General features: G+C 38.3%; 12 protein-coding genes and 1 long non-coding RNA gene across 26 annotated transcripts in view; 7 read left to right on the top strand and 6 right to left on the bottom strand.

Annotated features, from left to right (window-relative positions):
* Nucleotides 1-573, top strand: part of LOC137936204 (uncharacterized) — a 2,081-nt gene extending 1,508 nt beyond the window's left edge. Inside the window, exon 2 of the mRNA XM_068780771.1 lies at nt 445-573. Coding sequence (XP_068636872.1) covers nt 445-573 — 129 coding nt within the window. The remainder of the gene's footprint in view (nt 1-444) is intronic.
* A 15,721-nt stretch (nt 574-16,294) lies between these two features.
* LOC137936203 (bZIP transcription factor TGA10-like) lies at nt 16,295-22,293 on the bottom strand. The gene is made up of 12 exons (XM_068780770.1): nt 22,256-22,293; nt 21,929-22,026; nt 21,308-21,381; nt 21,065-21,199; nt 20,801-20,869; nt 20,632-20,691; nt 20,388-20,465; nt 20,094-20,166; nt 19,732-20,003; nt 18,089-18,328; nt 17,241-17,386; nt 16,295-17,062 (listed from the first exon to the last, which is right to left on the bottom strand). Exons 1-12 carry the CDS (start codon nt 22,291-22,293, stop codon nt 17,035-17,037), a joined length of 1,311 nt encoding a protein of 436 aa, XP_068636871.1. The 3' UTR covers nt 16,295-17,034.
* Nucleotides 22,294-28,480: 6,187 nt separating this feature from the next.
* Nucleotides 28,481-42,800, bottom strand: LOC137935961 (ribosome biogenesis protein BRX1 homolog 2-like). 2 transcript variants are annotated; one of them, XM_068780411.1, is made up of 10 exons: nt 42,751-42,800; nt 34,766-35,027; nt 34,391-34,638; nt 34,170-34,311; nt 33,842-33,920; nt 33,595-33,719; nt 30,960-31,061; nt 29,929-29,997; nt 29,743-29,841; nt 28,481-28,996 (listed from the first exon to the last, which is right to left on the bottom strand). In XM_068780411.1, exons 3-10 carry the CDS (start codon nt 34,582-34,584, stop codon nt 28,865-28,867), a joined length of 942 nt encoding a protein of 313 aa, XP_068636512.1. In that variant the 5' UTR covers nt 34,585-34,638; nt 34,766-35,027; nt 42,751-42,800; the 3' UTR covers nt 28,481-28,864. The 2 variants fall into 2 exon arrangements, with proteins under 2 accessions (XP_068636512.1, XP_068636511.1); XM_068780410.1 differs by having other exon boundaries at nt 34,391-34,629; nt 42,751-42,799.
* On the top strand, nt 39,494-42,570 carry LOC137936454 (IRK-interacting protein-like). The gene is made up of 2 exons (XM_068781139.1): nt 39,494-40,108; nt 40,505-42,570. The coding sequence occupies exons 1-2, from the start codon at nt 39,899-39,901 to the stop codon at nt 42,011-42,013; spliced, it is 1,719 nt and encodes a 572-aa protein (XP_068637240.1). The 5' UTR covers nt 39,494-39,898; the 3' UTR covers nt 42,014-42,570.
* Nucleotides 42,801-51,148: 8,348 nt separating the features above from the next.
* On the bottom strand, nt 51,149-56,658 carry LOC137936612 (lysine-specific demethylase JMJ30-like). 2 transcript variants are annotated; one of them, XM_068781396.1, is made up of 6 exons: nt 56,088-56,658; nt 55,008-55,217; nt 54,660-54,794; nt 54,417-54,560; nt 52,611-52,703; nt 51,149-51,523 (listed from the first exon to the last, which is right to left on the bottom strand). In XM_068781396.1, the coding sequence occupies exons 1-6, from the start codon at nt 56,565-56,567 to the stop codon at nt 51,341-51,343; spliced, it is 1,245 nt and encodes a 414-aa protein (XP_068637497.1). In that variant the 5' UTR covers nt 56,568-56,658; the 3' UTR covers nt 51,149-51,340. The 2 variants fall into 2 exon arrangements, with proteins under 2 accessions (XP_068637497.1, XP_068637498.1); XM_068781397.1 differs by lacking the exon at nt 52,611-52,703.
* Nucleotides 56,659-61,591: 4,933 nt separating this feature from the next.
* LOC137937763 (clustered mitochondria protein-like) lies at nt 61,592-88,257 on the top strand. 4 transcript variants are annotated; one of them, XM_068782921.1, is made up of 29 exons: nt 61,592-61,934; nt 62,613-62,894; nt 63,667-63,728; nt 64,306-64,495; nt 64,859-64,990; nt 65,969-66,125; nt 66,207-66,400; nt 66,500-66,601; nt 67,834-67,969; nt 68,104-68,232; nt 69,045-69,444; nt 69,580-69,684; nt 69,915-70,033; nt 70,177-70,285; nt 70,381-70,509; nt 70,733-70,837; nt 71,011-71,181; nt 71,267-71,353; nt 71,485-71,592; nt 83,445-83,591; nt 83,724-83,792; nt 83,881-84,039; nt 84,167-84,223; nt 84,321-84,361; nt 84,829-84,948; nt 85,062-85,371; nt 85,461-85,568; nt 86,383-86,430; nt 87,220-88,257. In XM_068782921.1, exons 2-29 carry the CDS (start codon nt 62,621-62,623, stop codon nt 87,631-87,633), a joined length of 4,182 nt encoding a protein of 1,393 aa, XP_068639022.1. In that variant the 5' UTR covers nt 61,592-61,934; nt 62,613-62,620; the 3' UTR covers nt 87,634-88,257. The 4 variants fall into 4 exon arrangements, with proteins under 4 accessions (XP_068639022.1, XP_068639025.1, XP_068639023.1 ...); XM_068782924.1 differs by lacking the exon at nt 61,592-61,934 and adding an exon at nt 62,230-62,444; XM_068782922.1 differs by lacking the exon at nt 61,592-61,934 and adding an exon at nt 62,230-62,449.
* Nucleotides 88,258-88,616: 359 nt separating this feature from the next.
* On the top strand, nt 88,617-89,858 carry LOC137937764 (polygalacturonase inhibitor-like). The gene has a single exon (XM_068782926.1). The coding sequence runs from the start codon at nt 88,631-88,633 to the stop codon at nt 89,636-89,638; it is 1,008 nt and encodes a 335-aa protein (XP_068639027.1). The 5' UTR covers nt 88,617-88,630; the 3' UTR covers nt 89,639-89,858.
* A 1,113-nt stretch (nt 89,859-90,971) lies between these two features.
* Nucleotides 90,972-106,405, top strand: LOC137936532 (uncharacterized). Of its 5 annotated transcripts, XR_011109551.1 has the most exons (9): nt 90,973-91,430; nt 91,933-92,106; nt 92,204-92,296; nt 92,422-92,490; nt 104,023-104,229; nt 104,636-104,761; nt 104,858-105,012; nt 105,230-105,293; nt 106,195-106,405. XR_011109551.1 is itself a non-coding variant. In XM_068781257.1 (8 exons), the coding sequence occupies exons 1-7, from the start codon at nt 91,161-91,163 to the stop codon at nt 105,008-105,010; spliced, it is 1,092 nt and encodes a 363-aa protein (XP_068637358.1). In that variant the 5' UTR covers nt 90,973-91,160; the 3' UTR covers nt 105,011-105,012; nt 105,230-105,351. The 5 variants fall into 5 exon arrangements, 4 of the variants coding, with proteins under 4 accessions (XP_068637359.1, XP_068637358.1, XP_068637357.1 ...); XM_068781257.1 differs by lacking the exon at nt 106,195-106,405 and having other exon boundaries at nt 105,230-105,351; XM_068781256.1 differs by lacking the exon at nt 105,230-105,293 and having other exon boundaries at nt 90,974-91,430.
* A 208-nt stretch (nt 106,406-106,613) lies between these two features.
* Nucleotides 106,614-115,750, top strand: LOC137936202 (uncharacterized). Its single transcript, XM_068780769.1, has 18 exons — nt 106,614-106,672; nt 106,762-106,858; nt 107,620-107,673; nt 107,770-107,822; nt 108,585-108,618; nt 109,362-109,452; nt 109,607-109,686; nt 109,766-109,840; nt 110,159-110,247; nt 110,648-110,777; nt 111,069-111,158; nt 112,530-112,595; nt 113,804-113,895; nt 114,099-114,164; nt 114,267-114,333; nt 115,010-115,098; nt 115,172-115,298; nt 115,393-115,750. Exons 1-18 carry the CDS (start codon nt 106,614-106,616, stop codon nt 115,417-115,419), a joined length of 1,386 nt encoding a protein of 461 aa, XP_068636870.1. The 3' UTR covers nt 115,420-115,750.
* On the bottom strand, nt 115,744-116,501 carry LOC137936566 (histone H3.2). The gene has a single exon (XM_068781314.1). The coding sequence runs from the start codon at nt 116,431-116,433 to the stop codon at nt 116,023-116,025; it is 411 nt and encodes a 136-aa protein (XP_068637415.1). The 5' UTR covers nt 116,434-116,501; the 3' UTR covers nt 115,744-116,022.
* Nucleotides 116,502-116,816: 315 nt separating this feature from the next.
* LOC137936344 (uncharacterized) lies at nt 116,817-122,955 on the top strand. 5 transcript variants are annotated; one of them, XR_011109524.1, is made up of 5 exons: nt 116,817-116,933; nt 117,596-117,763; nt 119,772-119,864; nt 120,937-121,506; nt 121,650-122,955. It is a non-coding gene; the product is annotated as an uncharacterized lncRNA (long non-coding RNA). The 5 variants fall into 5 exon arrangements; XR_011109522.1 differs by having other exon boundaries at nt 117,471-117,763; XR_011109523.1 differs by having other exon boundaries at nt 116,817-117,763; nt 121,650-121,882; nt 122,016-122,955.
* LOC137936343 (uncharacterized) lies at nt 120,733-122,840 on the bottom strand. The gene is made up of 4 exons (XM_068780938.1): nt 122,429-122,840; nt 122,004-122,287; nt 121,585-121,812; nt 120,733-121,484 (listed from the first exon to the last, which is right to left on the bottom strand). The coding sequence occupies exons 1-4, from the start codon at nt 122,838-122,840 to the stop codon at nt 121,011-121,013; spliced, it is 1,398 nt and encodes a 465-aa protein (XP_068637039.1). The 3' UTR covers nt 120,733-121,010.
* Nucleotides 122,956-128,292: 5,337 nt separating the features above from the next.
* LOC137936988 (5'-adenylylsulfate reductase-like 7) lies at nt 128,293-140,384 on the bottom strand. The gene is made up of 4 exons (XM_068781981.1): nt 140,034-140,384; nt 129,063-129,244; nt 128,856-128,980; nt 128,293-128,776 (listed from the first exon to the last, which is right to left on the bottom strand). Exons 1-4 carry the CDS (start codon nt 140,187-140,189, stop codon nt 128,355-128,357), a joined length of 885 nt encoding a protein of 294 aa, XP_068638082.1. The 5' UTR covers nt 140,190-140,384; the 3' UTR covers nt 128,293-128,354.
* Between the last annotated feature and the right edge of the window lie 326 nt (nt 140,385-140,710).

Genomic DNA, 140,710 nt, shown 5'->3' with positions numbered 1-140,710 from the left:
GGGCCCCTGAAATGGCTTATCTTCATGAAGAGGACAGAGCGGCTTCCGGTACAGTGCTTGCTCCCTTTCTTTTGGCTCTTCTCAGGGATTTTAGTTTCTCTGATCTGCGTCTTGGCCAAATGGGTTTTAGTGGGGAAGAAGAAGGAAAACGAGACGGTGATGATATGGAGCATGGAGGTGTTCATGGACACCCTATGGCAGGCGCTGAGGACGGTAGCAGGGGACTATTTCATGGAGATGACATGTGGGTCTGGCTTGTTTACGGTGTGGATGAAGCTGATAGGGTCGAAAATGGAGTGGAAGTGTGGCTGCTACGTTGATAGCATGGGGGCCATGTTGAACCCAGAGATGGTGGAGATGGAGAGGAATGGATGCGTGGGAAGGGAGACCATGCTGTTTGGGCACATCTACGAGGGGGAAGGAGGGATGGTGAAGTTTGGAAAGGTGAGAATCGGGGAGGCTGGGTTCGTAGGGAGCAGGGCCGTCTGCATGCCAGGCGTGACAGTGGAGTGCGGGGGAAGCTTGGGCGCCCTCACGCTAGCTATGAAGGAAGAGACTATTAGGTCAAGTTGAGCACCCTTCTTTTGGGTTGTTCTCCATAAATGCTATTGCTGCTATAGTAAATAAATCAATAAAATGACTAAAATGTTATAGATATGGATTCAATCTGAATCCTCATAAGTGGAATAAATACACCTTTCTTTTAACTAATTCCAAGTTATGTTAACCTTTTGTATTCAGCTCGATGTTTCATAGTGGGCTAATAAATTTGACCAATTCCAAGTTACAATGTATTTATGTAACTAAAAATTGTAAACCGATTGTAATTTACCCATCTATGCTTAAAAGTGGGTGGTAGCAGAGACCCTAAACCCTAAACCCTAGACCCTTCACCCCGAATGATGTTGATTACACGAAGTTGTTGAGAAACAAAGCATGTCTGGAATGTTTTTGTTTCATAGTGTACGATTGTGTGGATGGACACGGGAAGTAATATGTTCGCTAAGGGTGGCTTCAAACCGAGCCGGCTCGCAAGCCGCTCGAGTTCGGCTCGGTTCGAAACGTTATATTTCGAGCTCGAGCCGAGCTCGAACTCAGGGATGGGCTCGTTTACATTAACGAGTCGAGCTCGAACAGAGCCCGGTTCGGCTCGTCGGCTCGCGAGCCGACTCGTTAATATAACGAGCGATTCGGGATCGGGGATCGGGATACCTCTTCGATTCGGGAAATTTCTCTGCGAAACCCATACCTCCGTCTGCCATTTCCATGCCGTTTCAGCGTGATTTCTTGCGGAAATCGCTGTCCGTCGACAGGTATTCAGGGGAAATGGGGGATTTGGTCTTCAAATCCCTCGTTCTCCCTCTCCCTCTTCGATTCCTCGATTTATTCCTCTACGATTTCTGTCTTCCTTCCTCTTTGATTTCTTTCTCGTCTTCCTCTTCGATTTCTTCATCCAAGCTTTTCCTCACCGACGAGACGAAATCGACGGTCCGACGGAAGGAGGTAAGATTTTTATTTAATCTTTCTGTTTTTTTTTCGTCGCCGAGCTAACCTAAAAAATCTCTAACTCTCTCTTCATTTCACAGCTTCGTTTCTCGGCTTCGTTTCTGAGCTTCATTTCTCAGCAGTGTTCCTTCATTATTGGAAAGCTTTTTTGGATATCCGAACTGCACACTCTGTTTCTGTAAGCAAACTCAGCTCTGTTTTTTTTTTTTTCGATATTTCCAGCTGACAGTTCAAATACACTCGGGAAGAAATCATTGTAAGAAAACTGGTATGAATTTTATTTCATGATTTTGAGTGTTGATACTGTTTGATTTTTTGAAATGCTGAGTTCTTGATTTAAGGGTAGAATGTAAGAAGATCATTTTATACACATTGCATAAGGTTGACCTATTTTATTCTCTTAATTTATTTTTTTGCTTGAGTGTGCCATCAATTGCATTCTAGCTGGCTGAGAGCCAGGAAACTTCATACTGAGCTAACATTCAAGAAGGAAAGGAAGGGTGGGGGAGAAAAATCCCCCACTTTGTCATTTGTTATGTTTTTGTATATCTCAAAATGACTTACTAAGCTCAATTGCTATAATGTTTGGAAAATAGTTGGTTGGTTGTCAATGATTTTTTTGCTCAAATTCCATTGTTCTTCATAAATGAAGTTATTATTCTAGACTTTCAAATATTTTTATGTTGTGGGATCTTGTTTCTTTTTTGCCTTCTTATTTTTAGGTGTCTGGCCTCTTATAAAATTTTGTATGTTTATCATATATTTCAGCAATAAACAGCAATGGTATTCAAATTGTTACTTGATATATTTTAGCAATGAAATTTTATTTCATGATTTTGAGTGTTAATAACATATTCTGTTCAATAATACTCTATTATAGTTAATGGAATCAGGAGCTTTCTTAATTGCATCCAACTTCTCTTTATTATAAAAAAGAATAAACAAAGTTAGTTTTTGTCATTCTTTCTTAATTCTCATTGAACTTATATCTACTGCTGTTCTTGGTATAGTGGGGTATTGAGGTTGAATTTCATTTTTTTTCATTTTTATCATTAATTTCTTGGTATTGAGGTTGAATTTCATCAGAATATTAGAAGAGAATGTTGGTGTGCTTATTTCCTTATCTTAGAAGTTTTTAAATTTATATATAAAAAAAGGATCGGTATATTGGACTGGAAACTATTGGGTGCAGGGCTACTGGCTCAAAGAGACCCCGCTGCATTGAAAGACAAGGGTCGTTCCCGATTGTCACAATGTCACGTACCTTCCTCTAAGAATAAACAAGTATCTGAAATTATGTGTAGGATCTTTGTTGTTCAGATAACTTTCTTTTCTTTATGTTTTTAATTTGTAATTTTGTTTTTTTGTAGAAGTAAGAATGTCAACACCTCCTCAATTGACATCAATAATTAACACTAGTTCTAGTGTAACTATAAATAGTGACTCAACTCCACCAGAGTCACTACCCTCTGTCATAGAAGTGGGCCCAGATGAAATTACTATAAATGAGGATGAAGGTGATTCTACTCATACCTCCAAAAGACAAAAAAAGTCTCATGTGTGGTTGGAATTCAAAGAAGTATCACTTAATGGTACAAAAAAGGTTCAGTGTGTTCATTGTAAAATCAATTTGAGTGTTATTAGTAGTGGAGTGACTACACATATGAGTCGACATTTGAAACGTTGCACTAGTAGAAAAGTGGCAATGAGAAAACAAAAAACCTTAAACTTTCAACCAGTGGGAGCGGGGTCTAATGTTGATCAGAGTCCATCTGGACTTCCTTTTATGGATTTTGGAGGAAATTATGATCAAGCTAAAATGAGAGTAGTCATTGCTCATTGGATTCTTATGCATGAGCATCCATTCATGATAGTAGAAGAGGAGGGATTTAATTTTGTAATGCAGATGGCAAATATGAATTATGAGAAAATATCCTGGAAGACTATTAAGAAGGAGTGTATGGAGGTGTATGAGGCAGAGAAAAAGAAATTGAAAATTTTTTAAAAAGAGATTAACAAGATTAGTCTTACCACGGATCTTTGGAAGTCTCAAAATCAAAAAATTGAATATATGGTTATTACTGGGCATTTTATTGACAGTAATTGGAAGCTACAAAAACGAGTCTTGAGTTTTGTGCATGTTCCTCCTCCTCGTCGTGGCGTTGATATAGCAGATGCTATTTACAAGTGTTTGAAAGAGTGGGAGATTGATTGTCCAACTCGTTGGAACTCTACTTATGACATGTTGTCTTCTGCATTAAAATTCAAAGATGCATTCTCTAGATTTAAAGTTAGAGAACCAACATATGATTGTTTGCCAAGTTTTGATGAATGGGAAAAAGTTGACATGGTGTGTGAGATTTTAGAAGTTTTTAATGCAGTTACAAATATAATTTCTGGGAGTGACTACCCTACTTCTAATTTGTACCTTAGTGAGGTATATAGGGTAAAAGAAGTTTTGGATTTTCATTCTACAAATGAAAATGTTTTCATTAGGACAATGGTTAGTAGAATGAAAGAGAAATTTGAGAAGTATTGGGGTGAATGCAATTTATTCATGGTTGTTGCTTCAGTTTTGGATCCAAGGGTCAAATTAAAGTTGATCGAAATGTGTTTTCCAGTGATATATTCTATGGAGGAAGCTGCAATGAATATAAATTTAGTTCGACGCACCTTATATGAGATCTACGATGAATATGTATCCTTATATAATGTGGATATTAGAAATGAAGAGATTGTTTCAAGTACTAGTAGCTCTATGGGTGTTTCCACAAGTCGTAGGCCTTCATCAAGTTCAGGTTGGTCAAAGTTGATGAGTTATATGAAACAAAAGGATGCAGTTAATTTACCAAGGTCAGAATTGGAAATTTATCTTGAAGAAGGTGTATATAGTTGTGAGGAAACTTCACAATATAATTTTGATGTTTTAGAATGGTGGAAAGTGAATCATATGAAATTTCGAGTATTATCTAAGATGGCAGCAGACATCCTTGTAATTCCCATATCCACAGTAGCTTCAGAGTCTACATTTAGTGCTGGTGGTAGAGTAATAGACTCATATCGTTCTTCCTTGGCACCAAGTACAGTTCAAGCTTTGATTTGTGGCAGTGATTGGATTCGGGTTCTTCACGGTGTAAAGAAAAATCAAAAGGTGAATTTCTTTGATCAATTCTTTATTATGATATTTTTTAGTATATTTTTTAGTTTTATTTATTAAAATTTTGTTTTATGATTACAGCCTGAGAAGAAGAGTGTAGAGATAATGCTATCAGCTACATGATTTTTCATGTTTCTCTCATCATGGTAATTTTAATATTTTTAACGACATTAAGTAACTAGTAATGGAAGAGTATTTTTTTATCTGACAATAACTAATTTTTTTTTTTTTTTTTTTGTCGTAGGTGGAGATTTTGCTCATGCAGGGATGTATATTATTTTCTAGCATTAAGAGAAACAATTATAGTTTGTAATTTTATAATGGATTTATAGTTTTTATTTGGGTGATTGTAAATTGATAGTGATATTTTATTTAATTTTGTTGTGTTTGATTATTGTATGAAGTTTATTTATAATATTATGCAGTGTATGAAGTGTTTAGACTATTTTATGAAGTGTTTATGGAATGTATAGATAATTTTATGGAGTATTTATGGAGTGTTTATGGAGTGTTTATGGAGTGTTTATGGAGTATTTATGGAGTGTTTATGGAGTGTTTATGGAGTATTTATGCAGGTATTATGTACATTGATTATGTCCAATTTTAAGTAGAGGTCATGCCAAATTTTATACAGGTATTATATACATAGATTATATTCAATTTTAAGAAGAGGTTATGCCTCAATCTTATACATGTATTATATATATAGGTTATACTTAATTTTTTGTAGAGGTCATGTCCAATTTTATGTAAAATGTATGTATAATTTTATATATAATTAATTTGATATATATTTTTTGAAAATTTTTAAATGTATGTAGAAGCTCGAGTTCGGCTCGAAGCTCGGCTCGAGCTCGGTTAAGATTTTTGGGCTCGAGCTCGATAACAATTTTAGGCTCGAGACGAGGCTCGGCTCGAAGCTCGGCTCGAAATATTTAAATCAAGCTCGGCTCGAACATAGGCAGGTTCGGGCTCGGCTCGACTCGATGCCACCCCTAATGTTCGCTATATGTTTTTTTTTAAGGATGTGTTCTTTCTTTGTCGAGTAACTTGGAATTAAGTTGTCTAGGTGCTGGGGTATAGCCTAACTGACTCTCGGTGGCTTCTCAAGAGGGGGGTGAATTGAGTTATTCAAACTAAAACCGTTTTGTAAACAAAATATCATGTATATAAGCAATTCAATGTAAGTAGAAATATGCGCACACAATAGAGACAAAAAAAATTTTGTTCTCGTTGTTACCATAGGGGTAGTCACCACCCAAGAACCCTTGCTTGGGAAAATTTCCACTATTACTCTTCAATAGCTGGAAAATTATAAAGAAATTCCAACTATCCTCAGCTACATGTACCTCAATATACAATTTTCATACAACCCAATCTCCCCAAGAGATTGTGACTGGATTATATCTCCAACTAGGCCTTTCTATCTAGATTATCAGGTTCTAGATGAACCTTCCACATTAATATAAAAGAAATAAAAAAATTTAGACCATTACTTGGAGAGATGCTTCTCCTTGAGAGATTTCAAGCTTCATCCTCATTTGTATAATGTCGTATAATGACAAGGAACTTGTACTATCATACATGCAAGGATGATTGAAAGAGAAGAAGGTTTTTCAAAGTGGGATCACTCTCTTTCTCTGTCAAGCACTTATGAAAGGGAATTTGTAACATAAAACTTTGTGGCTTGAATTTAAGCCAATAAATGTTCATGCCTCTTTTTACTCACGTTTTGGTGGGGTATTTATAGTTTTCCAACTCAAACTAGTTGTTATTTTCCTGTTAAAAAAATCAGACCATTGATTAATCTATCATTGGTGAGTGATTGATCGATCAATCGATTATCACAACTACTTTTTTGTTAGAAAATGACTTATTGATCAATGGACGGATCGATCAATATGTTATCGTTGCTTTAGAAAAGTTAAGTTGACCGATCAATGTATTTTCATTTGATCAATCATGCTTGAAGTTCCTTATAGGCAATGGTCATACTGATCTAGCAATCTAGAGGGATGATCGATCATTCCATATTAAATCAGCTTTCTTGGATAGCTATGATCGATCAATGTATATTGGATGATTGATCATGCGTTATAGCATGAAATGACCATATCCGGATGATCGATCAATCAACTATGGTTGATCGATAGTCAATGACTGATCGATCATTCCAATGCCATTATATAAATGTATATATTTATAAAGCATGAGAATTTATGTCCAAGTGCTTTAACATGTTTCTAAGTGATATGTATGATGATTCTAAACATGTCCATATGCAAGTTATATCCTAAAGTTCTGATCTTCACAAATACCTAAGAAATAGAAGTTAAAATATTCTCTTGCATGAATTGATTGTTTAACTATTTATCTATTTAAGTTTGAACTTGAGTTTTCACGTTGACTTATTTCTTGTGGATGCTTCTTCAAGAGATGTTCTTCATTTTGGTTTTGATGTTTTAAACCTTGAAATGCTCTTAAAGGTTAAATATCTTAACTACTAGACTCGCAAGTTATTAGCTCAATTAGTTTTGTTATCATCAAAAGCAATGTGAGAGTCAACCTATGGTCAACATAGCTGTATCGAGGCGCTTTGGGGAGAGCTTGAAGGGAGAAAGTCAAAGAAGGAGAGTGAGGTGATCGCAATAGGGGGGCAATCAACAAAATTTGATCGGTGAGAGAGAAATTGGAGAGGGTTAGTGAGCAATATATTGGGATGTCTGGAGGTGATAAAAAAAGGAAATGGATTGAGAGACTATGTCCTCTGAAGTGAGAAAGTTTGAGTAGGTGAGCGAGGTGTTAATTTGGAAATACCGAGAGGTGATGGGAGAAGAAGTGTGACTAGAAGAAAAAAGAGAATATGGTCATTGACATACAAACATTAGCTAACTGACACATATAGACATATATACTAACTAATATACTACAAGGAATATTATTATAATAAAAATTTCAAAACACAAATAAGAAAGAAAAATAGTGAGGAAGAATATCTACAGAAGCTTGAATTCTTTTTGCTCCACTAGTTCTTCCCTTACTCCCTCTCTCATTGATAATGGTGTCTCACTCAAAAAAATGTATTTTTTTATAATATAAATGAATATAAAGGAAGCGGCTTCAAACTTGCAATTGAACTTGTACAAAGATAAGAACACAAAATCACATTCACAATAACAAAAAAAGAATACAAGAGTACTTGTACTCACAAGAAAACACAAGTGAAGAGTATAAGAATACTCAAAAAGAAAGAACAAAAGAACACTCAAGAAAAACAAAAGAACAATCAAGTGAACTCTCAAAAACTATCCAATAAGTCATTCTACTTCAACTGATGCCTTCCCTCTTCTCCTTAGGTGGTCTATTTATAGAGAGAGGTTAGAGGAATAGGCCAAAGAAGAATGATATCAATGTCTTGAGATGCTCTTCACGATGAAGATTCTCTTTCTTCTTTTCTAAAGCTATAATGGTGGTAATTTCTTTGCATTTCATGATGGAAATGCTCTTTTAAATTCTTTGGCCTTCATAATGTGATTCATTTTTTATTTCATTGATCTTCTTGATGGACAATCTCTTACCTTGACTTGAGCTACTTCCACTACTCTATACACTCTCTACATATTCTCTTCATACTCTACTCAACTACGTGCATACTTTCTCGTAATATGTCATATACATACATAATTGTCACACACACACACACACACACACACACACACACATAATTGCTACACACATATATGATATTTACAATATTGTCCATGCACCTCTAGGAGATGGATGTAAGAAGGATGCTTCTCATAGCTTCAAACAGGAATTCATAATTGAGAAAGGATTATGTATCTTGTCTTTTGGAGTGTCCACAGAGCATAACAAATCATTCTTGGATTTTAGATCTCGTTTACCTTATAGAATTAGTGGTTCAATTTGGTCTCAATTATTAGCATCTACTTTCATCAATCGAATAGATAATATTTAGGTAAGTCTTGGGTGACTCTCTATGAGTCATTCAGTTACCCAGTAAATATCCTTGATCTATTACTTTGGTGCAAATCAACCTGGTATTTATATCCAAGATATCTTATAATCTGCACTCTAAGATAGTTGCTTTGTTTTAACCACCTAGCCTAAAAATATATTGGATTGATCTAGAGTGTACTAAAATTTATGAAGTAATGCAAGATTATCATTATAAAAGGGTTTAGGTTAAATGCAAATAATTGAGACCTTGGAAGTGATGGTCCAAGAGACTTCTCAAAAGGGAGGATAGTTGAGAATTTGCAATAAAAATTGCGTACTTGTAAATAAAATTAAATGCAAGTAAGGCAATAAAACACACACACCATAATAGGAGAAATAATTTTTGTTCTCGAGGCTCCCCTATTAGTAGTCACCGCACAAGAACCGTTGCTTGAGAAAATTTCACTAATAGTTCTTTTAGTTAAAATTTATATACAAGGGATTTTGACTCTATTTTAAGCCACACGAATACTCAAATACACAGACAGAAGTCTCTCCTTGAGATTGATTAACAAGATTTTAACTCTAGCAAACTCTCTTATATAGATTTCTTGGCTGCAGATCAACCATAAGAAGAAAAAAATGAAAATACAAAAAAATAAAGGAAAACTTACACTTTTGAAACAATGTTCTCCTTGAGATTTCCAATCTCGAACCATTGATGCACAAGAGGAAAAGCTTGAAATGCTAGTATGTACAGAGAATTTGAGAGAGATATGGAGTTTTTAAGTGTTTGTACCTCTTTTCTCTCAAAAAAATGTTTGTGAGGGAATTTCAATTAAAAAAGTGGTTTAATGCAATAAGTTTCCAAGAAATGCTTTCCTTTTTTTAAGACATTTGGGGGGGGGGGGGGGGGGGGGGGGGGAGCGGGTTATTGGTTTTCGCGTCAAACTACTCCTTTTTTGCCGGTTTTCATAAAGTTGCAAAAGTGTTGATTAATCACTAGAAAGCAATGATCGATCAACCATATCTAACTACTCCATTTTTGCCCGTTTTCATAAAGTTGCAAAAGTGTTGATTGATCAATAGAAGCAATGATCGATCAACCATATATAACGACTATATTTTTGTGTTCCACATGTTTGTTGATTGATTAGGCCACCGATCAGTCAAATTTTCAACTTGTCAGAAATGGTAGGTCGATCGATCAATTAAGTTAGGTTGAAGGATCATGCTTTATGGGGTTGGCTATGGTGTTTTAGATGATCAATTATAGAACATGGTATGATTCATCAAGCTTTATGGCTCAATATTGCAAGTTTATGTATGATTGATAAATCAATTAGATTGATCGACCATATTTTTATGCTTCTACCAAACTGTATTATGTATGATTGATCAAACTCATGTAGTTGATTAATCATATTTTATACTAGATTATAAAATTTTGATTTTTAGTATGATGATGATGTAGCTGAGGGGTTTTTCAAATTTAATTCTTTATAATGCATCAGCTAAACATGATTTTGAAAAATATTTCTAAAGTTCCAAAGTCTCTGTTCTACCTCGAAATTGAAGTTAGGTGATGTGTTCTTTACATGGTTATTAATTTTTGAGTTTACTGATTGCCCTTTGCGATGATGAATGGGAGGTCGCTAGTCACTTATGCATACTTGAGAGTATTTTACTGTACTACTCTTAGAATTTTTGGAACAAATTTATATTTTGATGATGTTTATACTGTGTATATTATGTTACATGAGTGGATAAACAATGTGATGATGACTAAAATTTTGAAATATTAGGTGTACCTTGATATTGACCATAGCTTTCATATTTGATCCATGATTCAAGTTGGATCACATTTGGGTACATGTGTGGGACGATTTATGGAGATGTTGTGTCTCATGTTTAGAGGGTTCAACTTTTTTCTTTATGATCTATATTCTAAATATTCTTCCTAGTTTAGTCAACCTATTTGTGCCTTTGCTCCAATTAAGAGTGATAAAAAGCAAGTGGTTGGTGAAAAAAAATTGTGATACAAAGAAGCAACTAAGATGAGATTTTATAAAAAATTTAAGCACTAAATCATCAATGGAATTACATGTGATGAGTGAGTTGGATGTTTATTTGGATGAAATTCATTCTCCATATGAAGTTGGTTTTGACGTGTTTTATTTTGGTAGAAAGGTTATGGGGTAAAATTTCCTATTCTTTCGAAGAAATAGTCCCGCAATTTGAATCGCTAGTGCTTCTTTGTCTGCTTTTTGTACGAGCACTACAATTATTGATGAGCATTGACATGTACATCAGATTGATCACTATTTTTTAAATGAAATATTAAAATATTTAATTATTCATTCGTTAAAAAATTAATCATATGATGTATTTATTAACTTTATTATGTTTTTTAATTTATATGAATTTTTCTTTATAATCATGTTAGTGGGAAGATGTCTGATTATGTTGTTTATTCTAAGGAAAGGTAAATAAAATTAATTTTATTTTTTAATATTTGAATTTATTTGACAATGAAAGTTTTTATTTTTTCTCATGGCAAATAATAATATTAAAAATTATATATTGAATTTTTATATGACATATTAATAGTTCATATTTCCTTAACTTTATTTGTTTTAGTATTTTTTTATTTTTAATTGCAGGAATTCATATCCAGTTATTATCTAGATCCAAATAGTATCAGAACCAGACAATCAATTTTCAAAAATGGTTTTTAATCCATTTCCACACTTTCCCTCCCCTTTAATCAAATAGAGAGACTTAATGAGACTTGTTCTTGTGACCAGAGGAAGCTTGCACATTGCTTTACTTTGCAGTCTCCAACGGTCTGTGTGAGACGACAACATCCCGCGCGTACGACAACGTTCACCACCACCACCACCACCCCTCGTGCTTCAGTAAAAAACAAAAGAAGACGATTGAAACCGTTAGTCTGGAGGAATTTTGACGTCCTTCCCTCTTTCCTCCTACTTCGCTTCTTCCTCTTTCCATGGCTCTCTTCTCCTCCTCATTCTTCATCTACGCAGTCATTTCGCTGGCGATTTTACCTCCACTAAGTACCGTTGCTTCTCGACCCAGTAAATGCCCACACTCCCCTATCTCAGTGATATCTTCTTTTTTCCTAGAAGCAGATGTTCTTGTTAATTCTCTTTTTCGTTTTCTTGATTTGGTTTTTCATGTGCTTTTTTCTTTTTACTTTTGAAACAGACCTGCAGATGGCAAATGAAGAACGATACTTACGGGTAAGATTCACGGAAGGTCACTTGTATATATCTGCCCCATTCCTTTTGAGTTCTCTCGGCTATGCCTGAAACGGGTTTCTGCTCCGTGTTTACTTCCAGGGTGATCAAAGGTCGTCTGACTACGGTCTTCACCCTCTGATCCGAAGGCTTTACAACCAGGTATTGCCCTTCCCTTTCACCTCTGCAAGACAGGTCCCGACGGGCCCCGATCCTCTCCACCACAACCGTTCCCCCTCGCGACCCTCGCCTTAATCCAGATTAAGGATACATGATGTGCATGCACGCCCCATTACTCTCTCTGGTTTTAGTAAGCTAAGTGGCCTTTTTCATCAAGTTCCACTCTTTTGCTTGGAAGATGTTTCCGGTAATTTTATTTCTGTATTTACAAATGCTCGTCGAAAGCAATAGGGACACTAATTTATGTGGATTTTACATCAATTTGGACTCTTTTGTCAGAGAAGATGTTGCAAATATTGTTTTTCTTCTGTTTTTTTTTTTTTTAATAACAAAGGACTGCTGTTAAATTGTTAATTATGTTTCTCCGCAGAGAGAAACTCAGAATTTTTCCTTTCGTTTGGATCATTAAACTTGAATCCCATCTTCTGAGAGAGAAGACAGTGATGAGTTTCTGATTGTTTCATAATAAGGACAAAAGAGAACCATACGAGCACAGGGTACAGAAGGGTGGGATACGTGCAATGGTGGATTGCATGGCACTGTTGCGTAGGCCACCCTCCAAATCAGTACTCTCTCATCATTTCAGGTAAGTACAGAAAAACCCTAGCTTTCAACCTGCAAAACGAAACGAAATGGACGATTCAGAGAGTGGAGCCACAGTAGCTGAGGCGCATCAAACGTACGGATAAAAGGGCATCTGTAAAATCTTAGCAACAGTTCCTCTGGCGTCCCCTTTCATGGCTGTACCCCCCTCACCGGAAAGCCCTGCTGCATTTTTCACCAAAACGGAAACCGAAGATGGTGTCCACCCGCTATCTCATTGATCATGAAAGCTACCTCTCATAGGAATAAATCAGAGGTGGAGATAAGAAGAAAGTTAGAACAAAGAATTCATGGATTCCCCCTCGTTCATTCCACGCACACAATGCGCTGATCAGTTGCTTAGTATGATCACTATTAAATTCTCTCCATCTCTCTTGCTTAGTAAGATCACTATTAAAAACGGTTTTTGCCAGCAAAAGGTTTCATTCATTATTTTTTTTTTTTAATTTTTATTAAAAAAATCTTCTTTTTTATTTGATTTTTCTATTTAATTAAATTTCCTTTTTTGATTTCTTATTTTCTTATTTATTCTATTTATGAAGAGAATAATTTTACTATATGAAAATTTTATTTTATATTTTAAATTTAATTAACTAATTTTCTATTTGTTCTATTTCCCAAATTATTCATATTATCTATTTCATGTTTTTTTTAATTTTTTTAATCAAGTTTTGTTTTAATATTTTTTTAATATATTTTTTAAATTTTTTTGAGTCAAGTTTAAAGGACAAACTCATGGGTGTGCTTAACCTTGATAAAGTTTTAGGTACTTTGTATGCATGGTCAAACTTGCTCAAATCTTCAAAACCTTCGAGTTGTTCAACATATACTTTTTCTTGAATGTAACTATTTAAAAATGCACTTTTTACATCCATTTGGTACAATTTGAATTTCATGTGACAAGCATAGGCTAAAAATATTCGAATTGCCTCTAGTCTTGCCACTAGTGCATTGGTTTCTTCAATCTCAATACCTTCTTCATGGTACAATTTGACACTTCTCAGTGAATCATAAAACTCTAGTTTTCAATTTGTTTTCATATTCTGAGGGTGCTTCTTCAAGAGTTGTTAACTTTCCATGATGCGTGAGGTCTTTGAGAAGCTTGTTTAGTTTTGATGTTTTAGACTAGATATCTTTTGAAGAAAAAGTACATGAAGCACTAAATTGATGATTGTAAGCTCTATTTAGTTTATTAGCAACAAAATCAAGAATGGAGTCAACATATGATCAACAAAAACGATTAGGTAATACAAAAGAATTAGATGTTTTAGAGGATACAAAAGGTGGGAGTTTTTTTTATATAAAAAGAAATTATTCAAGTGGAATGGTCTGATGGTCATAGCTAGAAGAGAATAGGTAGTATTGTGATTGTGTAGTTTTATAGGTGTTGAAAATTTGGATTCCATGATGTATAATCATGGAAGAAGAGGATTAAGAGGTGAGAAAAAGAGAAAGAGCTATGAAGTTTGAGAAAAGAGGAGGAATAATAGGGTAATGGACTTTTTCAAACCATCCCCCTTATGTTTTATTTATAGATATCAAAGTGTTAATATTACAAGAATACCCTTCACCTTGATAACATTGAATAAGAGACTTAAATCATAAACTAATTACATCAGTGTCATCTTTATGACATGACTCTTTATTTACCATAATGCCACCACTGTGTGGGCCTACTCCTTGGTCTATGGCTTTGAGCCTATTTTTCACACACTTGGATGCATGGGTTTTCCTTGGTCGTGTGGGCTTGGGCCCATCTTCCAACAATTGGTCTAGTCACTCCCTTATTTTTGTAAATAAATTTTGGATGTGAGAACCACCCTTAATCCATCACCGATACCATTAGCCTTGCCTTTGGGCAGTAAGTTGGAAGCTCCTATGAGATCAAAAAAAAATTTGAGTATGGAGCTATGACTTTTCATGGAGATAGTAACCCACAATTGCAATGCAAGAAAGAGTACCTTCTCCAAGATCATGACCAGTGATATCTTTTGGATGTGGACATTGATCGAAAAGATGAAGATTGACTATAGTTTTTTTCATGATGCACTAAATGATGAATGTGGCGAACAACATTAAGGCGAATGATCTACCCTTTGGGCAGATCATCACACTCATTTTTTAGCACCATGGGCTATCATTTGAGCATGAGGTCTCTCTTGTGGCCTAAAAATAAGATGATAATTGGGAAGATCATGATGAATAAATTTGGATTTGAGAAGGTAAGGGGGTAGTGGATCTCAAAGCACAACAAGAGTGTTATGTTTCAAAGAGGAACGATGAGAAAGAAAAGAGAGGACTAGGAGAGGCATATTGGTATTGATTAAAACAAGAATCACAAAGATACAACTTGAGTCCTAAAACTAAACTTTCCCAGTCTACAATTGCACCAAGAATGTCTCACTAAATCTAATCGCTATAAGTTTTATAAGGAAGCTAAAACTAAGAGAATAAGAGGATATATTCCTCTTCTATTCCAGCTTTTCCTTTTGAGCTTGCTTCTCTTGTGAAACTTGTCTTTGCATAGGCTCATCTTAGATTCCTTGTTATAGCTTCTTCAACAAAAGGAAAAGAGCCCCAAGAGCTTGAGTGCTAGGCTGATCAGTCTATAGTCCTGCAAGGGACCAGCCCAAGCAATAAATATTTGTTAAGAGGAAGAGTGGAGAAAAAACCACTAGCTCGGATCAAAAAAAAAAAAAATCTCTCCTTGCGGTTGCATACTTGGTTTCTATTTTTGTCCAAGTATTTAGTTTGATTGCACTCAAAACACTTAAATTTTAAATTTTATATTCAATTCACCCTTCTCTTGAGGTAGATTTAAACTATGATTTAGTAGATTTAACTTTGAAGTGAAAACACTTTGGGAGTGGACATGGTAACCTGAATTTGGAATGTGTATTGCCTGTGCATGAAACATGTCACCACTAAAAAATTGTATTGCCTGTGCATGAAACTTGAATTTGAAATCAAGTAAAAAATGGGGAAAATCTCAAAAAGGCCTTGAAAACACAAACCACAAGTAAAAGATTTTGAAAATAGCAACTCCACCCCTAGGTTATTACTTCATGTGAGCTAACAATGTACACCTTCTAGGTTGGACTAGGTTGTTCACTCAAGAGTTTACCCGTGCCCACCGTAAACAAATATAGGTTTTTCAAAGTTAACCCCATCCCTAACAAGGGGTGAAAGAGAGCACTTGTCCTATGTGGAACTGGTTGGGTGAGGGTAGGTTTCACATTACCTCCGGCATGCCTATACTAGACGATGTTTGAGTAACATAACACCAATAATTTTTTTTATTTAGAGGTAACTATTAACTTTATAAATAATTCATGATAAAATATAACATATTATAAGATAAATAAAAATATATATTCAAAAAATTAAAATTCAATCTATTAAAAATTTATGTAAATTATATGATATATTGATAGACTAATTAATGATTTTGTATAAACTTCATAAGATAGTATAAAACTATATCATATATTTACATTATATAAGTTTATAGGAAATGGAGAGGAGCCATTAATGCTCCCATTAAAACATTCTAATTAAAAATAATTTTCTATTATTTCATATAAAGATCACTATCAGACCTAGAAATTCGTTTGACTTGGAAACCCCTCGTTTAGAAATAGAAGAAGCTGAAGGTATATATAATGGATTTCCACCCTCTTACACATATTTCCCACCAACCCTTATAAACTAACAATTAGCCTTTCAACACTTCAAAAATCATTGAAAGGGTGGCTAGAGAGCTCTTGACACTATTTAACCTCCAATCTCTTCTAAACTGAAGTGAGATCTCACCCGTCGAAATGGCGAGAATCCTGACATGGATTGTTGAGATCAAGTCTCAGATGAAGACGGATGGAGACGTTGATAAGTCCACAGACTTGAATGTCAAAGATGTTGACTGGAGAAGGTGTATTATTTAGCAACAAAAACAACATCAGCCACCAACCGCAAATGATATGATTAAAGCTGCAATTCTTTCCTTCTTTCTTTTAATGGAATCTCGCTGCAGTCTTACGTAATGTGACGAAACGAAAAGGAAGGGATCGATGAGGTAATATTGAGTGTAAGGAGAGAGAGTGAAACCAGGTCTGGTAGGATTAGTCCAAAACTGCTTTTGTCTCCTACATGCATCGTTTCAACACTTGAACGGCCACATGGATGATTGACTATAAACACCCGGCATTTCCTTTCCACCTGCTTAGAACCTACCCCGGTAAAGAAGATCTCAGACCGGCTCCACAAAAAGCAAAAATGGCTTCTTCTTCTTCTTCTTCTTCTTCGTGATCTTCGTGATCTTCTCCTCTTCTTCTTCTTCTTCTCGGTTGTGGCGCATTTACAGGAGGATTTCTAGAAATCATTACGGTAAGCGGAACATCTAATCAAGGAAGAAAAGAAAGAGATAAATGTATCTATCTGCCTATAAGTTGCTCACTGAGTGACCTTTTGATAATCGAAATGAAATGAAATGAAGAGTCGTCTAATCGTTTTCTCTCTTCTTCTTTCTGAACACCCTTTTTGTTCTCTGTTTTGTATCTGGGTTTTAGATGTTTTACCCCTGCCTTGGGCGGGCAAGCCAAAGGGAGCTGAGAGCTCGAAGTCTGTGGAAGTACTCGGCAATGGCCAAATAGCATCTCGCGGCCTGGCGGGTGGTCAGAATCTGGTGAAGCCGGTGGAGGGTCTGATGCCTCAAATTATCTGCCTGTAAGACAACTACTACTCAGAAATATATAAAATAAAACTCCAAATATATTATACTCTGGAATATGACGCGATTGGGCTTATTTACTGGCTCCGCTGACTACCAGAGCAGAGCACAGAAACTACAGCAGCGAAAACCCAGATGGGTTTTAGCTGTCTTCTTTCTAAGCTAAAAAAACAAAAAAAAAAAAACAATGAAAAGAAAGGAAAAAGAAAACCCACTGAACTGCTTCCTACATTCTTAAGCAAAGAGAGACAAAAACAATGTTGACGCCTCTGCCTACTTCGGGAGATTTTAAGGCTTTCATATTTTCGGTGGCCAGTCAGATCACTCGTCACCTCAAGATGGAAAAGTAAGATTCATCTCTTCTGCTTCTCAAATATGCACAGAGGTGAACCCCTCCAAGGACGTCTTGGAACGGTAATTAGTGTTAAGTACAGAGCTTGGTAGTTGACATCTCACTATTATTGCAACTTTATTGCTATTACTATATATAATTAATTAGTGTTACGAAGAGAGCTTGGTAGTTGTTCAGTTTACAGTTGAAACATCAACAGTCTATCCCCTAAAAGAATCTCTCAAACAGTATAATACTATCTTCTCCTTCTTCTTCTTGTGCGGATTGGCAGCCATTCTTAAAGGTAATGATGATATTGCTGAGAAAGAAAGAAAGAAAATGAGAAGAGAGATTTTTTTTTGTACCTGTCGAACGAAGCCTTCGAGGGTGGAGAGCTTGTTCATGGCAATGGCCATCTGACCCATGTAGTTGGCCATGTTGGAAAGGCAGCTGAGAGCATCGGAGGATACGGTGTCGGAGAGAGACTGGTAGAGGGCATCGAGGCCCTGACTGAGAGCCTCCTCCGCCTCCTGCGTCGACTGCTGGAGGCCGCATATACCCAAGATCTGCTGCTCCGTCAATGGTTCTATGTGGTTCAGAAGAATCTGCAATTGCCCCAACCACAGCACTTCAGTAAGAAAATTATCCACTCCGATCCCTTTCATTTTATATTCTGATTCTAAGCAGTGAGAAGCAACCAGAATTTGACAAAACCGTAGAAGAATAAAGAAAAAAAAACTACAAATGGAGCAGATAGGAAATAACATTGATTACTTAAACAAAGTGCATAATTTTCAGTTTTCAATAATTTAGATTTGAAATAGGAACTAGGATCATATGTAAACTATAAAAAAGAATCTCAGAAATTAGGTCAAACACTAAAACTAGAAGAATCTTTTTATCTGAGGTAAAACTGGAAGGAAGGGAAAAATGGAAAGAAAGATGAAGAAACGAAAGCCGGATTCTTAGAGATTTAAAGGATTGAAGGGGAAAGGAAGTCAAGGAACAGGATTTTCTCTGTGTACACGGAATGGGTCATGGCAGGTGATCCACATAGTCGACGGCCCTGATCACCACCGAGATTGCTTTGAACGGAAACAACAAAAGTGAAAATCCTGTACCTCGTCTCAAACCTTGGGTCGCACAGAGCCTGCCAGAAAAACACTCATTTCCTCGCAAATAAACAACTTATCTGCAATGGAACAAGGAATCATCCTCCATTGCAGAAGGGTGCCTGACTATTCTGGAGAACTGCTTCCTTTTCCCTTTCATTGTTTACTATTCTTCGTCGGTAGTAGGAAGATTTAACGCATGCCTGCATTACACCTTTTCGTCCATGGGAAATCTTCTCAATCTTCTTTCTCTGATCCTATACCCCATATTTTCCAAATCGAGTACTTAGGACAGAGTTCGCAATCAAACTCGAGGGACGAATCGTCCTGCGCAGGGCTGCCGTTGGCTATACCTCAGTGCTGCTGCTTCTATATCTATAGGAGAAGTTTCCCTACTACAACCAAGCCTCCGTGGAAATGAAGATCTAATGACTTCTTTTATGTCATTTGTTCTTAAGTTCATCGTTGAATTTTATGAGTAAGTCAAATAAAAACAGTTGAAGGTGAAGGTGGTAAAATGAAGAAGGGTTAACTGTATAATTTTGTTAATAACAGAAGAAGTTTGGAGGTGATGAAACCCTAGTTCTCGATCGGCAAAATCACCGACCGTGACAAAAGATTGAAATGAGATCTTCTTACGACATCAAACTGCCTCAAGTTTTGTAATGGAGCACAATAGGAGTAACAGTACTGCTGACAAAACTACACCCTCAAGACAAGGTTGCAAGTTAACCAGCGGGGAAGAAGAGAACAAAAGAGTAGGAGAGGATGATGAAATAAAGCTGAATCTTAAATTACGATAACATAAAGTGATGCAGAAAGGAGGTAGCGAGAAAAGTTGAAAAAGAGACCACTACATGCTGGAGATAAATGCCAAGAGAGATGATTTCTCGTACCTTGATAACTTGTGACGGCCGGAAGCCTCCCATCCACATGAAGCATCTCTCCGCCGGAGTCTTCCACATGCCGGAGACTATGTGAAACACATCGGACTTCAAAACCATACTCTTCAGATTCATCAGCTCATCATAGTGCGCCAAGGAGTTATGCACAAACAGCCGTAGCTCGTTCTCTGGTATGTGTTCTTGCACTGCCGCTCGAAGCTCGCAGATGATCTGTTGGTGCTCTTCCAGCCACCTTGCGTACTCCATATCGAACGCAGCTGCATCTGAATCGGAAGCGGACAACGAGCAAAAAACTGATATCATTACAAAATATCGTAACAAGGATGGTTTGTCAGTTTGCACTGGGTAAATACCTGAACTCATGCCATTGATGCCCGGGGCTAGACCTTGTTCCCCAAGAAGCGCTCCGCCTCCAAAGAAGACTCCCTGCGATTAACATAGAAAAGAAAAAAAAAAAAAAAAGCTTACTGAAGCCCAATATCTACACAAATAGACGTTTAATTTTCATATCTTCAGCATAAATTATACTTAAATTTCTTTGCTTAATTTAATTCAAGGCCGTCGAAACAGTTCTAGCAAGGTGATGGAGAACAGTGTAATCTATATGTTATTAACAGGCTCATATTTCGCCTTCGTTGGTTCCTCACTTGAGTTCTAGCCCTCTGCAGTTCTTGTTCAAGCTGACTTAGCTTAATCCTGCTCGACTCCAGCTGCTGCACATAAGCCTGCAACAACTCGGTAGATAAATAAGATGAATTTACGACGTTTGAAAAGCAAAAACCAAGTTAAGAAGTTTAATATATTCTTTGTTTGAATTTAGAGGAAGGAAGAAGGAGCAGATGAAAAATGAAAAAAAATCGTGTTTAGTTTTTTTCTTTTTGTTTGACTGACCTTTTTCCGGAGCCTGCTTTTTCTGGCCGCTTCTCTGTTCTGAGCTAGCCTTCTCAATGTCTGCTCAAGAAATGAGTGAAAAAAAAAAAATCAATGGATGATCCTTGCAAGATAAGAAAGAAGCACGGATGTGTTCCTCATGATTCATGAATTCAACTTTCGTCATGACCTTCGGGTCCGGCGTTTTCGGCCCTTCGTGCTCCGAACTAGATGTTGCGCCCTTTCGATTCCCTTCTCGCTGACAAATAATGGATGGGAAACAATAAAAAAATGCTCGAGTAAACGAAACCAAAGCACGTCTGTCGGAAAAGAAAACCGAATGAGAAGAGAATTTGAGGGGAAAATATCCTGCGGCTGGATTATGGTGCAGATGAAATGCTTTAATTTCCTTTGAGAAAGAAAGGAAAAAATTAAGTTTTTTTTCCATTGTAACCTTTGCTCCAAGTTTGACATCTTTGGCTGGTGCAGAAGCAGATGCTGGTTCGTTTCTTGGATTGCCCAAATCCATGGCAACCTCCGATGGCTTCCTAGTCGCGCCGCTCGATGGAGAGACTATACTAAGGTTTCCCTGCAAGAGAGAGAGAGAGAGACCCATCTTTCGAAGAATTAAAAGGTGAAATGACTTAACATGGAGAAGGAAAACACAGGAAAGAAAGTTCTTTCTTCTATTCCTTACCCTTGCAGACGGCTCAACATGCATGGGCTGAGAAGGGAAAATGTTCAGAGTCGGAGGTTTGATTCCTGAGCCCTCTGCATAGATCAAGTCCTGCAAGCATTAACTCTCCCTAAAGGTGAAAGGCAACCAACTGGTACACAAAAACTCTGAACAAAGTAGAGATAAAAGCGACTTTTTTTTTTCCGAGGACATAATCATGACACAGGGAATAGAGATCTTAAGAGAAACAAAGGCGAGGACGTATGAGCTATCGAGAGAATCAGGAGCTGACCCGGACCTCAAATCGTCAATCTTCATGCATTTGCAGCTCTCAGCAATTGCAGACAGTGGGAGAGAGAAAGAGAGAGAAGAGAAAATAATGAACTGCAATCGACCGTACCCTAGTTCAGTACGGAGATTTGCAGGAAACTCATGAAGAGTTTGCTCCAAATACTTAGTTTCTTGAAGTTCAAATTTCTTGCAAGAATCTGGTCAAACACGGTACAGCAGGATCAGTTCAGCACGCTGTGCTCATGACCCAGAAAGCCCCTCCTGAACGAATCTCAACAGTCTCATCCCTTTCTCATACTCCTCCCCAACTCCAATAACTCTTAAAAGGCTCGAAAAGAAGATGACACTTACGTCTTTGTTCTTGGGCAGACGAGTGATCTTGTCCTTCCAGATACAAAAATAGAGCTTGATCTAATTCTCCCAAATCATAAGCGCCCGTCTCCTTACTTCTGCCAACACACAAAAAAGAAAAAGGAAAACGGAAAAATGTGGGATGAAAAGTTCTTTCCTTTCGACATGAGAGATTGAAATTCTGAAACACTTTTTTCCATTACATGAAATTTCCCGGAACCGAAGATGATGACTGCATCGTCCCGTAAGTAATCTGGTGGTGCTTCTGCTGCGCTCGCTGGCCTTGATTGCGAGTTTCCTTATTGTCCTTGACAGCAATCCAGTTACCTTCCTTTCTCTTTCTGTTTCCCAAAAAGCATCTCCATTAATGGCGAAACTGACTTGTGTTTTCTTCTCTCTGGGTTAATAAGAGAAATAAGGAGATTCCATGGCCGGTCTCTGCCAAAGAGAGTCGGTTTAAATCAGAGCAAGTCGGAGACGGAAAAAGAATCAGATACAAAGTAAAAGGAAAGAAATGAAATTAGAATTCAATGCCTCTAAACAAAAGACAAGCTTCTTTTTGCCTGCTGATAGTCTCCTTCCTCTCTCTCTCCAAAATCACGGCGACTTTGATAAACCAAACCAAAATTTTAGATAACACACACAAGGAGGTGACGGAGCTGGTAATTCTTCAACCGATCCACACGGACAAAACCGCCGTAAACTACAGAAGGCAGTTTTAGAAGAGAAGGAAAGAGCCTTTGGGCCGTAGTCGGCACCGGGGGAACGTATCGTCGTGTCAACGCTCCCTGACTAAACTTGATTTTACTAAAATACCCCATTATTTCGAATTTAATTACTTTCTTCACCCAGGACGCTAGCATATCCAGAGATGCACATGAATGTTAACATTTACACATGCACTAGCTGACCGATGGATCCAAACCTTTTAGATTGCTATGCATGTATCATGTAAAAAGTGACGGCCTCATGTACAGACACGACTTCGAAATAGTCTCACATAAATTAGAGAGTAAAAATATATTAAATTTATTAGTTAAAAATATTTTAATTTAACGAATCATTTTAGGAAGAACCTTGACCGAACTTCAGACTCCCGTCACTAACGGTGTCACTTTGGTTCAGTTCATTAGGGCAATATATGTACCCAATAGTGATATCAATTTCTAGAAATGGGATAGCACAGAGAAAACTATGGCCAATGGTATGTTCGTAATTTCCTCATTTAAACGTCGCCGTTAATAGGTGCAAAGTCGGCGAGGATTTGGCGCCACGAATGACATAGGCATTACATAACAATGACCGGCGGGGAGTAACACGTGTGCTAGCATCTGATCTTCCCTTCTTCCCTGTGAGGATCGAGCAAGGGAGAAGCGTTGGATGTGCGGGTCCCGATAGCTGAAAGAGAAAAGAAATCGGACGGCTTAAAGAAACACAAGGTGTGGGACCCGGCCGACCGGCAGCCCTTCTTTTTCGGCTTTTTAATACTTCCGGCGCGCCCGGAGTCTTCCGTTAGTCGGATCGGCGGAACGGAAAGATATGAAATAAATAATATGGAAAAAGGCCAAAAGTTTCTTTCATTTGCGCGAAGAGAGAGCACATCACCAGCGTACACGTGGTAAAAGATAAGATGACGGAAGAGGTCAATCCGGTGGACCCGACTTGGTGTCCTTCACACGATCGGGTTTTTTGGCTTCCCGATGTTGATTTTGGTCTTTCTGGGTCACCCACCGTCTTCTTCGTTGCTCGTATATAAAAAGAATGTCTTTTTGCGTAGTTTTGTTCTGATTTCAGTTGTCAAGAAGCGTGAGAAGAGTTTTAAGAAGGCAATTTTTCTGTTTTTTCTGGTGAATTAGCAGGAATTGTGACTCTTTTTCGAGACCCAGAAGGAGGAAATTAACTCTGGAACAACCTTGAAAATGGAGGGAAGGTATTATGCTTGGTAATGAAACAGGAAAAAGGAGCGAGTTGATATTCACAGCGGACAGCTTGATGATCGATCGTAAATTATTAATGGTGTTTGAGATGTTTACAAGGTTAAATGATCGCCTTTTTTGGTTAATTAACTGGAGTCAACCAAGACTAAATGTTCGATGAGAGCTCGAATTAACGGGTTTGAAATTGGAGTAGCCTCAACGAACATCTGTATAATTTGTTTCCGCCAACTTAACAGGGCCATGGGTCATCTTATCATTTGATCTAAGATGACTTACTGGATTGAGAATTCATTTGACCATAATTCAGTTGACGCGTTCCTCTCTCATTAAAATCCAAGTAAGAGTTTGAGGAAGATAATGATTCGTGATCTGTTCCAAATTTTGAACTGATCAGCAGAAGGCATTTCGTTTATCTTTTCTCATTTCCCAAAACGAGTAGGCATTGGAAAAGCCAAGTTGCATTTCTCTTAGCTCTCTTTCTCTGGCTGTCTCTCTCCCTCTCTCCTTCACCCACTCAGGTGGGCGCTTTTTCTTTTACTTTGACATTACTTGACATTACTGGCATACGGCCCTAAACCCTTTTGTCAACAATAGAAAGGGACCCATCTCCGGTCGAAGCATGGGATCTGCCCAGTGTCGCGAGCCATCCATTTTATAGACATTGACTCCCCCCGATGTTGCAGCCTAAAACGAAAGCAGGTTTAAACAAATCATCGGCCTTTCTCCGTAATTCTCTCCCTTTTTTTCTTTCGTTCCCATTTGCTTTCCTTCTAGTTCTAAAAACCTTTAGTGTCAATATCGACGACGTCCACTGTTTGCCTTATTTTAAGAACCGACCTTCTCTGTTCTTGTTGCTTGCCCAACAAACACAATTAATTTAAACTCACTAATTAATGGCTTTCTGTGTTCCCCTTGAGCATCGCTTTTAGCCAAAGCACGCGCACATACCAGTATAGTTTTCGGTTTGTTTGTTTGTTTCTTTTCAGAGAAAGAAGGAAGGAGAGATGGAAATCGAGATTGCTTGTCTGCCTCAGCAACCTTTTCAGAATCTAATGAGTTCAGCCGGTCTGCTTCCCGCTCCTCACTGTTTCTGCTGAAAACGAATGATAATACAATCCAGATGGTAAATCCCCGCAGCTCAAACTGATTTTTCTTTGGGATAATGATCTTCTGAAGAGTACATATTCATGCACAAACGAAATTCTCTTTAGCTGTCGGAGACGCAATTCTCTACAGTCGCCTTCAATGTATTATCTGAAAGTCCACTAAACGTACTCGTTCCTCACTTATTGTTTATGATATACCTAACTCACTGAGCCAGAAAAATACCATTTTATTTATTTCAAGGTTCTAGGTTTGAGTTTACCGAATTAGGCCACCAAACTCGTCATCTTCAGTAATAAACAAAAGTTCCGGAAAAAAGACCCATTTTTTTTTTATTTGATAGGAACCTCAGACAGTGATTTAGCCCATTGGTGTAAATTATTGTTAACAAGCTAAGCAACCACCTAACCTCTGCTTGGAGTGCCATGCCACATCTGTTTCAATCCACCAAAACTAGCCAGATGAATATAATTACTCTCTAATATTACAAATTAAGGAGGGATATGTTGACACTTGGGTGGAAGGCCTGGAGGCCACAGAGTAGACAAGTAGAAATCTTAGTTCCATTTGAAGAAGAATCCTTTTGTGAATCTTTAAGGGGGTAGCACTCGATTGTCTAACTTACAAAAAATATTCCTCAATTAAGAACCACAAGTTAGCCTAGTGAGTTATGGCATGTCGCTTTGTCACGAAAAAATTGTAAGGTTATTAGACATGGTATTTGTGATCTTTTCCTTGAGAAAGGTTTCGACTAATAAGGTTATTAAACAAATGGAAGCTTTAGTTTGTCTTGTGACCTGATTGTGTGGTATATATATTTCATATATTTAAAGTTGTGCATGTGTTGGTAAGTGTCTGCCCTCATTTGGCTAACACATCCTCCAAGGTATCACAGTGTCTTGAAAAAGATCGTAACAATGATCAATCGTAGTGATATTAACATCTACTAAGAAGAAAGTCTCGTTTTATGTCACTCGCATGCCACTACACAGTTGCAAGGTTCTTCATACAAAATTATCTCACCAAGTAGTGCAGTAATTTGTCAAATGATAGCCATCACCTTGCACTATCTTCCCTTCTATTTAGGTGATAAGATTTCTTATCTTCCCTATGGTTTAGGAGATCAGATCTCCATAATTGTAATTATTCTTTCTTTTCTAAATTGTATAAATATCACTCTTAATCAATGTAAAAATGTGGTTCAATTCAGCATCTCATATAGTATCAGAGTAGATCAATTAATCCTCTATATATGCATTATTCCCATTTATTTTTTATTCAAAATAATATTCGCTCGTCACTCCCTCTTTGCAACACCCTCTCCAGCGAAAACTCGTACCGGCTGATCTTCCGTGCACCTCCAACGATTCAAGTTGAGCCACCAGAAGTGATGGATTGCATCTCTGCCATCTCTTCCTCTTCCATTTCTCCTCTACTCATGCGACACCTTTAATCCACACTACACGGATGCTCTCATCATACACAAAATTGATCTCTTCGTCCTCAATGAGAGTGTCGGAAGCCATAAGCAAACCTACTCGCGTCTCAACCATTCCCCTCCTTTCTATCTTTGCTTACAACCCTTGCCAACAAATTTCCAGTCATTGTTTCAAGCCTCAATCACCATTTCCGAAAGGAGACTATCGCAAACCACTGCCAGGGTTGTCGCAAGACATTGCACCAATCAAAACTCGTTGCCAACTATCATTGTCCATTGATTTGGCCTACCCGTTGCCCCTGCCTATTGATTTTGAATTTTGATCGTCATTTTTGTCTATGATTTTCCGTCGAATCGTTGACCACCACATCTCATTCTCACACTATGGGCTTGTCGTACCCTAGCAGAGCAACCATACCTTCCCAACCCTCGCCAGATTCGCAACGATATAGTCATCATCACCTCTCATTGACACCGAACTCCTTCCTCCATTTTCGTCCCTTTAGGGTATGATCTCTTTATAAAGCCAATGTCACGTTCACAGTTTCAGTTGCTAAGAGACAAGATTGGCCTCTCTAAACATGGCCTATCTTGAAGGGGCATGATAATAGATTATATTCTTTTCGGTTTAATAAATAAGATCTCCATGATTGTATTTATCTTTTATGTTCTAAATTGTATTAAATACCACTCTTAATCAATAAAAATATGTATCTCATAACACCAACCCAACATTGAGCGTTTCTAGCATTAACAACCTAGTTCTATAAAGATGAGCGGTGAACTTCAAGCAAAGACCACCTGCCGGCTATTCTCAAGAACGACAAGGATCTGCAAAAAGACTTGTCGACAATATACATCATGAGCAGATAAGAAATGATCAAAAGGTTGTGAATCTCTAAGCACCAAGTAAAACTAGCAGTATTTACTCTGTCAAATACACTGTCTCATGAAAACTGAAATGTGGGGTTAATGAAAAATGATCAACCCGTTAAAGAGGGGTGATTTCTTAGATGGCCGTAAGAGCATTTGTTATTGTAAAGGGAAAGGGTCGGCCGGAGAAGTAAATAAGTCCAACCCGAGTGGAACTACAGAGGCAGGAAAGAGAAGAAGAGAGCAGGTCAAGTGTGAATTATTTGGGTGCTGCGGTGGCCACAGGCCAGGCGGGTTTTTACTCTTTTTAGAAAGAGATAACTTTCTGGTAAGGAAAGGTTTATGGTAAGGAGAGGCAAATGCTGTGGACATAATTCCAGATGGTGTCCCCGAACAATCAGGGATGGCAGAGTGGGACCCGGCCTTCTTTCTAAAAATAGGAGGAATCGGTGTCAGGAGTGCTCTTTTTAGGGTTTCAGTTTCAGCTTTCAGCCCAATTTCCTCGACCCTTGTTTCATTGAAGCAGCGGGTAGTAATCAATCCAATTGACTACTGGAAATAAATTTCAAACTTGATAGTGGATAAATTTTGTTTCATAAAACCCTAAAGAGTTTAATAAGTGGAGAATCATTTCGTAAATAATTGAGGCTTATAAGTAGAAAGCTTGTAGGAAATAGAGTGAAGGGATTTGGAGTAATGGGGAGCTAATGAATGATGAGCAGAAGAGGAAAATTATCTGGTGAAGACTGATCTGAAATGGAAACATTTCTCATTTGGCTCTACCCGAATTTTGCCCAAACCATATGGGGTTTGTTGCTAATTCATTGAAGAATGTGGAAATTAATTATATGATCTTATTTAAATCATTGCTAACCAAAGTTTGATTTTGTTCTTGAAAGAGGGAACCTTCAACACCAATCCAATCTTATCGTTGGATAAAGCTAAAACCTCTAGTACTGTTATGAGCAGATGATTCCCATATCTATAAGGAGAAAGAGTTAAGCAGGCCCATCCCATTGGACAGGGGTACCAACATTAGTCTCTATCAAAAGCAACTTTACTCAAAACCCAAGGGTCAGACATATTTGTTTATGAATTTGAAAACAACTATGTTTAGCCTCCACGGCGTGCCAAACCCAGGTTACCTCTTTTCAGCCTGTCAACCTTGTCTGGTACATAACAATAATTGAAGATCACCTATTTGGCATTCAATGGTACTTTGTTAAGCTGTTGTGGAAAAGCAGTTAACCCTTACCCCCTCCCATTTACCACCTGTCTACAACTTCCAAGTAACCACACTTAGAAATTTAGAATGATGAACTGAACTTTTCACCTTCAGTTACAAATTGACAAACAAAATTCAGTTTTCCTGATAATGAAACTGCTTTTTCTGTTTCATTACAGAATGTAGTAATCCATTGTGTTCTAACGAGTCATGGCCTCAGGCAGGAAAATACAACACATCGGTTATGTTTCTCTACCGATGGAAAAACGAATAACAGGGCTAACACCAAAATAGGCTCCGCATGAGCCACATGTGCTTTTAAAAACAAATGAGCTCAAGAAAAGACTACAAGGAAGGCATCATTCCTTCCACAGGTCAGTAAACTCATCAGGTTCCAACTGATTCTCCAATTCATGAATCTTCCTCCTTGTTTTTGCCTTGATCTTCTTTGCATATTTCCCAGCCTTTTTCCTCTTCTCCATAGATCGTATCTGAGGTAATGCAGCAGAATATATTAGTCTCTCTTCTTTAATGCATAGTCCAAACGCATGAAAAGCACCAGATTTCTCATTTGTTATATGGGTCTCAGATCAGAATAACCTCCTTGTTTGGATGTAAACAATTCTCGGAAGGTAAGAATGTCAGGTTCCAAAAACAGTGAGGTAGATCGGCTTCCACACTAACCTCCATCCACTTCAACATCACAATGGGTTGGGGTCCTTTGGGATGTACCCAACCTCATTCCACTACTGGTTAAGGTGTGACAACCCCACCACTCCTATTTTTAAGGCTTTTTTTTGCCTGGTCACTTTACCAGGCCTTGGTGCCATAGTATACAAGGAAATCCTTCATAAGATTCATATGTAGGAACTGCCATCAGGCAGCTGCTCACACAGGAATTTATTGCACCAGGGAAAACTTTATTTATGTATGTATATAAAAGTAATTTTTGTAGTTTGCATTTATGCCATGTAGATTGATCAGGTAAGGTAACTCAGATCGCTTGATCCTCATAATTTTTGGGGCCATCATATTCCTACAGGTACTAATGGTCAAGTTACACACTATTGACATGAGATATGATATGGAAATGGCAGAAAGGATAAGGCTAAAAATCACTTCCTACTCGAGATGAAAGTCGAGTTACACACTATTGACATGAGATATGATATGGAAATGGCAGAAAGGATAAGGCTAAAAATCACTGCCAACGCAAGATGAAGAGTGCGAGATTTACCAGGTTTGGGGACAGGAAGAAAGGGTTCTCATACAATGTTGGGCCACCAAAACTGCCAGCAAATATTTTTATCGTCTGTAAACAAAATCTTGGACCAACCTGTCCACAACCGAGTAAACGGGCTAGTAATTAGAATATTTATCACCCAATCAAGGATAAATGACAAATCGAATACTCATTACAAACCTCTATAAGGGTCATTTTATCTAAACCCCCATGCTCCACTTTATCTGCAACATTGTGAGGGACAGAAATCTGCAACAAGAAAGGCTGTCATAACTCAAGGGCATAAAACCTAAATTCCAAAATTTACAATCTTAAATACATGCTAAAACATTTTTGAGGACAGTCAAAAGTAATTTTCATGAGGATAGAAATAAAAAAGAAGAAAAATAAAAACTGGTTATAGCTAACCTATTTGGTTCACATTCTCATAGATACAAAGGAAGAAAACAAGCATTCAAAAAAAAAAAAAAGTGGGGCATAATCCACATTGTAGGGTCATCAACCTGTAAACTCTTTTCCTAGAGGTTTTCTTGCCCTAGGTTTTGGTCGGTTTTCAAAGATAATGTATTGTTTTGACAGTTCAGATATTAGAATAGAGGCAAGTAAAGTCTTTTACCAAAACCAAAGACCAAAACAGAAAATTAGAGTACAAAGATGTTAGTTGGAAATTTACACAAGACATTTGGCAAGTGCATACTTAATAATATTTGAATATTTCACAGCAAACTGAAACTGAAGACATCAGATAACAAACGAAACAAGTGAAGACTCTATTCATCTTCTTAAAAGTGATACCAGAACCAGAGATTTATGAATGACAGCCAAAAACCTAAAAGTTTGGTACTTGGAACTTTAGGAGCAGCAGAAGCCACCAGATTATTAAAGATGATATTCCCTTTGTGCTGAGAAGGGGCTGATAAGTGGCAAATGGAATTGCAGAAACTTCAACCCCTTTGAGAAACTCAATCAGTTAACCCTTTTCATGTGCTGTATCTTTGAGCTTTATATTGGTACTGTTTGTCAGTGTTGTAGCTTTCTGTTGATCAACACTAGCAATATTTGGTTAATGTGAAGGTTGCAGCTGCCCCTCAAACAGAGCAAACTAACAACTGAAGCACTGGAATTTTATTTGATTTTAATGTTTGCTATACCCCTCCCCCACCCACAAAAAAAAAATTAAAAAAAAGGAAAAAAAGCAAGACAATAATAACCTGGTAATTCCGAAACCATATGTGGTCATCAACTATTGAAAACACAAATACATGATCATGGTATGGTTTGGCTTTCCTATGATCCTTTGGAATCCCAAAAATCTGCAAGAAAACAAAAACCGTCAGGATGTCAAGACTAAATCGAACTAGAAAGGCATAAAAACAAAAATAATAGTTAGAAAAAAAACATAAAAGACTAGCGAGGCTTCACCAACTTCTCTTAAAGGAGTTGCATCAAAGCATCAATGTGAAATGGTTAATCAAACACTAAGACAAAAAAAAAAGACAACTTCATGGATTTTCAGAGAAAAAGATTTTCAAAATTCAACAATTCTTCAACAGATAAAAAAAAATGCATTTCAGGTTTGAACAGTTTTTTTCAAGGAAAACAACATTGAGAGTCATTGGAGTAACGTATTCCATTCTGCCTTGATTTATGTGTTACTAACAAATAACTATCACATCAAGGTTCCCTAGTAGTATTGAGGATTTAGGGCGCCTCTAGACCTACGATTAGAGGAAAAACTTTCATTCAAATGATAAGATCCTTTGTCTTAAACTTGCAAAATTCATTTAAAGGCTTATAGAATTAAGCATGAAAACAGAGGGAGGAAAGGATCAAGCGTATGGAGAATGGAATGCCCAAATACAAAGTCTGGACAAGAAACCGCATCTTTGGGTAGTTCATCAGCAAAACTATTAGCAGCACGTGGTGTATACTGCCATACAACGTGAAAGGAGTTCCAGATCACCTTGATTTCTTCTGATATAGTGATATGGGTTTCATCTTCCAAGGGGAGGAGACCTTTCTTTAACAAGTTAATCATTAATGTTGAACCTCCTACCACTACAGAATTAGAGGAAGTTCCAGATATATAGCTTCACTCCTGCTAGTAGGGCTTCCATTTCAGCATCTATAGAATTGCAATGACCTGCTGGGCCTGAGTAGACAATGGGAGTTTGACCAGATGAGCCCCCTACCACTTCAACACCAGCTGGCCTGCATTACCCATATAACTTCTGCGAAGTTCAATTACAACCAGTCGGGGGGAGGGAGCCAAAGAAATTTCAACTTCATGAGATCATCCAAGCTTGCATCTAAGCCATCCAATATCAACTAACACAACACTTCTTGACATTCACTGAATAAAGCCTGAACTTGACTCAACTACCTTTGATTATTGTACATTAATGACTGCCCAAATTATGCCACTTGATGCAGACTCCTCTTTTTATAATTAAAATGAAAAACGTCCTTATGAAAAGTTATACCAACTAACCTACAAGATATTGCACTTAATGTTGGGAGAATTTTAGTCTCAAGATCCTCTTTTCACCATGTTTTAATGATAAAAACATTTGAAACTAACAGTGCATTTTGAATAACTAACACTTGAAACTGTCTGGGGCCTCCAAAAAAATTTTATTTGAATGGTGGGACTATTCAGAGGTTGGAAGAAACAACAGGCAAAACAGGAATACAAAACCGTGGCATTTGGGTTCCTAGAAGCCTGGCATTTTCACACCACTTCTCGGGCATTCAAATGCCGGAAACAGAAGCTGCCCAAAAGTCTCTGCATTTGAATGTCAGACCAGCATCCAAATGGTGACATGTTCCATGTTAGCAGTTAGCTTGTGTAGCCTTCATTATTGTTGACCTTTGAGGTCGGGCCTTTGCGGACATAGGGTGTAGAAAGGGTTGTGTACCTTTAGCCTTGTTTGGTGATATAAATTTCTTTGAGGGCATTGACATAAATTGGCTTTTGTATCCTTAAATGTAAGTATCACGTGGCCTTTTCATAAAGGATTTAACTCTATGGTGTGGAGACACCTTAAAGAGTGGATTAGTGTCCTGAATTTAGGTCGAACCACTATAACAAACTGTTAATTGTAGTTGATTGAGGGATAGTATACTTGCTTATAATTGGAATTTGGGGAAGTTTTCTTGTTCAAAAAGTCCTTAATGACCTATACACTCTCCCTCCCCCAAAAAAAAAGAAGCTTATAGCAAAAGATTATCCACCTCACCAAATTTCAAATCCACTAAAAAGATATTTCTTGGAAATACATAATACAAGTCTACATTACCCAAACCAACCTAACTTTCTCCAGTCAAGCACACATGCAATCCATGGTTCAGCGTATCATAATATCATCAGATTGTTTAAACCAATATCAGTGTGTCAGCTGTTGATACTAAGTCTTTTACCAGCCAAACTGTATGAGATACTCTGCCACCGGCTACAGATATAGTGAAACTTGAAGCAATCTCCTAAAACCCATCCACCATGCAGAAGCCGAGCAACACTACTTTCATCAAAATACAAGAACGGACAAGATGAAATTCGTGAACATATTAAATATTTAAAACCTTTATTTTGCTTGACTGTCTTATCTCATGTCTCAACAAAATCTTGAATAAAAGAACAATTAATGCCACAATGGATGCGTAACTTCATTTGTTCAGTTAGTCAATGTGAATCATTTATGAGCATAACAAAGCGCTTATTGACCACACAACTCTCATACTGTCCATGACTAACTCAAGAGAAATAAAATTTCCATTTAACATAGGGAATAATTGACAGTTGAGTATACCATTCTCATGGAATACTAGAATTGGAATACAGTGTACCTGTATGAGTAACTCCTTTAATAGCATCCAGTGAGGCTCTTTATCAAAGTTGGACGAGAAAGTCAAAATTGGCCGTGATCCTTGCAAGTGATTGCCAGTTAGCTTCAACTCTTCCATTGTATGAACTGAATTGGAACAGAATAAGAATCATTATGGAGAATTTTCTTTTATGTGACAGTAATTATTAATTAAGTACTAAAGAATATGGTCTTCAGAGGTAAGCTAGAGCTGCAATTGAAGTCATTACCAGCTTTAACCAAGAACTTTATGGATGGTCCATTAGGACATTTTGCCATCCAAAGATAAAAGTCTTTTTGTTTCCTGCACTGATATTAGACATTGAAACATGAAAATGATCACAAAAACGAAATGAGAAGAAAACATGATACAAGTCCAAAATACAGATAAAAGAAACATTGCTAAGAGGTAAGACACATAGCAATTGAAGATTCCCACAACAATGTGAATCTTGCAGTGGTTATACCACCTCGACAAGGGTCTCTCCCAAGAGATCATTTCAAACATCATACCTATGAAATGGGAAAGCTTATGTACATCAGAAGAGCAGGCGTTACCTCAAAAAACAAGCAAGATGAGCAGCTTCTCAGCTCAACCAATTCATTTAAAGTCGCTCCTTTGCTTTCCTTCGATTCAACTTTGTTATCTTTTTTGCAATGAGGCAAAAGTGAAACCATATTCAACATTAAATGTCGATACCTGTGAAGTTTTAAAATTCTCGTTACAGAATAAAACAAATTCCAAGAAACAATGTCAATAATTAGGGTAAGCAAGTCACCTGAAAACAATGCGACGGGAACACGTGACCAGAACCTTCTCCCTGTTTCTAAAAGTCGAAGAATCATTCTTACTCTCAACGCCCCCCTTGTCTTTCCACCCTAATAGAGTACGCTTAGGCCGCACAGGAGCGACTTCTTCCTTTTTGGGTTCTTCAGGATGCCCTACTTCTCCGTGCTTTCGCTTCTTCCCCATTTCTCCAATTCTAACCAAAGTTGCTTAATATATCCAAACGAAATTCTGGAAATCCTAATCATCAGTTATAAAATGCCAGCCAATAGAACATAAATTAACGTTTGTTCCGACTTGAGATTAGCATTCACTTGTACAAGAAAAAGCACGGAAAGTACGTCAACAAGCAGGGGAGAGAGCTTACAATTAGATAGACCAAGTGGTTGAACCAATAGCCGCGGACAGCTGAGCGACTATCAGTCGATTCTTCTTCCCTGTAACTAGAATCCAAGCGTTTAACACCAACAAGGATTTAGGGTTTTGGCTCAACCCACACACACTCCGAACTTCCTCGGAGCCTCGAAGTAGAAACTAGGGTTTTACAACTTCCAATGTTCTGCGCTTACGATGAGTTTTTGACCCATGAGACTTTGGAGAAAAAAAAAATTATTTCCATTTCTCTTACCCTTCAAAATATTGAAGTGGGTACAAAAATAAGTAAATTATAATAAACATTAACTATAGTCAAAATTAAAATATAATCAATTTTTTTATTATTTTGGAAGTTTGAATAATAGTTCCAATAATCTTCTAATTCTTTATACAATAAATGCTAACCTTACAAATTTATATTTAAGTAGTTGCATCCCCCATTCCAATAGTTCATATCAAATCAAAAATAAGAACTATTTGTTTTAGAATGACATTGAATTTATTTAACATTAAATAAAATAAAAATAATAGATATAACATGGGATAAAGTAACAAAACAAAAGGTAAATGAAATTCATAGAAAGAGAAAAAAACTTGAGAGAAAAAACTGGCCTTGAAAGAGATAAAGTTGAGAAAAGTTGTCATTCTGAAAAACAAATCTTCAACATGAAAATAATAGAAAGTCGGGAAACTATGGACATGGAACAATGCATTATAAATAAAAAAGAAACACGAAAACATGAAAAAATATCATGTTATGAAAATAAGGTACTAAACTTACTTGAGTTATCGAGAATTCTATATGTGTGTTTTTTTTCAACAACTAAAACTCCCTGGTTGTGGATACGGAACAATTGAGATGAAGAGAATAGAGTGAGTGTTACTTAAAGCAACATTAAAAAAAATTAAAAAAATAGCAATATAAAAGAAATAAACAAAAAATAGAAGCAATGGAAGGGTTAGAGATAGAATGAAAACAAAACTAAAACTAAAAATAAGAAAAAATAACATAAGAAAATGAAACTAAAGAAGACATATGTTTCAATCTTGTGAATTGTTGTTACATTCCCTTAGAACTTCTATCACAGTGATATCTGATTTCGCTTGGTTATTTCTCTATGATCCTTTGTTATCTTACCTTACCGGATGTAGCAGAGGTGGAGGGTTCTGTTACTGCAACGGAAGCATGATTATTTGGTTTAGTATTCCGTTTATGAGGCGCTTTAGTAGAATCCCACCATTCTGGATACCCAATAAGTTCATAACATCTTGACTTTGTATGCCTAGTCTCACCACAGTGAGTACAAATATGCTCTGGTTTTTATTCCTTCGACATGATGCAAGAAGATCGGTGATGATCACCCAAAAATACTGGTCCGGTTTGCTTTCTATTCGCTGGGTTAATCCGGTTTGGATCTCTGATTCCGGTCCAGTCAAAGAACTAGTCCAGTTCGTTTTTTGAATAAGACTTCATCATTTATTTTTTATTTTTTTTGGTTTTGGTCCGGTCTGGTCCGAAATCTGGTCCAATTTGGCAACTCGTCAGAAAAATAAAACGCGGGACCTAAGTTAACGGAAGCAAAAAAAAATTGTACCTTCGTCTTCTTCGTCGAGACGTGCAGCTTCGTCTTTGCCAGCGACGATGGCGGTTTGCTAGAAGGTCAAGTTGTTGCTCGGTTGCAGTCATCGGCGGCATCCAGAAGGTCCGTCGGAGTAGGGACAACGATTCGTCTTCGTCTAGAAGCACTAGTGCGGCTTTTCGTCTTCGGTGACATTTGGGTTGTTGTCTGATGGAAGGCCGAGCGGTGGCTCAACTGTGGCGACTGGCGGAACTTCCGAACAACGACTGAGATTACGGGACAGAGTTTTCACTCTGTTCTTCAGTGACTGAAATTTCGGGACAGAGCTTTCGCTTTGTTCTTCAACGACGAGAAGGAGAAAGAGAAGGATTCTCCTGCTCTGATACCAACTAAAGAATACGACTTCAATTTCTTTCATATTTTCTCATTCACATCATCAGCTTAAATAGCCGTTTACATAATATACATGGAAGAATTATGAGTGATTAACGGGATTACACAATCACCGGATTTACAGAATATTTACATGATTTCTCCTTAAGGGAAGAAATCTCAGAGTAAATCTTAACAGATTTCATTATATGATCATTGTTATCTTTTATTGATGTTTCTTTGTTATAACATCTTTGATTTCACTTAGTTATATCTTGTGAAATATCAACATAAAAAACCATAATGATCAGTTTTTTTGAAACTTTCTTCTTTCTTCCATTAGCCCATTCGACCTAGCCCTCCTTTTTTTCCAAATTACCTAAAAACCTAAAAATTATCTACTCACTGTTTTCCACATATTTTACCTTATTTTAGAGTCCCATTAGGTCCACATCCATTCACAAAAAAAAAAAAAAAAAATCCATATTCCTACATCTTAGGAAAAACCAACTCGTCCCTCTATTTTCTCTTCCCACCTATTATTTTCTCACCCGATCTCTCTAACTTTCTCTCAAGTTATTTCAGCCAAACCCATGACCTTGGATTTTCCTAAATCACATCCCAGGCCTGCTAAACACTCTCTCCCTTCTTTGCTAGTCAGATAACCCCCTCCACAATTATTACCAACTCATCAAGATTTCCTCTATCCCACATGAAATTTTATCACATCAACAACGACACCAAGCACAAAGAATGTCCCCTTCACAAGATAGAGGTTATATCCTACAATACAGCAAGTCGAGGGAGAGTGTTAAGAGAGAAATTAAACTATTTTTAAAATTAAATTCAGAATTAATTATGTAATAATTTAGGAAATTATTTTTGAAGCCCCCGAAGCGGATTTCTTGTCATCGAGTGATCCTGCCCAATCTACATCTGAGAAACATTTTATGTTGCAATGACCATGATTCTTATAGAGAAGTCATTTTCCTTGAGCTCCTTTTAAATATCTTAATATCCTCTCTAAGGCTCGCCAATGGGTAAGTTGTGGTTTGTGTATATATTAACTCACCACACTCACTGCATATGGTATATCTAGTCTTGTCACCATGAGGTAGATAAACTTTTTCACAAGCCTCTGATATTTACTTATATCAATATTTTTTCAAGAACTTGCACACAACTTCACATTAACATCCATAGGAGTATCTCCAGGTCGACTCTCCATCATCTATGTATCTTCTAGTAGTGCTTCAGCACAAAATAACAAATGGTCTCTCCAACAATAAATGCTTAGGAGTTCACATTTTCATCATCCTTAGTAAAATCAAGTCCATTAGAGAGACATTCATAAACCATTGTACCGTAGTTCTTCGCGGATAACCCCAAATTTTGGTTTAATAGTTCATCCCAACAGAGGACCACCATACTTGTTCAATTCATCTCTCTCATCTAGGACACCATGAGGAGGACCTTGAAAAGTTTTGATATAAGCAAGAGGAATTCATAGATCCTCCGGACACAAAGCTCATAAAGCTTTGAAACCAAATACATTGCCTAGAGTAAACATGTTAGCAATAGAACCCTCTGCAAAAAGGCCCAATTACATTGCCTAGAGAAAACATGTTAGTAATAGAACCCTCAGCAAAAAAGTCTAAAGGGCAAGCTACATAAGCAACATATTGATTTTCCTCCCCATGAATGGGCTGGATGTGGTAGCATCATTCCATTGTAACGATCAAGGCTAGTAAGTCTATCAGTCCACACAGTTATCCATGTACCAATAGAAGATTCAGCACCTACCGCAGCCCCTGCTTCCTCAGGCAGAACCCTCGGTTGAGTCATCTCCGCAGCATGCGATGAAATAGACCACTCCTCGAAAAGGTAGACAGCAATACGTGCTAGCGTCGTTTTTAGTGTACGGCTCTAGAATAGATAGGTCCTGTGGTCCTGGACTCACTCGAACACTTTCGAATGTGAAGACAAACCCTTACGGCTCTCTCAAAAGTTACCTTTCCCCAACAGTTAGATATCAATTTTCTTCATATCCGTGTCCTTTCCCCAACAGTTAGATATCAATTTAAATTTACATTTGGATTGCCGAATTCAAAGGGAAGAAAAGCGAGACCTGCTTTTTTTCAGGCTTGTGGAAGATGACAAAACTCTTAACCTTTTTCTTATGGAGTGGTTATCTTAACGACACCAAAGCGAATAAAATATTCCAAAAGCCGTCTGTGGGAATTCCCAAAACAATTCTATATTACTTCTCTTCGTTCTGCGAGATACATCTGTAGTCAAGAGAAATTCCATCATATATTCTATTCCCTTCTGCTCGAGATGAACATGAAATGACGAAGGGGAACATCCCGATAAAGAAAATCATCCGTAGTCATTTCTTAAATCCCACCCTTTATCTTCTGTAGAAAGTATGAGTCCAGATCGAATAACAGGGGCAGTCGAGTGGGAAACTCTTGGTCCCCTCCAATTATTTCCGAAGATTCATGGATTCACCACTTTAAAGGACAACTGTTCTGAAGCTATTGGATTCTTCTGTCACCTCGTCACCTTTCGGCAAAGGAATTACAACTGGAGACCCGATTTTTTCTCCGAGGACTAAATTGCCCATCATCTCTGCCCCATTTTGAAAAAATTCTCATCTAATTTCTTTCTTTCTTCTACTGCACATCGTGATGGAGAGATTATAAACCCATGAGTACTTATACTCTCTTTTTACGACAGTTAAACAGTTCTTCTTCGTCGGTGGGATTATCATGCTATAATTTCTTGCAATAGGTGAGAGATCATTCATCGTTCTCTTGATTCAATTAGATAAGTGTTATTCGGGGAATGCTTCCTGCAGCGGGGGTCAGAGGGCCTTTTTGTAACAGGGAGACAAACACCGAAGCACTTATGTTGCTACTCTTCTTCCCACATGCTGCTCATTCCCTTGATAACGGAGACAAAAAAATGGCTCTGAGTTGTAAACGCCATCTTTTGAGAGCAAAGTCCTATTTTTCTGGTACCTAAATTCTGCTCTAGATAGAATCCCTGCAAATCAAATCCGGCCGTTGGATACTGGTCCCGTCTTTCTTCGTCGTCGTCGTCATGCTGGTCTGTTCCTCGCCTTTTTGAAGCGCACCTTCCTACAGTCTCCGGGTTCTTCTGACTCTCTCATGGCTGCTCAAAATTTCCAAGAAAACCATGAAATAAGCAGACAGGAAATTCAAGCTGCCACTGCCAAAGCTGTTGAGCTGAGAGCTATACATGCTGCTCTGGTGCAAGGGACCAGTCCTGCGAATCTTAGACTTCCCAGCTCCGCCTCTCCGTCCGTTGCCCGCGCTTCTAACCAATTCTCTGCTCAGGATTACCCATTATTTACCCCGGTGAGCCAAAATTTCTCTGCCCTGCCTTTCCCCTTATAGATTGACTCAAGCTTTTATTTCCTGTAACAATGTTTTGTTTATATTTGGTCAGATACGCACTTTTGTTTGCTTGTAAAAGGATTTTCCTCATGGGTCTGCCCACAATAAGCATCAACAACTCTTTTTTGTTTTTCGACTTTCAAATGAGTCGAGTCTCTGTATCTTCTGAGAAAAGCAGGCAAATTGGTTTTGTTTTACTTCACGCCCATCAATCTGCTCTTTTTAACTGAAAATTTAAACAAATATGCTGTGCTAAAATCTTTTTAAATTCTTCACTTCTCTTCCATTGGTGATAACCGTTATTTTCTCTTTTCTTTCATTTTTGCATCGCAAAACTAATTTGGCTGAGCTTGATAGAGTTACGAGGAGGAGGCCTTACCCGGTTATCAACAAATCCGTGCGGAGAACCGGAGATTCTCAGGTATTTGGGACGGGTTTGGGGTGGAAAGAGGAGGAGAAGACAGCGAAGCATATCACAGTGACAGTAAAAAGAGTTTGAGAAACGGATTTTCTTCCGACTTGGTTGGTCGTGATCTACGTATTTGTGGGCCTGAAGAAAGCAGATCTTTCAAAAGCTCTTGCGTCGATCACATTAATGTTTTACAAACTTCCCCCGGTACAGAGATTCTCAAATCGGGTCGAAGAGCCAGCCGAGAAGAACTCAGAAGTGTCGCTACTTGCAATGCCAGCAAACCAGCTGCCATTAGTAGGGAGACCGAACCCGATAATAGGAACACCAAGAACTACAACACCGTATTCCCCCTGACCGACTCCAATCCCTCTCTTCCTTCGCATCCCAAGAGCAAAGGGCCGATTCTTTCTTGGCTGTTTCCAAGATTTAAGAAGAAACCTAAGGCAGAAACTTCCCCTAATAGACTGGAATCTGAAGACTCGGGTGTTTTGACAGTTGAAGCGTTGAAAAGAGAGCTACTAGAAGCTACTGAGAACCGTGACGCAGCATTAATGGACGTTTCAGAGATGAGATCTTCCTTAGGCGACCTACATAAGAAGTTATCGCATTTGGAGTCTTATTGTGATGAGCTGAAGAACGCTTTGAAACAAGCCATACAGGGACGGGATGCTCAGGTCCCTGAAAGGCCTAATCTAACAAAGGGAGGTAAGTTAATTGAAGGCCGAGATGGGTCGATGCCAGTTACACAAGAAGCAATGGTGGAAGGTTTTTTGCAGATAGTTTCAGAAGCAAGGCAATCCATGAAACAGTTTTGCGAAACTCTGATGGGTCAGATTGATGAAACTGATGAGAACTTGATGGACAAGCTAAATTTGCTTCTGCAACCACATAATCTCAATCTAAATCCCAAGTACTCGAGAGGGGTCTTATACCACCTTGAAGCTATTATAAACCAGTGCATCCACCAGGATTTTGAAAACTGCGTGTTCCAGAAGAATGGCTTCCCCAAGGTTCTAGACCCTGAGCAAGATCGACAGGCGAAGTTCTTAGCATTTGTTGCTTTAAGGAACTTAAGCTGGAATGAGGTTTTGAGGAAGGGAACCAAATACTACAGTGAAGAATTCAGTAAGTTCTGCGATCAGAAAATGAGTTGCATCATCTCCTTACTGTGCTGGTCAAGACCCTGGCCTGAACAGCTACTGCAGTCCTTCTTCGTTGCAGCTAAATGTGTTTGGTTGCTCCATTTATTAGCATTCTCCTTCAATCCTCCACTGTCCATTTTGAGGGTGGACGAGAACAGACGCTTTGATCCACTCTACATGGAGGATGTTCAGTTAGAAAGGCAGAGATCCCGGGCTCAAGCCAGTGTTAAGATCATGGTAATGCCAGGATTTTATGTAGGGGATAAGGTGCTTAGATGCAAAGTTCTTTGCAGGTACAAAACTGTAGCCTAACAATTAAGTTTTCGTGTTCTGGTTTACTGGAACCTTGACCTTTCAACCAAACCTCTTGTTTGTAACTGGGTATTGAGGATTAGAGAAACTACAAAGTCTGTTCAAATCGGTTCTCCTGTTTTCCACTTGCTGGAGTTGTCCTAACATCATCTAGTTTCTTCTGCTCCAGAGGGTTATCTAACTTTTACTGAATTATTGGCTCATAACCCAACCTTGACTACTGGTGCTCTAGAAATGGGTGAATAAGTGAAAACAAATCATCAGACAGGTCAGAGTTTAATTTTGAAGTATTCATGTTCTCATCTTCTCCCACGTCTATATATCATAATGGAGTCTCCACCATGTCTTGATGGGGTTCAAAATGCTTAGTAGCAATGTCACCTTCCACCCAACTCTTGTAAACATTTTCGCATACATGTAGAGGGCACCTATCCCCTCCATTTCCATCTATTCTCAACTGTAAATCATGCTCAATGGGTTCACGATGTTCAAACAAATAGACAGGTGACTAGTAAGCATTTGGATTATTGAGCTATTAATATAGAAATTGCTTTTTTAATGCAGGTGTTCTCGCTGCAAATCACTATAGTCTGCTCATTTATAAAAACATAAACGGAAAACAATGGGATGCCAATATGTGATCCCTCCTCAAGGCAATAAAAAGAGTTAACGGCGATAAAAGGATCAAGATAGGGTTTATGATCAAATACTCTGTGGTCACCCCCATGCGAGCTTACCGCGGCTTTAAGCATGGCAGTGTCGCCGGTGTGAGTATTATGCAACCCGCTTTCTGAAAGCTCTCGACATTTTCTTTGACTTATAACTGTAGCTTGCCTTTAAAGAGACGAACAAAGAGAGCCGATTATAGTACCAAGTATTATCATCATTATATTGGTACGATAATAGAGGAAAATCAAGATATTATGCATTTCCGAATGCCATGCCTGGCTCCATTACATAATTTACCAGGAGTATGAGTAATTTATAATTTAAAAATAAAATATATATGTTAGTAGATAATTTTTTACTTGATCAAAGAAGTACTATGAAAGAGTCATATAAAACCCCGAGAACAGTGGCCGGTGGAACTAAGTACATGTTAAAACTTAAGATTCCATGATCTATAACCACAGTCAAAGACGATTAAGAGGTAAAAAAAATAAGAAGAATTGTCGAGAGAAGGTTTTAAGAGAAGAAGAGGAAAAGTTGTGAATTTGGAGAAAAGAAAAAGAAGAATAGGGTAATGGACTTGTCTAATCCCTGCTTCCCCCCTTTAAGTTGTATTTAGAGATATCAAAAGTATTAAAATTATAAAAATATTTTTCACCCGATTAAGAGTGAATAAGAGACATAAATCATAAACTAATTATATCAGTGTCATATTTATAAGATAATTTTTTTTTACCATCATGCCACCATTGTGTTGGCATGTGTGCCTTCTCCTTAGTTTGTGGGCTTAAGCTCATCTTTCACACACTTGGACGTGTCATCTTCTAATATTCCCCCTCAAACTGGGGGTGAGAGAACATAAAAAAACATTCAGCTTGTTGTAAATGGTGTATAAGATCTTCGCGTATAAAATGGCAGTCCACCGTATCTTCCAACACTCCCCCTCAAGCTGGTGGTCTCTTTGTTCTATTCCAAGAGACCCAGGTGGCATAATATAAGAGAGTAAAATCATTCTTAATCGTAAGACATCGCTCCATAGTCCAATCAAATGGTCATAGTCAAAAATACATTCCGCTCAATTTCACATGCGAAAACGTAACCCTTGTGTGGGGCATAGAGTCTACCCACTTTCATAGGGTAGCTAAAAAAACTTTTTGGGTGAATAATAAACTTGAATCATGTTGGATGTTGGGCACACTTCTATCCTCTGTAGGTAATGGGTCTATAGTTATTGCTCAAAAGTGTGGTAATAAATTCTTCCATCACGGTGCCCCTCCACAAAGCACCACCTCTCAAATTATAGGAGTAAAAATGACAAATAAGGGGTAAAAGGTAATCACCGGAAGATAATATTTTGGGGGCACCATGTGCTTTCTTCTTCATCAGAATAACCAATGCTAACAACAATCAACAACCGAGAAGCCTCTTTTAATAATAATGTCTCAATCAGAGAGACACAATAACAACAATTGACAATGACTTAAATGGGATGATCGATTATGCGTTATAGAATGAAATGATCATGTTTTGGATGATCGATCATGCTTTATATTTTTTGCCTGCATAATCCTGGATGATCGATCATTAGCAAAGGCCAATGGATCATTCAAGTGCCAGATCAACTAAATTGACTTTAAAAACATGGGAATGATTTTGTTTAAGTGTTCTAACATGTTTTAAATGATGTGTAAGATGTTCTTAAACATGTCTATATGCAATTTATGACCTAAAACTCCATATTCATTATTTACGTAAAGAAGAAGGTTTAGGAATACTCTCTTACATTGTGACTAAATTTTAACATATGACTTTTACATTTGAACTTTAGTCTTTTCGTTGTCTTCTTCTTCATTGAGTGCTTCTTCAAGAGATGTCCTTCAATGATGCTTGAGGTCTTGAGTAGGCTTGATCATTTTGAAGTTTTAGACCATGAGATGCATCGACTCTCAAAGGTAAAGTATCTGAAATACTTGATTTGTAAATTATCAGCTCTATTAAGCTTAGTTATCATCAAAAGCAATAAGGAGTCAACCTATGGTCAACACTTTGAGTAAATCTTTTGAAGATGTCTAGTGATGAAGCCTACTGCAGTAGAGCTTTCTTCACTAGAGTCATTTTTAGCTCTCGTCTTCTTGGCCTTTAGAACAAGAGTCTTCTTTTTAGGTTGTTCACCCTCTCTTTCTTCTGGTTCCATCTCATATGCTAGGAGAATCCTTAGAAGTTCTTCCAAGCTCATAGTCCTGAAGTTAGCATTCTCTCGAATGGCAGTTTTCCTCATGTCCCATGACTTTAAAAGTGCCTTGTGAAACTTTCATTTTAAATTCATCGTATTGGGCTATAAATAAACTAATTCTAGAGTCCTTTGACTCTAGTACTCCCTTTATGTGTGACCTCAAGTTTGTCCCATATTTCCCTATCGGTCTTACATACGGAGACCCGGTTGAACTAGTTTGGTCCTAAGGGACACAATAAGTTGATGGCCTGGGAGTTTGTTAAGTGTTGTTTCTTATCTTCCCTAGTCAACTCATTAAAGCTCTTTATGACAAGATTTTTTGTAATTTCATTACCTCAAATGGGTCATTCTTTGTCACATATCATACGTCCCATTCCATAGATTGAAGGAACAATTTTATTCTTACCTTCTAATAGTCATAGTTAACATCGTCAAATAGAATGAGACGGTTGGTAGGTTGTCCTTCGGGAATGAGCAATTTATCTTGAAATGCCATATAAATCGATATTCAAAATCAAGTAGATTTTGATTCTGAATACGCTTAGGTCATTTAAGTAAATGTAAATGCAAGTAAAGTAAGAAAAATCCAAACACCACAATAACACAAGATTTTTGTTATCGATGTTCCTATACTAGTATTCCACCTCCCAAAAACCCGTGTTTGGGATATTCCACTAATATAAGCTCTATTAGCTTTGAATTTGCATGAAAGAGATTTTGGCTCTCTCTCAAGCCACATGTATGCTCAAATACATGATTACAAATCAATCTCACTAGAGATTAGCTAGATTTTGGCTCTAGCAAGTCTTTCTATCTAGATATAGAAATGTTATTGATAAACCAATCAATAAATTGAAAAATTACAAAACAAAGAGAAACTTACACCCTTTACTATTATGGAGAAACTCCTTTCTCCCTTGATATGTTCAAGCCTCCAACCTTTGATGCACAATGGTGATGATTTAGACCATTGACTTTATGAATGCAAGGAGTAGGATTGAGAACGGATGAATTTGATTTTTAAGGAAGGCTATTTCTTTCACAAAAATGGACTTAGGAAGGAATTCCAAGTTTAAAAGCATTGAATGTATTGGGTATGCCAATAACTGCTCATGCACTTCTCAAAAGAACGTTTAGTGGGGTATTTATTAGTTCCCCAAGCCAAATTAGTCATTTTTTTGCCTACTTGCAAAAAACTGACTTTATATTGATCGATCAATGTAAAGTATTGATCAATCAATTGAGTGTAACGACTATTTTTTTGTTAGAAATTGACTTATTGATCGATGGTATGATCGATCAAAATCCTTTTGTTGGGTCTGATAAGTTAAGTTAATCGATCAACGTGCATGGAATGATCGATTAATCAAAATTTCTACTGACAATGCATAATAAGTATGATCGATTATGCTTTATATCTCTGGTTGGCAAAGTTAAGTATAATCGATTATGTTTTATGTCTACGGTTGGCAAAGTTAAGTATGATCGATCAATGTCAAGCGATTAATCAATCAATCAACATAATTCTACATTTATTGGACATCATTGATTGATCAATCCATATGGAATGAATGATCATGATTCATAGCACATTTTTTACAAGTCCTAGTTGATCGATGAATCGACCTAGATTGATCGATCATACTTTATATTTTTGGCATGTGCACTTTTGGTTGATAGATCATTAGTAGATATTAATTTATCAATCCAGTGCCTAGGGGTGGCTTCGAACCGAGCCGGCTCGCGAGCGGCTCGTATTCGGCTCGGTTCCGGCTCGATTCGACTCGTTATATTTCAAGTTCGAGCAGAACTCGAACTCATAAATGGGCTCGTTTAGGTTAACGAGCCGAGTTCGAACAAAGTCAGGTTCGGCTCGTCGGCTCGCGAGCCGAATCGTTAATTTAACGAGTGGCGGGATCGGGGGTCTCTCTTCTCTCCCGAAATTTTTTTTCGAGCCGCGCGGAACGAGAAATCTTTCACTGCGTAGGTCATCGTCCCCGCGAGCACCATCAGCAGTGGGAGACGTCTCTGACTCCGAGCTTAAGCCTCCTGATGACAGGTCATTTCGGACACACCCTTGAGGCGAAGAATGTTATTCCGGCAGGTTCCTCCACCGCACCGTCGGCGCCGTAACGGTCTTTGTCCTCGAAGCGACTGTGGCCGTCTTGGATTCGTCGCCGGGACCGATGCCCACGGCGGAGGTCCACAGAGACTTCTCGTGGGCGAGACGCTACGGCATCTGATATTGATTAAATGGCGGGAGCTTCCGAAGATCGCGTCTGCAGGAAGCACGACGCAGGAGTTTCTTCTCCTGCAGTTGTGGCCGGACGGGTTATTCGTTTATACCAAAAACTACATTTAGATTTAATTCTGATCTCTCTCTGATCATCTCCAAAGTTGCCAACATCCTGGTACTAATTAACTTCTTATTCTCATTCTTCTCTACTTTCCTTCGAAGAAAACTTTTTCATATGCGATTCCCATTTCACTCCACTTTATCGAACACTATAAAAGGTGAAAAGGAGTAAATACGAAGGGGAAGCTCCTCTCCCACATTTAACCTCTCCTCAATAAAAGGGAAATGAGGATCAAAATAACCCGGAGGCTAGCGCCATAACGCTTAGGGGTTGTACAATTAAAATTTTATAAACATGGATAACAAAACAATGGTGTTCATTTTTAAAATTTTATAAACATGGATAACAAAACAATGGTGTTCATTTTTAGTGCAAGAAATAATTTTCTTCACTTATAGTTAATATAATTTTTAATTTTTTGCATACATAAACTCTAAAATTTTTATTTTTTTTCTGATCTTTTTGCCTTATCTTTTTTTTTTTTTGCAAGAAAAATGGGAGAGTGAAAGCTCAAGTTTGGACTTGAAAAAAAAATTAACATCCAAAATTGAAATGCACAAATGCTAAGAGAGATAATTCCAAAAAGTATCTATGATTTTTAAGGAATGTAAACTCTTTTAGTTTTTTAACGGTATAAAGAAAAATCAAAAGGTAAATTTCTTTGAGTAATTATTTATTACGATATTTTTTAGTTTTATTTATTAACATTTTATTTTATGATTACAGCCTGAGAAGAAGAGTGTAGAGATAATGCTACCAACTACATGATTTTTCATGTTTTTCTAATCATGGTAATTTTAATATTTTTAATGACATTAAGTAACTACTAGTGGAAGAGTATTTTTTTTATCTGACAATAACTAATTTTTCTTTTTTTAGTCATAGGTGGAGATTTTGCTCAAGCAAGGACGTATATTATTTTCTAGCATAAAGAGAAATAACTATAGTTTGTAAATTTATAATGGATTTATAGTTTTTATTTAGGTGATTATAAATTGATAGTGATATTTCATTTAATTTTGTTGTGTTTGATTATTATATGGAATTTATTTATAATATTATGCAGTGTATAGAGTGTTTAGACTATTTTATGGAATATATAAATAATTTATTGGAGTATTTATGGAATATATAAATAATTTTATGGTGTATTTATGCAGGTATTATGTAAGTTGATTATGCCCAATTTTATATAGAGATCATGTCAAATTTTATACAGGTATTATATATATAGATTATGCTTAATTTTAAGTATGCCCAATCTTATACATGTTTTATATATATAGGTTATGTCCAATTTTATATAAAATGTTGCATAATTTTATATATATTTTATTTGGTATATATTTTTTGAAAAGTTTTAAATGTATGTTGAGGCTCGAGTTCGGCTTGAAGCTCGACTCGAACTCGGTGGGCTTGAGCTCGATAATAATTTTAGGCTCGAGATGAGGCTCGGCTCGAAGCTCGGCTCGAAATGTTTAAATCAAGCTCGGCTCGAACATAGGCAGGTTCAGGCTCGGCTCGACTCGATAGGCAGTGCCAATTCACTTAAGTAGATTTTCAAAGCATGATTAAAAATGATCGTAAGTGTTTCTAACATGTTTAGAATATGTGTATGCATTGGTAAAACATGTAGAAGTGCGATTTTTTCCTAAAGCTCCAAAATATTTCCATTATAGCTCAAGTTTAGAAGGTTTGGGGTTGCTCTCTTACATAAACTGAGTTTTGTGATTTTCATGACTTCCTAAACTCTAGTCTTCAATTCATTGCTACTTCTTCCTGAGTGTGCTTCTTCAAGATGACTTTGACATGGTTGTGTAGCTCGAGGTTTTTTGGAAATTTTAGCGGTTCTTTGCATAGACCTTTGACTTTTGTGTCTCTTAAAGGAAATACATCTGAAATGCTAAAATTGCCAAAATTATCAACAAAATTAAAATGGGAATCAACACTCAGTCAACAATTCTTAGGTGTAATTGGGGACTTCTATCTCTCTCATTCTTTCTCAAATTAATATCCAATGTGGTCTCTCTTTGTCCTCTCTTTCTCTCTCATTTTTCTGCTCCTCTCTTCTCTTCTATCTTCCTAAAAAACGACACTAACATTTGACAACCAACACTATTACTCTTCCAATCAATTTTGCAACCAGGAAAATCAGCATCAAAGTATCCTATTAAGTCTATGGCTAAAGTATTTGACTGAAAAAACTAATGGTAGGTGTTCTAAGAAATACAAAAAGATTCTATTTACATCCACTAGGTCTGATGCTCTAGGACTATATCAAAATCTAGCATGTATGCAAAACATGATGACCGATCTACTAGCAACGAAGTAAAGTAGATACCCTATCATATTCCTATATAATTTTTTATTCTATAGGTCTATTTGAGTCTAATTTTAAAGATGTACTCCAGGGTGTGCTAATCAATTTTTAAGCTTTCTATATTGAATTTCTTAAATAATCCTTTTGTGTACTTGAACTGATTTATGAAAATTTAGTTAGAAGTACTTGAAGTCCAAGGAAAATGTGAGTTCACTTATCAAACTCATCTCAAATTCAATCGTCATAACTTTAGAAAATTCATCACATAAGGAGGTGTTAATAGAGCCTAAAATAATACCATCTGCATAAATTTGGACAATAATCAAATTTTGGTCACGACTCTTAGTGAATAAAGTTGTATCCATACTAATGCTCTAATTGCCATTTTGTTCAAGGAATTCAGTAAGTCTCTCATACTGAGTTTTAGGAGCATACTTCAAACCACATAAAGTTTTGTGCAATTTATATACATGGTTTGGCATGCTAATATCTTCAAAGGCTTTGGGTTGTTATACGTAGATTTATTCTTGTATGTACCCCTTTAAGAATACACTTTTAACATCCATATGGTACAATTTTCTATTCTAGCTATGGGTGCAAAATCTATCCCTTCTTCTTGGTTATAACCCTTGGCAAATACTCTAGCTTTATTTCTCAAAATCTTTTTTGACTCATCGGTTTTTTCCTAAAAACCCATTATGTACCAATGACTTGTTGGCTTTGGGGTCTAGGCACTAGAGTCCAAATTTGATTTTCTTTTAATTAGATGGACTTCTTCTTGCATTGCCATTATTCAAAATCATTTTTTTCAACCTTAACAAAGTTTTTGGGTGTTATTTGATAAACAAATGCACTATTTGCCATGTATTCATGAGTTATTCTTCTAGTTCCTGTGTTACCCATTGTGTCACCAATAATTTTTTCCAAGGGTGATCAACCACGAACTTGTAGTTCTTAGTCACTTTAGGTAGTTCTTCTTAGTTATCCAAATTTTGAGGGTGCTCCTCATGATTTGGGTCTTGAGATTTAGATCCCTTTGATGATTCAAGAGGATTTTTTCTCTTCATCATCTGATATTGGTGTTGGTGTTATATTTGGTGAGTCTAACTAGTCAAATTCAACATGTATCCACTCCTCAACTCTTTTATAAATTATCTAGAGGATTTTTATAAACAGTAGCGACTGCAAACAATTGAGCCCCAATTTGAAATGCTCCAATTGATACGAAAGGACCAAAGCAAAGTGGTGTGTTATTGCATTTTCCAGGAAATGTTAGAAATATGTTTTCTGGAACTTTAGCCCCTTTCCTTTCCTTTAAGGATAGGTTTTCAATTTGAGAAACCAAAAAATCTTTGGGTGCCCTCCCCTCTTCAGCAGCAAGAACAAGTGCTCCCTCCTCTTGCAGGTAGAAGCAAAAAAATTTCTATGATTCCCTAAAAATCATACTAATTGGTATTAGGGAAATATTATAATATTTTAGACAGTTTTTAAAATAAAGCTATATTATAATAATATAACCAAGAAACAAAGACCTGCAAGGAGTTTAACAACATAAATGAGCTCTTCTTGATGGTATATTAAAACATTTTAAATCAGTGTTATCTACATGACAAAATAATCATTTTTTTAAGATAATGCAACATTGTATTTTAACAACAATGGTTTCCAAAATGATGGAACCCAAGTTATTACTATTTGCTTTCTATTTTACCTTGAGAATAATTAATAAACAATTGGGTATTTTGACATCAGGAAGGTGTGCTGCCTTCAGTCCACCAGAAGCTGACAGAGAAACTGATAGACAGTGATCTCACATAATGCCACCATTTGGGAGGAATGTAAAGCATTTCCCCTTCCTCCAAGATACAGTCAAAAAAATCCAGGTTCAGCACTCTAGGGAATTCCTTTTCATCCAAATTATCCAAGTCCACCTAAAATAATAAATTTCTTAGTCATTAGCTCGGAAGCGTCAATACGGGCTTTAGATTAAAAACAAATAAAAAGTAGAAAAGAAGGCTTGAAAGTTCATAATAAACAAAAGATTCAAACAGAAATTTTTATTTTACAAGCACCTAGACCATCCTTTTGGACGGGAGGCTGTCCTAAATTGAAAAAAAATTGCTTAAAAATATATATATATATATAATAGATATAACTAAATATAAATTAGATACATAAGGTTAGGGTTGATTGAAGATAATAAAGATTTTAATATTTGTCTAAATACTCAACTCTAAATGACAATAAGAAAAAAATTTAGAACTAACATTTCAGGAAAAAAAACAAAGAACAAAAATTCTGGATAGTTTAAATGCTTGTTCTCAAGTAAGCCTCCAAGTCTACATGGCACTTGAGACAAAATTCAAGAATTACACTGAGGTTGATTCCCTAAGAATCCAAGGAAAATGAGTAAACACCAAAAAAAGTTTCTGGAAAAAGGCGATGATTATAATATGTTGTGGTGACCAGTCATGTCCGATGGACAGGATGCAATTATATAAAAAGTAAAATTTTGTTTTAAACAGATAAAAATGAATTTGTATAGACATACATTGTTTAGATACATTGTCATCCTAGTTTGAACTTAAGCCACAGCAGCAGCCAAACACAATCAATGTGGCTGGTGTTTTGACCAAAAAAAATTGCAAATTAAAGATCGGTCGTGGGCTTGATGATCAATTGGTCCAGGGTGCCCCCGGAGGCAAATTCACTAGCTGACCAACATGCTAGAATGGGCTATTCCCAGCAGGACATTGTGATAAATTTTAGCTCTGATTGTATTTCTTAGTTTCCCTGCTTTCAATGATGTTTGGGAGGCTCTCATGGCCGCTTCTTATTCTCTGTTCCGTTACTTAATAAAGTTGCACATTCTCAAAAAAAAACTAGGATTAACATGCTTCGAAAAGAGAGAGCAAGGGACTTTAGATGTCTTAGATGAGAAGTCTAGTAATCAAAACTTGTTTTTTAGATCATCTAGTAATCAAACCTTGATACTGTTTCAAGAGAGGAATCACCTACCTGACTAGAATTGCTCAGCATAGACTCGGGGTAAGGGTGCAATTCCTCAGATATTGAAGCGGGATAAAGCCTTATATATTTTCTGCCAACAACCTGAGACCATGGCATAGGGAACCAGAAAGATAAAAATGTAGGACTACATTACATAGTCATACATCTACAAATAAAAGAGGCCTCTTAAATCTTCAAATAAAAGAAGCATGATTAGAATATATGATTAAGTAATGGCCGGCAAAAAAAAGAGCAGCAACCGTCCAGTTCAAACATTAGTAGGCACGGAAAAGAGCACCATGTGGAGAAATATTATCTGCCAAGTATGAAATTCTCAGTGGTGTCAGCCTCCCCCCCTCCCCCTCTCTCTCTTTCTCTCTCAAGGCTGGATATATGTAACTGCTAACCTGGAAACTTTTAAGCCATAGATTAGACATGGAGTTAGATCAGGTGCTGATATTAATTTCTGGGCTGATACCTGACTCACAAACGGGCCATTAATGGGTGCTTACCCGTCCATCTATAGACTGGGTTGTGACCCCCTTATAACTGGATTGCTTCTGCATTGTGATTTCACCAGAGAAGTATGGAACTATTTCTATGCAAGATTTGGCATTTACTTCTATTTGCCTGCTACACTTTTGAACTTTTTGACAGACTATTTCAACCTTCCTATACTGAGGATGGTCATCTTCTATGAAGAATAACTATGGCTGCAGCAACTTGGAGTCTCTGGTTAGAGAGAAATGATTACACCTTTGCTGGCAAATCTTGTTTTCTGGGTGGAGTGATTGAAAAAACAATTCACCTAGTCCTCTTTTTTATATCGCTGATAAAGAAATTTGATGAGCTTCCATGCACAGTAGTGAAGGAGAACAAGAAAAGTTTGGCTGGCTGTAGCATTCATCAGCAACAGCATACAGTAGCTTGGTAAAGGTCATTTTTTATGGCAGCTCCTGGCATGACCTGGGACTTGCTAGTTCTAGTGGAGGGGCCACAGTTGTAAGAATTATTTCCTATTCTGGACCTCCTGGAGAGTCAGACACCCGCAGAAATATAGGGATGCCAGTATGGAGTACAGATTTACACTCAATACTTTTCTTCCCGTCATAGTTGAGGGTGATTCTGAATCTGTCATATCTTGGGGCAGGGGAAACCCCGAACCCCCTTTGGATATATGATCAACAGTTCCTCCAAATTTTTTATGCTGCTGCCCCCTCACCAGTGAATGGACACATGAGATCAGACCCACTGACACAGTTGCTGACCAGTATGTAAAGGATGGAAACAATCTTTAACATCTTGTTCTGAACTCATATATGTGATTGGTGTTGTACATTGGGACCTTTCCCCCCCTTTTTCTTTCTAATAATTCTTTCCATCCTTTTAAAAAAATGACAAAAATGTCAGCACGCAAAATTGAGAGCGTATTTGGTAGCAAAAAAAAATATTTTATTTGGCTAAATAGCTGGTTATATGCAATTGGTTGGGTGATTACAGGAGGGGATGTAATCTTGGCCGATAAAAGCTACAAACTTGATGAATTGAATATTTTCTACCTAACAAGCCAAAGACAACATGTAGCAGCAGATATCACACCAAGTTCTTGACATGTTTAGATTTACCTCTAGCTATGTTTTACAGCTCTTTTCTGTAGTTATCAGAAAAGTTGAAATAATAACTCCATGGTCTGTACCTTGAGAAGCCAGACACATGTACCCATTACCTAAGTAGGCTAAACATCAATCAATAGCATAGGAAACTTCAGAAGCAACACATAACAATAGTTTTCAACCACAATAAAATTTGAAGCACCTGAGCAAAGAGATTGTGGTGTGGATCATGGTGCAGCGGAGTGATGGTCCCTGCTGGGCCAAACCATGCATTAAGAGGCTGGAGCTCACCACCACCAGCAAAACAGTAGTCAGGAACAAAGATATCCTTGCGTAAATCTTGGATCTGCCTTGTCAAAATGAAAACATAGAACGTAAGTAAAAAGCTTAAATCCCTTAACATGCTTGTGATTTTATGACTTCCAGATCAAGCAAAGAGATGGACCTGATCAAATAAAGGATGCTGAGCAAGATAAGTTGGACCAGACAAGTAGCATTCGGTCGCTTGAATCCTCTCAAGAAACTGAGAGAAGGTAATGAGCTCTTGTTTCCAATTTGCTGATAGGTAGTTCTTTCCAACCTGCAGAACATTAGAACTTTTGGACATTTCAGTTTAAATATAAAAGTACAAGAGTTCAATTGTCATCCACAAATAAGAAAATTTATGGATGTTAACTTTCAAAATGCAGAAGACTCTATTTCAAAAAAAAAAAAGAAAATGCAGAAGACAAATTTTTGACTAACATGATGAGAACAACAAAACAGTGTTGACAAGCTATGAGGGAGGAATCACCTCAACAGGGACTGTCCGATCACCTGCAACCCTTCTGAGGTATTCAAGATCTTTCCACTTAGTAAGTGCTGGCCAGTGGAACATGCAATCACTAATTATAACTGGGCGGCCTGCTAAGAAATAATCACTCAAGAACCTCTCCAATGACAGAGAAGACTTCCTCTCGATCATTTGATTGGACAGGGACTTGCTTGGCAGAATTTGAAGCATCTACAAGATAAAGAAATTACACGAGCACAATACAATTATTGGTTTCTCTGTACAACATATAACAAGCAAGACATTAGTAGGCTAAATTAATCTATACCATGCAATAATCTCCAGTACAGTGATGAGAGACAAGAAACTGTTGAACACCCAGTAACACTTGTACTATAGAGATCCTCCTAAAACAAAAAACGGTCCTGTATAAGAGCATGAGCGCTTGAAATCTTGAGCATCTCCAAAACCCACAAGCAAATTGGGTATTGGGACACTCTCATTATCAGCAGTAAGCAATTAGATGAGTACATGTCTCAAATATCTCCTTTTGTAGTTCTGTTGGGATATTTGCTCTTCGCTTGGAACCAGGATGAAGCACACCAAGAGAGTTCACTTTTGCCAAGCATAAAGAGATTTTCAGCCTCTTCTTTCCCCATTTTTCACTTAAGATGCGTTTTTCCTGTTTTATTTTTCCTTGACACAAAACAATTAATATCGCTTCTTCTTCAACACCTGCATGCCCACACTTTGAATCTTCTTTATTTGCATATCATCATGAAAATATTTTACTAAACAACTTTTGCAAGATGAAAAAATGCACCAAAAAACAGAGAAATACAGAAGGGAGTTAGCATAGAAACATGCAATGTATCTAAGCAAGCATAATGATCCATTGAGCATGTAAGAAGAAAAACAACTATAAATGCAAATTCGGACAGAAATTATATTATATTAAACAAAAAAACTTAGAACATAGTTGCAAACCTCCGGTGAAAACCCAATTGTTAATAGAACTTCCATTCAGAATTGAGAAAAAACTACAAATTATAAGAATAAATACTCCAGATAAAAGGCTTCGAAGGGAAAAATTAACTTCACCTTAGCCTCCTCAGAATCCTCAAATTCTGCGAGACGGGTTCGCCATCTTCGTGCCACCCCCTCTTCATCGAACTCCGCTGAATCCCCTGAAGACAAAAGAATCTTCTCAATAGCTGCATCCAAGTCCTTCCTCAGCAACATCCCTCCCATAATAAGCCCCATGTCGAGAACCCTTAGGGCCTCGCGGTACTCTCCGGCTCCATGGTGGAAGGCAGCTACCAAGAGGCAAGCCATGGAGTAGGCGTCACGCCAAACCGGCAGGACGGAGTGCCACGGACCCGAGTGGAGCTGCTCCCAGGCCATCTCCCGCGCGGCCTCTGCGGCGCGGGAGTCGCCGGCGGCGGCCAGCGCGGCGACGTTCACATAGGCGAAGCCGCCTTCTGCCGAGATTCTCTTCAGGAGATCGGATCGCTCGGCTTGTAGGGTTGGAGAGGAGAGAAGCGGGGCCGGCGATGGTACCTCGCTCTGAAGACTTTTCATGGCTCATTCGGCAGATTCGCTATCATGGCAAGCTCGAAAGGTTCAGGGTTGAATGCATCAATGGACAAGTAAAAGAAGGAGGTGGCGGCGTGGCTGCTGCTCGCTTACTCAGCGGAGAAAAATAGACCTATCAGTGAGCTTTTTTACTCGTTTTTTCTGGCTGTGCTGGCATGGAAGTGTGCTTTTTCCACAAGACGAGTCTTATCGGGTCGTCCACACGTGAGACAAACTATACCCCACTTGTCACCCCAAAACTTGGACTTTTTCGTAGTGGCTGTTTTTTTAGTTATAATTAGATTAATGTTGACTATTGCATTATTTTTCTGGTTGATTTGTATAAGGTTTCTATTTGACCTGATGCAATACCCATCCCTAGGAACGAGTAGTAACCTACCCCTTATCACTTTTTTTCATTACTCATTGTTATCCATAATTGTAAGGTTAGGCGTCTCTATACCATGTATTATATATCAAGACCTTTAAAATTTGGCAGGTATTCTGTTAAATCCTATGAAGAACAAACCTTTGAATATAAAATCTTTAATATACTAGAAATTGGGACATTTTCATTTTCAAATTGTAACATCTTTAATATTCAAATTGTGTATTTATCATCATTGAATATAAAAATTTGTAAAATTATCTTTTTTTATTAGATTGAGGACAAGGAGAAATGAGAAGTTTTTAGAGGAGGAGAACCTCTGTTGTTTTTGGGGCCCTCTCCCTTTAATTTTTTATTTGTTATTGACATAGGGGAGAGAGAAGTGAAGGGGATTGTCTCCCACTCCTAATCACTTTTGGGGCATATAAAATTTAATTTACCGTGATTTCCACCAGTACTTTAGATATTGACTCTTGCATTATTTTTTTTATGATAATAAAACTCAATTGAGCTAATAACTTACAAATTTAGTATTTCAGATATTTAACCTTCAAGAGCTTCTCGTGATCTAAAACTTCAAAACCAATATGAATACCTCAAACACAAAATGAATAACATCTCTTGAAGAAATACCCATGAGAAAAAAATCAAGTCGAAGACTCGAGTTCAAGCTTCAATAGATAAACATTTAAAACTTAGTCAATTTATGTAAGATAGTATTTTATCTCCTATTTCTTAAGTACTTATGAATATTGTTGTTTCAGCATTTAATTTGCATATAGAAATGTTTAAAATCATTATACATATCACTTAAAAATATGTTAAAACACTTTGAGAGAAATTTCCATGCTTTATAAATATATACATTTTATCTAGCATTGGAACGATCGATCAGTCACTGACTATGATTGATCATCCAAAAAATGTGCAGACTAGAAATATTAAGCATGATCGATGAACCATAACTAATTGATCGATCATAGCTGTCCAGACTAGCTGAATTGATATGGAATGATCGATCATCCCTCTAGATTGATTGATCAGTCAAAATCTTACCGAAAAGGGACTTCAAATATGACCAATCAAATGAAATACACATACTTGTATTATACAACTAGAGGGAATCTTGATTGAACAATCAAGCACTGGCAATGATCAATCAACTTAACTTTTTTTGGAGCACAATAATATATTAATCAATCAGTCCATCGATCAATAAGTCACTGTCTGACAGAAAAGTAGACTTTATAATCAATTGATCAATTAGTCACTTACCAGTGATTGATCAATCAACGGTCTAATTTTTGCCAACAGGTTAATAATGGCTAGCTTGAGTTGGGGAACCTATGAATACCCCACCAAATCGTGAATAAACAAAAACATGAGAATTTATTAGCATATATTAAATCCACAAAAGTTTTATCTTACAAGTTCCCTTTCAAAAGTGCTTTAGAGAGAAAGAGAATGGTCCTACCTTGGAAAACCCTTCATATATTTCAATCATCCTTCTATGTATAACATTACAAACTCCTTGATCATTCTACAATATGCTACAAATGAGAAGGAAGTATGAAATCTCTCAAGGAGAAGTATCTCTCCAAGTAAGGGTGTTAAACTTTCCCTTTCTTCTATGTATACGTGACAAGTTCATCTAGAACTTGACAATCTATATAGAAAGGCCTAACTAGAGATAGAATCTTGCAACAATCTCTTAGGGAGATTGGGTTTATGTGTTCTTTTTTAGAACATCCATTACCTCATGGAGAAAGAGGAATAATGCACATTGGAGAGAAAATAGGAGGAAGAATAAGGTAAGTACTTGTGTCCAAACCCTCCCCCTAGAACTCTATTAATAGATGAATAAAAGTATAATATTACAATTATGCCCTTCACCCTAGAATATTGAAAAAAAAAAAACTTAGAGTAATTACATTAGTGCTATCTTTACGAGATGATTTCTTATTTACCATCACGCCACCACTCTTGGATGTGTGGGCCTTATTTGGTCATGTGGGCTTGAACCCATCTTCTAACACTCCCTCTCAAATTGGGGGTGAGAGAACATCATAAACACCCAACTTGTTGCAAATGGTGGATATGATTTGGTGAGTGAATAGCTTTGTGATGATATCTACAACTTATCCTTGTGATGAGGAATGTTTGAAGGATATGTCGGTTTGGAATTACCCAGTATAAAATGAAAAATGGCAGTCCACCTCAATTACACTATATCTTCTAATACTCTCCTTCAAATTGGCGATCTCTTTGTTCTTTACTAAGAGACCTAACTTGCATAATACATAGTGAGAGAAAAAAAAAACACTCCTAGCCATATAACAAAGCTCCGTACTCCAGTCAAAATGGTCATAGTTTGAAATACTCTCCGCTCAATTTCAAAAGCGAAAAAGTAGCCCAACTGGAGGGCACAACAAAGAGACTATTCACTTTCTAAGGATAGCTAAAAAAACATCTCTTGGGTGAAAAAGACTTGACTCAAGCTGGATGTTGGGCACACTCCTATACTTTTTAGGTAGTGGGTATATAGGTATTACTTTGAAGTGATTTTAACATATAATAAGATGCAATAATAAGCTCTTCCATCTTGGTGTCCCAAGTATGAGTATGAACTGCGCATCGACTCTCAAATGGTAGAAATGGTGATAAAATATAAGTCGAACAAAATATAGTGATAATAATCACTAAAGTGGGTAGTGCCTATTATTCACAAGACGACGATAAAAAACCCACGGGTACCAATAAAAAGTATTAAAGGACTTAAAACACCCATATATATACAAGGACCATCAAAGCAATACTCCAAAAAATGTTTGCCCAAAGGGGTAAGTGAGAGTCAAATAAAGGATGGTAAAAGAAAGGTTATCAAAATTGGGAGGGGGGGAGGGGGGTAATGAGAATAAAAGGAAGATAAAATATTGGGGTCACCATGTGCTTTATTCAAATCTTCATAAAAATAACCACTGTTGACAATAGTCAGCAACTGAGGAGTCCTTCAATAATATTTTATCAGCCAAAGAGACACAACAACAGTAGCGAATATGGACCAATGTCCAAATAACAAGTACCAAATAATAAAAATCCTTAATAAAGATACATGAAATAATCTGTCGCGAGTCTATCCTTGAATAAAAATAATATGCACTAAATAATACGTCCAAGGTAACAATCAAGCCAGAGCCAAGGGACCTAGTCAAACTGAGGTAAGCAACCGGGTTGAGCTGAGTCAAGTATCAGACTAATATAGTCGAGTCACGAGAGGAATCGATAGAGTACTCGGGACTCAGACCAGTATTACAGAGGCAATGAGCAAGTGGATTGAGTTGGGTTGACTCAAACCAAGTTGACTGGACTCTCTGGGTTAACCCAAGCAGAACAAAATCAGCCTGGTCACCAGTTTGCTAGGTTAACCTGGTAGATTAAACACTCGCTCGTAGAACCATACTTGATAGATTACACCATACCTGGTAATAACAACACCTCTCTTCTCTCCCAATGAGTAGTTATTCACGACAAAGATAATGGAGCAACTCGGGTCTTAATCGGTTTTGGAAACAGTAATTCGAGTAGATTGAGAGCAATGAACTTTATAGTAATCAGATCGTGATTGACACCCAAGGTGAGAGCAACCAGCAAGCAGATAACTTGGTAGATACCAAAGATATATTTCTAGAAATAATGAAGATACCAATTGGAGTGCTAGCCGCTTATTCAAAAAATAAGATCTCAATCTCTGTTGAGTTTATTTCTTCAGTGAGTTGGATGACAACAGTAATAGCTGAACCAATACTCATAGAATCACTTCCAGGATTTAGAGACAGTAGTGATGATGGCGATCAATTAGTGAGCAATGGTAGACCAGTCAACACAACAGTGATGAACCAACTCAGTATGTCTAGAAATAAACCATCGACAAAGACGCTTGATTTTTGACGAAACAACAATCATGCTGGTTTGAATGTAAACACAATCCAAAATATGATAGCAGAGGCAATACAAGACAGAAACATGTGTGTTGGAAATTTGTTGGAGCTGAAATTGTTAATGCTCGAGCCGAAAGCATCGTTCAGTACCAAAGAGTTGAATGATGTTATTCTGGTAGAGTACAGGTTGTGACTTTCCAACGATAAGAATTATGTAAAACAAGTAGTCGCGACGTGTTTTTTTGTCTCTCCACCATGTAATAAGAATGAGTACTCAGGTCATCATCTCCGTCACCGACAAACTCAACCAAGCTGCGTCCCTCATCGATGACATCGTTAAAGATGCACTCATTGTTAAAGAAACCCTTTCGTCAAAGTGGGTTGACAAACGATTGCCTTTCACTCCTGGTGTATGCAAATTTCACATTTAACACCGAGTTTCTAGTCAAACGGTCGCCATCTGAGTCGTTTGATTTCATCTCTAAGTGATGACTCGCTGGTATGTTTGTTGTTATATCGAGTTAACGCGACTAAATTCGGACTGGACTCACCGGATAATCCCTCTTCCACCACTAGGCTCGGGAGGCTAGTAACAAAATAGGTTAGCATTCTCTCCAACATGTTCGCGTGCAAGTTCCCGCACGTGCTCTTGAAACACATAAACAATCCGGAATTCTTGGGAAACCGAGGAAAATCCACGGGAGGAAGGCGTCTATTTCTGGAAAGGCATTGGTAGCCCTAACGGTGGCCTCCTTCATTCTAAACCAATCCAAAACCCTAACGGTGGCTCAAGTATCGCTCTTATCTGCATTGTTATTACTAGTGCTAATATTATATCCTGTAATGATCGATGATGTCGTCTAGCTAGCCATTTTGTTGTGGCAAAACAAAAACGATACAGAAAATGAACCCTAAATCCAGAAAATAAAAGAGCTGGAAACTGGAAAGAGGTTGAAGTACGTGTGCGGCGTTTGCTAATTAGCTTCCCGTCGACAATCCGTTTAACACCGGGGCCGTCTCGACTGACCATCCTCAGCCTCCCTTCGGGTGGGTGTACATCCTCTCTCTGTCCTTCATTATCTTCTATTTGCAGCCTCTGTGTTTATCCTGCTTATCCGTTATCTGCAAATCGTATCGGTTCGGTATCTGAGGCTGACTGTTGTTTGTGGACGCTCAAGGCACGGTGCTCATTTGTTTTATCACAGTTTCTTTCTACATTATTCTTGGGCTTGTGTCTTTTTAATGTGACATACTACTACCTTTTTTATTTTTTCGAGTTTGAAGTTCATTTAATTGGATTCTGTGTGCATCTTCTTTCAAGTTCGATTTCCGTAGTTGTTTTGGTTCCAGCAACTTGTTTATCTATCTGCGATGCTACTGCGGGTGGGTTTTGATTGAGTTACAACTTCAAGTGGACCAGGAGCACATTTTAATTGCTGTCTGTGTGGTTTGCATCAATTTTTTTATTTGAGCTTCTGGAGGGGTTACTCACGTCGACATCTCATAATCAACATATTCTATCATCGACTTCAGATTTTAAGGGGGTACATATTCAGTGTAAGGTCATTGAAGTAAGGACCCCTTTTAGTATTAAATTCGATTTGTTAGTCAGAGAATTTTTCTGGCTTACTGTTATGGCTGTTAAAGGCGTCTGTATATTACTGGCTTAATATTTATGTTCATTTTTCTTCCTATATTGAGGTGTTTATTTGGCTTCTGTTTCAGGAACAAATATGGCTGGGAAATCTAACAAATCGAAGAATAAAGGGAAAGCATCCAGTGTAACCAATTCTTTAGAACCTATTTCTCTATCTGCTGCCAACACTACTGATTCTGCAGTATTCCCAACGGGTAAAAAGATTGATGTGGAAAATTCCAGCATTAGCGAGAATGGAGTCCAGAGTTGTAATTCAGTTGATAAGTCTGCTGGATCGAACGACTCTACTAATGTCACTACCAAGGCCGAGGGAACAGATGCTGCCACCAACCAGTCCAAGCAAGCAGATGGTAACTTCATTTACTCTTTATTACATTTTCCTTGGACGAGAACATTTGTTCCAATGCTGTTTTAGTAATTCTGGATGCATGGCTGACCTAAAGATCGTCAAGGGGCTCAGCTGGTGTTCTTCGGCCCCTTCTAGTACTGTATCATTTGTTTGGCTTCTCTTTTGTGAAAGTTTGAAGTAGAATTTCCTTGTATTTTGTATCTCTCTCTCTCTCTCTCATGTTCTCTTAGGACAAATGGATACTGGAGGAGTAAAAAGCTACTATCTCTCTTTACATCAGATCCTTTTGAAATGCTATCTGTCTTTTTTTCTCTCCACATGTTATTTTCCAGTTCTAACTACTTTAGAGTAGCATCTGAACATCATATACTTATTTTAGGATCATACTTTAAGTGTGTAGTCACGTTTACATACTTATGGACTGTGTTGACGTTCATTCTATCCCATTCTCTAATCATATCTTTTCAAAAATATCTTGCTCTAGTATGTTGCTTAAAAACATTTTAATGATATAAATGAAAATATTGTACCCTTATTGTGTTTTATTTAGAGCCTTCTTCAATCAGGAAGAAGTGAGGAACCTGCTCTTGGAAGGGGTGAAATAGCCTCCAAAGTTTTAACTTAAGGTCTTGCCAACTTCTGCTAAGGAGCTGTGACAACTTCCAAGTTGTTGCTTTTTTTCTTCTTCTTACCTTTTGCATGGTGGAATTTGTTGATTCAGATGTTCTAATGTATTCTGACTTGGACCAATTTGGTTGCTGTTTGTTTAACAGGCGATCTCCATCTCTACACTGTTTCTGTCAAAGCACAATCTGTTGAAAAGCTTGAGTTGCACGTGAGTCGATGAGATTGATGTGACCAGTATTTTTATAAGATTCATCACTTTAAAACAAATGGCAAGCAGTAAATCAGTGACATTGGGTGTCATTTGGGAACATAATCCATGATATATGTGTGCTCCTTATTTTGAGTAATTGTGTTCTGGTCATCTGGCGTTTCTAGATGTTACTTTAAGTTCATGATTCCTTGTCAATTTTGAAGCTTCAGTCATTTGTTGCACACTACAACACCTGCAGTATCCAACATCTTCTTGGTTTATTGTGAATTTCAAACTCCAGTTCTACTTGTTACACTTGAATTCCAGGTGCACTGTTCTAGCCAGATCCTGTCTGCTGTAAAGAGATTTGTGTGCAATGTTTTTTTCTTTTTTAATGTTTTCTTAGTTTCCTAGTGAAAACTCAGTTGTTGGACCGTCTGGAGTTGCCTCTTGTATAATTTACATCTCATTTTCTTTTTCCTCTCAGGCACTTATATTAGTATTTAGTTTCTTTACTTGTCGCAAAGGTGAATGTGATTCTTCATCCTGTTATTAATTTTTACTGTAATATTGATATTTACTTTTCTTGATACAGTTAAATCCTGGGGACTCTGTTATGGATTTGAGGCAATTCCTTCTTGATGCTCCAGAGACTTGTTTCTTCACTTGTTATGATTTGTTATTGCACACCAAAGATGGCTCTATGCACCGTTTGGTAGACTACAATGAACTATCAGAAGTTGGTGATATTACTACTGGTGGTTGCTCTTTGGAGATGGTGCCAGGTGTTTTTAAGCTCATTCCACTTTCACGATGATAAATTGGGTCCAGATGCATCCAAAATTGATTAGTAACATTAGGAGGCTTGTTGGTCAACTTATAGACTCAGCAAAATTCCAAGCTTACCGGGTGTTGTATTTTGCTTTTTCCCATGCTAACACATGATTTATCCAGTTGATTTTTTATTTTATTTGTGTTTAACTTAATTGGAATTTCAAGCTTTTTTTGAAACGTTTTAGCCTGGTATAATTCAAATTGGGCATTCTCAGTTATATGTTCATCTGTTATGGTTGACCCATAAAGTTCTTAGACTTTTTGATCTATTAATAGTGTTTATTGTGCCCCTAATAAAGCTAAGTTGGTTGCAGCGTTGTACGATGACAGATCTATTAGGTCTCATCTTTGCCGGGCCAGAGAATTGCTTTCTCTTTCCACCCTTCATTCATCACTATCCACATCTCTAGCATTGCAGCATGAGTCCTTGCAAAATAAAACTACAGGTTTTTAATGATTGGCAAATTTCATCTACTTGATTTTTTTTGATTACTTAGACAAGGAAAAAATGTTTTTTTGGTCACTTTTTCTATTTGGCCTCAGATGTATATGCCAATTTTTTTGTAATTTTTGAGATTCTTGTAGAAACTGACTAATGGACTTGGATATCCTGTCCGTGGGGAAGAATTCCAAAACTTATTGAAACTGTCACACACAGGAACTCTAGTATATTTCTTGAAACTTGTTTCCTTAAGTATGTACATATGTACATACATATACACATTATACGTTCATACATCTAGAGTTTTTGCAAAAGATATTGACTTACATGAAGGCGGTTCCCTTGTTTTTGCAGTAGACAACAATCTTATTGTGAGTCCTTTTCTTGTTTATTAAAAAATTAAATATTTTGCAAAAGATGTAAATTGGACCTTTGGTCTGATGGCTACATGTGGGGTGTCTATTGTGAAATCTTTAGTTCCAGTCTCCCAAGGGCAATTGGGTTGCCTTTTTTCTTTATTTATTCTTAACCTTTTGAAATGGTGAATTCAATGGAGCCACCTTGAAATCGATGGGGCAAACAACATAATATTTAAGTCCTGGATTACATAACAAGAAGAAAGGGTCTTTGAAGCGCCTTAGCTGCAATTTTCAAGTTAATCTTTAAAAGAAACTGATTGCAGTACTTTCTTCAATAAACTAAAATTTACAAATGGATATACTAGAAAGTACACGTTTTGGATTGCTCCACTCTGGTATTCCTAGGAATCCTTCGTTCCTGTGTGAAGATTATCCTTGACAATAGTTTCTTGCATGATGTATAATTTCTATTGCCTGTTATGTAAAACTCTGCTACTCCTATTTTTATAAATAACGAAGGTCAAAGTCTTAACATTTAAAATGAACGTACTGATGAGTTTAGTCATTTTTTGTGTTTCCCTTGTTCGTGTTGGTATTCATTTTTTTATTTGGTGGTACTTTAGGTTCGACAAAAACTATATTCCCCGAGCTTGATGGATTGGGTTTCATGGAGGATGTTACTGGTTCACTCGGTAGTCTGTTAGCTTCTTCATCTAAAGAGATCAGATGTCTAGAGGGCATGGTTTTTTCTTCATTTAATCCTCCTCCAAGTTATAGGAGGTAGTCTCCATATTTATCTAGTTCTTTATTTTAATTCTTCTTCTTCTGTGACTTAAGCTATTGCCTTAAATATATTTCCAGGCTTGTTGGAGATTTGATTTATTTAGATCTAGTAACTTTGGAAGGAAATAAGTACTGTATTACCGGTTCAACAAGGACATTCTTTGTGAACTCAAGCACGGGAAATATACTAGATCCAAGTCCAGCAAAGCCTGCTTCTGAGGCAACAACCCTTATCGGCCTTTTACAGAAGATCAGTCCCAAGTTCAAGAAGGGTAAAGTCAAAATGGGTTAAGCTTCACTATTATACTGACATACTAAGACTTTGTATTTCTTTTCTGCTGTCATGGTCATATCATCATTCCCTTTTGAAGGATTTCATGAAATTCTCGAGCGGAAAGCCTCAACCCACCCATTTGAGAATGTTCAGTCACTACTACCAGCTAATTCATGGGTTGGTGTATTTCCTATTCCTGGTAAGTGTAGTTTGGAAAATCATGTTCCTAAATTTTTTAAAAAATTTGACTGCAATATCCTGATTCAAGACTGGTATATATAAGTTTACTTTTTGAAAAGTCTAGGTTTATGATTAGCCTTTATGGATGCACTTGATGTTAATTTGCACTCACAAATACAAATTGCTAATCTTTGGGAATATGATGCATCATGTAAGAGCCGTTTTTTCATGGAGAACATTAATACTTATGTGGGGTGTTTATTAGATTTTGAAAAAATGAATAACTATTTATACATTAAACTTTTATTAATCTTTCACTGCTTATGTCTTGTGAAGAATAAACAAGTGTTTGAAATGGAGAAGAAATAGAGGGAGCAAGAAAAACAGAAACCAAGAAAGAAAAGAAATTTGTGAATCTGATAGACCATTTTGCTTCCCCTCTCTGCATGCACACGCTCACATATGCAGGTGTATGTATATGTACACACACACACACACACACACACACAAACACATATACAGGTTGATTGATTGAAAGGCCTCGTTTTTGTATATTTAATCAAAATAAAAAAAAGCCTGAATATGTGGTTGCTCTGGTGATTAAATTGGTGCTGGATCAGTGTGTAAGTTGTACTATGATGCATTCTCAAACTCAAATTAGGGGTTCTGGCTCAAGTTCCAAAATGCATGTTTACAGTTAAAATTGAGTGTTTCTTACTCAGCTAAAGTTTGGGGCTTTTGTGCTGCCTGTAGTAGTAATTTGGCTGCCTTATCTCAGCAATTTGTCAGTTGTGCTTGTTGAATTTTAGGAAAAGAGAAAAACACCATTGATTTATTGTAATGTGAGTACATGAACCCCTATTTATAATAGAGGAAAGTAATAAAGTCCAATTACAATTAAAGTACCCTTGTCCTAGTTACACCCAAAGTCTAACACTTAAAAAGATAAGTCCTAGCATAATTAAACAACTCAATATAAATAGAAGACTAACATAACTAAAACACCTTTAAATTGAGACTCTTCTGTGAGTCCTCCTTCTGTGAGACTCTTGTAAGACTCCACCATATTAATTCTAGCTTTGTGAGATTTCTTACTGTGAGAGTCATGTAAAAATCTTCCAGATCTTCTCTTCAAGAGTGCTGATGACTACTTTGCTGCTGCTGTAAATGTTCAAGGCAATTTTTTTGCAGAGTTTCTTCATTTTTTTCATTATCTTTCTCACACAGAAATCTTATTCTCCTTTGTCTTAGATCATAAGCGAGATGCCGCAAGAGCGGAAGATGCCCTTACCCTTTCATATGGTAATGACTTAATTGGGATGCAAAGGGACTGGAATGATGAATTGCAGTCTTGTCGAGAGTTACCACACATGACACTCCAGGAGAGGTGCAATTAGTCATGCCATATTTTATCCACTTCTTTTGCCTTTTTTTTATATGTTGTTTTTTTATGGCCGCAGATTTCTGGTTACCATTGTTTATTATCTTTAGAAGAGTACTTATATGGTTATTATTTTGTAGGATTGTACGTGATAGAGCTCTGTATAAGGTGACTTGTGACTTTGTGGATGCAGCAGTTAGTGGCGCTGTTGGAGTGATAAACAGATGTATACCTCCCATCAACCCAACTGATCCAGAGTGTTTTCACATGTGAGTGTAGATTTTGAGCTCATGGAAGTGCTTTTTATGTGTTTAACCTCATTCTTGCTTTTTAAAGATTAAACTGTCCTATTATTTGTTAATTAACCTTTTTTGTTTATATCAATGTAAATAGATTTTTTTTTTTTGTATAAAAGCATAATTCAAACCTAAAAGATAAATATGTCTAATTAGCTACATTTTACTCCTAGGTGCACTTGACTGTTGTGTGATGCACCAATCTTTATATTTTGCTTGCCTTTGCCTTATGATGGATGCCTCTTCTCTATATACAAGTTGCAGTTGCAATGCCCATGTTGTTAATAAGATAGAAGTTTTGGTTATTTCAAGTTCCTAATTGTTGATTGGAAGACAATACTAAAGAATGGGGGTTGTGACTCATTGTCTTTGAACTGGTTGTGAAAGGATTCATTGGCAAGGGTGCTGCATATATTCTAGTTTCTTTACACTTTGAATAATCTAAGTAATTTCTCATTATTCTAAAAATAAAATAAAATTATCATTGCTTCTCCGAGGTGAAATTTAGCTTTATGAGACAGTTAATTGCATAAAATCCTGATTTTACAACTGCTTCTTTGCTGCACACTTCTCTCAGGGGCTCATGTTTGGGATACTTGCGTTTTGAGTCAATGTCTTTGTTTAAGTGGCTTACTTATATTTGCTTTTACTATTTTTTCTGTCCTGTTGAATTTCAGTATGAAAAATGGTTACAGGCACATCTTGTGTGTCTGTTATCTGCATCTGGTTTTTCTGGCAGTCTTTCTCTGTAATTACAAAGAGAAATCTTTCATCATTTTCTGCAGGTATGTGCACAATAATATATTTTTCAGTTTTGCTGTTGATGCCGATCTTGGCAAAAGCGATTCACTTGTTGCTACACTCACAATTCACCCTAACCGTGAAGATTGTGAGAATTCAAACACTTTTGCTGAAACACCAGTTACATTGTCTGGTAATGAGAGTGTTGCTGGGCTCAGTTTACTACCGCATGGTGCCTCAAGTGTACAGGACCTTAATGGGGTTGCAGATGATGCTGAGGATGCCTCCCCTGAGGGACAGTTGGTTGACAGTGAACAAGCTACTTATGCATCTGCAAATAATGACTTAAAAGGAACCAAAGCCTACCAGGAAGCCGATATTCCCGGGCTTTATAATCTTGCCATGGCAATCATTGATTACCGGGGTCATAGAATTGTTGCGCAGGTGAATACAGTGGAAATCTTTATAAAAAAAAAATACAGTGGAATCATTCCACCCTTTACATTGGGTCCATTGGGCTTGATATTTCTGATGTTTCCAGATGTTTATTTTTTTCCCTCTGTGTTTTGTTGTCATTAGAGTATCATACCTGGCATTCTCCATGGAGATAAGTCAGACTCTCTTCTTTATGGTTCTGTCGATAATGGGAAGAAAATTTGCTGGAATGAAGCATTTCATTTAAAGGTGAATATTTCACAGTTATTTTATTTATTTATCTAAATTTGGTTAGAAAGACACTGAAAGAATCTCGTTAGAAGTGGATGCGGATATTGAATCAAGGCTCAATATGTAGATCCTTAATGATTATGATCCTTTCATTTGGCAAACTTACTTGTTTGTACTTTCATGGATGAGGTGCCACACATATAGTGACTTTCCCCCTTATGGATCCACAAATCTTTGTTTTCCTGTAGGTACTGGAGGCTGCCAAGCGGCTGCATTTGAAGGAGCATACTGTTGTAGATAGCTCTGGAAATGCAATCAAGTTAGCTGCACCTGTTGAATGCAAGGGAATTGTTGGCAGTGATGATAGGTGACCGTTTATTAGAACCATCGTCACATACTTTGTAATTACTTGAAGTTTTGAGTTCGATGTCTTGTTTGCATCTTTATGATGTCTATTTCTACTTTGTTGTAATTCAATACCTAAGGTTTTCCATTTTGCTTTAATATCAGGCATTATCTCTTAGATTTGATGAGGGTTACCCCACGAGACGCAAACTCCAGTGGACCTGGGTCCAGGTTTTGTGTTTTGAGGCCAGAACTTATTTCTGCCTTTTGCAAAGTGAGCCTGTTTCTAGTCCTACTGATGATTGTTTCTTGGAAAATTTTATTCTTTTTGGCTTCTGGTAGTTATGGCCATGTTTGATCTTTGATCAGGCTGAAGCTTCTGGGAAATCAAAGTCTAAGATTGAGGAAAAGGTTTCAGCAGATTTGAATCCTGAAAATGCTACAAGTGTTGATGCTGAGGTGGCTTCTGAGGTTTCAATATCAGTTTCTGGCCACAAGGTAAAAGAAATCTCAGTTGTTTTCTTTGAAGAGATAAGATTTTGTTTTTTCATTGTGCTTCTTACTATTAATTATCCCTTTTGTTAAAAACTTAGGTATAAAAGTTACTTTGAAATTGTTATAATCAAGTTAAAGATTGGGCTTACTCTGGAATTTATTCATTAACCTTGTGCATTTATTGATTTTAAACAGCTTATTTCATTCATTTTTTTTCCATATGTAGGATGGAAAAGAACCTGTTAATGCTGCTCAAGAGAATGCTGTTTGCAAGGAAATACTACTTAATCCTAATGTCTTTACTGAATTCAAACTGGGTGATGGTCCAGAGGTCAATATCAGATTGTTTGGTGATCTTTTCTTCACATGTTTTCTGTGTTTAGGCTCAGTAGTTGTATCATTACATGGCGTGAAATTTATTGTTATAAACTTAGAGAAAAAAGTCTTCAAAATTTGAATTCTAGCTCATATTCTTGTTCATATCCAATTTCTCTTTTACATTAGGAGACAGCTGCAGACGAAGAATGTGTGAGAAAAGCTAGTAACTATCTTGTAGATGTTGTTCTTCCCAAGTTTGTGCAAGATTTGTTCTCCTTGGAGGTGTCCCCAATGGATGGTCAGACTTTAACAGAAGCTCTTCATGCTCATGGAATTAATGTCCGTTACATGGGAAAAGTATGCTGATTGTGTTATTAATCCTCTTGCAAATTCAGTAGTTCATATGAACATCTGTAATGAGTCTTGGCTTCATTTTTGCTAGGTTGCTGGTTTGACGCATGATTTACCTCATATATGGGATCTATGTGTAATTGAAATTGCCATCAGATCTGCAAAACACATTATCAAGGTGATCATAGTACCCTGTTACAAATTTCAGAAACAAGTCATTCCGGTTTATATAATTATGTTTCTCACAAGTATGCTTTTTATTACCTGCAATCAGTGGTGTTGTTAACTATCACCTTTGCCTTCATTCAGGATGTATTGAGAGTGTCCCAAGATCACGAACTTGGACCTGCTATCTCACATTTCTTCAATTGTTTCTTTGGAGAAGTAGTTAACTTGGCACATATGAAGAGTCCAAAGGTCTCTCTCTCTCATTGGTTTATGCACCACTTTTTAGAGCATTTACTTTCGTTGGCCACTGCCATTCTTGAAAGCATGGAAATGCTTCTAGTTCTTTATTATTTATCCACTAATTCAACTCTTATATAAATTACAAATGGCTTATTGAGGTGTAATCAGTTCATAAGGTTTCAGTGGTGATCTTAAGGAGTAGCAGTAGAATTGAGTTCTATTTAATTCTTAGGCTTTATCTAAAATTTAAATATGATGGGATTTAGCATGACATATGTGGCACCTTTAAGCAAAACAAAACAGAGGAACAATTTATGTGCATATCCAGCTACCGCTCTCATGATAGACTGCAGGAGATGCAGTTTGGTCCCATTGATTGGCGTCAGCAAGTTGGATATGGTGACCCTCTTCTCTTAAACACAATGAACAAAATGATTAAGAAAAGCAACTCAAGGAGAAAGGATAGAAATAGATGGCTAGAAAGGCATCAAAACATGAAACTTTAGCCTTCCAGGGCCTCATACTACGTCTCAGCACCTATTTGTAGCTCTGGCATAGCAAATGAAGTCAGTGTGGCATGGAATCTGATTGATCCACAAAAAGTAGTACATTTTCCCTGGACTCTGCCCATGGAAAACTACTTACCTGTAATGAACTTGCTAAGAGAGGGGGCACGTTAGTGTGGCATGGAATTTGATTGGTCATCGAATAAGTATCCATTTTTCTCTGGACCTGTAATAAACTTGGAAAGATGGGGCGTGTCAGTGTGGTATGGGATTTGATCAGTTGAAAAAAAGACTCAATTTTTCTTGACTGCTGCCCATGGAAAATCCAAGAGGCAAGAGAACAAAACTTAGGTGGGGGAACATTTGGTAGATCTTTGATGCAGCATGAAGAGTTAGATTTAAGCAATGATAAGTTGAGAGAAAAAAAGTAGGGTTTCAGTGACTACTAAGAAAAATAACAAATAAAGAAAAAATAAAGGATAGGTTTATCCAAAAAAGAACAAAAACCAAAAAATTGTTCAATAAGGAAATAGTGATTTCTGTTTACATATGAAGGCCTTTTATATGCATACAAAATCAGCAAAATAGTAAACTTGTTAGAAGTCAGGGGTTAATTCAGTAATTATGGAGTTAAAGTTGTCAAGAGATTAGAATATCTTAGGAGTGATCAAAGTTGTAATTTTTCCTTTATTTTATGCCTTTTTTTGTGAAGTGATAATTTTATTAAGCAAGAGAAAATAAACAATTAAACTAGGGAAGCACACCCCTTACGACAAGGGAATGCAGGGAGGCTCCCTGCTTAGCAAAAAATAATCTACACAATTGGCAGATCTGGGAACATTGGACCAAATACAAGTAATGTGGGGTAGAATGTTCATAATAGAGTAGAAAACATCCCAATGCTGCCATGGCGGGGTGGAGGGAGAGGAAAACCATCCAATAATCATAGCAGAGTGTCCCTCAATGTGGAGCGGGCCGGAGAGATGTTCAAAGAAGATGGTGAGGCCGCTGAGGAGGACCTGAAGCTCGACATTTATTTTATGCCCTTTTGTACGTTGATTTATGAATTTTCTTATGGACGGCATTTGTCTTCTTTTTGTATCTTTTTCACCTAAATGAGTTTAATTGAGAATCGGGGGTTGAATTCCGACCCAGAAGAGTAGAATGCTGACGATTCATTAACAAGGATTGTTAGGTGCTAGTATTGTCTTGTTTGTAAAACAGAGTAGTGTTTTTATGTGTTGTGGGACCCACAGAAGTCTGTGCATGTTGTATTGGCTTGATTAAAGCCTGTTAAAGATTACTTGTTCAAAGTAGTTGGCTGCTGTTCTTATTAGACAGTTTGCTGTAGTTCACACAGAATCATGGCTGATACAGGAGAGGTAATTACTCCTATTAAGACTTTTGAATCGTCAGAAAACAAGGAATTTATTCAGATCACATCTGTGAAATACTGAAATACCCCTGACTTCTAAGAAAACTCCTGTGCTGTCCACTACATGAAGTAGACTTCAATTACGACTTTTTAAATCAATATCTATTTGTTGGAAAAGAAATTCAAAACTGGAAAGTTTCTAACTTAAAGACTTATTAACTTTAAGACTAATTTTGAAACAAAGACCAAACTTAAAGCAAGAAACTATTACTTCAGGGACATTTGTGTTTTTGTGGGACACACTCCAAGGTAACAGTTGCTGCTCTCCAAGCTGTCCTTCTCCTTAGTTCTCTTCTTATTTCACCTAAACCTCAGATTTTTCATGGTATCAGAGTGGTAAAGTACTTCTTGGGCTGATTTCTCTTAGTTTTTTGTGGTTCTTCTCTCAATCTTCAGCAATCCTTTTGGAGGATCTTCCCAAAGTTCTTGACTGGTAGGGTAAAAACTTCATTTTTCCCTTTTTCTGCCCGCCATAGCCTCCTGGCTCATTACTACTCCTAATTTAAAGATTATTGGGGTTTTGAGTCATTTAATTATCCCAGTTTGAGAAATTTCTTCAATATTGCCTGCGTCTTCCTCGACCTTGCTTGCATCATCATCAATGTTGCATGTGTCACCTAAATTTCATGCGATTGAGTGGTTTATTTTTCAATTCCTGGTCTTGATTGCTGAGGTTGATTGTTATTCATTGGGATTACTGCTGGATTGCCCTAATTGATTCAATTGTGGGGCCGCTTGACTGTGTAGTCATTGAATTTTTGCGAAAAGGTTGATAACTGCGATCCAATTGAATGGATCAAATTATGTCAACTGGTTATGTTTAATTTTGATGTATTTGAGGGCTAAAAGGATGACAAAATACCTAAAAGATGATCCCTCTATACCCATTACTGAGGATTGGGTGGCTGAAGACAATTTAGTGGTGACCTGGTTGGTCAATAATATGGAGTCACGATTTAGTGATCGGATTTTGAGTTATAGTACTTCTAAGGCAATGTGGACTATCTTAGCATCTATTCTGTCTCAGGAAAGTAAGTTGTCGAAAATCTATCAGTTGTATGTGAGATACTTTAAGATGAAATGTGGCAGTAGATTTGTGACATAGTACTTCACTGAGATGAGAGAGGTACTACAGGAAATCAACACATTCCATTCCTTTTACTGCAAATGTTGGAGACATTTTTAAGAAAGAAAATCAAATTCAAGTGGCTTGGTTTCTAGATGATTTGGGCTCTGAGTATGATGCCATTCAAGCTCTGTTGTTGGCCAATGAGGATGTGACCACCCTAGAGCAGGCCTTTAATAGGGTTCTTATGGTTGAAGGTGCAGTAGTTAGTAAAAATGTCATAGGTGGAAATCTTTCAGATGTAGGTACTCTTAACCTCTAGCCCTCTACTGACAGATTTGATGGTCAGTTTAATGATGGTAATAGTAGAAGTCGGTCCTTCTCTACTTGCGGGCGTGGTCCAAATGATAAGGGGATCGAAAATTTGTTCATTAAAAATGTTGGGAGAAATTTGGTAAACATGCTTGGGCCAGCTCTATAGTCACACAACATGATGCCTCTTTTGACATTTGCTCTTATGAGGCAACTCAATAGTTATTACAATGACTGGGCCAATTGAATGCATCATCTACTACTTCTTCGACTATAAAGACTCATCCTTCATCCTCAACAAGTGTCACAATAATGGGTACATGTATGACTGCATTAAATGTGTCCCACTCTCCCTCCTGGATAACTGATTCAAGAGGCTTTACCCACATGTCAGGTATGTCTTCCTCATATCGTAGAGTATACCTGTCTTCTGCATATCGTAGAGTTATTTTAGCTGATGGATCCACCTCTCCCATTCAAAGGGAGGGTATTGTTCACACTACCCCATAGATATCCTTAGATTTTGTTCTATTTGTTCGCAAGTTTCCAATTAATCTTGTCTGTGAGTCACATTACTAAATTTTAAAACTTTTTATCCTACTAGTGTTTTCTTGGACTTGTAGACGAAGAAAAAGATTGGTTTCTGACATGAGAAGGGAGAACTCTTTATGTTGGATGATGTATCCGTTTCTTGAGCTGTGACACTCTGTACTACAAATGCATCGTATTTATGACATCTATGCTTGGGACATCTTTCACCAGTTAAACAATGTCAGTCTTTTCCTTCATTCTCAATAGATATCTCATTTGATTGTGGGTCGTTCAGTTGGGAAAACATCATTGGTCTAGTTTCCCAGTTGGTTCTAGCTAGAGCTAGAATCTGGCCAATCTCTTGGTGAGATTATCTTGTAAGTCGTGTATTTGAGCTATATGTGGCTTAAAGAGAGTTAGAATTTCTCTTATGTAAATTTCAACTAATAGAGTTTGATTAGTGGAATTTCCCTAGTATGCATTCTTGAGCGGTGAATACCAATAGGCGAACATCGATAACAAAACATTTGGTGTCAACTATTGTGGTGTGTGAATTTTGTATGCTTTAATTTGCATGATTGCATAATTTTATTTTCCATGCCTGAGTTTTAAAATTTTAATTCTAAATTAATCTCCCTCTTGAGAAGCCACCTCGGCTAATAGTTTGGACCTTCGGTCGATATTTTGTCATCTCGATCAGTCAAATATGTCATTCTAGGGTAATCTCGTTGACAAAAAGGGTACAAATGCTATGACCTTATCCATTAGAAGACGTGTCAATTGACCTTTTTTGAGCGTACTCCGTATTTTGAGTCCTCTAGTGAAATTTCTATTTTTTCCGAGTCTCCTTTAGATGGTCTAGTTTCAATTGTTGTTTTGGATATCCTAGCTCCATTAAGTTCCTCTCCGCCTCTTCGTGTCTATATCCGTTGTCCTCGTGCTACTACAGTGCCTCCAACAGATAAGCCTATAGAGCTACCTTCTCATGCTCCGCCATCTTCTTCTTTGCCTAAAGGTTTTGTTCTATCAGATTTGGACTTGCCTATTAGTCCGCAGAAAGGTAAACAGTCTTGCACTTCCCATCCTATCTCTAAATATGTTTCTCTTGATTTTTTGTCCCCTTCCTTGCTATGCCCTCGTCTACTTTTACTATACCCCGTTCAATGTAGGATGCTGTGTTCTTCAGTGTGGAAACGAGCTATGGATGATAAGATGAGTGCTTTGCTGTGTTGGGGAACTTGGTATCTATGTGATCCTACAACAGGAGCTACTATTTTGGGGGTATCATTGGGTTATACTATAAAATATAATGCTGATGGATCCATTGAATGACACAAGGCCTGACGGGTAGCAAAGGGATATACATGGACCTTCAATGTTGATGTGTTTGAGACATTCTCTCCTGTGAGCCGACTTACTTCGGTACATATTTTAATCTCTGTAGAAGTTAATAATGATTGATCTCTTGTTCAGCTTGATGTAAAAATGCTTTCTTGTATGGAGATTTATATGAAAAAGTTTATATGGAGCAATCTTTTGGGTATGCTACTCAAGGGGAGATAGGGAAGGTATGTGAGTTATAGAATGCCATCTTCAATTGAGTCCTAGAGCGTGGTTTGAGAAATTTAGCACTATAATAATGCAGTTTGGGTTGCACTGGTGCCATTGTGATCATTCTATGTTCATACTTGAGAGACTGGAGTAGTTGTTTTGGTGGTCTACGTAGATGTTATTGTACTGCTTGAGGATGATTTTGAAGGCATCATCGAAGTTATATAGTATTTGGCCAGTCATTTTCTAACGAAACATTTGGGCCCGCTCAAGTACTTTCTTGCTGATGTTTTAGCCAAGCAAGGAGTCTCCTTGCAATCTCTTGTTGTTAGGAGTTAGTTCCTCATTTTTGTTCTCTTAATAAAATCACATTTCATAAAAAAAAAAAAGAGGTATTGTTCTCTCTCCAGGGAAAATATATATTAAATATACTGCAAGAGTAGGTTAGTTGGGTGCTAAATTGGTAGATACTCCCATAGAAGTCTACCATAATCTTTATGACACACAAGGTTTTGCTCTCATGGACAACTCAATACCAACTCTAGTTATGTAAATCGATTTATGCTACAGTTACTAGGCCAAATATTTTATTTGTTGTGGGAGTTGTAAGCCAGTTCATGGAAAATCCGCAGACAGTATATTTAGAAGCTGCTCAACGGATTTTAAAGTATTTGAAGGATGCACCTAAAAAGGTCTGTTGTATTCTCAAAACGGACAAATTCATGTACTTGGATATTCTGATGTTGATTATGTTGGGTGTAAGATGGATAGATGGTCTACATCAGGTTACTGTTGTTTTGTGTGAAGTAACCTGGTAAGTTGGAAAAATAAAAAAATAGACAGTTGTGGCTAGATCTAGTGGAGAGGCCGAATATTGAGCAATGGCTCACACGATTAGTGAATGTGGATTAAATTTGTTCTTATTGAATTTGGTTTCCAGTTACTAGGTCCTATGGTCATAAGTGTGATAATTAGATGGTCGTCTTTACTACAAGCAACCCTGTATTCCACAAGAGAACTAAACATATAGAGGTTGATTGCCATTTGATTAGAGATGCAATTATGCAAGGAAAGGTTGTAACTCCATATGTGATGTGTTTACCAAGCCATTGGGAAGACTTGAACATGTATCCTTTTGTGACAAGCTAGGGTTATTTAATATCTACTCTCCAGTTTGAGGAAGAGTGTTAAAATATCATTTTAGGGATATTTTGATTATTTCATATACTATATTTTTATCTTATATGATGTCTGTTAGGTAGGCAATGTCTTCAAATATATATGGTTCATTTTTCATTCATTTTAGAGGTGTATTCTAGGAGATATGTAAGTTTATGTCTTGAGGGGCATTTTTGTCTTTTATATAAAAATACTTAAATCTTGATTAAAAGAAGAGGGGGTGATCTTTTGTGTCACACATTCCAAGGAAGCGGCTGCTGCTTCTCTCCAAGCTGTTCTTCTCCTTATTTTTCTTTTTTTTGGGCCCAAATCTCAGATTTTTTGAATGTCCTGCAAACTCTTTGATCATCACCACTACTTGCTTGTTGGATGAAGAGACCGCCATCACCAAATGGTTTTCTGACCAACTACCACTCCATGACCCCTCCAAGGCCTCTTATCTGGGACAACATGAATGGCTTCTTCCTTTCTGTTATCCGGGACAACATGAATGGTTTCTTCATTTCTTTTATCTGGGACAGCATGGTGGTGGCTGTAGTTCTCATGCCCAGCTCTGAATCCTCCATATTCAGTATCAAAAAATGGAACTCAGACATCTCAAGCCACTCCTATAGGCAATGGATTTCCATTTGGGTCTGCCAATCGAACTCTGGCATGGTCTAACAATCACTGCAATGTTCGGCAAGCTGATCAACAGGATGATGTTACTCTCCAAATGGCCAGACTTGATCATGCTAGGGTGCTAATCCTCCTCAACAGTCCTTGGTGGTCTGGCCATTGGATGATCAAACTCGTTGTGGGAGTAATTGTCTTCTGGATAAAGATAACTTTCAACAATCTCTCCTCCATCAGATGGCCAACTCCTGCCCTGGCCACCAGGAGCGACTTCATCAACCATCGCCTGCAGATAATTAACCACTAAGTCATTGCCGAGTTGATGATGCTGACTCAGCAAATGGCAACCCGCCTGCTTCCCTCTCACATTCAAATTCAAATTCTCATCTTCTCGCTTGCTCCTATCTTCTTGTTCCCCTGCTCATACTGACACTCAGATCTGTCAACCTGACTCCCCCACCTTTGGCAACTGCCAAGCAGCATACCCCAAAACCTAGAGCTTCCATTGACCAGCCCTACCCCCATTCCGATACCCTCACTTGCTCACAACCCATCTACTCACCTGGCAATATTGATACCTGAACCTGCCAGTCAATCTCCGCCACACCTGAGCAACTGCCATGCACCAACCAAGGATCACATGAGAATTCACTTAGATAGCAGTGCCTCAGGTAAGCCCCATCCAACTACTGAAGCTTCCCTTTGCGCTTGGCATGTTGTTCCACCACTGACGCCGTCCATCAGCCCATTACTCTTTTAAACCAAGCATACTTCCAATCTCCAGCAACAACCCTCTGCATCCCAACTTAGGACCACATGAGAGTCACTTGAATAACCCCCATCCAATTGCTGAAGCTTCCCTCTGCACTTGCCAGCCATGCTGTACCACCACTGACATGCTCCACCAGCCCATTACCTCTTTTAAACCAAGCACACTTCGAATCTCCTACAACAACCCTTTGCTTCCCCCATTTTTGGAATGGAAAACCCTTCCCCTTCACCTCCACATCTTCACCACCCACATGACCTCCATTCAGACCTCAAGTCAGTCACAACCATTGTTACTCAAACCTCCACTCGAACCTCTATTGAAAATGCCTACCGGGAATACCCAGAAAACCTTTCCCCCTGCCTTCTGGTAACATACAATAGGAAAGGGAAGGTTATCTAGTGGTGAATTCTCTGGCGATTTCAATGCCATCAGGTACTGCTTTGAGAAATGCCCTTGTGTTGACTGCATTTCGTCATTAATGATCATAGCAATGATCATTGCCTTCCTCCTTCAATCTTGTCTCTAGTCCCTACAAGATCATTGCGAGGCTCCTTGCTCATCATCTCAAAGCCAACCCTCCCAACGATCATTCCCCATAGTCAAAGTGCGTTCATCAAAGGATGCAACATCTTGGACTCAATAATGACAACACATGAAATCATTGACCAATTCAAGAGATCCGGGCCGGCCAAGATCACCATAAAGTTTGACCTTGAGAAGGCCATTGATCGTTTCAATTGACATCTCATGGATGATATTCTCAAGCGTATGGGATTCGGGAAGTATTGGCACTTCTGGATCAGAAGCTGTTTCTCGTCGGCCTCGTACTCCATTCTCGTTAATGGCATTGCTTGTGGATAAATTAGAGGCACCTGCAGAATTCATCAAGGGGATCCTCTATTCCCCTCTCAACCTCATGTTGGAATACTTTCATCCGTGGTCTACTTGGCCAAGGATGTTGGCTAGCTTTCCCTAGTGGCTTATCTGAAGAAATTTGACATCTCCTTGCTCCAGTTTGCTAATGACACCCTATGATTTGGTTATGGCTCATTGGACCAAGTCAGACACTTAAAAGCTCTCCTCGACCTCTTTGATGTGACCTCTGGGCAGCAAATTAATTGGAGTAAAGACCTCTATCACTGGATTCCACATTGATTGGACATGCTTCAGTCCATGCCAAGCTATCTTCGATGCTCTATTGTCACCCTTCCCACTACTTGGGTCTTCCTCTCTTCGATTGCTGCCTGCATAAAGGACTAGGTCTCCTATGATCGAGAGGATTGAGCGTCGTTTGGCTATTTGGCTGGGTTGTCTACTCTCTAAAGCTAGTCGTTTCACAAACTTTCCCCTCCGCGCCGCGCACCCCACCCCCCCGTCTATCCACTACCTATATTTTCTTCCTTGTTCAGCTTCTGTTTGTCACCTTCTAGGGCATCAAAAGATGATTCCTATGGTGTGGGGCTACTAATGGACTCAAATATCATCTCGTTTGTTGGAAAGATGTGTACAAGCCGAAGATCATGGGCTGTTTGGGGATTAGGCTCCCCAAGGACATGAATACTGCCCTCCTCCCTGAATGGTTATGGAAGTTCAATACCTCTCCGAAATCTGTTTGGAGAGGCATGGTCGCTGCCAACCAGCGCTACTCTTTGACTTGGTGGACATCTGGAGGACCACAACATAGACTATCTCCAATTTGGTGCTGCCTTTACCTCCTCCTTCTAGCCTTCAGGTTTGCTGTTTGCTTCTTCGTTGGTAATGGCCAGCGCATTGGATTCTGGAACAAACGGTGGATTAGCTCCTCGTCACTCAAAGACTCCTACCCTGCACTATTTTGCTTTGGCTGCCACCCAGCTATCATTGTGATTGACTCTTGGGACGATGATGATTGCTGGAATTTCCATCCTCGCCATGACCTAAATGATTTGGAAGCCTATGAAGTCTATACTCTTTTGCATTATCTTAGCTATATCAATATCAGACACTACATTGAGGACAGATTGGTATGGAGACCAGTTGATAGTGGCATTTTTTCTGTCTCCTTTGCCTATTTTCACATCTAGGGATGGACGGGCACTCATGAGCCTCACTTCACTATGGTAGCTTGGTGCCTTTCCGCTCCCCCCAAGGTTAGGTTCTTTATCTAGAGTGCCTTTTACAACAAAATCTTGACCGTGGACAACCTTCGACAACAAGGCAATTTGGGCCCCTCTATTCTCTGCTCCTTGTGCAGTGCTGCTGATGAGAGTGTCACCACGTTCTTCTCCATTGCCCTTTTGCATGGAAAGTTTGGACCCGTCTACTCAGCACAATTATTCAATAGGTTTGCCTCCCTCTGGACCTCCCTGCCACTTATCACCTTCTGCTCGGCTCCCCCATCCCCAAGATGGGTAAGGCTCTCCTATCAGCCTGCCTTGCATTTCTTCCTTAAGGCATCTGGAACTAAAGGAACAATAGATGTTTCAACTATAAATTTTCTAGTCTGGACAACGTCTTTGGCTGCATCACTGGTCAGATCTCTACCTGGGTCCATTCGGGCAAGGAATTCATTTGCCTTGGCAGTCCTACCCTTTGCGGCAGTTGGTAGGCCACTGCTCAGATGACCGGCCCATATCGTTACGCTACTATGCAAGAATCTCTTCATGGTATGCTGAAACTCAACTTCAATGGCAGCGCTTTTGACAACCCCGACCTTATTGGTTTTGGCGGTGTCTTTAGAACCTCCGAGGGTGCCACCTTGAGTCTCTTACTCCGGACCTGTTGGAGTCTCGGATTCTACCACGATCGAGCTCATGTCTCTCCTCTAGGGCCTCATCATCTTCCAGGATCATCTCTCTGGCCCTCTCATCATTGAAGGTGATTCTAGCATGGTGAAACACTGTTTTTCCCCCTTCTTTGGCCCCCCATGGTGACATTCGACCACCTTCCGAGACATCACAGACATCGCCTCCCTTTTTTCTTGCTTTTGGGCTCATGTACCGAGATTAGCCAATTTTGCGGCTGATACTCTTGCTAAGGAAGGAGCTTCCATGCAATCTCTTGTTTTAACTGAACGCTTTTCTAATTGTTCTATTTTGTGTTGCTTGCTTTATCAATAGATCTCACCAGTTTAAAAAAAAAGATCAGCAAGTTCCATCTCGGTTCAACTTGCTGAAGAGGGAGTTCCTAAAGTGTTCCTAGCCTTTGGACATTTCTTTTCTCTTTAAACTTTGGGGAGCTCACCTCTACTCTATGTTGTACTCTATCATAGTAATATAGATTGTATCTCAGTTTTATCGATCAAACAGCTTCATTCTAAAAAAAAAAAAATAAAAAAAAATCAATTCAGTGGAAGAGCATTTCCTAGAATTTTGAAGGGAAACTCCACTTCTGTCCAAAGAATCAGCTAAGCTGTAGCCACTTTGTGGGGTGTCAACTCAAGAGTTGATCAAGGATCTAAAAACCTTGGGAAACTTTAATAGTGATGGCCCCTTGTTTAGTTGTTATCATAGTAAGGAGAAAAATCCTATTGGTTGGCTGGTTCTTGCCTTGGAACCACATCTGCTAGAGCAAAAAGGAGAAAGCTAGACATTAGTGAATTTCATGGCAATAACTCGTCGTCACTTCATTTTCTCTACGTATTTTTTTTTATTCTTAATTTTTTCTTCTTTATTGTTCGTGATGACAGATTTTATTCTGCTTTCTATAGATTTTGCCATTTGATTTTTTTTTTTTTGGGAAAATATTTTCCTTCTCTCTTCGTCATGGAGCAGATATTCTTCTCACCGTTTTTTTATTTCATGTCACTGTTCTCTTCTGTGTGGACTTTTTAGTTTGATGACTGTCTTCTATGATTTGCATTGTCATTTGCTAAAGATATTCTTAATCGTGATTCAAATGTATGTGGTTTTCCAGGATCAATCTTCAGGCAAGCCTGTTAAAAGGCAAACAAAATCAAATCATGGAGCATTTATGCAAAATAATCGATCTGCCACACATATTCATATTTCTTCTGATTCATTGTGGTCAGATATTCAGGAATTTGCAAAATCTAAATATCAGGTAATTTGTCAATTTGTGCTCTGTTAGGAAGCAATTTGTTATTTTATATTTCTTATTTAAAGTTTATAGAATTTATATTTGGGTTGTATTCAATGTTATTGTCGTTTGATTAGATCTGTTATATTTATTCAGTTTGAACTGCCTGAGGATGTGAGGTCGAGAGTGAAAAAAATTTCAGCTATTCGCAATCTGTGCCAAAAGGTGACTGTTTTTTTTTGGTTTTTTTCTGCTTTCTAGAAAACACTTTTACTGTGAAAATGCATCTATAGTTTGTTTTTCTGTGTCACAGGCAGGCATTGTCATTGCTGCTCGAAAATATAATCTCGAAGCTGCATCACCTTTTGAAACATCAGATGTTTTGAATCTTCAACCAGTTGTAAAGCATTCTGTTCCTGTGTGTGCAGAAGCCAGAGATCTTGTGGAAACAGGGAAGGTCAAGTTGGCTGATGTATGTAATAAGTTTTTAACTTATAAGTTTCTGTGATTTAGAATGAAATATTTTGTTGGTTTGTGCATTACAAATAAAATAAGTCAGGTCATGCTTATGCTTGCCAGTTTGTTATAATATTCTTCAGGGCATGCTGAATGAAGCTTATGCTTTATTTGTGGAAGCCTTTTCAATTTTCCAGCAAGTAGGTTTCTTTATCTTAAATTTTAATATTCTGGCCATAGTGGTCATTCTTTCATTTCTAGTATTTATGTGTAAATGACTTAATTGATACTGAGCAGGTTACAGGTCCCATGCATCGAGAGGTTGCCAACTGCTGTCGGTAATCTTCACGTGCTCAATTATTCCTATCAATTATCTTTTCTAGTGTATGAATTATTCTCGTTGTTACTCTTCAGCCTGCACCTGTTAAACATCTTTCACCATTTACATTAAATATACGAGTTAGGAATTTTTAGTTCAACTAGGCTTTACTATCAAAAAGCAAGATAAACTTTGCTGACACATCTAAACCTTTTTTGAGAAAGACGTGGTAATTCCAGCAGGTTCTATGATGCTTCTAAATGTTTCTTGTTGTTCTCTTTTGTTACTAGAAAAATGATACATAGTAAGAATAGGTTTGTTCTTTCTGCCATGTGGAATGTCAGTTATATTCTGTTCCTTAAGACTCCTTGCTTTCCCACTCTACTGGTTTTTTCTGTGTTTGCTTGTGTATCATCAAGTAAAGAAGAATTTTTATCTGCTTAAATTAAATCTCATTGGCACTGATTAATTTTTCCCCCTTTGTAGATATCTTGCTATGGTTCTATATCACAGTGGAGACATGGCAGGTGCCATTATGCAGCAGCACAAGGAGCTTATTATAAATGAGCGGTGCCTTGGTTTGGACCATCCTGATACTGTCCACAGGCATGAACTTACTGCCCTTTTGCATATGTGTTGCTTTCGAGGGCATTGATTCATGTTACTTATTTATAAAATGAAACTCATGGTTGACTGTTGAAGGGTTTGAATTAATGCAGCTACGGTAATATGGCTCTCTTCTACCATGGTCTCAATCAAGCAGAACTAGCACTACGCCACATGTCTCGTACATTGCTCCTATTAAGTTTATCTTGTGGATCAGATCATCCTGATGTTGCAGCTACATTCATTAATGTGGCTATGATGTACCAAGACATTGGCAAAATGAACATAGCTTTGCGTTATCTACAAGAAGCCCTGAAGAAAACTGAGCGGCTTCTTGGTCCTGATCATATTCAAACTGCGCATTGTTATCATGCTCTTGCCATTGCTTGCAACTGCATTCGTGCTTACAAGCTCTCTCTCCAGGCACGTTGATATTAAAAGCTAATTTATATTGAGTTTTTCTATGATTTTTGTGCTTTTATAGTTGTCTCACTCTAAACTCTGTCTGGCAGCATGAGAAGAAAACTTATGACATACTAGCGAAGCAACTAGGAAAGGAAGATTCAAGGACACTTGATTCACAGAATTGGATGGAGGCATTTAAAGTTCGTGATAGTCAGGTAATATTGGAAAAAAATCATGTTGATCATCAAGGGTTGTTCACCAGTAGGATCAGTGTTCAAGATCTACAATCTTGTGTGCTTCATTAACCATCATTCTTTCTTTATTTTGTTATAACATTAAATCCCTTAAATAATGATCCGTTTTCAGCTTATACTTTGAAGAATACTGCATACATCTGCAATTCCTTGACTGAACTACATATACACCTATTTTTTAGGAAATGGATATACACCTCCATTAAATGAAAAAGGTTTTGTTCGAATATGGTCTTGTTAGTTGCTGTATTTTCAACTTCGGCCAGTTAGATTCTGTAATTCATCTATATGACCAAATTTCATTTACAACCGATGATTCCAAAAGTTTAGATTAAACTAGTCATTAAATTTCAAAATATTTAATATTGTAAAAAAATTAGTGAAAAAATACCATGCATCTTCGTTGGTCAGGAGTGTACATGTTCAGAACTCATGCAAATTCTTCCCAAAGGTGCATCTGGATGATCTTATAAATTGTCCTTCATGAGAACAAATCAAGGCAGTCGAATATTTGACTGTTGCTTGACATATTCACTAGACATCTTAAATCCAATCTTTTTTGAAATCTATCTGACTATTTACAGAAGGACATGCCAGTACTGATGAGGATTGCAAATAAAAAGATCTGCATCTTTATTAGTTTCAAGTTTCTAAAATTTGTTGAAATCCTGTCTCACTTTGCTATAAGTGACTGTCTATTTAGCAACCAATTCTACCAGTGCATTTTGGTAGTTGGAAAATAAAATGCTGCACCTTTATTGTTTTGTTTAAGCAGGTAAATGCTCAAAAGCAGAAGGGCCAGACAGTGAATGATATTCTGAAGGTACTTCTTGTCTCTTGATATTTGATACTAATTCCAATTTCTAAATGGTGATACTTGCCTGTCAGTTTGCTGTTAATAGATTTGTTCTGCAATAAAGGGTAAGGTCCTTCTGAACCAACTAATAACTCCAACAGGTATTTGGTTTTTACGACATGGTTTAACATGTGCAATAGTGACAATCATGTCTGGATATGTCTTAAGAGGTCAGGGAGGATCTGGACCTGTCCCTAGATGGGCCTGCCTAGGTCTTAGAAACAGGACCATGAATATAATGTGGGCGTAACTGGACCTGATCCCGAATTGCTTTCACTGAGTGATTGAGCCAGAACCTATCTAAGTATTGGGTTGGGGCTGTTTAGGGTTTGGGTTCAGGTTGAATATGTAACTGTCACAATTCATATTGAATCTTTGGACCGGCCCTTTGGCTCTAAGGCCACATGATAGTATTTCTACTATGGGATCCTGTGTTCAAGTCTCACCTGGCTAAGAGATGGTGTGTGTGGGTGTGTAATATCTGAAAAAATCAACATTCAGAAAAAAGAAATCATCAGTTGTGTATGTGCATTGAATATTTGAACTGTCTAATTTATCTCAGTTATAAGAATTGTCAAAACTAATAAACTTTTGTTGTAATATCTAAAAGCTATTTAAGCTTCATCTATGGTCTATTCCCAATTGAAAACTTTGCAGATAATATTTAAAAGTTATCTAAGCTTCTTCTCTGGCCTACTCTCTGTGTTGTCTGTGAACCTGTTTAGGTTTCTCATGTTAGAACTGCTCTCATGACAGGCACACTTCCAGGCGGCTGCAGCTGGATCCAACAGATCTATAAGTGCAGCACTAGTTGGTGAAAACCTTCCTCGAGGGAGAGGAGTTGATGAAAGAGCTGCACGAGCAGCAGCAGAAGTCAGAAAGAAAGCAGCAGCACGGGGTCTTCATGTACGGCCACATGGTGGTCATATCCAAACATCGCCTCCACTTGCACAGCTTCTGAACATTATTAATTCAGGGGTGACTTCAAATGTTCAAGCAGACGCTCAAGCAAATGAGCTGAAAACAGAAAACTCCTCCAATGGTACTAGAAATGTGAAAGAGAATGGATCCTTAAGGAGCCAGGAAGAACCGGCCCCTGTTGGACTTGGGACAAGTTTGGTTTCCTTGGATTCCAAGAAGCAGAAATCAAAACCAAAGAAAACATCTTGAATATGAAATGAAACCCCAAATTTTGTCCTTAAAAATTTATTGAAGGATCTGCCATGTGGTATGACTAGGTGGTTGGAGGGCAGAGAGCCTTTCATATTATGTGGCTTGTGCATCCATTTGTTTTTGAGTTTGGATGACAAGCCTGTCATAAAATAGCATCTTTACTGAGAGCTTCAAGAGCGTTTTATCTATTTGACCTGTGTTTGTCCATTGTTTGGTCTTGAAATTGATGCTCTGGATTCGAGGAAGGTCCATATGTTGACCATGATCAAGATATTGGTATAAACCAGATGCAATCAGCTGCAGAGCTGATTGGTTCGCTTTGGTGCTATTACTGAACGAGGTTGTATAGTTATATATGGGTTGCTCTCTTTGGTTTGGTTCGCTTTGGTGCTACTACTGAATGAGGTTGTATAGTTATATATGGGTTGCTCTCTTTGGTTGATAATGCTGTAGTTGCTTCTCGTTGTACTCTTTTATGTATTTGGTAGAAAGGCTCTTTGCATCCTTTGTATTTAAGAACAGATCAAGAGGCCATGTCGAAATTGAGATTAGTGAATTATGTGCATTCAACTTCAATTGAAGTTGCTTCATGCATTATATATGGAACCATTTGATCGATAGATTTTGATCATCTTTTTCTAGCTATGGTAAACTCATCAGTTACGAGTGTTCATGTTCGTCGTGGGTCCAAAACGTCTTAACGAGTTTGAAACCATGAAGGTCATATAAATAAAAATACCCAGCCCATTGGATCCATAAAGTGAGGTTCACTACTAGGCGGTGCCTCCTTTCTTGACTCGTCAAATACCAGCAACAATCGTTGACTCACTGAGCTATTAACTCTTGTTCTCACTTGAAATTCCAGTCCCAGATCGGGAACAGATTAGACAAGACAGATAGTTTAATTTGTAAAAGGCGAACAGAGCCGCCGCCTCCAATTGTCTTTATAGCAGAGAAGAAATGAGGTGGGTAGATAATCCTACAGCTCCTTACCATGACTGCAATAACCCGATTCTCGTTCCTTGTTATAGTCCTCTTCTTCCTCCTTCCGTCCTCTCTTGGGGCAGGCTGCAACCTGGATGACAAGAGGGTTCTCCTAAAAATAAAAGAAGCGCTCAACAATCCATACCACCTAGCCTCCTGGGACCCCAATACAGACTGCTGCGACTGGTATGCACTCGAATGCGACGAGGTTTCCAGCCGCACTATCAGCCTTACCATCTTCAGCGGTCAGATCTCCGGTCAGATTCCGGCAGCTGTCGGCGATCTCCGTTATCTCCAGAATCTTGTTTTCAGAAAGTTATCCAACCTCTCCGGCGAGATCCCTCCGGCTATCACCAAGCTGAAGAACCTTAGGACGCTCAGCCTCAGCTGGACTAACTTGTCGGGACCCGTCCCGGCATTTCTTTCACAGCTCCAAAATCTGGAATTACTTGATCTCTCCTTCAACAATCTTTCCGGCACGATTCCGCCATCTCTTGCCAAGCTAACCAAGCTCCTGGCTCTTCACCTTGACCGGAACCGGCTCACCGGAGAGATACCAGCATCTTTCGGGAGATTCAAGGGCTCCTTGCCTGAGCTGTACCTCTCGCATAATCGGCTTAGCGGGAAAATACCGGAAACTCTCGGAGACTTGGATTTCCGCGTGATCGATTTGTCTCGGAACAGGCTAGTGGGCGACGCTCTGATGCTGTTCAAGAAGACGGGCAGATCGCCGGACTGGATCTGGATCGATTTGTCGCGGAATCTTTTAGAGTTCGATCTATCGAGTGCTAAGTTTCCGGTGAACTTGACGGCGCTGGATATGTCGCACAATAAAATAAGCGGGAAGATTCCGACGCAGATAACAGAGTTGAACGATCTGCGATCATTTAACGCCAGCTACAATCGGCTCTGTGGGGAAATCCCCAAAGGCGGGAAAATGCAATCTTTTGATTATTCTTCGTTCTTCCACAACCGCTGTCTTTGTGGAGCTCCTCTGGACAACAAGTGCAAGCAGTAACGCAGCGAGCTGACCCAATAAGTCATAGCCGCTAACTCGGCTCCAGACTACAGATTCCACCATGGCTGGAGCGCTCCAGCCAGCTTAAAGCTTCTGTTCCAGAGTTGCAATAAAGGATATTTACCAAAAAAACAAAAGACCGACTCTTCTATTACATTTTCCAGAGCTCTTTTAAATCTTTTACTTTTATTTTCTTTCACAATATCTTTATAATGAAGAGGTTCAGGTAATTACACATCTCTATAATGAAGGATGTGAAGGATTCTTACCAGTGTTCAATGGCCAATGGGGATGTGAAGGATTCTTACCAGTGACTCATATTGTAGATAGTCTTACTAGGGACCAAGATTCATTTGGGAAGATCCAAACATGAGTTGTGGAATGGCAAAGAGTATCACTGAACGATTTAGGTGCACTTTGGGATGGATTAAGGAATGGTGGAAGAGGGGTAGGTAATGAGGAAGACTAAGGTGTTACTATGGGAGGTGAAGGAGGACAAGAGGACGGGTAGTGTGACAAGATAGGCAACGGAGTAGTGGAGGACGAAAGTGCAGGTTCCACTTGTTCCATAGAAGGCAAAGAATGGGGTGGTAGAATGAGAGATATTGACGTAGAAAGTGGGGGAAAAAGGGTACTATGAGATTGACCACCCTAGAGTGTCTCCAAACTTCAGCACTTTAGGAATGAATGAAAATGATTTTGGATCTCCGGAGGAACTACGGAGCCCAATGCTCTACTTGTCTGGTGGAGGCGGTAGTGGTGGTGGAGAGTCACATAGGCTAGATAGTGTAGAGCAGTGTTGGCCGAAGTGGCTTTTCAAGAGGGGGTTGAATTTGAGAATTTAAAATTAAAAGATTCGATGCTTAAAGAAAATTAGTATAATTAAAAAACTAATTAAGTAAACACCATAAAAGAACATATAATTTTTTTTTCGATATTCCCCTATTGATAGTCACCACCCAAGAACCCTTGTCGGAAAAATTCCACTAATTACTCTATTAGTTTGAAAATTTTAAATTTAAAGAGATTTCGTCTCTTACAAAATCCCCCAAAGAGATTACAATTAGATTCTACTTCTAGTCGGCCGTCGGACCCTGAAATATCCGTTTGCACCAAATGATTTTTCGTATTGGATTAATTATATCTTTAATTAATTTAATATAATATCAGCTTAAAATCAATTATTACTAAAAAAATTATACATACATACCTACACGCTTCTTAATACCTGCTTCTGCAGTGATACGCAGTAAGAAGTAAGCTCGGAGCTATGCTAAATAGATTCTTGCTTGAACGGAAAGGAGTTACGTGATCGAGATGAAATCATGTAAATGCTCGACGGGGGCCTAGCCTCATGTGCCTCTTTCTTGTATCGTGTGACGTGTCAGTGTAAATTGTGAAGTTTACAAAAATAAGCAGTGTACTCGGTCGCCTTCTCCCGCCATACGCAACCTTTGGGATTTCTGCAGCCGTCTCTTGATCCGAAACCACAACTTGTCTCGAATCGTCTAATCATCTTCGAATGGAGCTCGCGGTGATCGATCTAGCACCGTATCTGGAAGCCTCAGCTAAGTTTCGCGGTGATTCCCGTCGTCCCATAGTCCTTGATCCTGAGCTTCAGCGGCTCTGCTCAGAAGTCAGTCGAACCCTCAAGGAAACGGGAGCTCTCCTCGTGAAAGATCCGAGATGCTCCGTCGCGGACAACGATCGGTTCCTCGACATGATGGAGAGTTACTTTGAAAAATCAAGCGATTTTAAACGTTTGCAAGAGCGGCCACATCTGCATTATCAGGTTCTCTCTCGGTCTCAATCGAACAAGATCCATTTGGGGTTAGGTACACCTCGCTGTGTGATTGCCCGATAATTTGGAGTTGTGAATACAGATTTCAAATGTTTATAGTTTTTGTGCTGGGAACAATGCAAATTGACAATTATGGAGCTAACTAGATTACTGAAATTGAAAGACAAGCACCAGTGAAAATTAGACAATCATTTGGTTATGTTAATAAGATCTATGTCAGATGAACATGGGATTGATTTCTGGATAATTTTGTAACTTTTTTTGTTTACAAGTGGGTATTTCAACATGAATTGCTGACTCTTACATGCAAAGAGTAAATAAAAAGGATCCATCTTGCTTGCTAATTTCGATCAATCTCAGTTGCGGCTCTTTCAAATACTGTATGCTAGAAATTTAAACCGGTTAAGAAAGATGGCTGTATTTGAACATGGTAATTCTGTTTTGCACACAACCTGCGGGTTCGTTGAATATGTTCTTCAAACCATCTTAATAGGTAGGTGTCACTCCTGAAGGGGTTGAGGTTCCTCGCAGTCTAGTAGATGAAGAGATGCAACAGAAAATAAAACAAATGCCAAAGGAATCTCAACCATCATCACCAGTGGGACCAGATCCGAAGTGGAGATACATGTGGAGGGTGGGTCCACGGCCATCAGATACTCGTTTCAAGGTCTCGTTCATGCAAGATTGCATCTCAACCACAGAAATGAAGATCTGCTTTTGGCTTAATTCTATTTTAACTTTTTATTGCTATGAACTACATGTAGGAATTGAATGCTGAACCCGTGGTTCCAGAAGGATTTCCTGAATGGGAAGAAAATATGGATTCCTGGGGCCACAAAATGATTTCTGCGATTGAGGTGAATCTCTCTGTTTTATTACATAATTTTGATTTTTTTTCTTACCCATCATACTGACATAGTTGAATTTGTATCACTGGCTCATTGTTGAGGTTTATCATTCTTTTGGTTCTAAACTTGGACAGGCTGTTGCTGAAATGGCTGCAATTGGGTTTGGGTTGCCAAAGGATTCCTTCACATCTCTTATGAAACTGGTAATTCAGCTGTGTCAGCTTACTTTCTGATTGGAGCATTGTGATTCTTTCTTCTTCTTTGTCCTTTTTTCTTTCCGACCTTTTCACTATTGAGGCATTACAAAGGAGGGCTTTGGGTAAGATCTACGTGATATTAAAAGATTTAATTGCTCATTACAATAAAGTGCATATGTTTTGCATGTGTTTCCATAATGGGTATTGATGCTATCTGTAATAGTTTTTTTATATTACTTCTAACCTTCTAAATCTATTTAGTGAAGGAAATGACATTGGCTTGCCTTGCTGTCATGTGATTAGTTTCACTTGACAATGAATTTTATAATTTGAAGTTCTTTGTTTAGAATAGCGATGTACTTTTGTTTCATGCAAAACTTAAATACATGTTGGAGTACAATGATGGGACCCACAAAGATTAAAGGGAAATGGAAGATCCAATTACAAATATGGGTTTTCATCTCTTCTTCATTGGTGTCAGGGACTCCTCTTGGATCAGAGAATACCTGGAGATCATACCCATTACTATCTCAAACAACATGACCAGTTCCAGCTGGACCCTGGTTAGTGAAAGATAAGCCATCAAAATTGAGTTTGCGCTTGCTAGTTGGAAGTAGAGATCATAGTGTTGCGACTTAGGCCTTTGGCTCAATGTCACATGGAGAGGGGGGGTTTCTTGTGTGAGATCTTGGGTCCAGGTCTCACTAGGAATAAGGCTGTGTATGTGTGTAATCACCATTTAAAAAAAAAGGAGATCGAAGTTGTTTCAAGCCTTCTCCAATTTGAAATAAGGAAGAGAGTGTTGGATATGAGAGATAGAGAGACAAGAGGAAAAAGTAAGAAGCACGTAAACATTAAAAGAGTTGAGGCTGAATAATCCCCCTACTTGTGCCCTATCCTTTTTATTAAAAGAATCCTGATTATAGCGTGAGTCTAAGAGGAAGTTTCTCTTTGTACAAAAGATTGCCTCCTACAAATAGTCACTCACTCCCTCACTGATACTACTAGCTCATGCCAATGTTGTACAAAAGACTCCCTCATATATATAGAAACTAACTCTCCAACTAAAATTATTAGTGTTTAATTTCAAAGTAACTCTGCCTCTAATTTGAAATTACTCATGCCCCCTTTAATTACTCTTCTTAATTTCCCTTTTGCCCCTCCTTACATCCATTGGACCCTAGTCGTTGTTAATTACACTCTCATGCCACCACACCAGCTAATAACTAACACAAATTACTACTGCTACCACCTGAGATTCCAACATTCCTTCCCCCTTTCAAAACCATGTCCTTATGGTTGGAAACTAGGGTAGTGAGCCAAGAATCCATCCTCATACGGTTGGAAACTAGGGTAGTGAGCCAAGAATCCATCCTCGTCCTCCCAAGTAGCTACTGAGAAGGGTGAGGCATCCCTTCCCACCAAGATTTTTGTTTGCAGTTGTGAGTGCCAACGAATGCAGCACGTCAAGATTATCAAGGGTTGAGGGCTGTGGTCACCATCCTGCAACAAGGGGCAGGCTAACCTCTTGAGGAGTCCCAACATATGGCTTTAGCTGTGAGACATGAAACACCGGTTGAATCACACTATTGGACAAAAGCTTGAGTTTATAGGCTACCAAACCCATTTGCCTTAGCACTTTAAAGGGCCCATAGAATTTGGGGGCAAGCTTCTGGTGTTTTCTTGTAGCAACAGATTTTTTTTCTATTTGGCTGTAGTTTCAAATCATCGAATGCTTAAAGATCATAGTAGAGTTTCATTCTTTCTTGGTCTTGGAGCAACTTGTGCTTTAACAATTTTAAAGTTTCATCCCTCGCTTGAAGAGTCTGCTCAAGTTCAGATGCTTGCGTAGTCCTAACAACATATGTAGGAAATGCCAACAGAGAATTGTCATAGAGTGCCTAAAAGGGAGATATCTTCAAAGTTTAAGTGGTTGGTAATGTTGTTGGAAAGCTCAACCAATGGTAAAAAGGACACCTGCTGCTTCGGTTTGTCATTGGCAAAGTAATGAAGATAAGTCTCCAAGTACCTATTTAAAACCTCTGCCTGGCCATAAATCTGTAGTGGTAAGCAATACTCATTTTAAGTTGGTAGGCCTAAAGAGTAAAGAATTCCTTCCAAAAGGAGCTAAGGAATATACATTTGCGATCCAAGACAAAGCTATGAGGCATGCCGTACAATTTAGCATAGTTTTAGACAAATACCTCCGCTACTTGTTTGGCTAAAAAGGGATGCACTAAAGCACAGAAAAGGGCAACTTTGAGTTTGTCAATCACAACCAATATGATGGATTTACCTTGTGAGCAAGGCAGTCCATTAATAAAATCCATGGCAATATCATCCCTCACTCTCTCTAGAATGGGCAATGGTTGGAGGAGGTTGGCTGGAGTTTGATGTCTCATATTTGCTGTGTTGACAGATGCGACATGAAGTCATGAAGTTCTTCACATCAGTTTTAATGCCTCCCAAAAGAGTGATGATTTGAGACACATGTACATGTGTGTAAATCCTGCATGACCAGCAATAGGAGTGTCATGGAACTCTTTGAGAATAAGTTGACTGAGAGGACTACTCTGAGGTATTACAACTTGTACTTTGTTGAGAAGAAGTGAATTCTTCATGGAATAATGTGGACAGGTGCTAGGCAAATGATACCCTCTTGAAGCAGTTCAGCAACTTGCTTCTGAATCTTCTCCTTGTGGATTTGTTGGTAATGATATGGTCATATATTCGACAGAGCCGAGCCATACACAATTAGAATCTAGTGGTTGTGTGGTCATCTAAGTGGCAGACGTGATAGTGCTGAAAAGACAATATCGTAGTGCTACAATATGGTTGTGATATTGGGAGGAGTTGGAAGGTCAGTGTGATTTGAAATAAGAAGGCCTATGCAATTGGTGCCAATTGGCTCCTAATCCTCCCAATGCACCTTGTGGCCCCCCAATAAGGATTCCATGGTCATCTGCTTGAAATTCCAAAAAATCATGCCTATATTATGGATTCCCAAGAAGAAATCCACCCAACCCCTTTGATGGGCAGCACATAAAAATTGGTGCTAACCTTGCATCCTTGGACCTCCAACTTGACCCCTTTGCTCTTGGTGGAGCAATTGAGTCACTTCCCATCCTACCATGATAGTAAACAAAGAAATTTGGCATAATGGAAGTCCTAACTTTTTGGTAGTGTGTCCATTGATGAAATTATGCGTGTTCCTACCATCCACCAACACCCTTACAACCTTGGACTTAATGAGTTCGTTTAGCTTCATTGTATGCAGCTGTACTATTTCTACTAGAGCATGAAAGGACATGCCTGGACTGCCGGTGATATCTCTTGTCGACCTACTCCTCTTGTATTGGGTTCCTCGTCCTCCGTCACTAGGTAGAGTTGAAACAGTTTTGTGTGGGTGAATTTCTTGTCACAATTTTAAGCAGCCTCTATGAACAACAAGCCTCTATCTCTTCAAGAGTGAGTATCGTGAAAGACCTTCTCGAAGCAGTGTTTCTAGGTGAAGAATTGGCCCTTGTACTTGGAGTGATGGATTGACCTGGTGTCCTGGACAAAGTTGCCCTTCTCTTTCCTTTCGTGAGGTGAAGTTTTTTTCCCATCGCCTGAGCATATTTAATGGCAGCAGTGAGTGACGAGGGCTTGAATACTTGAACCTCTGCTGCAATTTCTGGTTTCATGACATTTATGGAGCGCCCTTGGATTAGTTCAGAACACTTCACGCAATTTGCTTGTTTCTCAAACTCGGCTTGATTAGTTCACACCATGCTTGTTTCCCTAAGTTTTCTCAAAGCTGTATCAAAGTTCTCATACTCAGATAGCTCAAATCGAACACATAAAGCTCTGATAACTGTGGGCCAGTCAAGGTCCGAATGGGTCTTCAAATACCACAAGTACTACAAAAAATGCTTCCCCTTCAAGATGAAAGTACAATAGGAGCACCTTCTGGCCTTTCTCTGTTTTGCGAAACGCGAAGAACTTCTCAACTTTGGCAACCTATTCTGTCAGGTTGTCATCTACCTTATTCTTTGGGAACTCGATTTGCTCAAACCTGGGCTGGATGGTACTGGAGTCAGGCTTGAGTTCAAGTGATGACTTTGGCTGGTCCTTCTTCTTCTTAAAGTAAACTATAGTTCCTCACTTGTCCCTTCCTCGACCATAGGCTTCTCCTTTTATTAGCTGAAGTTGCTGAAGGAATTGCACCAAAATTTGTACCATACATGCATCAATGTTCTTAAATTTAGTTAGTTTACCCAACCGAGCAGTCAACCTGTCAATACGAGTTGTGGTCACATCCATACATGAGGCCAGAGTTTCAACTTGCTCTGCCTTTGGTTCAGGTGTCATAGAATCAATTGATTCAGTGGCAAGAAAAAGAAACAGATAGTGGCGCAGAGAAGCCTGATGCTCTTTCTGAAATAACAAAACTAATGCTTTGATGTTGTTTTTCCTCCACAGTCCCTTGAACCGGTCTGCTTTGGTTACAGTTTGTTACAGCCCTTCCCAATTCGAAATAATGAAGAGAGTGGTGGATATGAGAGAGAAGAGAGACAAAAGGAAAAAAAAGAAGAAGCATGTCAAGGAAGCTTGGGACACACAAACATGAAAATAGTTGGAGGCTGAATAATCCCCCGACTTGTGCCCTATCCTTTTTATTGAAAGTATCAGAATCATAGCATGAGTTTAAGAGGAAGTTTCCTCTTTGTACAAAAGATTGCTCCTATATTTAGAAACTCAGTTTCCCACTAAAACCACTAGCTCACTCCAATGTTGTACAAAAGACTCCCACCTATATTTATAAACTCATTTTCCCCCTAAAAGTAGCTGACAACATTCGTGTTTAATTGGAAACTAACTCTCCTATAATTAGAAACTACTAACGCCTCCTCTAATTACTCCTCTTAATTACCTTTTTGTGCTCCCCATCCCTTACATCCAATGCTCCCCTACTTAGTGTAGTTACATTATCATGCCACCAAACAAGCTAAAAACTCGCACAAATAAATCCTGCTTCTATCTGAGATCCTAACAGTAGCTTTCCTTTTCTGAAATTGGTAAACAGTTGCGAGAATCTCCTTACAACTGAGCTGGGAAAAGGAGGCATTTCATGTAGTGTCCTAGTTTCCCCCAAGTGAGCTTGATGTTCTGCCCAAGGTTATTTTGTTTCTTTCTAGCCACAAATTCGAAGGGACAGCAGCTATTGTGGGCCTCCATAAAGCTTTCCCATGTGTAGGAAGAGGCCATGAGTGGCAAAGGATAATGAGTTGTGAAAAGGTGCTGGGGAAGCAAATGGAGATGCCACATTTGGTGGTTTCAAATGATATCATTGGTTAATGGGATTGAAAGAGTGCCTCATTATGTGATTTGTGAAGAGTATGGCTGCTTCTTGTGTTCTTTCACGTAAATAGTTTCAGAGACAATAAGTTCTTTTTTGAGAGGTTTCAGATGTATCACTGAGCAGTCGGATCGTTCTCCTGAAGCCAGCATTGTTTAGCTTCTGCATTTTAATGTTGACTTTTACATACAGGATGATAACGCATTAACTGCTTGGTAGATCTTTATGTTTGCTCTTCTGTGATGGTTTAGGCTTTTTGTTCTTTTTTTTTTATTTTTATTTTCAACTTTTACTGCCTTGCCAGGCATTTCAGTGAAAACTGTTGAAATATTCTTCTAATCATTTATTGGCAAAACAAGTCAGATACTAAATTAAATCATCCATTTTAATAATGTGAAGAAGCATTGTTTAGAAAGTTCCATGCAATTTGAGTTTGTTGTTCTTGGTTCAATAAAGGAACCACAACTCACGGTATTTGTAACGTCCAGTAGGTGGTTTTGGATTCAGACAAGCCAAAGGACAGTGTAGGATATGTGTGGGCTGTTGTTCATGATATATACCATTGTAGCTACATACTGTAAAATAGTAAAATCTTTCTTTCTTTCACCATTTATTTCACACACTTACATCTCTATTTATATACATAATTTTTCAGTTATTCGTAACCCGTCTCTCGGATCATCTCTGAGGCCGTAGCTACAGAGGACTTCTTCCTCTGTTTTTACGGATCTGGAAGACCGTTCCAGAGGAAGAAATCCTCTGGAGGAACTCACGCCAACAGTCCCCCGCAAGTTGGTGCGTATATATCTTTGATGCCCAACTTGCCAAGTGAGTTGTAGAAGTTCTTATTGCATACTGTTTTTGTAAGCATGTCTGCCAACTGGTCTTCAGATTTAACAAATGGAAATATAATTATCTTTGCCTCAAGGTTTTACTTGATGAAGTGCCGATCTACTTCCACATGTTTAGTCCGATCATGCTGAACTGGGTTATGTGAAATATCAATAGCCGCCGTATTATTGCAAAATAAGTTCATCTCATAGTTTGAGCCAAAACTAATTTCGGTTAATAATCTCCGAAGCCAGAGAAACTCACAAAGCCCCTTAGCCATCCCACGAAACTCAGCTTCAACACTTGATAACGCTACCACCTTTTGTTTCTTACTTCTTCAGGTAACTAGGTTCCCTCCAACAAACGTAAAATAGCCTAAGGTGGATTTTCTATCTGAAATATTCCTTGCCCTGTCAGCATCTATATAACCTTCAACCTTTAGGTGATGGTTTCTTGAGAACATGAGTCCTTTTCTAGGGGAGGACTTTAGGTATCGAAGAATTTGATTCACAACATTCATATGATCTTCACTTGGACAATGCATTGGCTTACTACACTTACTGCATATGCGATATCAGGTCGTGTATGGGAGAGATATATAAGTTTCCCAACCAACCTCTGGTATCTGCCTTTGTCTGTTGGCACTTGGTCTGGGTATTTTCCAAGCTTGTCATTTGGGATAATTGGGGTATCTGCAGGTTTACACTCCAATAGTCCAACTTCTGATAATAGATCTAGTATATATTTTCGTTGGGAAATGAATATACCTTGTTTGGACCTAGCAACTTCGATTCCAAGAAAATATTTGAGTCCTCCCAGATTTTTCATCTCAAATTCTGTTGCCAATTGCTCTTGAAGTCTTGCTATTTCTTCTGGATCATCTCCCGTAATGATCATATCGTCTACATACACTATCAAGGCTGTTACTTTACCTCGTCGATGCTTTAAGAATAGCGTATGATCTGAGTTGCTTTGTTTAAAACCATATTTTCGCTTTGCCAAACTCAATCGCCCAAACCATGCTCTAGGAGATTGCTTCAAGCCATATAAAGTTCGCTGGAGTTTGCACACCGTCCTTGCTTTAGAATTTGCTATATATCCTAGAGGAATATCCATGTAGATTTCTTCTTCAAGATCTCTATGGAGAAAAACATTTTTTACGTCAAATTGGTGCAGTGGCCAATCAAGATTAGCTGCAAGAGATAACAAAACTCTAACAGTATCCAATTTGGCCACTGGTGAGAATGTCTCTTGATAATCCACGCCATATGTCTATGTATATCCTTTTGCTACTAGCCTTGCTTTGTACCGTTCAACTGCTCCATCCGATTTGTATTTGATGGAGAATACCCATTTACATCCCACTGTTCTTTGACATTCAGGTAAAGGAACAAGACTCCAAGTCTCATTTTTCATTAATGCCTCCATTTCTTCCTTCATAGCTTGAGTCCACCTAGGGTCTTTCAGAGCTTCATCAACACTTGTGGGAATATGGTGTGAGGAGAGTTCATTTGAAAACTTCTTGAGGGGTTCAGACAGTTGTTTTGTAGACACATAATTGGCATTAGGATATTTTGATTTGTTTCCCTTCTCTTCGGGGGAATATCTTGTCAGAGGTAGGTGGTTTTGTCCACCCCTGATCCACCTGGGTTAGGTACTTGGCTAGCCAATACAACCCAACAGACCGATCTGTTAGGTGCGGAAAGTTACCGCCTACAAGAGTGGACAAAACCACTTTGACACCCACCCCTCCCATTCTTGACCGCCTCTCACGGGATTCGAACGCTGGACATTGCGTGCCTAGCTCTGATACCATGACAACGGCTAGCCAATACACCCAAAATACCGATCTGTTAGGTGTGGAAAGTTACTGCCTACAAGAGTGGACGGAACCACTTTGACATATCTGTTCGGTGGTTTGCTCCGATTGGGCCTGACAGGTAATTCATAGCCAACAGGAATAACCATATCATTAGAATTTTGAGGTGTGATAGGATTACTTACCTCAATGATATTCTTAGGAGATGGGTCATTGGATATTGAGGGGAGGAGGGGTACTGCTTCATCATTAATTTATGAGGATATCTTCTCTAGATCTGGTTCTATAGTGGTTGCTATATTAGTGTCCTTGAACCAGTCAAATGTCATCCAATTTAACTCTTCTTCTCATGTCTCCTCCTGAAGAGAGGAATTGGATGTAGCGGACTAGTAGTAAGATTCAGATTCAAGAAACGTGACATCCATAGTTACATATGTGTGCCGAGTAGTTGGATCGTAGCAGCGATACCCTTTTTGATGGACCGCATATCCCAAAAACAAACACCGAATGACACACAGATCAAGTTTCGAGCGCTGGGTTTTGTGGAGATTAACAAATACAACACAACCAAAAATTCGAGGGGGGAGCATGAGCACCGAGGGTAATGAAACATAGTTTGATAGGACTTGTATGTTAAGCACCTAGCCAATACTACCCAAAAGACCGGCCTGTTAGGAGCGGAAGACATAGGTACTTAACCCAGGACCATAACATCACACCCCACCTTCACGAGCCAACGACCACGGCGGCGCAACGACATTGGCCCAACCGTAGCATCGCAACAGTGGCGCGACCTACCAGTATTTTAATCCAGCCTTTGCGGGCAACGCAGCGGCACTGGCCCAACCGCAACATCGCAACAGCGGCGCGACCTACCAGTATTTAAATCCAGCCTCTGCGCCGTTGCCGGGATTCAAACTCGCGACCGAGCGCTAGCTCTGATACCAAATGTTAATCACCTAGCCAATATTACCCAAAAGACCGGCCTGTTAGGAGCGGAAGACATAGGTACTTAACCCAGGACCATAACATTGTAGGGGAGTCTTAAACTCAAGAGTTTTAGAAGGCATACTATTAATGAGGTAGACAGCCGTAGTAACAGCATCAGGCCAATGATGGCTTGGCACTTGAGTCCCAAGTAAAAGAGCTTGAGCTGTTTCAAGAATGCGACGATTTTTTCTCTTTGCAATACCATTTTGCTGATGAGTCTGGGGGCACGAGGTCTTTTAACAACATGAATCAGTCCATGTTGTTGGAAATAATCATGGAACTGATGATTCACATATTCTCCACTATTATCAGATCAAAGAATTCGAATATTGGTAGAGAACTGTGTTTGGATTATCTTATGAAAGAATTGAAAGGTATGAAAGACCTCATCCTTGTGTTTTAACAAGTAAAGCTAAGTCATTCATGTGCAGTCATAAACAAATATGACAAACCAACGAACACCAGACCTAGCATCTTTGGGGGAAAGACCCCACACATGATAGTGAATTAAAGCAAAAGGATTATCACTCTTATTCATACTTAACGGATAATTAACTCGATGACTTTTAGCTAGAATGCAAGTCTCACAGTTAAAATCCAGAATTGACAAATTCAAAAATAGATCAGGAAACATATGTTTCAAATACCCAAATGAAGGATGGCCTAATCGACGGTGCCACATCAAAATTTGTTTCACTTTGAGGTCGCTCGGGTGCTGCATGTGATATGCACGACCTACGCTGAAATCTTCCATGTAATAGAGCCCCCTCCTCTTAGTACCATGCCCAATGATCTTCTTGGTGAGCATATCCTGAATAAGACAAAATGTAGGGTAAATAAGAACCACACAATTCAACTCGTCCGTAACTTTACTCACTGATAATAACTTGTGAGAAAGAGAGGGCACGAGTAGTGTATTAGATAATGGTAGAGCTGGAGATAACATCACTGTTCCAGCCCCTGTTACTGGAGAGATAATTCCATTAGCGTTGGCAATGCTATTTCACCGAGGAGCAGTGTGTTGAGAAAAATCATTTGCATCAAATGTCATATGGTCCGTTGCTCCAGAGTCAAGTATCCACGCTTTGCAATCATCCTCTCTAGTGGATCCGAGGAGAGCATTACCTGGGTTCGCATCCGTCTGAGGAGGTTGAGGGAGATCACCGTTCAAATACCCCAGTTTGTCTTTGTCTGATATATACATCTCGACAATTTGGGATAAGTCGAGTCTAGTCCAAGTCGAGTCTTGGTCTGAGCCTGGTTTGAGTCGAGTCCGTTCCAAATCTGGTCCGGGTCGAGTCTGGTGCAGTCCGAGTCCGGTCCGGTATGAGTCTGGTCTGAGTCAGGCCGGCCAATCCGGTCCAAACATGGTCTGGTTCGAGTCCGGTCCGGTCCGAACTCGGTCAGGTCTGAGTCGATTGGCTTCGAAATTAAATGTTGCTCCCTAATTTTGGGTGCGTTTAATTCCGAAGGTTCATTGTCCCCGCGACGATACCTCTGAGCCGTGCGGGATGAGAGATTTTTCGCTGCGCAGGCCATTGTCCTTGCAAGTGCCGTCGGCAGTGGAGAAGCAGGATTTGATTTCGAAACTTCATCGTCCCCGCAACGCTGCCTCTGAGCCGCGCGGGACGAGAAATTTCTCGCTGCGCAGGCCATCGTCCCTGCGAGCTCCGTCGGCAGTGGGAGAGGTCTTCGACTTCGAGCTTCCGACTCCAAGATTAAGCCTCCATTCTCAACAATCCGTTCGCGTCGAAGAAGCAGCAGTCACAGGAATCTCCGTAGTCGGATTTTTCTCCCTGCGTAGTCGCCGAAGCCGATCTCTGGTTCAGACCCGCTCTGATACCATGTAAAATTGTAAAATCTTTCTTTCTTTCACCTTTTATTTCACACATTTACATCTCTATTTATATACATAATTTTTCAGTTATTCTTAACCCGTCTCTCGGATAATCACCGAGGCCGTAGCTACAGAGGACTTCTTCGTCTGTTTTTACGGATCTGGAAGACAGGTCCAGAGGAAAAAGTCCTTTGGAGGAACTCACGCCAACACATACCTCTTTGGTAAACAGTGAGACGAGTAAAATTTATGGATATCAATAGGTGGCCTCCAAAATGGACTGTGATGATTAAGCACATTTTTATAATGTACAATGTTGATGAGTGCTGATGTTTTGCTTCCCCTCAAAAGTGAAAAAAAGATTATCATTTAATTTTTGGTTTCACCTTCTGACTAATTAGTTTCCAAATGCGGATGTTATCTCCATTTTGCTCCTGTTCTGAAGGTGCCCTTGATCTACCTTGTGTCAGTTAATAATTCTGACAGGAACTAATCTCATAATTCTGATACAGGAAAGGGACGTGCCTTTGTGCATGTGCTTTTTTTACTCTTGTTCATAACATTTTGTAACAAAATAGTTCATGTGATTGTCATTATCAACCATAGAGGCAAGAACAAAAGGCTTTATGTTGTCTTGAAAACATGCATGCTTGTCAGATTTTTCATCATTCTTCTCCGCAATCTAATTTTGCCAGAAATATTATATATATTACACTCCAGGGTCCTCATCTGCTTGCTCCTACTGGAAGTGATCTCCAAAGTTATGGGAATGAGGGCACTGTCTTTGCTGGATATCATTATGATCTCAACTTCTTGACTATCCATGGGAGGAGTAGATTTCCTGGGCTCAGTATTTGGTTAAAAAATGGACAAAAAGTAGAAGTCAAAGTGCCCATCGGTTGCCTACTGATCCAGACTGGAAAGGAGGTCAGTTTCTGGAATGAATTTGAGGCTGTTGTTTACCTTAAGTAAGAAAGAAAGTTTGTTGAGATTTGCAGCCTGAGAGGTAACATATTATTGGGTTGGGATTATGAAATGTTTTTTATTTTTTATTTTTTAAATAGTGCTGAGGGATTATGAAATGTAAATCAGACTGATGCTCAAATGCACCACTGTGAATGGTCCCGTTGATGGATCTCATCCACCCCAACATAAATGGGTTCTGATCACAAGACCATTCATCACAGCTCCACGTTTCAGTGTAACATGAAATTTTGCATTTCAGATAATCCACTCACCAAATTATTGGGTTACAGAAGAGAAAAACACATGAAACTAAAGATATTATATGTTTATTATAATACACTCGTAACATTATACTACTCTTTTGCAGCTAGAATGGCTTACTGGTGGAGAATGTATAGCAGGTATGCACGAGGTCGTTGTGACAAGTAGGACAACTGAAGCTATAAAATTAGCAAAGAACCAAAACCGGAGCTTGTGGAGAGTTTCTTCAACGGTTTGTGGAAAAGATTAGCTTTCTTGCTTCAGGAATTGATAACGGATGTTTCTGTGGTTGATTTCTTACTGTTTCCTTTTCTGATGCCAATGTCAGCTGTTTGCCCACATTGCCTCAGATGCTTTGCTAAAGCCCTTAGGACACTTTGTGGACTCACCTTTGGCGGACAAGTACCCACCCATTTATGCAGGGGAATATGTTGAGCAAGAACTTTCTGTTATCAATCTCAAAGGGAAGAGCAATAATTGAAGGTGTTAAGATGAAAAATCCTGATTTACTTCTACTGAAACTGCATATTCTCCCCCCTGGTTCCAATTAACTCAAGAATTCTAATTGTTACTGGGAAATTTAATTGTATAATTTAGTCAAATTGTCAGGAAAGACCACCTTATTTGAAAATTTTCTGGCATGTCATGGAATATCTCTTCGTGTTTATTGAATCTAACTAATGTTTGAAACTACTGGAAGGGCGATGCTTGGAGAGCCTGTGAATAGCTTGGCTCAGCGAGAGTCAGTATGGGCTAGTTATCAGGTAAATGTGCAACCACGACTTGACACATTTGATAGATATGAACAGTTAGCTTGACCCTGCATTATCTTGGATGACAAGTGGCGGATTATTGGCTGCAAACAAACTCCTGCTGTAAGCTTTTTGTGTACGGTGGAGTAATGTAAATGGCGTTGAAGTAAATGATCATGCAGTTGGAAGGCCCCAAGACGGTTACAGATCCGAGTCCAACGTTTTTGATGCATATTCTCCACGGACAAATCAGGCTTAATAGCAGAACCAGCATCAACCCTGTATGATTTCTTCACAAGTGTTTGATAGAAATGCACAAAGGCGTGAACTTTTCACTATATTAATCATCAAAGTGATGCTTCCATGGAAAGACCAAGCAAGTCTAGAAAAACTCCAAAGATGACTGCCAGATTCCAAACGGCAACGTGGTTGATATTTTTAGTCTCCTTGGGTGAAGCACTGAGGCCAGGCGTGAGCCAGGCTTGTCCAATCTCATATTACTCTGTCATAATGCAGCTCTTACCATGCAGGCAAGCCGTGACTCCTTTCAGCCCTTCCCCCCCAAGTGAGGTCTGTTGCGTCATCGTCAAAGCTATAGGACAGCCTTGCCTCTGCTCCGTTCTGAACGGTCCACCCATATCAGGAGTTGATCAAAGCATGTCCATGTTGCTTCCATCAAAGTGTTCTGCTAATTTCGGGCCATGTATATCATTTAAAACCCTTTTGGCATGATTGATGTTTCACGGCTGATCCAATACGAGCTATCTCAGCTATTGATAGGACGAATTAAGATAGCTATTGATCATGGATCAGCTCTACTGATGTCTTTCATTTAAAGCAGCCACATTCAAACCTCATACTTGAGTGTAAATTGGTCAGTATACTGATAAGTCATTCTTTATATGTTTTGCAGGTCTCCCTGGAGCCTAAAAGGATGGATGGTAGGATCAGTCGGGAAAATAATTCAAACATTGCGGCCAATCTGATGTACTGGACATTCTAAGCAAATAAGAAATTGTTAGCGTCCTCTAGTAATTTGTAACTATTTCAAGCAGAACTCGGTTTGTTTTCTCTTGTTTTCGTCTAGTTAATTGGCAGAATGGAACAATGGAAAGATTCCCATACATTGGTATTTGAAGTGTTGCAAATTGTCGTAGATCTTTTTCCGATAAAAAAATTGTTGTAGATCCTAAAATGTCAAAAACGCCCTCATCTCACTTGATTTAGCGCGGGAAACACAACCGTGAAGCCTGAAATCCTCTTCGCCTTCTGGACAAATACACTTTCTCGCTCTTCTTTTCCTTGTTTCCCTACTTGAAATCTTTACTCGCAATGGAGAGGTATGTCATCCCTCGCGCTTCTTCTCCTGACAAACCTAAACGCCTTCGAAGGTAACGAATCCCTCTCTTCAGGGTTACTAATCTTGAATGCCATTCATTCTACGACTGGAAATTTTACTCGCATTTTGCTTTTACGGAAGGCCTCAGTGGAAGCGGAGTCTTGCTGAACTTAGTGGCAGGATCTCATCGAAGCTTCGACATGAATATTCTAGTTTATTGGTTGAATCATATGGCGAGGTCAGTGTAGGTATCTGTTTTGCTTTTTTAAACGTTGTGTATGTTGAAGTTTCTAAAGCTCGGGATCTACTCTGGTTTCCAGCGAGTGTAGTTCGGATATGCCATCGATAATCGAATTTTTATCTGAAATGAAAGAGATGAAGAGATGTTCTTACTTGGAGGGAACGGAGATAGTTTTCTGTCTCCGAGAATTTATTTATCAACTATCACCTGAAAGACCTTGTTCTCTTGATTTGAAATAATTAAAACAGCAAATCTATGGATGGATCACAAAGTCGACAATACTTTGACGTGTTTTGATGTAGCTTTTGTTAGGGGAAAATAATTTTATATGGTTCCAGAGCAAGGTGTACGTTCTGTTGGCTTAGTTCATGCTCCGTGTATGTGTCTGCGTTTTCTGTGGGAAAAATTTTAGGAAAGATAACTTTGGCTATTAGGAGTTTTGGGATGGACCAGGCGACAACTTAAATTTTTTTTTTTGCTGCAATAAAAAAATAGTTTGGTTAAATGAAATTTTTTGGTCCTGCAAGACACACGTCTCATTTCATGACGAATTTCTCTGAAAAGTTAGGATGAATACTCAGAGGTCCACGTGCAGCTTCATCTCGGCCCTCTTTTCATTTGCATTATCACTTCATCTGACTTCTCTTATTCCAGTTCTCGTTTTTTTATTTTTTTTCTATGTATTGTTTCCATGAATTACTTTATTTAACAAGTGGCTGACTATCCTCTGAATACTTGATTATCTTGTTGTATTTAAGATAGGAGCCTTCCCTCTGTGCAGCAGTGTCAATGGAGAAATTTGTCGAACACAGGTAGATATGCTCTCATCCTTCCTCTTCATTGACATACATGATATGCTTACGTAGTGCTTCAATTTCTCTCTAAACTCATATTGATCTTTGCTACAGTTAACTCGTCTAGTTAATGATGCAAACCGGAATCACCAAATACCTCTCACAAGGTAAGAGTTTCTAAAGTTTTGGTTCAGAGCTTTTCAAATGCCATAATGCCTCTCTCTATTTATACTAGTGACTCTCATTCGCATTTAAAACTCCTCTGCATTCTCACAACTTTCTCCAAATGAATAGATGTTCTCATTTGTGGTGCTTCTGATTTTTTTGTTTTAAATGAGATTGTGTTTCTGATATATAAAGGCAGAGATCTCACTTCTGCCACTATAATTGATTAACAGCTGTGAAGGTTACTTGGTTAGAAACATTTAGGTGGCTCCAACTGCACAATTTAAGGGAAGATCTTTGTCCAATTGTGTTGGTGAAAGTGATTTGAATACAAAACTACTTTGCACTCTCAAATGAATAGGCATCCCCATTGTAGATTATTTTTTCTGTTATGAAGAGGTAGGAATCACATCCCAACCGTTTTTATTGCTAACAATCAGTGGCCATAAATTGTCAACTTTGTTTTTACGAACATTTATATCAAGTGATTTCAACAGTGTAATGAAATGAAAGTTGAGACTCCAAAAACACATTTAAATGTCTGTGATTTGATTTGTGCCTTGCATAACGTCATAAAGGCTTTGACTTTCTCCAGATTCAACCTTTTTAAAGATTCATTAGCTGAATATGTGAGTTATTTGAAAACATGTGGAGATCTAATCAATGTTATTTTTCTTTTATACTTAGTTTCAGTTTCAAATACTCTCTTAAATAGCACTTTTTAGTTGTCTTAGTGAGCTTTGCTGAAACTACATTTTTTTCAGGGAAGGTATATCAGGACTGGAATTTGACAGAAAGGTGAATGCTAGCCCTTTGTCTAATATTTGAGTTTTCAAGGTTTCAACTTGCTTTTTAAAAAAAATAAAGGAAGTAGGTTAAGAAATCTGTTGAGGGGTGTAAACAGGTAAGGAACAGAACAGGTAAGGGGTATACTATCACACATATTATTTATGTTTCCAATCTTTCATTACCCATATTGCTCAATTTAAGGTTATTCTGTTTTCTTTTGATTATCTGTTTACCTGTGGATAATCATGTGAATGGGTAATCTGTCAAGTAATATAATAGTTACTAATACAGTTTAAAAAAATAAGGGTGTAAACATGTAACAGACAGGACTGATAAGGGGTATTCCATTACTTGTTCCTTTTATCCCTCTACTGTTTTGTCATCTCGTTCGATTGTTTTATGTTAATTTTTTTTCTTTTGATATATGTTTTATCCGAGGATAATCAGGCAAAACTGATCAATAGTCACATAATATAATGGTTACTAATAAAATCCATAAAATATCAGAAGAATCGACAAAATTAGGGTTAGATTCGTGGAGTGAACTCAGGTTTTCAAAAACCAGCCCCGCCTGGATTCGTGCCCACCCGTAGTCATGCTCATGATAGATCACTTTAAGTAACAAATCCTCTCATGTTTTCATGTTCATCCATGACTCAAGAGAAGTTGGTCTATTCTAAACGAAGTTATTGATTAGTAGTTTTGTTTACTTGTTGTTTATTAATATGGATAAATCTTCTGGAGTTTTGCAGGGAATATATCTAGCAACAGTTAGTAAGAGTGGGTGTTTAACGGTGCATGACTTTGAAACTGTTTCTTGCACTACTAATGGTTTGTCATCAAGTAAGTCCACTTGATGACCTATGTTTTCTTTATATGACCCCAATGCGCAGTTTATTCTAACTCAAGTTATAGTGGGTTCAGTCATCTAATGGCCAATATTACTTATTCAAAAAGCTTTTGGACCAATTTAATTTTTTTTCTGGTTTTCATGAAGATGAGGCAAAACAAGTGCTACACATTTCTACAAATCGACAACTTGATGTTGTTCGCTGGAATACAACTAACCAAGATGAGGTGTAGCTCTGAATTTGACAATTCTCTCAATTTATACTCAAGGTTCAGCTTGTATTGAAACTTTATGCCCTAAATACAGGTCGCCTGTGCTTCTTTACGGCACAATGAAGTCCTCATGTTTGACATTGGTTACGTTTCTTCTGATCCAGTTGAAGTAAGCTTCACGAAATTTCACAATTGTCGATGTAATAATTTCGCATTATGTTCATCCTCATTTGGTCTGCTCTCTGTAATTGTTTTACTATCATATAACATCATTTATTATTTTCTTTTTGAGTTTCTTCGTTCTCAGCTGCTTTTCATCTTATCATATTTTCTCTCTTGTTTCATTTTGTTAGTCACATGTCATCCTTCATGTTCATAGTTTTGAAGCCACATTTGGAAATATGAACCATGAGTTTCACATCCCCATGAGTGTATTTTGTTCTTGTTGAGATTCTCTACATCATTTACTTGCCTATTTATCATACAGGTGCTAAAAATGAAGCTTAGCACATTGCATGGCTTGGAAGCCTGCAGTGGAGTATCTGATGTTACTTTTACCTCAGATGACAATGCAAGGTCGGCAACTTATTCTTTTGTCTGAGTATAACACTCGAGGAAAACATTTTCTACTTTTTGACAAAGAGAAGCAAACAACAATATTTGGCTGACTGGTGAAATTAGACCTATGATCAATAAGCATTGGCTATCAATATTTTCTGTCCTTTTACTATCTTTATTGTCTTAAATTATATCTTTAGAATACTGAGTTCAGCATATTTTACCTTTAAATCTAATTCTACAGTAACATCGGGCACTCATCTAAGGGCATATAAGTGGCACAAGAACATAAAATATAAATACTTTGGATTCCTTCCCTTTCCCTTTGGTGCTTCATCCTAGATGTTCGTTTTTACTCTCATACTTTCCGTTTTCATGTCATTTCTTTTACTTGGGGGGTCTTTGTATTTTTGTGCAGATTGTTTGCATCTGGCCTCAATGGAGCTATTTATGCATGGGACAGGCGGCTAAGTCATTACCCATATCTTGAGCTAACCTCAAATTCACGTAGTTCACTCAATAGCATCCAATTAAACATGGAAAATTGGGTCAGTTATGTTAAACTTTGTGGTTTCTCTTCCCATGGCTTAAAAGCTAAATTTTCTATTATATTCCTTTGCTGGTTTTTTGGGAGCTAACTCACTGAAGCCTGGATCAACTCCAGCTTACATGCCCAAAACAATTGAAAACAATTATCTAGTCAATGAATCTTTATCAGATTCCAAGGTTTGATTAAACACATTTGGCTAGCTCTTGCTATTTTGGTTAATCGTATTTCTCTTTTTGCACTTGTTCTTTAGTAATGAACCATATTATTTCTTGTATTGAATTTTCAATAGGTTATTTTTGGGGCCAATAAACATGGTATTATTTATGCATGGGATCTACGTGGAGGAAAAACATCTGTTGCCTTCCAAAGCCACAAAGAGGTAATTTGACGATTAAGTGTTCATATCAGACCAATACTCTTATGCAAGTAATAAGGTTTTCTATTTATGTTCTATCTTTTATATTCTTTTGATATTTTTTTTATTTTATCATGTAAAAAAGATAAATAGTTCCTTCTTTTGAACCATTTTTCTCTAAACTTTCATATCTACTTTCATGTTAATTAATGTTGAGATTCAAAACTTGTTTTTTATGCTCCTTTTGGCTTGTGCGATTCCACAATGGCAGTATTCACAGCCTTCTTCAGGGTCTTAAGACTTTACTCAGCTAACTTCCCTGCACCTATTATACTAGAGGGAGATTCTTCACTTGTACTTAGTAGGTTGTTGGGAAAAGAAAGTTCCTCTATGGAGATTTTTAATGTATTTTGAGGAATTTTTTTTTGACTTATCTAGCTCTGTCTATTTCTTCGTGTCACACTTCAAGAAGTGCTAATGGGCTGGCAGATTCTTTGGCTAGGCAGGGTGCTTCTGGGCAACATCTTGTTGTTGGCAATTCCTTTGATTCTGTTTTGAGTTTATGTTTTGTTTCTGCTTGCAGCTTTCTCTTCTTTTTATGCAATTTCTCCTTTATTGGATTTCTTCAACGGAATCTCATTACTCATTGTTATTGAACTGTATATTTTTGTGTATTTAATTGGATTTGGTAGTGAGGAAGAGCAATTAAACAATAAAATGATACCAATAAGAATGATGATAATTTCATTAAAAGAATAGGAGATAAACAAAAGAGCAAATAGCTCTTTATGATAAGCTAGCTAAAGGAAAACAATGACAAAAAACAAGAAAATAACAAAATCATCAATACAATCCCCCAAAACAAAAATCAATTAACCTGAATCAAAAGAAATAAGACTAGGCAGAGATCTTGATTCCTCACTGTTAGGAGTGGGGTGAATTTCTCTGGTGATTAGAGAAGCTTGATATGAAGGTGTAGATCCTTGCAGTCTCTCCTTTTGTAATCCTATTTCTACAAAGGAAAAACTTATAAAATAAAGAGTGCTAGAGGCTCATATGAACACAAAGGATGTCATTAAGAGTGAAGAGCTCAGGCTTCTACTTCCATATTGATATTCCAGATTGTGCAGTGAGCCATATCTTTGGGTTTATCCCCTTTTTAAAGTGTCATATGCAACATGACCTTGCACTTGCATGAGAGAGAGAGAGAGAGAGAGAGAGAGAGAGAGAGAGAGAGAGAGAGAGAGAGAGAGGTTTGGTTGCTTTAAGACTGAAATATGATCTCCTACTCGGTTTTAGAATCAATGTAAAAACCATGTCCTTTAGTTCCTTCTCATCAATGTGCTACTACTTTTCCTGTTAATTCACATGTTTATTGTCATGGTTTTGGAGTAGGTACATAATCCTCCAATGACATCTATGAAGCTATCAAGCATGCTGGAGACAATTACTTCATTGAAGGTAATGCAAATTTAGTTGGATTCTTTTAATCTTTTCACAATTTTAAACACCTTCCAGATTCAGTGTTTGCTTCTAATTCCTGCTATTCCTAATGACATTATGCTAGAAATGTTAACTAGTAAAAGATTTTGTATAATGAATCCTCAGTAATCCTGAGGACAATTGACGACCGGGATTTTTTAGCATAGAAGTAAGAACTTGTCAAACCTTGTTCTGGATGCAGATGGAGAATGAGTTGAGCAGTTGTTCTTCTGTATTTGCATGATCATCATTATAGCACCCATAGAAGTCACTAGTTCTTAACACAATTGAGTTGTCTAAGCCGCATTCCTTTGCTTTTTTTATTGGTTTTAAATGAGGGTAGCATGCCTGTGAAAAAGTCTGTATTTCAAACTTACTATCAGCTATTCAACTCACTTGAACCATATATGTAGCTGCATGTAGCTTAAAAAATTACTAGACACTGTTATCGAATACTGTCAAGAGTTCTTACTGGCTAGTTCACATTCATAAACACAAGCCAGCACCTAATGTGCCTAAGGGCCGTCACCTCAACAGTCAAAACAGAAAGTCCCTGTATGGTTTTCTTTAGGAATTGTATTTAAGTTCTGGTTCTTGTAAAAAATTTAGTTGTAAAGGTGTAAAAGAAGAATAAGACAGAATAGACAGTGAGAATAAAGAAAGAAAAAATTGAGAAGAGCACGAAGATAGCTGTGACCAGGCTACTATTTCTGGAAACGTACAACCATACCCTCAATTTTTAAACTTAAAAAAATTACTCAAAAAGTGACTGGCCAATTTACCCTTAGAGCTAAATAAACCGACTTTTTGATAGGACTTCTTCTTGTAAAGATGTTCTGCATTTTCAAAGTTTAAGAAGCCAATTGAATACCATGGAAATCATTAACTAGAAGTTGAAGCCCAGGTGAGGAGCACCAAAGAATAACTTACATAGATAGATTTCTCTTAGATTTGTTGTGAAACGCTTGTGGTGTATCTGCTAGAAGTGCTTTTAACGATAAAAACTTGATGCAAGCTGATTAGGAATGACATGCTATTGTCACAAATTGATAGTTTTGTATGCAGTGAAACTCAAATTTATATTACTTTGAAGGAATGAATCATTTTGCATTCTGGCTCTGAAAACATCTACCATATAAAGTTTGAAGTGCAAATGAACCAAACCATCTTTTCATAACTTCTGGCAGGAGCAATCCAATATTGTCCCTAAGGAAATACACTCAATTGACTTTGATCCTTCGTGTCCATATCAATTGGCATTCCATCTTGATGATGGTTGGTAGGTGAAGAGGGGCTTTTTGTTTTCATGGCTATCTTTTCCTTTATTCATGTATGGTTTATTACATCTTCAAAGTTTACTGCAAGGTTTATCATTGTTTTTTACTCAATGACATACCAATACATGATGGCTGAAAAAAAAACAATTAACAATCATATTTTCCATTTCAATATTCTTTTCACTTTCAGTCTGCATCTTTTTAGGTCCGGGGTACTGAATACTCATAGTTTACAAGTCACACATGTCCATTGCCCTCCGCCAGCTTGGTTGTAAGGATACAAAAACATCTTCATTTGATAACATTGGTCGGAGTTCTTTATTTTCTTTTGCTCTGTACGACTGATCTTGTCTGATGATTGCATGCAAAACAGAGACAGCGAAGATAGTTCAACGGGTTATACAAATATCCGAAAGCCTGCATGGATACCAACATATTCGGTAGGATTATCTTGCTTCCCCACTCTTGGTTTTAATTCTGTAGACAAGCTGATGCATCCTAATCTATTGTGTAAGTTGGATGCAGAATGTGGATATTCAGGAGAAAGCTAAAGGTGTATATCTCTAAAATAGATTTTTAGAACTAGAAATCAAAAAATGGAAGAACAAGAATGGGATATCTGGATTTCTCAATTGTTATCTTAGGGACATGAAGGTAGATGTCTGGACCACACTGAGCAAAAATTTTTTATATGATCAACATTGAAAATATCTGATCTTTAATGAGGGTGGTCTTGGATTTTTTTTTTTTTAATTTTATTTATTCCTTTTCCTTTCTTGAATATCCAAATTTTGTAGGAAGAGGTAAAACTTTTTAGGCTGTGAGCTAAACTAGTGCACCGTTAGATTTGATCATTATGACATGGACAATGGATCAGTGCCCTAGAAAGTTATGCAATAGTTTCATGAGAGCAAGGAAATCTGGCAAATGGTTAAGAGACTGCTTGCACATTAGGTTATTTTTGTTCATATGTTTCCTTGCACTTCAACTATGCCCCTTCCCCTTGCCAACCCACCACACCCACTAATAAACTATCAGTAACGAAAAACAACTATTCTTGTGGGCTGGCGATGGATGCCATCTTAGCCTCATGACTATCAATCTCGTATGGTGCAGATCTATGCAGTTGGTTCTTCTTCCAGCAATGGGATTCATTTACTCGACTTTTACCCACATAAAAGTTCAGCTTGCCATGTAGATTTCAGGTGAGTACTGTATATAAGTTTTACTTTCTAACTGTAAGTTTTATAGGTGATTAATAAAATTTTGTTTCTACAGTGAGGGAGTGGAGACCACATCACAGGAAACAAACCAAACGACACGAAACACATACATTCCATTATCAAAAAGTGTGACAGCATGTGCTGCTCATCCTCTCAATGGCACCATTGTAGCTGGGACACAGGTGTGTTTCACTTGATATTTTGTAGTTCTACACCTTGGTGTCTTCTAAATATCCATTGACGGATGATCTTATAACGGTGGTTCTCTTTCTTCAGCAAACATCCTTACTGGTCATTTCTTAAAAGGCCCCAGTTCTGTTGCAACAAATCGTACTAGTCTGCTTATCTCAAGGCTCACCATATCACTGACACACCAAATTGCTACCAGTGGCAAGGAGGCCCTCCAACAATATCCAATTTTGTCTTCAAATAGCAATTCTCACACGAATTTCTTGTGGAATGTCTGAGATTGCAATAATCAAATTCAACGTTTATGATTTAGCATGACATTATGCCTTTGTTTCAGACACAACGATTTTGCTCTTTTGTATGTCAAAGAGGTTGGCCTACAAGAAAATGAATGTCATATCTGCCATCTTCATCTCATCGAACAAAAATACAGTCATGCAATCGGAAGAAAGAAGGGCTTCCTGACAACAACTATTTCCATGATTTCACCCTAATAACCATTACTTAGGCCTGAATTCGCATAATCTCCTAGGGCATTATAGCTGCATGTTTTAGCTTGCAGACTGAAGCAAACTTCCAAGCTAATTTAACGACATAATAATGGAAGATCAAAAAGCTAACTATGAGAAACAAGTTTTTGCATTAGTCGACAAATTTCAGCAAACAATTTACAGCAACGATTCCTACCCTAACAAGAACGGTAACGGAAAGGACTACTTAAGCCCTCTCGCCACGGATCCTACGAGCAAGCTGAATATCCTTGGGCATTATGGTAACCCGCTTTGCATGAATTGCACACAAATTGGTGTCCTCGAAGAGTCCAACGAGGTAGGCTTCAGCGGCCTCCTGCAGAGCTGACACTGCACTACTTTGGAACCTCAGATCAGTCTTGAAATCCTGCGCAATCTCACGAACCAGGCGCTGGAAGGGAAGCTTCCTTATGAGAAGCTCCGTGCTCTTCTGGTATTTCCTGATTTCTCTGAGAGCCACAGTTCCGGGCCTGAAGCGGTGGGGCTTCTTAACACCTCCAGTCGCCGGAGCTGACTTACGAGCAGCCTTAGTCGCCAGCTGCTTCCGTGGAGCCTTGCCTCCGGTCGACTTTCTCGCTGTCTGCTTAGTACGAGCCATCGGATCCCCTAAAAGAGTGCGGAAATGATCGAAGATCGCAGCTTTAATCCAGAGAGCGCCGAGCAGAGATGATGGAAGCAGTGGGAATGGTGTATCCTCATGCCAATATTTATAACAGATAGAAGGCGGGAGAGTTTGAATTTCGTCAAGCGAGATAAATCCACGCCGATCGATTGTAAAGTGACGAACGGTTGCGATGTGTCTATGAAGACTGACGCGGATAGTTATCCGTGCTGAGGAGTTTTGCACGCACTTTTCGCGTAGTGCTAATGACCGCGGTTGGACCACGCCAGGTGGGCCCCAGCTTCGTTCACTTGGTTAACGTCCAGGATTATAACACGAAAACGGGATTTGATCTGTTTCCCGGCTTCGAATTTCCTTGAAAAAACTGGCGGTTCTCTGTAGAACTAGCATACTTTCAGCGTGAATCACTTCAAAATTCAAATAAACAGCGGAAGGAAGGAAGGAGAACAGCTTCGAGTATTCAGGAATGTGAAAAGGTATTTTGTCGAGAGAACAGGGCAGCCACAACTCCTCCTCTCTGGCTCTCCGCTAACTGAAATCCGATCTTCTCCCTCTTACCTCTCTAGATTACGGCCTTTCCGTTGTTTCTACTGTTACATTTCTCCTTCACCTGTTTGGTTTTGGTTCGTTTGTGTCTCCTTTGATTTCCGAAAGATACTGCAGTAATGTTTCCAACAATGATCTTTGTTGGTCGATATCAGTTTTACTGAACAGTTTTCGTTGTACTTAGAGAATTCTTTATCTGGTTTCTCGTTCTTGACCTCATTTTTGTGAAGAATTGAAAGAGTTAATATGAGAGGAAGCATTCGTTTTAGGATATCTTGTTGGTGATCAATTATATCTTTATTGAGATCAAATCATGTTCATTCTCTTTGCAGTATCTAAGTCAAAATGGAGTTTCAGGACCGATTTTGATAAGCTTACAAATCTCATTTTTCTGTTTTCTTTTCGCTTGCATAACTGGAGAAATAAGTGATATTGTTGAGGATATATTTTTGAAATTTCTTTTCCAGATCTAGATGATACACTACAATCCTTTGAGCTCTAGCTTGGCAGTAGCATAGCGAAATAATATTGAAGGTAAGAAACGCCAAATTGGATATTACATTCTTTTCTAACTTCATTTTCTATTTTATAGATGGTCACGCCCTTTCTCCTTGATTGATTAAAATTTCTGTGCCTGAGGAAAAGGGGGGACATGCAAGATCACGATTCCATTGGGCTATAGTCCCTTCTTTGGAGACGTGCTGAAGAGGGTAATGAAATTCAAGTCCTGGATTTCACGAATATGTTTGACATGATTCAGGTAAACATTACTTTCTTTAAGTTGCCTTTATTTGTCTTTGGTTATATATGGTCTATATTTCGTGGTATATTTGTAAGGTGATGTCAACAAAGTTGGTTTCTTCATGAACACCCACTAGATAGGTCAGTGGATGAGAAATCGGGGAGAAGAGAGCTGCCCATGTTAAGTGTTACATATTTTCATGTTTTTATTTATAAAAGTATATTTAAATCAATTATTAATTACTATGTACAACATTGGCTTCGACGGGCCACGGCATAGGATCGTCGACGCTTGTCGTTCAGCAGCACAGGCCCTTCGCTAACGGAAAGGATTCAAATGCTGCATCGAATTCCGTCTGAACAGCCAAGATTCATAAACAGTGATCCGAATTCATATCAGGGATAAATAACGCTCCGAATCGAGTCGCCTCTGCGTCGTCACCGCGTCCCGTCCGAGTCGCCGCGTCCAATTCGAGTCGCCCAAGCGTTCCAGACGCGTCGGAACCGCGTCCAGTCCGAGTCGAGACCATGTCCCGCTCGCGTAGTTTCCGCGTCACCCCCGCGTCCCGTCCGAGTTGGGCACGTGTGCTGTGCGAGTCGGAACCGCGAGTCACCCTCGTGTCCCCACCGTGTCGGGTCCGCGTGCAGTCCGAGTCGAGACCGTGTCCCTCGCGTCGAGTCCGCGATCAGTCCGAGTCGAAACCGTGTCCCGCACGAGTAGTTACCGCGTCACCCCCGCGTTCCGTCCGAGTAGCGCAAGTGTGCTGAACGAGACGGACCGTGTCTTATTCGAGTCGCCCCCGCGTCCAGTCCGAGTCGAATCTGCGTCAAGAGTCCGAGTTGAGCCCGCGTTCTGTCCGAGTCGATACCGTGTCCCTCTCGCGTCGGGCACGTGTCCTGCCCGCGTCCAGTCCGACCGCTTATCCTCCGAGTCGCAACCGCGTCTCGCCAGAGTCGTCCCCGTGTCCAGTCCGAGTTGGTTCTGCGTTCCGTCCGAGTCTCTGCCGCGTCTTCAAAGACTGAAGCGGAATTCATTCGTCGATCGATTAGAAAGCGACGAATGGTTGTGACGTGATTATGATGAGGAGTTTTGCTCGCACTTTTCGGGTAGTGCGAATGGCCGCAGTTGGTCCATGCCAGGTGGGTCCCAGCTTCGTTCACTTGGTTAACGTCCAGGATTTATAACACGACAGCGGGATTTGACCTGTTATCCACGTTTGGATTTCCATGAAAAAACTGGCGGTTGTCGGTAGAACTAGCATGCTTTCAGCGTGAATCACTTCAAAATTCAAATACAAACTTAGAAGGGTTACAATAATTGTTTTGGCAGTAAGACATTTCAGCTCCAGGTAACAACTGCTGCAATGCCCATACAGCTTTCAGCTCCTATTTATTTTTGCCAGAATTGCTATATGAGTTTCCTTCTATTATAAGCAGCAAACAATTTGAGTATTTAATTTAATTTAAAAGTTATTTTTTTTCTCATTGATTACAACAGTGTTACCCAATAAGGGATAATGCATGATCAATCAGTTAAGGTGGATTAATCGATCAAGTTGAGATTTCTAATCTGCCAAATAGGTATTAATTGATCATGTAGCTTAATGTTTGACAAACATATAATGGTTATACATGATTGATTTACCATTAATTTGTTAATTTTTTTTTGTAAAAGTTTAAATAATTCTTTTATATTTTAATAACTCTATTAATAAGTTGATCTAGAATCTTTAATTCTAGATAGAAGAGTTTGTTAGACATAGAATTTAGTTGAAATTCTTATGGGAGATTACTTTAATCAGGTATATGAGCATATACACATGACCTAAAAGAAAGTAGGAATCTTTTTTATATAAATTCTAGCAAATAGAGCAAATTGGTGGAATTTTCTAAACAAGGGTTTTTGGGTGGTGAGTATTATTAAGGGAACATCAATAACAAAATATCCTTGTGTTATTTGTGGTGTTATTTTGAGATAGTGATGTTAGAAGTAATGAAATTCAATTCCCGATGGATTTACATTGTAGCACGTACACTTATGAGGAGACATGTTGAAGAGGGCAATAAAATTCAACTCCTACAAAGATGCAAATTTCTTGAACATGTTTGATATGAATCAGGTAACATTACTTTCTTTAAGTTGCCTTATTTATTAAATTTGTTTTGGTTCTCTCTCTCTCTCTCTATTTATATATATATATATAGATATAACACGAAAAGCTATTTGGTTAGAAATATATGAAACACTATTTGTAAGGTGATGTCAACAAAGTTGGTTTCTTCATGAGCACCCAAGATAGATCAGTGGATGAGAAACTGGAGAGAATAGAGTTACCCATGTTAGTATTACATATTTTTTTGTTTTTTATTTAAAAAATATATTTATGTACAATTTCAACATGAACAAATGGACAGTTTAGTTCCAAAGGTGAGCCCAACTATAAGCCATATATGATTAGATGATGGGTCATGGTCCAGCCCTCTACCACCTATTAGTAGAGCAGTAGAATGCTACTATAGGATTCAATTTCTGGTAGACCAGATGATGAGTTTGTTGAATTTTCATTGCATCATGCTTTCTTCCTGTCCTTCAGTGACCCTAAATTTCTTGGCAAAAAATTGAATTCAGTGGCAAAAATGCTTTTTATTGTTGATTTTTTGTAGAAGTCTCCTTGCCAAAAATGCTTTTTATTGTAGTGTTTACAAGAGAATGAAGCTGATGAATTATCAAGTCTCCATCCACAAATTGAATCTGCCCAATGCAATAGAAATAGATTAAGACCTAACTTATTACTTGAAAACCTATAGGTCGTATTGCTATTAGAGCCTAGGTAACCAAGGGTTCAGCAAACTGTGAGAGCTTATGTTATGAGAATTAGTTGGTTTTTCATATGCCAACCCAACTAGCCAAGTAACCCTTCGGTGTTCTCATTAGTTTCAATTAAATAGAGGAGGCCACTAAGTCATATGACTTAAAAAGACTGAAACTTGGGTTAAACTAATGATAAACATTTTTTTTATTCCATGGATTTATATTTTGGCTTTTTATCAAGATCTTGAGGGTGGCATCTCGTGGCAATTGAATCAATCAAGATTCATAACAAGATATACTTTGGAATTTGATTAATTGCCTAGCTAAATTGAATCAAACTCAAGATTCATTGCCTTTTTTATCTTATGTCCCATCTCCAGCTAGATGCGGCAAAACTTCCTCGGTCTTGCATCTGTACACAAAATGCTCATGTGTTCTCATCGGTTGAAATCACTCAGACCCAGTTGCTTCCCTGTGAAAAATCATGAAACCTGAAAGACATCTCTCCTGCAGTATCTCGGTCAAGTCTAGGGACACTTTCATCAGCTACACCCTGTCCGACGATTGTGTATTGCGTGGTCTGAGCCATCGGTATCACACTCGTGGGCACAAGTGAAGCAGACCGACTTCTCGTAATCACTTCGTTGTGAGCGGCGAGAGCCCTGTCCCACATGAGAATGTGGAGATGTATTGGCCGGAGAGCATGTCTGTGTAGCGAGAGCTTTTGGCTGAGCGAGATGGTGTCATAGCAACGGATGGCACCTGTGGGAGAAACCATCCATGGAAGAACCTTCTCGTTAGAGACTCGTGAGATTACCAGGAGCTTGGATGATCGTACTGCTTCTCTGTACAATTCACCCAGATTGGATCGAGATGAAGCAGCTTCACTGTCGTCATCGTCTTTTACAGAAGAAATGTAGATAAACCCCTGAAGAATTGAGAAATAACAGGCAAGACAGTTATTCCAAATATTATTAAGATCTATTCCTGAGTTTTTTCTTTCTTGATTTGAGATTGCCAGAAAATACCTCTTCGGTTCGACTAATGGCAAAACCAAGCCTTGAATCGCTTTCCATTACTTTGATCTCTATAGGCATTTCTCCGGCAACAGGGGCATACCAGAGACGGACGGCTCTCACAACTCCAATATCAACTCCGTGATAATCTTCGAAGCCATAAAGACTCGCGTTCGCCAGGTTTGAGAGATCGGACAACGATCCTGCATTGACAGTCGCAGACGCTGTCTCTCCTGATATCTGTTGCACAGAGAATAAATTGTTCATGCAGTACATTCAAATGATGATAGCGAGCACATGAGCTTGACAGGTTCGGTCTTTCCATGCTCGTTACCAATTTAATTACGGTTGTTCAGGATTCAGGAACTATTTTACGGACATTTTCTTAGCAAACTTCAAACTGGAAAAACTTCTTAGGGAGGTCAGCTTACCTTGGTAAGCAGGGCCTCTGTCTGTATGTTCATGAAGACGATCGGCACACCAGACGCTTGAGATGCATCGAGCCAAGCATTCGCCCTAGCCAAGGTATCGTCGAGGTCATTATATCGGTAGGTAACTTGATCGGACGCTTTTGGAAGGAGGAGCAACGAAAGGAAGCAGCTAGAGTTAGGGACGGGTAATGTCTCCTTCATCTTCTTCTCCCATGGATAAGATACGTATCCGTCATGAAGTTGCGCCCTGCTTAGCGCGCAAACAACCCTGGAACTCCTTGAACCTATTATTTTCAATCCAGACCAAAAATTATTTTCTCCAAGTGGAGAGATCCTCATGATAAATTCGGTCTAATCCGATTTGGGTTTGAGCGACACGGTGAAATGCAAAGCAGAGGAGGAAGGGGAAATGGTAGTTGTTGTACCTTGAAGAGCTACGCACTCGCCCTCTGTTCGGTCAACAAAACCGAAGGCATAGTTGGGGTCGTGGATAGACCGCAGCAGATACTGCTTCCGGCTGGCGGATTCGTACGGGACGATGCAGGCGTGGAGCTCCACAAACTCATCTCGATCGCGTCGGACCCGGACCTGTATCGACGTCTCGTTTCTTTTGAAGGAAGTATGGAGGAGCTTCTGCACTCCGCTCTTCCCGTTCTTAAATGGTGATCGGATGTGTGGAGAACTGCCGATCTTGAGCTCCTCCACGATGTCGCCTGTTTGGAGCATGTTGCCATTCCACTCGTCGGCTTTTGAGCTCCCAGTCAAGCACTCTATTGCAACCACTGGTGCTCCTTTCAATTCTTGAGCTTCCAAGGAATAGGATCGATCCATTGGCATATTTGGAAAATTGCTGTCAGAGTTTTAATTTCTTCACATATTTCATTGAAGTTCCAGACCAGATAATTCTCCAGGATTCTGGAGTATCAATCAATATCTGTGGAACTTTATGTGATTTCTCCTCTACAAAACAAAACATATATAAATTTTGGAACTAAAAAACAACGACTGCTTCAAATTTTCTAAGAGAAAAAGTCAGATTACTTACGGAAATTGTTCTTGTATTCATCGTCGTCTATTTGAAGTTCTCTTTCTCTAAAAAATCTGCAAAATCTCTGGACGGGCTCCGCTGGCTATAATCTGGCCACTGCTTCTAGATGAGAGGCACTCAAGAAATCGATGAGAGAGCAAATTTCCGTACTATAGCACGTTTACCGTGGCAACTAGGAAGCTTCTGGGGTCTAAATCCTCAAAGTCTCGGGAGAGGACGACATCTCCTTCGATCTGTATCCAAAAGCTCTGAGATGGAGGCCGAGAGTTGGTGGCTGATCCCAGAAAGTCTCAAACTACTCTCCCCCAAAGTAAAAAAACACATAAAGAGGTCAATATTCTTCGCACAAACGAAAATTCTGCGAAAGGATTCTCCACTTCTCGCAAGTCGCAACGGTTCAGTACACCAGACATCCACGCAAAGAGCTTAGATTCCACGCAAAGACGTTATCATATTACTTTATTGATGTGATTCTCTCGCAATTATATATATTTGGGGAAGTTTGCAGGAAGAATCGCGCTTTGAAAAGTTAACAGAACACCACGCGCGTTCGGAGGAGGGGTCCACCGCTGTGAGAGGGCGCAAGTCCTCCGTCGTCTCCGTTGACGTTGGGGCTGCTGAAATAAACGAAAGAGACGGTCCACCGTCCCCTCGCTTCAATTAATTAATTAATGGAGAGCAGCTGAAACAGTGAAATCGCCCAACAACTTTACCAAAGAGGGAGAAGTATCAATCGTTTTGCTTAGAAGAGTTTATGGTTCTGCTGATCGGATCAGTTGGCTCATAAAGACAGAAACGGCGGTACGGGTGTGGTTGCTGCTATTAAGGCCCAAACTTTGTGGCTTTTAGCATTGATTGCTTCTCAGACTCTTTATCTTCTGTTCGTCGTTTTCAACGGAGAAAATCAAGTTTTCTTCCCTGATTTTCTCCGCGCGTGCAAGTCTGATGTCTTACGGAAAGCGATCAGGTGATCCAATTCAGGCTCCGGATTTGATCTGCTGAAGAATTTACCACATTAGGGTTCTGGTTTACAAATAACTGGATCGCTAATTCATGTTTGTTAATGTGGAAACCCATCATTCTAAAACAGTTTTATGTTCAGCTAACAAGATAAGAAGTTTCGAACTCCCCAAGGAGATTGACTACTTGAGAGTGAGATCAAAGACGAAGACCAAGTTTGAGGCTGACGCTAATGGATCCAATATAGCAAACGCGATGCTGACAAGCACTTAAGAAAAAAAATAAAAATTGCTCAAGTTTCTTCCGACTGGAAATGATCATGACCAGTTGATAGGGAAAGAATATTAAAAAAAAAGAATAGTTTATCTTCCTTGCCCAACTTCCCTAGAGGGAATGATCAAGTAATCTAGTAAAAAAACCAGAACAAAAGAGTCAAAGCGTGCATCACCCTGGTCGTTGGACGGAATCATTCACCCACCAGGAAAAGCAAATATTCCGGTGTAGGGCCATGCGGATTGTTCTGTTCTTCCTAGTTTGGCCGTGTGAAGAGAAGGGAAGGGAGATTTAGATCCATTGACATATCTGTCTTTCACTGGAAATCTTGCGGCCGAGTCATAAATCAAGATTCATCAAATAAGCAATAATTTTTTTTTAAAGGCGAGGGAATCACCAAAGGGTACAAATCGGAAAACACAATACTCGTCAATCGTGATTGCCGTCAGCCGCCGTGATCAACGTCGTCTTCTGGAGGAATCAGTGACTTAGTGACTTTTATTTATTCTATTTGGACTTGGGAACAACCACAGACTCCGGTCTGCGACAGCCAGACCCTCCTTCGTTTCCGTTAACTAGAGCTCATCCGTACTTTAAAAAATTCATGTTTTATTGTGTGAAAGCACGGAAAATTGTACAGAGTGATCAAAGGGCATGGCTGCACAGGTCTGTCAATCCGGGGAGAACGATCTGATAAGAAATTTCAACGTTCAATGGGAATTTGTATTCCGACTTGTGCGAGCTTGGAGAAGAAGGAATTTCTGTGACGTTACCGCGCAGCCGCCTTGAAAAACCCTATCATGATTCACGCTTCACGCCCGGATTTTATTTATACATCGAAGGTTTCTGAAATCGAATCCAGTGTCCGGTCCACTTTCAATCAGAGCAGACGAAGAAAAAGGTGAACCAAAGACAAGCTGTCAGCATCTGGTGGGTAAGGAGGAGCCTTTTCAAGTGCAATCATTTGTTAGAAAGGGTGAAACAGCCGGAGGGCGACTCAGAGGCGAGAGCAGATTTCACACTGGAAACCGAGATAATAGATTTGAGATTATTTGGCTTTCTTGTCATACAGATTTGGACATTTGGTTCGATTGTCTCAATGTCGTCAACATATAAAAATTTGTGGAATTCACCTCAAAGGATGGAGGTAAACAATAATCTATTTGTTGTTAATATTTTAAACATACCCTCATCTAATGCTATATGCTTAGGTGCTAACTTAGACTAATCTTGTTTAAGGTATAGACTCTTTGAAAAAATTAACAAAGAAAAATTTGGTAACAGGACTACCAAACTAAACATTGTTTAAAGAGAAAGTTTATGATGTAGTTTCAACTACTAGACAATTTCAACTAATCTAAATGGATTCAATTGGCCCAGGGCTCTTCAACATGGGGGTGTTGACTTGAGTTTTTGCAATTAAATTCAAGTGTGTGAAAATTAAAGAAACTAATGCAATCAATAAAAAATCAATCACACACCACAATAATACCACAATTTTTGTTATCAATTTTTTCCTATTGGTATTCACTGCCCAATTAGTCTCTTGAATAAAATAAAATAAAAATAGAAGTAAAAGAAAAACTATTGCCTTTGAAGAGAAAATATGGAAGAGTCTTACATGATTCTCACAATAAGAAGTCTCACAGAGCTAAAATTAATATGGTGGGGTTTTACATGAGTCTCATAGGAGGAGGAGGTCTCATAAAAGAGTCTCAGTTAAAGGTGTTTTAGTTATGTTAGTTTTCTATTTATGTTCAGTTGTTCAATTATCATAACACTTATATTTTAGTGTTTGACTTCGGGTGTAACAAGTTAGTAAAATATTTCTCTTTTCCAATTATTCAACATGGTCTTAGATCAAGTTCTGTGAGTTGACTCGATCAACCCATAAAAATAATGTGATCCATTTTGGATCTATCATCTCTAGTAGCTTAGGTTTGTATTCTATTTTTTTCTTTCTTTCTTGTCCTAGTACCCATTGTTTGTCTTGGAGCTCGCACCTTCATATTGAACTTTTCATATTACAAATTATATATTGATGAAAAAATATTCAAGTTTAATTTCCAAAAAAAAAATATTAATTTTACAATCGGAGTTTTCTACAAAGATAAATTGATATTTGAAGTAGCAAAGGTCATACTGCAAGAAAGGTTTGAATAGCAGTAGAAAGCTTCAACTTTTGAGGAGTTTTATGCCATCAAAGAAGAAATTTTATCTGGAGAATTATATGTCAAAAGATATATCTTTAAGTATATTTTATTACCTTTAAATCAATTCTCAATTTGAGTTATCTAGAGGGAAATCTCAAAATTGGAAGAGTCAATGGTCATGTTGGCCAAAGAAGAAAAAATACATAGTTTAGCCAGATTACAAAGTCCCAAAACTATCAGATTCTTTCTCTCAAAAGAAGTATATTTTATGAATAAAAGTTATACTTGAATGACATGTATTAAAGTCTAGTTTTAGAAGGAGAAATTTTCATATCAATCTGATCTATATGTAAGGAGATATTCGCATTGGAGTCGGCAACCATTAAGCTTCAAAATAAAGAAATTAAAGAGGTAATAAAATATTCAAGAATAAAGTTTTTTATTTTAAATAAGATATCAAATTAAAGATATTTGAGTCTATTTTCTCAAGCAACAAATTATTTGTCATGTTGATCTATATTGTAGGAAATATTGATATTAGAAGTATTAAAGGTCAGCTCTGTCAAAAATCTATTATTTTTCCTATTTTCTCTCATATTATTTCTTCGTGCAGTGGCGTGAATGGGGTTTCCTTTTATCCTAGAATTCTAGTTTTTTAGCCAATTTTCCTTCTAATTTTGGTCTGAATTAACCACTTCATGATATGCTCGTTCAATGTATACAAAAATTTTCTACTTCAATGTTGTGTTTAAGTTTTGTATTTTTGTTATTTTTGTGTATATTACGAATCGTCAACTCAAATAATTGTGGTCATCTAAAATAAGTTATAATTGGTTAAATTTATTAAGTGATATATATAAACAATTTGGTGTGACCACTATTATTGATCACATTAATTATGACATAGACCTTTCCAACAGAGTCAGTATGTTGAACAGTAAGTGTCTACCCCAGTTACCTTATTTTATGTCATTATGACTCGTCCAGATATTTCGTACATTCACCTCATCATCACATGGAAGCATTAAAGAGAATAGTTTGGAATGTTAAAGAGTCTCTTCGTACAGCAATAGCCTTCAGAGGTTGGACTCTACTTATGTTAAAGAGTCTCTTCGTACAGCAATAGCCTTCAGAGGTTGGACTCTACTTCTTTAAGGGAAGTTGTAGCTCCCTCCCTTTTTCATCTACAAACAACAGTCATAATAGACAGAGAAAAGCTTCTCAAATTTACATGCTACCCTTTTTCCTCTTGCCCTGAGAAAATCTTCTCAAATTTACAAACCATACTGGGATGGCTTAGGTTAAGTAAGAGCTCGTTTTTGGAATTAGGCATAATTGTGGTTCATTATTCTTGAACCTAGCTAAGTACGCTTGTGTACGACTTTATCATTAATGCTTGTCAAAAAGTTTTTAAAGCTGCAGATCAGATGAGTAGTGAAGTGGCAAAAGAATTAGTGAAATGCTCTCGGTTAATCTGATGTGTTTTATTGCTGCTTTTTGAGAGAGTTGGACATTTAGTGATCTTCTACTAGGGAAGAAAATTTAGTGATCTTCTTTAGTTTGCTATATCGGTTTGGAACCCTAGAAAATAAAAGAAAAAAATAAGAATTTGATTATTATTATTATAAAAAATAATTAGTAAAAATAAAATAATGATCAAATTCTCCTCTTCACTAACTATTTTTTGAAAATAATAATGATCAAATTCTTATTTTCTTTTTTTTCTATGGGGTTCCAAACAAACGCTTAATGTTGCATTTTTTTCTCCTCATTCACCACTACATGACCCACGAGGGGGCTATAGAAAAAAGGGATTGAAACACTACCTAATCGTAGAAAATTACAGCTCACCACATTCCAATAACCACTCTCTTCTTTGTATTTCAGTAATGCAGTTCTTTTAAGACAAGTTAGTCCTTATGATTCCAATTGGCCTGATCTTGAAGATGATGGATCGCCTAGTGATACAGAGGCCAAAGAGGAAGCCCAAACTCGGGCATTCTTTGCACCATTTTGAAAGTTCCTCGTCTTGCAGAGTCTCAGTTTGCTCCAAGCCCTCTTTACATTGACAACATGTAGTACCCGTTCCAAGAGCTGACTAGTCCCTCTGAGGATCCCAAAATTTAGATGCCAAATGCATAAGATCCAGATAGCCTTAAGGAGAGATAACATCAGGGGGAAAAAGAGAAGGAATCCCTTCAAGCAGAGGAAAACTACAGAAAAGATTAAGTAGGGTTCTCTCCTTAACATATCTTTTGAAGAACCATCCAATAACCGAAAAGGTTTCTCAGAGCCAGGGTTGATTTCCTCGTTGACCAGCTGTTCAACTGGCTCAAATCCTGTGATTAAGGATTGACTCAGTAGATATTTTGATATTTGATGCAACAAAAAATGAAAATCCTAGTCGGTTGAAAATACCAGTTGTCTTCTGATAGAACAGTATTAAGGCATCAAGATCTTTTGAACCATTGTAACGTATCCTTGAAGTCTGATTCACCATCAATATTGATGGCAAACTGTGAATTCCATATTTTGAAAATATTCTAAAAAAATTGAAAAGAGGCAATAGTGAGTGGTGTGGCACATTAAAAAGGAAAGGGTTAGTAATAGTAAAAGAATTCTTACACTGGCATGACTTTGGATTCTTCAACAGCCAAGTGGGTGATCTGAGGAAACATAGCACTGAAAACATCATAAGTTGACCGAGCATGAATTGAGAAAGGGCACCAGGAAGCATAAAAGAGCACCGAAGTGTAGCCATTCCTCTGTTTGGAGGTTAGAACCCAGTCAAGAAGCTCTCCATCCACCTATTAAACAATTAAATTTCACATCATATTCTCTTCTAGAATTTCCAACAACCTCTTTCTATATAAAGCCACCACGAGAACACACAAATACCACAAGTATATTGAAGGAACACACCAGCAATGCAACACCAAAGAACAGATATAACAAACTAAAATTTTCTCCTCTAGTAGAAGATCACTAAATTTCCTATTCCCACAATAGGCAGCAATAAAACACAACAAGAATATCTCAATCACTTTCCTTCTTTTTTAAGGTATATCAGATTAACCAAGAGAATTTCACTAATTCATTTGCCACTTCACTACTCATCTGATCTGCTGCTTTAAAAACTTTTCGACAAGCATTCATGATAAAGTCATACGCAAGCTTACTAAGCTAACAAGTATTGTGATCTCCAGTACTCTTCAACCTAGCTAAGTTGAGCTTGAACAAAATTCAAGCACAGTTGTTTAAACTTTTACTTGGACTGAATCAGGTTTAAGAAGCCACAATGAGCATGCTTAATAATTGAAATGAGTAGTGTACCGTTAGAGAGATTAAAAAAGTAGGATCTCAGCTCACCTGAGTTCAGTGAATCCATGAGTTTAAAATAACATAAACTCAAAATCTAAGCACACCATGGCTTCGGATTGTTGTAAGTTAAATACGAATTTAAGACACAGGTAATTATGACATCAGCAGTTTTATGACTTACCAATGTAGAACCATGGATTGCAAACAATTTCTCTTTTAACTTTCTTTCCCTCATTTCTGTAAAAAGTGGCTTTATTTCAATATTTTACAATACTAATAAGTAGATAGATGTTAAAATGCAAAAAACGAATGTCATTATATTTTTTTAATAAAATACAGCAAGAAGCATAATTAAATAAAATTTACACAGATATTACCAAAGTAAACAAAACTAACGTGAACACAGTGAAGTGAGCTCATGCAAAGCCAATCAACCAAAGTCCAATCCTACTCCAAGCTAGGTTCAAGAATAATGAACCCACAATTAGGCCTAGTTCCGAAAATGAGCTCTTACTTGACCTAAGCTATCCCAGTATGGTTTGTTCAAAGAGCTATTCTCAAAGTAGTGAATAAATCACAAGTTTCTGTAGCTCCTCAACCAGATTAAAAAAAGCCTAAACAAGGAAAAAGTGCAATTTTAGAAGATCCAGAACCCCACAATAAGAATTAGCTAGCAGTTCCATTTGAGCCCCAGTGAGACGGGGGAAGAAGCCATGGTGTAGCCAGACACCAAGGCCGAAGACTATGCAAGTCCAGTGCATAGCAATAGCAGCGGCGGCCAAGGCCAAGTGCAAAGGCACGGCCCAGAGGGGCGCACGCATATGGCCGGCCCGGAACCAGCTGCAACGGAAGAAGACGTACTTACGCTTGCCAAACGGATGGGCAAGCAGCAAGGTACGCAACAACCCCAGCAGCCAGCCCAGACACAAGGCAGCACGCCAGCAGACACTTCCGGTGGGGCAAAATGGGGTTGGGCGCGACCAGGATTCCTGGCGGGGCGAAATGGGGTTGCTGGCGCACGTCCAGGACTCCAGGAGGGGCGAAATGGGGTTGCCCGCGCACGACCAGGCTTCCAGGCGGGGCGAAATGGGGTTTCCTAAGGGACCAGGTCGCCAGGTGCCCGCCTGACCAGGGCACCCTTGACGCCAGAAACCGAATTTTCGGGATCTGGCGAATTTCTGGGCGTTTTTAAAAATTTCAAAGGGCCAGGACGGATTCTGAGCCTTTTAATGCCCAGGGGAGGAGGCTATAAATAGGAGGGGCCTCTACCATTGTAAGGAGAGGAATTTCGGATTCTTAGCATTCTTTGCTCTTTGAGTGTATAGAGAGTTTTTAGCCTTGGCCTTCAAGAGTGTTTGGCCACCCTTTTTAATCTTGTATTCTCAATACAAAGTTGGCTTTTCTCTTCTATATCTTGGTCTTTTCGTTGTCCCTTTTGGCTTGCAACTTCTTGTGTGAAGTATCGGTGGGAAGATCCGAGGCTCAAGGAGGCTGACTAGTTCTTCGGAAGAGCTAGGCCGCACGGGGTAGATATTCCGCTAGGCTAGACGGACTTAGCCCAAATCTGACCGCGTGACACCCGGGATCTTAAAATGCCAGGAGTTTTCTTTTTAATGGCAATTTAACTAATGACAGCAAAGATCTACAAGGAGAATGATGCAAACAGCCATCCAACAGAAAGAGACCAAGCTAATGTAGCACACTAGACCCTACAACATGTTGACAATTAGCCCCCTCCTTCATAAGAGAATCTGCAATAGAATTCACAATTGCTACCACCTTGACAATATAAAGACAAGTTCCGTGTTACCATGCAAGCTTCTAAAAAATAACAGCAGTATATGCATAGAATAGAATTAGCGGTAAGCAAACAAAATCATCAAGAACCCATAAAATTATCTTCTTCAAACACCCAAAAAATTGTCAATTTACTATTTCAGTTAAAACCATAGAACCTACACAAACCCCTTCCAAGAACATCTATTGGATTGAGACCTCACAGAAAACAGTTGTGTTTGTGTAAATGGCTAAATACCCTTTAAGGGCAGATACATAATCCAAATGGTAATGGATCATGTTTACTACTGTAAACCTATTAGGCCTGGCAATAAGCCCAGATCCATGAAACAATGGTGTTGAACAAGCTCTATATTCTCCGAAAAGAGTCCAATTCCTGAAACCAAATACTACAATTAAAAATAACTTTGAACAGGATAGTCTGGCCCAGATCCGACCCAATTCAGGCCTATGAAGTATAGTTTTTCAAGATTTCCTACAGCTAATGCTACCAATGACTATATATTTTATGTTATTTCTTTTTTTTTTTTTTACCATTCTGGAACCTGAGAAAAATACAAGAGAAAGGATGACTGAAAATAGTTGTTCGAATCCTCATTCTTCATTTTGGAATGCACATTACGAATTTTCTAATTTCAATAGAACTCTAATAGAGAATCAAATTAAGACTCCTAGAAAGAGACTTCTTCCCAGCTATACTCAAACACTAGAACGAGATTCCCCTTTTATTGTATGCAATATACACTGACACTCCCCAAGCTGGTGCACCTAGGTCATAGGTGTCTAACTTGCAACTTTTGGATGTCAGCTTCTCATAGACAAATCACAATTGATACTGAAGCTTTAGCAACTATTCCTTCATGTTGACGCTGCCGAAGCATGTTGTGTATATGTCTTTTTGCACCTTGTTTCACAAAGAATTCTTCCAAAAAGATTTTTGTCTTTGTACGACTGCCTCTACTTTTGCAGCCAAATAAATTTTTGGACCAATCTTCAACAACACAAACCCACTTATATTGTCTGAACCGGGGAGGACATAACATGGATCCCAACTTAAACTAAAAAAATAATGAATCTTAACAGGAGGCCTCTTTTACCTGTACCCCTGAAGAACAACACCATCTTAAGAAGTCCCATTGGACAAAGCCTATAGAAGATGGAAAAAATCAATAGGCTAGAAAAAAATAACAAATACAGGGCCTCTTGCAACCCATACTAGAGGGCATGACAAGATACAGAAAAAAAGGTGGAAGAAAATGATGGGTAATACAAGGTAGACTTTGGAACCAACAAACACATAATATATGCTTTCAAACAAAAAAAAAAAAAAGAACAATCACTAAATAAAAAAAACTTAGATTAGGCAAGATAGAAATAATTTTATCTCATTCATAGTCTATCAACCAAACAAAAAAAAAAAAAAAAAACCTCATAGATGCCATAACAAGGAAACTGACCCATAGAACACAAAACAAAAGATTAACTAAAACTCCACAACAAAAAGGAATTGTACTCCTTAGAGTCAAGCAAGGTAACAAAAAGGTTCATACAGGAAAGTAGAAGCGGTTCTAAATCAAAAACCATCAAATACATGAGTTCCAAGACAAAACACAATAGTTTGATCTCACAGGATGACAAAGAGGTCTCTCCCAGACATACTACTTTTTTGGACCATGCAAGATGGACTACTAAATAACACCCACAATAGCCACATCTAACATGTGATCAGCTTCCTAGTTCAACCTCTCCTTAAGAAAAAGAGGAGAGAGAAAGGAGGGTTAATAATAATCTGTTCAACCTCTCACACTTTACAGTTACATAGTACAAGCTTCCTAGTTTAAAACTTCGATAGAGAAACAAATTAGGACTCCTACAAGGAGTTTCTTCCCTGTTATACTCAAACATTACAATGATAATCCCCCTTTATCCTTGTCCAACAGTCTAAATAAAAAGTTAAATCCGAATTTAATCTGAATCCAGTCTAAACCCATTGTAGAAGAGCCTGAATTTTCATTATATTGTCTTAAAAAGGTCCAAATCCATATCTGACCAATAAAAAAAAGTCCAGAAAAAAATCTGACCCAAATCCCACCCAATTCCATGTCCAACAAGAAACAAAAACTGGATTATGAAATTTCATGAAAGGAGGTCAAATGTTAAAGATTTGAAAATGAAATTCAAACATAGGGGATTGAGCCAAAATAGATGCTTACAGTATCTTATGCAATTATAAGGTTTATTAATATTTTTGATAAATTATTTTATTTTTAGTGGGCAGGTAGGTCAGCCTGTATTGATCTCCATGTCAAGAAGGTTCATATTGGCCAAACATCAAAGAGTCACCCTATTAAACCACATTCATCTTCTTAAAAATTAAAAGTTACCAAGAATTTTTAACCATAAATAAGAGTCAAAATGCCTGTGCTAAGCTTTATTATGGGGTTTCAATGTCCTTATATCCATCAGAACCAATTTCAGCAGATAGTCCCCATCTTTCTAGTTCTACATTCTATGTAACTATTTCTTTGATAACACACTAGTGGATTCACCTAGTGAGCTCCTAGAGCACATCAGTGAAGACCTTTTGAAGCCATACAGAGTAATTCTAAATAAAAGATTTCTCTGAAATGATGCCAGAGAAAGTCTCGCATAAAAACTTGTAAACTACAAAAAGTTTGCCTTCCAGACCTCAAGGTATGATTGAGAATCATATTTATTGAACTCCTTAACCAAAACTTTAGCATCTTAGGAGATTTAGCACAGACTTCACATAAAAATTTCACAAAGTAGAGAACAACAACTGCAAAAAGTCACGGATAGCAGGAATACACATGGCTGTCCTCTAATCTAACTTGTAATATGCCTCTAGAATCTACAAAGCCATCTAGACGCTTAAGCACAAAGTCTGCCAACACATAAGAATTCATGCAGTTGGCAGTCATTCTAACAGATTCTGGATCAACAATTCGATTCAATATCCCTGTAGTCAAGGTTTTCCCCACTATAATTAGCATCAACATAAACTGTTGCATTGCTTTGTATCCTTCTTCCAGAATCAACAGTGGTCAGGACAGATGGGACTTGATCCTCCATCAAGGACTTACTAATGATGATGTGGTAGAATCTAGCAATCTCCTTTCAATTTTTGGGCAGTCACTACATTGGTAGGGGGAGGATCATTTTGTTTGGTGGAGAAAAGTTTCTGAGTTCTCTATCATGTTTCTATGAGACCCATTCATAATGACACCTCCGTCACCCACAAGCTCAGCAATGGAAAATTCAAACGACCATCCACTCCCCAACCACCACCAAAATGTCATTCAATTTATATGGTGAGCTCAGACAGGACATTCCTAACATAGGACCAGCTAATTACTAGATGTCAGTATCTTGCTTAGCAGCATAATGTCTATCAAACAGCTCTTCAGACTGTGATCATTCTTTCACTTATTGTCATTCATATTTGATATCGGGTGAGCGATTTTAAGAAACTCTCAGCTATATCAATGTTGGTTGACAAGCCTTTTTCACCTTCTTCAACAATTCCCAAATTGCCTGACATCAAAACTGGAAAGTACTTGGGCATTTGCCAGTTGTAGCCACTACTTAGTGACCAAACGAGTACAGTAGACAGCATCAGCAGGGGCTGCTCCATGGGTGAATTAATCAAGAAAATTACATCTCAAACAAATTCCTCAACCTGCAACAGATAGAGAGCTCAATAATTAGGGACCACCTGGAAGACTGTGACTCTCCCTATGCCATAAGCTACTGAATCTTAACTTGTACCGGTAGCTCTAGTGATGAGGTGAAGTGTGCTGGATGTGGCCTAGTGATTGATGGCAGAGCCAAAATGGAATTTTTTGCCCCTAAAGACACAATAAAGGCAAGTTCAGAACTCTCCTTCAAGGTACTAAGCCATCTAGAGTCCCTTGATGACTAATACTGGGCCAACTCCACTTCAGTAGTTGAACCATGACCTACCCTATGGTGTATCCATATATTCTTGGACAAGATCACAAATATTTCTGCTCATCTCCCAGTGACTTGAGGCCACTTCCAAACAGAGGCAAACCAGTTGATAGTCTTGCAAAAAGATGGGAATTTCCAGCTACTAGGAGAATCTATTCCTCCACCTCATGTTTTGTCCCATATCTGCCTTTATGTAAACCTGGCCTTCATCTGTTTTCTGCTTCTCCTTCCCTTTCTGCTCTTTTAAAGAAAAAATGTTGATTACACACAACAACCAACACCCTGGTGAGACTTGAACTCAAGACCTCACTCTAGAAATCCCTGCACTCTAGATCTCACTCCTCCACTTCGTTCACAAAATAAAACAAGCAAAGCACGACCAATTTTCATAGTATTGGTCGGATTACACTAATTGTGTCAAAGTGTACACAAACTGAACAATAACATGGAACTTAAGTTACTTCAAAAAAGAAACAAGTATACCACAACCAATTCTTACATGGAAAACCAAAACCCCTCCCATTTGGAGAGGAAAACCATGAAAACTACTCAAAACATGTGCCACTATATAAAATAAATCAACTGCAAGGACTAAAGGACATAGCTTCAAGAAAATTGAGAACTCCTGGGCAACACTACATCCATTAAAATGGAGTGAATTATTGGTAATTCACAGTAGAATACCAGACAACTTAAAAGTGAACTAATACACTGCAGAGGATGTATTCTCAAACCACAACCAAGTGACAATCACCAAGGAACCACTAGAAAGGACTCCTATTTTTCTTCTCTCTTTGCCATATGAAGGTAAATGATATTTAGAGAGAGGACACTTTCACCTCTTGCATCTCCCTTTTGTTAGGCTTCAAGGAGCTTGGAATTTTTGCAAATTTAATAACATGAGCTTTCTTGAAGTATAACCACTTCCTCAAATCCAATACCTAAGTACATTCCCAAGATTAAGGTGCTACCTCTTTCGCTTTAGAAGAAAGTTACCAAAGAATCCATTGGATTCCAAAAGTTAACCATCTTGAATCACTTTTTTTTTTTTTAAATGACACTTTAAATAACACTATATTGACATAAAAATAAGGATCCCATTATTATTGAGGCATGCCCAGGATGTAGGGGTCTTATATCATGAAGAGGCACAACATTTAATGCAAATGTGGCAATACCTTCACAACTCATTTAGCCAATGTCCTATTTCTTGGCCCAGGTGGCTTCTCGATAGGGGGTGAATTGAGATATTCAAGTTAAAAACGAGTCGTGCATGCGATTAAAAATTCATGCATAAAAGCAATTCAAAGTAAAGAACAACATACACACACCACAAGAACAAATAGATTTTTGGTTATCGATGTTCCCATAGAGATAGTCACGGCCCAAAAACCCTTACTCAGGAAAATTCCATTATTTGCTCTAATAGCTAAAAAATACAAAAGAGATTTCGGCTCTCTTTGGCCACGTGTAGCTTAATACACGATATGTAGAATGCGAATCTCCCCAAGAGATTGTTGTTAGATTCTAGCTCTAGTGAGGCTTTTCTATCTAGATTAACAAGTTCTAGATGAACCTCTCATAATTACATAAAAAGAAAGGGAAAAAGTTTAGGGTTTAGGGTTTAGGGTTTAGGAAAAAGTTACACCCTTACTTGAAGAGATGCTTCTCCTTGAAAGATTCAAGTTGCCTCCTCCTTTGTAGCACGTTGTGAAATGATCAAGGAGCTTGGACTATTATGAATGCAAGGATGATTGAAAGAGAATAAGGATTTCAAAGTGTGTGGTTCTCTCTTTCTCTCTAAAGCACTTACAAGATAAAGAGTAGCAACTTGAAGATATGCCAATTAATGCTCATTTAGTTATTTACTCACGGTTTGGTGGGGTATTTAGAGTTTCCCTAACTCAAACTAGTTGTTATTTACACGTTTTCAAAAATCAGTACTTTGATTGATCAATCACGGTAAAGTGATTGATCGACCAATCGATCATAACGGCTACTTTTTTGTCAGACAGTGACTATTGATCGATGGACTAATCAATCAATATGTTATTGTGGGTCCAACAATCATTGCCAGTGGTTGATCGAGATTCCCTCTTGCTATGTAATACAAGTATGAACAATCAGTGTAATTTCCTATGATTGATCATGCTTGAAGTCCCTTACTAGCAAGATTCTAACTGATCGATCAATCGGGTGGGATGATCGATCATTCAATGAAAAAATAGTTTGCCTAAGCAAAGATGATCGATCATGCGTTACATCATGAAATGGCCAAGTCTTGGATGATCGATCAATCGACTATGGTTGATCGATTATGCTTTATATTTTTTGGACTGCACAGTTCTGGATGATCGATCAATACCAGTGGTTGATCGATCATTCCAATGCCAGTTTAAAGTGTAGACTTTTTAAAGCATGAGAATTTTTTCTCTAAGTGTTCTAGCATGTTCTAAATGATGTTTATGATGATCCTAAACATGTCTAACTGCAAGTTATATCCTAAAGTTCCAATTTCACAAATGTACTTAAGGAAAGGGAGTTTAGAATGCTCTCTTACAAAAGTGATTGAATTTAGACAATTGTCTATTACACTTGAACTCTAGTCTTCTCGTTGTCTACTTCCTTGTGGGTGCTTCATCAAGAGATGTTCTTCAATTGTGGTTGAGGTCTTGAATTTGGCTTTGACGCTTTAGACCTTGAGATGTTTTTACTCTTGAAGGTGAAGTATCTGAAATACTTGGATTTTCAAGTTGTTAGTTTAATTAAGTTTTGTTATCCTCAAAAGCAATGTGGGAGTCAACCTACGGTCAACACTATTAATTTAGACATGGTATACCACCTAACAAACCAGCGTCTTAGACCTATACCATGCAGTTATAAAAGCATAAATATATTCTTTTCCATTTTGCGATCTATTTTTCTTTCAAGTTGTATTTTAAATTCACACATACAGGCTGCTAGAGGTGCTCCAACTATAACCTAACAGTAAACTTATGATGATAAATCGTGTCCCATTTTAGACCTACATTTATTCGATCAGCACAAACACAAATTTTGTTTGGAAAGAGCAGGAAATAATATTGTAAAAATTATATTAGCATGGAGTTCATAACAACTGTTGATCTTCTACCAATGAACCACCCAGAACCTTCAAAAGATTAACCCTCTCACCCATGAAGCTTTCCTTTCACATTCAGCTAAACTACACAAATCCCTGGCTCTTTTGCAGCTAGATCTGGAAATCTTTTGACAATAGCATGAAAGCTCAGTGAAGAAAATTTTTCAATAGCTGAAAAATCCAAGCTCACTTGTCTGTGCCCTCCTAAACTAAAAATGCCAACCACCACTTTTTTACCCCCTAAAGAACTCTCACAGGTTTAATTCGGTGACACCTAGCTTTTCTAGCCTGACCTTTATATAACAGGATAGAGTCATGTTACCAAATGAGTATGAACACTATCTTTTATACCAGTTCTATTCTAGCCTCCCTTATACAGCTACACGTCCAAATTTCACAGACCAAGTTGTTTGAATTTTGGGAAAGATCAGTTCATTTTTTCTACAACGAACATAAACTCGTGTGAGTTGTGTAGAAGCCCAGTCGGTTATGCCTTTATTTTTCCAACCATTTGAAACATTCATGTAAACTCTATCATCCGAGCTCATATATTTACCAAATTCTTATATAATAGGATTATGCATAAATAGAGTTTGGTTCCTTGTAAATATATTTGGTTCCTCGCTAACATTGACCAAAGTAATGCATGACTTATCGGAAATCCCTCGTTGCTCAACAAGGATGGAGAGCAAACCACCATTTTGTAAGCATCAGAATAATATACTAATAAAGGCGTATTTAGCATAAATGAATATTGATAATGAGAATAAAGATCTGTCCCTGGTGAGATAAACATAACAGTTCAAAACAGAAAATTTTCTGGGCCCTCGTAAAAGAAAAGGAGCATCTTTGAAATAATGGTTTCTAGAGACAGAAGGCTGAAAATAATTCAAGATATCACAACGTCAAGTCAGTAGCAGCAAAAAGGTCTCAGACGCCACCAGTAAGGGAATTTCCAGTCTTTAATTCAACAGAGTGAACGTTTTAAATCACACGTGGCCCACATAGCATGAACGAAAAACAATTTTGCAAATAAATTGTTTTGCCCGAAGATTAAATTTTACCCCATAAAAAACGAGTCTCTGGCATAAACAGAAAATCAAAATAAAGATAAGAGGAGCCCAACAGACGCCGGCAAGATCCTACAGATACAAAGCAGCTGTATCCATCAGCTGCATCAAAAATCCAAAAAATAAACGAAAAACGAGAAACTCAAGGTAGATAAACAATCCCCCCAGTCTGACTATAAACAAAAAAGTAGCCAGTCGACACCCTTAACAATCCACTACCACCAATCTAAGAGGAAATCAGACATCAATAAAAAAAATGAACCATCCTTACGATCCATTTAGAAGGAAAATAAGAGAAAGTGAAAAGTAAAATACCTCAATAGATGTAGGAGGAGGAACTTCCAGAGGGCATTGTGAATCAAGGGCCTTGAGGAAAATCCTAGAGTACGGAGGGCAGAGGGAGGCATCCGAATAGACAGATCTAAGCGTAGAAACGGCGCAAATGCAGAGGAGGAAACGAAGAGACGCCATGAACCCGAGGAAGAGAAGAGGAAGATAAAAATGGAAAATTGCACCTGCCTTCTTTTGTTTTTCTCGGTGGTTCTCTTCCTGCTGTTCTTTACCTAAATCTCAATCCCCCCTCTCTCGTTGGCCAAATTTGCGAGTCCCTCTATGGTCTTGCGTTCGAAGATGAACGCATATATCAGACAGATAATTGTTTTCATATCCGTCAGCGACGACGAACACAAAAAGGCCAGGACTGCTAAAGGTCTTCTTACAACTTACAAGGACAAAAGTACGAACCTGCCCCTACGTCGAAAGACAAAATTACCCTCAATCAATACTGGTCTTTTTTTGTCTTTTGTAGTCTTACTGCAATAAATACAGATGATTTTATCCACCGAAAACCTAAATAAATGCCTCTTTGGCACCTTTAAAATCAATTTATTGCCCAAATTTGTGCTAAAAATGCATAGACATATTTTCTATTAAAGTCACTCTACACCCTAAATTTTTCTTATACGCATGTCGGTGCAATTTTGGCCTAAAAA

Source organism: Aristolochia californica, unplaced genomic scaffold (assembly GCF_029961685.1).
Source record: "Aristolochia californica isolate CCGP_79_NKW_82.1479 unplaced genomic scaffold, dmAriCali1.0.hap1 SCAF_7, whole genome shotgun sequence".
NCBI lineage: Eukaryota > Viridiplantae > Streptophyta > Magnoliopsida > Piperales > Aristolochiaceae > Aristolochia > Aristolochia californica.
This window is presented reverse-complemented; position numbering and strand designations above follow the sequence as displayed.

What these genes read in the sequence shown, in the direction of transcription:
- LOC137936988 (XM_068781981.1), bottom strand. Translation starts at nt 140,189, where the DNA reads ATGGCGTCTCTTCGTTTCCTCCTCTGCATTTGCGCCGTTTCTACGCTT. An exon ending in CTCCTCCTACATCTATTGAG is followed by an intron (nt 129,245 to 140,033) that starts GTATTTTACTTT and finishes ATTGTTTAATAG; the next exon opens with GTGGATGGAGAGCTTCTTGA. An exon ending in GAATCCAAAGTCATGCCAGT is followed by an intron (nt 128,981 to 129,062) that starts GTAAGAATTCTT and finishes CAATTTTTTTAG; the next exon opens with AATATTTTCAAAATATGGAA.
- LOC137936203 (XM_068780770.1), bottom strand. Translation starts at nt 22,293, where the DNA reads ATGGAGATGCTTTTTGGGAAACAGAAAGAGAAAGGAAG. An exon ending in TCGAAGGCTTCGTTCGACAG is followed by an intron (nt 17,387 to 18,088) that starts GTACAAAAAAAA and finishes GTTGTCTTACAG; the next exon opens with GCAGATAATTTGAGGCATCA. An exon ending in CTTGCCCGCCCAAGGCAGGG is followed by an intron (nt 17,063 to 17,240) that starts GTAAAACATCTA and finishes TTCCTTGATTAG; the next exon opens with ATGTTCCGCTTACCGTAATG.
- LOC137936343 (XM_068780938.1), bottom strand. Translation starts at nt 122,840, where the DNA reads ATGCCAATGGATCGATCCTATTCCTTGGAAGCTCAAGAATTGAAAGGA. An exon ending in CAGAGGCCCTGCTTACCAAG is followed by an intron (nt 121,813 to 122,003) that starts GTAAGCTGACCT and finishes TCTGTGCAACAG; the next exon opens with ATATCAGGAGAGACAGCGTC. An exon ending in CCATTAGTCGAACCGAAGAG is followed by an intron (nt 121,485 to 121,584) that starts GTATTTTCTGGC and finishes TCAATTCTTCAG; the next exon opens with GGGTTTATCTACATTTCTTC.
- LOC137936454 (XM_068781139.1), top strand. Translation starts at nt 39,899, where the DNA reads ATGGCTGCTCAAAATTTCCAAGAAAACCATGAAATAAGCAGACAGGAA. An exon ending in ATTACCCATTATTTACCCCG is followed by an intron (nt 40,109 to 40,504) that starts GTGAGCCAAAAT and finishes TGAGCTTGATAG; the next exon opens with AGTTACGAGGAGGAGGCCTT.
- LOC137937763 (XM_068782921.1), top strand. Translation starts at nt 62,621, where the DNA reads ATGGCTGGGAAATCTAACAAATCGAAGAATAAAGGGAAAGCATCCAGT. An exon ending in TTGAAAAGCTTGAGTTGCAC is followed by an intron (nt 63,729 to 64,305) that starts GTGAGTCGATGA and finishes TTCTTGATACAG; the next exon opens with TTAAATCCTGGGGACTCTGT. An exon ending in CAGTGAATGATATTCTGAAG is followed by an intron (nt 86,431 to 87,219) that starts GTACTTCTTGTC and finishes CTCTCATGACAG; the next exon opens with GCACACTTCCAGGCGGCTGC.
- LOC137937764 (XM_068782926.1), top strand. Translation starts at nt 88,631, where the DNA reads ATGACTGCAATAACCCGATTCTCGTTCCTTGTTATAGTCCTCTTCTTC.
- LOC137935961 (XM_068780411.1), bottom strand. Translation starts at nt 34,584, where the DNA reads ATGGGGAAGAAGCGAAAGCACGGAGAAGTAGGGCATCCTGAAGAACCC. An exon ending in TATGGTTTCGGAATTACCAG is followed by an intron (nt 29,998 to 30,959) that starts GTTATTATTGTC and finishes TTCTTGTTGCAG; the next exon opens with ATTTCTGTCCCTCACAATGT. An exon ending in TCTTCCTGTCCCCAAACCTG is followed by an intron (nt 28,997 to 29,742) that starts GTAAATCTCGCA and finishes GCATTACCTCAG; the next exon opens with ATACGATCTATGGAGAAGAG.
- LOC137936566 (XM_068781314.1), bottom strand. Translation starts at nt 116,433, where the DNA reads ATGGCTCGTACTAAGCAGACAGCGAGAAAGTCGACCGGAGGCAAGGCT.
- LOC137936202 (XM_068780769.1), top strand. Translation starts at nt 106,614, where the DNA reads ATGGAGAGGTATGTCATCCCTCGCGCTTCTTCTCCTGACAAACCTAAA. An exon ending in TACTAATGGTTTGTCATCAA is followed by an intron (nt 109,453 to 109,606) that starts GTAAGTCCACTT and finishes GTTTTCATGAAG; the next exon opens with ATGAGGCAAAACAAGTGCTA. An exon ending in GCTTGCCATGTAGATTTCAG is followed by an intron (nt 115,099 to 115,171) that starts GTGAGTACTGTA and finishes TTGTTTCTACAG; the next exon opens with TGAGGGAGTGGAGACCACAT.
- LOC137936532 (XM_068781256.1), top strand. Translation starts at nt 91,161, where the DNA reads ATGGAGCTCGCGGTGATCGATCTAGCACCGTATCTGGAAGCCTCAGCT. An exon ending in TGATCCAGACTGGAAAGGAG is followed by an intron (nt 104,230 to 104,635) that starts GTCAGTTTCTGG and finishes ACTCTTTTGCAG; the next exon opens with CTAGAATGGCTTACTGGTGG. An exon ending in TGTGGAGAGTTTCTTCAACG is followed by an intron (nt 104,762 to 104,857) that starts GTTTGTGGAAAA and finishes TGCCAATGTCAG; the next exon opens with CTGTTTGCCCACATTGCCTC.
- LOC137936612 (XM_068781396.1), bottom strand. Translation starts at nt 56,567, where the DNA reads ATGAAAAGTCTTCAGAGCGAGGTACCATCGCCGGCCCCGCTTCTCTCC. An exon ending in AGGATTCTGAGGAGGCTAAG is followed by an intron (nt 55,218 to 56,087) that starts GTGAAGTTAATT and finishes TTTATCTTGTAG; the next exon opens with ATGCTTCAAATTCTGCCAAG. An exon ending in ATCGGACAGTCCCTGTTGAG is followed by an intron (nt 54,795 to 55,007) that starts GTGATTCCTCCC and finishes AATGTTCTGCAG; the next exon opens with GTTGGAAAGAACTACCTATC.